Genomic DNA, 144179 nt, shown 5'->3' with positions numbered 1-144179 from the left:
TAGGTGATTTTGCTCTGGATCTACAAGACACTAGAAGCTTTGCATGTGCCGATGAGCTGGACTTACATACTGAGCTCTAGATTTATATATTCTGCTGTTTGTTTGGCATGATTTCATAGAGTTACTGCCATCAATGTCATTAAATATGGCTAAAATAAAGCAGATGAACTATCTCCTGCAGTCTGCTCCCTTGTTAAATGGCACCACTAGGCACCAATTTTACTGACCCAAACACAGAAGATACAGTTTATTCCTTTCTGTCAAACCCTGTATCTGATTCTTCAGCTTGTCCTATCAGCATTATTTCCAAAATATTTAAAATCAATATTTTATCATTATCTACCTCCCTATGGCCTTAATCTAAGGTCACAGTTTCCTTCCTATATTAAAATGAATTTACCCTAAATTATCTCTTTGCTTCCACTTTTTCTATTTCCTCCTATAGCTGTATGTAATGTTTTAAAAGTATTACTTGGTCACATCACACCTCTACTCAAAAGTGCAAAGGGATCATCACCTACTGATCATCACCTTCGAGAGCCTATATTATTCACCCCTGTCTGTATCTTTGACTTCTATCTCTTCGTTGATGATGCTCTTCCCTCCCCCTCACCCCCACTATGCTCTAAAGTATCTGGCCATCTTCCTGGGCTCTAAACCCCGTTAGCTGATTTGTATCTCAGGTCTGTAATTCTTGCTGTTCTTTCTAGTTGGGACACCATTTCTCATAACTGAGCTTAGTTGCCTCTCTTTCAATCAGATGCAAAGCCTGATGTCAACTTCCTGAAGCATTTTACCACATTTAGTATGCTTCTGAGTAGCAGTAGCTTTTCACCATATTACTTTACCTTGCTTCTGTAGAGTTCTTTTCAATTCCTGAAATTGCCTTCATCATTTATTTTTTTATTGCCAGCATGCTACAGCTAGAAGGTAAGCTTTTGATGGCAGGAAATCTGCCTGTCTTGTATACTGCTCTGTTGGGCCCCACAGCTGTGCTTGTCACAGATCAGGTGCTCCGTGGTAACTGAATTCTCTAATAGAGGCTGCCTAGTGGAGTGTACAAAGGAGTTATTATTCCTCTAGTGGTAGAGATTATACTTTCCATGTACAATATGATTGTCAGGTACGTACAAGAGAGTACACTTGTGTTCTATAAAAGGCTTCTGATGCTGTTCAGGTTTGTCATTTCTCAGCCTCCTTTTTAAAATAATCTCTATACTCAATGTGGGGCTCAAACTCAGGACCTCAAGATCAAAAATGGCATGTACTCCCAACTGAGCCACCAGGTGCCCCTGTTTCTTATCCTGTTTTAATGAAATTTCCACATGAATAACTCCTTTCCAGAAAGATGCACTTGGTAATTCTTGAAACTTATGTGGAATCCAATCACCCTGACCTCAACTGATGGCGTAAGGGTGGACATCTCCAGTGGAAGATAAGCTATAGTCTGATTTGTGCCATATGATGTGACTTGGCTCAAAACACCAAAAACTTACGTGTAAATTCATTCTGAGTGATGCCTGAGAGAAATGACTGTCCTTTCTCTTATGCAGCTTAAAGGTGAGACATATAAAGGCGGTGACCAGTTGCCAAGGGGGATCAACTGAAAATAAGTAAAAATTTTTAGAATGAACCTTACAATATGTGAATCTTCTTGGCTCAGATAGATATAAAATAGAGTATGAAATGATAAATTTATAATATAAAATAAGACTTTTTTAAAAAAGATTTTATTTATTTATTTGACAGAGAAAGAGATCACAAGCAGGCAGAGAGGCAGGCAGAGAGAGAGGAGGAAGCAGGCTCCCCGCCTAGCAGAGAGCCCAATGCGGGGCTCGATCCCAGGACCTGAGATCATGACCTGAGCCGAAGGCAGAGGCTTTAACCCACTGAGCCACCCAGGCGCCCCAAGACATATTTTTAAGTAGAAGAAAATATTGTTGGACAAAATGTAAAAGTTGATTCTTCAGAAGAAATTCATATCACATTGTGATTTGTGTCCACGGTCACTTTAGAAAAAAAGTAAACTATCTTAGAGATGTGAGTTGGGCCTTAATTAACATATCAAACCAACATTTTATCAAATCTGGTTAGTAACTTTTTTCTTACTTCTGTTATATGAGTAGCTCTCACATGTAAAGTGCTTTGTTAGGAAGACAGTTTCACTAAACTCAACAAATAATTAAATTACACTTTAAAGGTTGTGACTTAATTTTATGTGACTGATAGTACATTTTCTCAGCTTCATACAAATGAATTTTAGTATTTATCTGGTCAATGTTGAATTCATTTAATCTCTAAAGTAAATTAACTCTGCTTCCCAGAGGCCCTGTCTCCAAATGTGATCACATTAAGGCTTCAACATATGATTTTGGAGAGTACACAAACATTCAGTCTGTAACAACTTTTTCCTAGATGACATCATAAGTGGTCTGTTCAAATCTGCAAGGATCCTTTCTCTCCATTCCCCAATGTACCAACAGAGTACATGTTATATTCAAAAAATAATAATATGCTTGGGACACCTGGGTGGCTCAGTTGGTTAAGTATCCGAGTCTTGATTTTGGCTTGCATCATGATCTCAGGGTCATGGGACTGAGCCCCGCATCAGGCTTCATGTTCAGCACAGAGTCTGCTTGGGATTTGCTCTATCCCTCTCCCTTTGCCCTCCTTCTGCTCATGCTCTCTCTCTAAATAAATAAATAAAATCTTTTTTAAAAATAAAAAAATGCCACTTCCTAATATTGCAATTTAATTGGAATCCTATTATTTTAATGTTAAAAATAGACCCTAAAAATAACCAACAAGTCAATTGTTGAAACTAAAAGCACAGACTTAAAATTAGTTTTAAAATACCTTCATAAAATATTTTATCATATGCCAAAATACATCACAGGAAAGAGGAGTGACATTTCTCATAAACTACATGCTGAGATCACATTCCATTTTCTTTCTACAACTTAAGTCTATCTTATCTCCTGATATTCAAGATAATCTGAATGAGTCTGATTAAACCCTTGGACACCCTCACAATGTGTGGGCAGATGGAAACTTTTATGGATACACATCGCTGTTTTATTATGAAGGTATTATTTCTCTTCCTTTCTTCTCTTTATGGTTATACCTTCCATAGACTTACATACTATTATATTAAAATGCTTTCCAGAAATAACTGTAACTGCAGTAACCATTGTTAAGACATTGGAAAGAACACACTACTACAGTGGGAAATTCGCTTAGTGTTTTCCAGGTCTCTACCATAAATCCTGAAAGCATTTGGTGCACATACTCATACAAGTCTCTCAAGGTTTCTTCATGGTCTTCAATTTGTTGTGGGTTATTATACAGGTTAATCACTTTCCTCTCTGAGCTAAAGCCTCCATAAGGTAATAAATTCTCTTACATCCAGCTGGCAAGTATGATTTTGTATTCATTTCACATAAAATTTGCTTAATAACCTAAATATACTTTTCAAATTAATGTTACAATACTATCATTATAAAAAGCCAAAATCTCTTATGTATTACAGCATATAAATTTGCAAATATGCAAAACTTCTTTCTTAATGCAATAATATTAATACTATGGACTTGATTCTCATAAATATTTCTCCACTTAGTCCAAAATCTTCTCAGGCTTAAAAAATGCATATCCATTAAGGAAGAAGTTTATTATCATCCCAATTAATTTAGGGTACTTACTATGAGAGATTTAGGCTAGATACAGAAGCTGGATGGGATACTCTAAACCATAGTTTTAATGGTTGTGTGAATAATTTCATTATTCCAGGAAGTATGTAATCACTTACCATACACGCTGGATTTAAGTTATACCTATTCCTTAATCATCTGTACATATAGAAATTTGTATCTCCAATTAATAAATTAAATCATATAAATATCTTTCTCCTAACTCTGAAGACTTTAACACTTAATAGAATCCCTAACTATATATATATTTAACTTAAAGACTTTTAGTCTAGATGAGTTCTTGCATTTTTTTCATATTATTAGTCTCATGGAAAACTTAGAGATCATTAAAATGATAGTTGATTTTCAGATACTGTACATGGTTTTATTTGACAAATATGAGTATTAAGCTGATTTCCTTCCTTGAGTCAGAGAAAAATCTTCCAACATTTGTTTATGTTAATTAATTTCTATATACTCTTTTGATAAAATAATTGTGCAGATAATACCACATAGGTAAGAGGGCTCAAAATAATCATATTTCCTATACTAAGTTCTTATTAAATGCTTTATGTTAACTTATTCTTTGATTATTATGAACTATACATAGATTCAGTGCATGCTAACTAAATACAGCTATTATTTGCCTTTTGATATTTCACAACTTCCTTTGGTTGGCTTCTTTGTGCTTTAGCATGACTCTATTCCTACTTGGAATTGTTCTTGTGATTCAATAAACATGTAAAAAAATTAAAGATGAATTTTTATTAATTAATGTTGTTTAATCAAACATTGAAATATTAATGATTCTATTTGTACACTCCTGCTCCAGACATGGAATCCACCAGTCCTATAGAAATCCTTGGTCTCTTTCAATTGAAAATTCTAACTAGAGAACAAGATTTAAGTCTAGGCTGACTTGATCTGAGTACATTTCAATGACAGATCTAGAGAGGACTTTTAAGTGATAGATGATTTTGATAAAATATGTACAATTCAATCCAACTTCAAAATGTTCCTTCATTTTTTCTTTCCGTATTTTTTCTACTTTCTATCTTATACTTGGTAAATTCATTCCTAAAGAAAATGGCAAACTTACTTGTTTATGTGAGAAAGAAATAGTGGATAACAATTCAATACTAATAGAAGTAATGGCAGTACTGAACAAAACTCTAGGGTCTATCTACATTTCCTTTTTATTGTTGTTGTTTGTTTTTTTGTTTTTGTTTTTGTTTTTTTTTTGATGCACCTGGATATGTATGCATAGTCAATTTATGTTTTTCTAGATGTCTCATTAATCACCATTCTCTGTGACTCTATAATTGCTTATCTGATAGACCGTTCAGTCAACTATCGTAATTTTCTTTCCACTTGAGGACAATGTTATTACAGTATTTGACAATTCTAAGTCCTAACTTGATGGAAACTCTAAGATAATGGTATTTTCTTGGCGATCATACTCAGCATCTGGAAGAGAAACAAGAACCCACCTATTAGTCTACTTCAAGATAATAAGGAAATTCCAACATGTTAATCCACAAAGTTATCTAGAAGAATTTCATTTTGGGGCACCTAATGGCTCAGTTGGTTAAGCATCTACCTTCAGCTTAAGTCATAAACTCAGGGTCCTGGGATCAAGCCGCATGTTTGGCTCCCTGTTAAGCAGGGAGTCTGCTTCTCTCTTCTGTCTGCCCTCCCCCCACTTGAGCTCTTTCTCTTTCTCAAGTAAAGAGGTAAAATCTTTAAAAAAAAAGAATTTTATTTTGCAACTGTCTGTCTGTACTATGACTTATTACAGAGTTAGAAATACATACATGTAAGTTGTAACTTGATGAAATTATGTCCATAATTAGACAAACTTTCTTCATATTACTATTTAATATTATCTATATATATATAGCATTTATATTCCCATATTTTTAATTAAATTTTAATTTGATCAAATTCTATTCTGAATGAAAGCTTTTTGATTTATCTTACTTTTTTTGTTCTGATCCTCAAGCTTTTCTTCTTTTATATAATACAGTATATTCTCTTATCAGTGTAACATGCTATATTGTCATAGTAATCTCAAGATTTATTTTGCTTTAGCAAAATTGATTTCCTAATAGTATTAGCTTATCCAGTATCAATTTAAGTCTTAATTTTATCATGTAAGAAAAGGTCAAGTAGCAGTTTACTACCCTGTATTATTGTCTGAGAAAAACATGTAAGTACAGGCTTTTGTGTTTCTGTATTAAATCCTTTTTAGCTCACGGGTGAAAATATACTTTATTTTATGCAATTGTTTGTAATATTTTTATTTCGTATATACAGACAACTTTAGTGTGGTACTCCGATTTCTAAGAGGTATTTGAATAATTTAAACACATTTCCTCAATTCTATATTCATACTCCCAAGGATATTTAAATGAGAAGAGCATATGAAAATAAATATTATTGGGGCACCTGGCTGGCTCAGTCATTAAGCCTTTGGTTCAGGTCATGATCCCAGGGTCCTGGGATTGAGCCCCACAGAGGGCTCCCTGCTCTGCAGGAAGCTTGCTTCTCCCATTCCCACTCCCTCTGCTTGTATTTCCTCTTGCTGTCTCTCTCTCTCTATAAATAAAATCTTAAAAAAATAAATAAAAATAAATAAATATTATTATAATCAATCATTATCATAAAAATCACATATTCCACATTAATCTTATCTAGAAAGTTCAAATCAAATCTTTTGTCTTCATTCACATATTTTTCTTATTATTTAGATTTTACAGAAATAAACAACAATTTTAACAATGCTAGCATATCTCAGTTTAATATGTTTTTGAAATTGAATGATTTATAATTCATTCACATTAAGCTATTCATAGCTTTGGTGTAGAATTTCAACAACTTTTGTGGACTCTTAATAAAATAACTCTGTTTAAGACATCAAAATCATCATGAACTTTCTTTTTCCATTTTTTTTTTTTTTTTTTTTTAAGAATGAGTGTGTGTGCATGTGCATACACAGGAGTCAGGGTGAGGAGCAGAGGGAGAGGGTGAGAGCATCCTAAGCAGGCTCCCCTTACCCCCTGGTGGAGCCCAACATGGGGCTCATCTCACAACCTTGAAATCATAACCTGAGCCAAAAAAATCAAAAGTCAGATGCTGAATTGACTGAGCCACTGAGGTGCCTGAATCAGCATGAACTTTAAAGTAGAACATTACATTTCTTAATTCTAGTCAATGATGTTATTTTACTGACTTTTAAAAATATAAAAGGTACTGGATAAGAAATTACCTGTTTTATAATAAATGTTTCATAAAAGAAGCAAAATTCATATATGACTCTTTTAAGAAGATTCGAAGCTACTTGTTCAAAGCCAATCACGTAGAACCAGGACTTTAAGACCCTAACATTAATGACCAATCCTTTTCTTTCCATGGTCAGTAGCTTGTTTTAATTTCTGGATGTTTAAGTTTCTCTCTAGATAGTTTAATTCACAAAGTACCTTTTGGCTTTGTAAACACTGCCTTTCCACTAAAAATCCCCCAATATTATCAAACTGTGTTTTGGACAGGATATTCTAACAGAATTCTTCACATTATGCCAAGTATTACACTGTGTTAACTTTGTTGTTTGTGGTAGTGGTGGTGGATACTGGCCTGTATTGTCCTGTTAAGCCTCTCCAAGAGTATTTTATTGAAGAAACTTAACTTTAGAGCCTCTCCTAGGTTTCTTCGAGGAATGTAATTATGGGTTTGGTTTGGTGTTTCTTTTATATGCCTCATCTTTCCACAGACATGGTATCTCCATCTGGAATTCTAATTATTTCTATCAGATATACTAGGATATTATAATCTGAGGATTCATCAAAGAAAATTATCAATCTGGGGTCATTTATGGTATGAAAAGATGTTCAACTTCATTTGTAGTTAAGGAAAGGTAAACCAAGACCACAAGGAAACACCAATTAACAATTAAAAAAACCAGACAGTACCAAAGATCTGAGGAGTGATTCAATGGGGCTGCTGCCTACATACAGCTAATAGGAATTTGAGTGGATACTACTGCTTTGGCACTACTACATTTGGGAAAAGCTTTTGTAGGTTTTTGTAAATTGGACCATTTTCACACCTATTGCACAACAGTTCAATCTCTAGATTCACAGCTACACGGCACAATTGGAAAAATGAACAGATGTAGGTGTGGCCGGAGCTTAGTGAAAGGAGGGCTTTGAACTCTGCCAGAAGGAATTCTCCTTTCATTAACACCAATACATAAGTTTGCTTTTGAAGCAGCAGCAAGTCTGAGTTGACACTGAACATGAAGTCAATGTTATGTATCTCCAAATATCCCGGTGAGTATAATTAATGAACCACAGCAGAGTGTACATAGGGGTCAATGAGAACTGGAGGACCAACAAGAAAGACAAGGACTCAGATATCACATTTAGGTTTGGAAATGGTGGTACAAAGAGTCAGGAATTCATTTTTATAGGATCTAGACAGTAAGATGATATTCATCTTTATTGAAAACTTTTGAAGAAATAAAATTAGATCCTCATAGATGCATGGGGACACCAAAAACAAAAGTGGAAGAGGAAAAGTGTCCATTGATAGCAATAGACACTCTTTATCCTTGGAAGGGGATTGAGGGAGCAAAGTGACCGCACTTGACAGTTCCTGATGTATAGAGGAATTCTCCTTTGACTGAACATTACCGATTTCTCTGTTACCTGCATAAAGAGGCAAACCATTACTTGCAATCTTTATTTTAAAATTGTTTATTTACAGAGAACAAATTAAGTTGTATTCCAAAAGTCAGACAAAGTTGAGGATGAAATGCTTTACCAGACAATCTATTTGACTATTAAATTGTAGTAATCTGCAGCCCAGAGATTGATGCCGTGTAATCACCGATGAATGACTGAACGTTAAACCACCTCGTGCCATAAATCAGTTTTTATGTTTCAGGCCTCATTCAGGTGTGTTTTTAATCTAAACTTAGAGACTGAGTTTAATAGTGTGTGAAGAAAAGCAAAGACAAACCCTTTTTCACAGGGGCATGTTGTATTTCCTTTGTGCAATATGAAAGTGATATTTTCACTTTATACCTCAAGAATGTGGTTTCTCTCAAGGCAAATTAAAATTAACATTAAAAAGCAAATTTATTGTGTTTATTCAACTAACACCAAGAGAAATAATATGTGTGGAAATTTTAGGAAAAGAAAATGGCCTAAACTTCTTAATTGAGAAGTTAATATTTCTTTGTATTCTCAGAATTGGATTGGCAGTTTCAAACTTCATTCAGAATTTTTAGAAAAACACTAAATAATAAGCTTTTAAGACTTTAAGCAGTAACACTGAATGCCAGAGTAAGTGGAACAACATAAAAGTTTTGAAAAACAAAATTAGAAGCTTAGCATTCTATTCAGACCTAGTCAAACAAGTGGATGCAAAATGCTATAGAATTTTAGCTAAGCAGAAATCCTTAAGTTTTCTAAAATGCATATATCGTATTTGTATGTTATAGAATATAAATTTATACAGAATAAAATATATGAATATGAATATGAAAACAGAGAAAGTGAAACGAACTAGAAAAAATTGAAGGAGCATCAGACAGTCCAGTTGTTTTTAAATGTGGCTGCTCATTAGAATAACATAGGGACTTTTGAAGAGGAAAAAAAGCAATACTTCTACCATTTTTATTTTTTAAACACTTCTAAAATAATCTACTGTGTGGCTGAGTTTTAAAAAGTGACTAACATTTGGTAGTTTTAGTGATATATATATATATATATATATATGTATATATGTATATATATTATATATATAATAGAATTCTATTTAATTCTCTGTGGACTACAATACATAAAATGATAGTTATTTAATCACAATACTAAAATAAGATGTTTATCCATTTTCATGATCAATAACCAAACCAAAAATAAACGATGATTATGATTGCAGAGATAATACAAATATGATTCTTAAAAATATATTTTTTATTTATTTGAGATAGAGAGAGCATAGAGAGAGGCAGAGGGAGAGACAGATTCTGCTGAGCAGGGAGCCCTATGCAGGGCTTGAACCCAGGTCCCTGAGATCATAACCTGAGCTGAAGGCAGGCACTTGACTGAGTCACCCAAGCACAACCCCCCACCATTAACATAAAGATCTACGCTTTAGGGGCAAGGTGAGTGACCCAGGAGGTGAAAGTACCTCTATGCATATGTTTTTATTGTTCACAGCTATAGCTCAGTCAACACTGTTTGAATTTATTAAGTCAAGTAATATGGAGTGAACATTTTCAAAGATTTAAAACTTTTGAGTTATAAAGTTAATACTAAAGGAACTCAAACTAATAGCAAAACCAAGTAGAACGGGAAGGGAGAGAAATTTATTTTAATAAATAAAGAGCATCATTACATATTATAAGTAATATTAGAAATAAATTAAAAATAACTGTAGTAGTATTTCTAATACTAGTCAAGGTAGAATAATAGACCAGATGTATCTTCCCTACTGAAACAATTAAAAAACTTAATGAAGTAAAGTGAGAATGGTTTTCATGCATTGGATATCAGTCAGTGCAAGACTGTGAAACCTGAGAGGGGGACCAGAGAAAATGAACTGTATGATGGGAGCTTCCTTCCTAAGAATAGTAAGCATAGCCTCCTGCTAATTTAGGAAAAAGAATCTGACCTATCCCTGAATTGAGAGATGCGACTGGGAGTCTGGGGAGAATGAGGTGACAAGAATTTGTAAAACAGATTACCACAGAAGACAGGTCTTCCAAGAGAAGGAACTCTGGTTATCTACAGGTATTCCCTTTGACTCTTTCACTGAGTACTGATCAGTGGATGTATGTGAGGAAACTAGTCAAGGCTTAGATATGAAAAACTTAGTGAATTTAAGGTAACAAGTCCCATGGTTTATACATGAACAGGAATAGATTTGTTCTCCTTAGCTGGAATAAAAAAACCCTCCTGATTCATTGGTTAGAATACTCAGAAGGGCATTGCCTTGGAAGTGGGGCAGAATTGGACCTGGACTGAAGGCTGTTTTGTTGTTGTTGTTGTTGTTTTATTTACTTATTTATTTGACAGAGAGAGAAATCACAAGTAGGCAGAGAGGCAGGCAGAGAGAGAAGGGTAAGCAGGCTCCCCGCTGAGCAGAGAGCCTGATGTGGGGCTTCATCTCAGCACCATGACCTGAGCCGAAGGCAGAGGCTTAACCCACTGAGCCAGGCACCCCATGACGGCTGTTTTTATACTGCCTAACAAGTTAAATGCAAGCCTTGAAGGGATCAAACTATTGCGAAGTAATTTAGATACATCCCTGAACAATACTCAGCAATATTTATAGGGATAAAAAAATATACTACCAGCAATTTAAAATCATAAGGCCAAATATCCATCAAAAATTATCAGGCGTGCATACCTAAATTATCTCAAATATTCAGATATATATATCTGAGTTATCTATCTATATGAATTACAGATCAAAGTTCTAGACATAAAAATTCATTATATAAGACAAAGAATACATGAACCAAACATTAGACAGCACAGAAGAAACAATTAGCAAACTTGAAGGTGTAACAGTGGACACCACCCCAAAATTAAATGCAGAACAAATAACAGAAACAAAATGATTAGAAAAACAATGATCTGTGGAGAAAATTCAGGTAACTTAATGTACATGTTATTGAAGCTCCTAAAAGAAAGGAGGGTCATAGGGAAAAAATATTTGAAACAAATAATGGCCAAAGTTTTTGCCAACCTCTGCTCAATAGATTCAAAGAAAGAAGAGAGTTAGTTATATAACAGTAGCTGGCATTTATCAAGAGCTTAAATTGTGTCCAAACTCTGCTACAGGGGTGCCTGGGTGGCTCAGTCAGCTAAGTGTCCAAGTCTTGGTTTTTGCTCAGGTCATGTTCTTGTGGTGGTGAGATCAAGCCCCGAATTGGGCTCTGCGCTCAGGGCGGAGTCTGCTTTAGTTCTCTCCCCTTCTCCCTACAGCTCATGCTCTCTCTCTTTCAAATAAATAAATAAAATCTAAAATAAAAAACAAAAAACAAAACTTTGCTACACCCTAGAAATTAACCACATTTAATAATTTACCCCCCATTGAATAAGCACTGTTATTTTTTCCCACTTACAGATGAAGACATTATAGCTCTAAAACAGAGACTTGCTCAAGATTATAATGAATGCATGTGCGGAAGAGGCAAAATTCAAAAAACAAGTTGGTTTGACCTCCAGTGGCAGAATTACAACCATTATGCTAAGCAGCTTCATATTTTAATTAAATTTAACTTAAAATTAATGTGACATATGGGAACATGATATTTGTATTCAGCAAGTGAAACTGAAAGTCACTGATTTAAACCTTTAATGGAGGCAAAAAATGAGGTGAGTCTTTTAGCTGTTTTAACCACTTCTTTGTGAGCTACCTGACATTGCTTTGATATTACTATTACACAGACCAAAACCCCAAAGCAGGATTTTCAACAGCCTTTTTTTTTTTTTCTTAAGATTTTTATTTATTTATTTGAGAGAGAGACCACAAAGGAGCACAGTGGAGACAGAGAAGCAGACTCCCTGCTGAGCGGGGAGCCCAATGGGGGTTTGATCCCAGGACCCTGAGATCATGACCAGAACCGAAGGCAGATGCTTAACGGACTGAGCCACCCAGGTGCCCTTAACTGCCTTTTTAACCTTTTTAACCTCCCACCTCTCTTTCTCCTCACCCTTTCCTTAGAGCTGTCAAAGTAATAGATAAAATGTAAGAGAGAAAAAAGCCTTAGAGAAAACTAAATTGTTATAAAGTTTATCTTTTAAAATACTGGTTTAAAATTTATATTTACATTAAATATAAAATTTATTAATTTGAAATTAAAATTTATTTTAAAAAACTAAGAGGAAGAAAGAAGATGGCAGGTACTATAAGTAACCTGGAGATTAGAAAAAAAAAAATCACAGAAATTTTAGAAAGAAATTATGAAGTTTTGGAGGTAGCTGCCAGGTGAGGAAGAAAGTCATGGAAACTCTCATTATACTGCGTAAGTCTCCAGAGTGTCCTCAAAACTTTTTTTTTTTTTTGGTAAAATGTCTACATATTTTCAAAAACTTCTGGGAATTGGATTTATGCAAATGTTACAATGTATGAAGTAGAACCTTAAGTCAAGCAAAACAACGTTAGCTTTTTACTGGGTTATTTACATTGATGGCAAACATTCCAAGCTCTCTCTCTTACATTTTTACCTCTTTTGATTGTTTAACATGGAAGGCACATTCAACACTAGTAGCCTTTTTGAGAGAAAATGTGAGTTTCATGTTTTCACACCACCCTTATATTTCTCATACTAAGCTAGTTTCCCCTTTTGTGGAAATTTTTCCATAAAGCTTGACATTTTTCCCCAAGAGAATCCCTTTCATTGTCTTTAAAGACCCTCCTTATGCATAGGTCCTACATCCTGGTATGAGCTATGTAATTTGAATCCATTTCTAGTGACAAAAGCGATCAGCCTGCATTATGGTATCTATTTACAAGACTAATACACTACTTAAACCTTTTCATTAAGAGCCAAACTTCACATTCTCTTAATGTGTATTAAATAAATATTAATTAAATTAATTAATAAAATACTCTATAAAATAGAGTATTTTATAACTTAGTCTTATATCTTAAAACTTAAGGAGTTACTAGTTTGTGGGGGGGAAAAGAGCTTCTATTTTCCATTTTTGAAACAATGAACTTTAAACATTTTCTTTCTGTATTTTTGATCATGCAGATTTAATGGTACTCTAGAGAAGTGATCTCTTTTTATTTATTTATCTATTTATTTATTTATTTTTACGTTTAATGGACACACCAATCTGCTGGAAATTTTGCTATAATGCAAGTCTGTAGATCTGTGTTGGGGCCTGATAGCATAGATTTCTACCAAGCTCCTAAGTGCTATCAGTGAGCCTGGCCTGCAGGTTGTATTCTGAGTGGCAAAGAACTATAGAATAGTGGAAAAGGGGTAGCTGGAAGCTGGGTCTCAATATATCCACGTAGAGCAAATTTATTTCCCTGTCCTGGATTGACTCACCTGAGAATTGTTGAGTGAAAGAGAAATCAATTTAATGTGTCTTTAAACCACTGCTTTTTTTCTCCCATTCTATTCCTAGTATCTATAGCTACTAGCATCCACCTTGACTAATACATGTGGTTTCTGTCCTTAAGTTTGCTCACAAAAAGGCTAATCATTGTCTCTAGGTTCTATATTGGCAGCAGGAGACAGGAAAGCAAAGGGGGTGTCTTTTTATTCCAAGGAGACTTCCCAGAAGTCCCACACAATGCTTTGGTTTCTATCTTCTTATCCAAGGCTTGGTCACATGCACCTACTTTTCTGAAAGGGAGGCTGAAAATTTTGATTCTGAAAGTTTTGATTCTGATCAACTATAGTTTTATTATAAATAGGATGATCACAGAATGTATTGTAAAATTAGAATATATTGATAGTGAAATTGGGTGCTATTAGGAATGATCCTGAAACAGATTTAACACAACTCTGCTTAGACAGACTGGAGTCGAGTCACATCTTTCTTATAAAGTAGAAAAGAAAGGATATTGGAATAGAAAACTCGTAGTTACTGTCATGTAGTTTTCCCCAAGAATTTTTTGGAGAGCAAATGTGAGGGGATTGAGATAAAACATACAAATCACATGCTTTAAAGTAGCTTTCCTTAAAATGCTGGCTTAACTCCTGGAGGGTTTCATTATACATTTTATTTATAAAGTCCCTTTCTGAGTGCAGAGCTTCTTCTGAATGATCAAAGATTAAGCATAGAGTAGGAGAGACCCTTAGAGAAACTAGGCTTTTGATAACCGAGAAATGCTGTTATGGAAAGCTGGGGCTATTTCCAGGAAGTGATACTTATTCGTGGTTAGGGAGCAATACTTAGATGCTGCCGAAATGGCAAGAATCAGAGTCTGATATATGAGAGAGGCTGGTGATGTGTTAAAATCCCAGCCTAGGGACGCCTGGGTGGCTCAGTTGGTTGAGCAGCTGCCTTCGGCTCAGGTCATGATCCCAGAGTCCTGGAATTGAGTCCCACATCCGGCTCCTTGCTCTGCGGGGAGCCTGCTTCTCCCTCTGCCTCTGCTGCCACTCGGCCTGCCTGTGCTCGCTCGCTCGCTCTCTCTGGCAAATAAACAAAATCTTTAAAAAAAAAAAAAAAATCCCAGCCTATGAGATCATTCAAGTCCTTTAAGGAAATAGCCTTATGATGACTGAGTCAAAATGTCCAGATATTCATGGGCATAAGGAGTCCTGGGAGCTCTAAAGCAGTAATGCATGGATATCCACCAGAAGGCTTAGAAACAAATGTCTATATATATCATGGGGCTAGAGATTGGGGTTTAGGGGTCTCTGACCAAAGGGTTTTGGACACACAAAGAGACCAGTTTGATATCCTTTCAGGCTGCACTTACTTTAATGGAAACCTTTATTCTGAGCTTACCCTTACAATGTGGTCGACCATTCTCCACTTTTCTTTTTGTTTTTCTTTAGCTTTTTTCCCTACCCCCCCCCCCCCAGCTATTTCATCTGGGCACATGGGGGAGAAAGCCTAACTTTCACTCTCTTGAGGAGGTAGGTAATGCACGATTTGGAGGAAAGCCTGCTGGTAGTTCCTATATAGACCCTGACAGGCAGTGTGGGGGAGAAGCACATGCAACGGCTAAATGTCTCACAGGCACGACAGCTGTATTTTGGGAACTTGGGTATCGACGTTCTTACTCAAGCTTCCCTGGGCTAACTGAAAAGGTCAGAAAAACAGAGTACAGGCATGCCTTGTCTTACTGGGCTCCTACTTTATTATGATTCATAGATGTTGCATTTTTTACAAATTGAAGGTTTGTGGCAATCCTGTCTCCAGCAGCAGTCTCTTGGTGCCATTTTTCCAGAGCATTTGGTCATGCTCTGTGTCACATTTTGGTAATTCTTGCAATATTTCAAACTTTCCCCCTATTATACATTTTCTTATGGTGATCTGTGGTCAGTGACTACAACTCGCTGAAAGCTTAGTTAATGGTTAGCATTTTTTTTTTTAAAGATTTTATTTGTTTATTTGACAGAGAGAGATCACAAGTAGACAGAGAGAGAGAGAGAGGGAAGCAGGCTCCCTGCTGAGCAGAGAGCCCGATGCGGGACTCGATCCCAGGACCCTGAGATCATGACCTGAGCCGAAGGCAGCGGCTTAACCCACTGAGCCACCCAGGCGCCCCATGGTTAGCATTTTTTACCAATGAATTATTTTTTTAAGATTTTTTAAAAAATTTTTTAATTTACTTGACAGAGAGATAGAGCACAAGTAGGCAGAGTGGCAGGCAGAGGGAGAGGGAGAAGTAGACTCTCCACTGAGCAGGGAGCCTGAGGTGGGACTCGATCCTGGAACCCTGGGATCACGACCTGAGCTGAAGGCAGACGCTTAACTGACTGAGTTACCCAGGTGCCCCAGCAATGAAGTATTTTTAAATTGAGGTATGTACATTGTTTTCTTAGACATAATGCTATGGCAAACTTAATAGACTACAGTAGAATGTAAGCATAACTTCTGTATGCTCTGGGAAACCAAAAGTTCATTTGACTCTCTTTATTAAAATATTTGCTTTATTGCAGTGGTCTGGAACCAAACTCGTATTATCTCCCAGGTCTGCCTGTAAGCCAAAAAGCAGGTGCCTGTGTAACTTTTTAACATTGTGATTTCCCTAAAACAAAAAAATGAGAACTGTGATAAGAAATCACCTCTGGTACCTTAAAGGGCTGAAGGCACTAAAAATATGCTATAAATAGAAAATGTTCTGAGGATGGGTCTTTCCTCTGTCTCTCTGTGAACAATTTCATTTCAGGTCACTCTGCCTGTTCACAATCTTCTTCCAATAGACAAGGTCATGAGTGGAGTTGACACTGGAGGCAAAGACAGAAGGATTTTGAAGAATAGTCATCCCAGATAATGCATTACATGTTATCACTACGTTCAAATGATTCTAGGCAAACACATGGCCTGTATCACTTTATAAAATGGCTGTCCCTTACGGCGTGTTTGTATAAACCTATTCATAAGTGCTTTATGTAATCACCAGGCAAGTATTCCCTGGAGAGCTAAAGAGCGTGATTTGGGTCCATGTGAAAGTAACTGTCACTTTTATATTTTGATCAGATCCAAGAGACCTGTAGCCATGCACAGAATAGAACAGTTTCTAACTTCAGGCATCATGCCTGTACCACATCTCAAATTAGAATTCCTAGGAGCTATGGACGTGGTGTGATGAAAGATATTTAGAGGTCCTCTGGAGTAGATTCTAAGAGATATTCAATGACAAAGATGTTATAAATGAATTTAGTTACTCTCCTTTATTGGATGAATGTTTTACGTTTATTATAGAGCAGATCTCAGCAATATGGTTATTGATTCCCTCTCATAAACAGACCATTTGCATGCCATTTTTACAAAGGGAGCAGAATAATTTGGTACCAGAGAAGGGGGGAGTAAAATATGATGCTGAGGAGGATTGACTCTCTCCTCACTACAGGTGAGCAGTAGAGTTAATTACCTTTGTTGGGATGAGCAGAAAACAAACAAACAAAAAAACAAAAACAACAACAAAAAAACATGGATAGAGGCATAATGGACAGATTTTGAGGTGGGGATAGATTAAAGGGAAAAATAAGAGAATATTCTTGCCCAAAGATTTAGGACATTCTCCAAAGACAAATAAATTTTGCCAAATTACAAAGCAAATAGAACTCACTAATGGGGTGCTATTCTAATTAGTAAGCTGGAGATCATATCACTAATGGAGAACTATATTAATTCATAACTGCAAAAACTGAGGAAATAATTGATGTTTCCCAAAAATAGCAATGCCTGGTTTTGATAGCATTGTATAATCAATTTAATCTTATTAAAAATGGTTCTAAAACTGATCTGGATCCAACTTATCTGGTCCCAGATGGTATAAGAAGTCAAACTTAAATTTGAGACTTTTCTGCAGTATTGGCTTACATAAATGCTATTTAAAAGTTTCTAGAATTAGAATATATGGACAACTTGTCCTTAGAATCCTGTAATCAGAATACAGGAAGCATTATGTTAGCATTAAATCATTTCCCCTTAGTCTCAGGCTTAACTAACCAGGAATAAAATATTGTAGTTTGCTCATTTCCTTGGGAGGTAGAGAATGCAGATTACATTTTTAGACATGTCTAATGCCACCAGAAATAGTGTCACTGACATTTCAGCTTGTTCCTTGGAATTTGAAAAGGAAAGAAAAAGAATGAAAAGAAAAGAAACATAATCTCTACCCATTGATCTCTTCTTGTGGATGGATGTGTACAGGAAGTGAGAGGAGGCATTGAGGACATTGTAGGGGAATATTCTAGGAATTCATCCAGTGGAGTGTGCTGAATTGAACAAGTTCTAGAACCTTTCATTGGGAGAAGGCTTGGTGATACCTCATTTTTTAGAACTTAGAGATTTTGCTAAATGTTTTAAGATAATTTTAGGGAACAGATGATGCACTAGAGAGTAGTCCATGCATGTGCTGTTTTTTGTTGTTGTTTTTACTTATCATTTTCATCATCTTTATTCAAAGATTTATCAGGAATTCTCGTGTAGATATTGATGCATTATTTTTTTCAATACTCAATTAATCACCCTACGTAAAAGAAATTACAGAGGAACTAAATTACATGTGTGTCTGTATGTGTCTAAATGATCATATAAATATATACATATTTACTAAATTCTGCCTATCTAGCTCTAAAAAACACAATACTCTAAATTTTTAAAGAAGGGTACACTTATGGAAATTCTCATATGTAACTTTTATTTCAAGGGCATATTATTGTATGCCTGCTTTACTATTTAAGTCATAATAGAAAATATACAACAAAACAATATATATATTTTTAAAAATTTATTTATTTATTTTAGAGAAAGAGAGTGTGCGTGTGTGCTTATGTGTGAGCCATGGGTGAGGGGTAGAGGGAGAGAGGGAGAGAGTCCTTTAAGAGGACTCCCTGCTGAGCTTGGAGTCAGACACTGGGGCTCAATCTCCTGACCCATGAGATCACCACCCGAACTGAAATCAAGAGTGTCCCTTAACTGACTGAGCCATCCAGGTGCCCCAGTAATATACTTTCTTTACATATTGACAACATGGAACAATAGGGAAATGGCACCTTTGTAAGATAAAATAATTTAAAATTAGAAGTCTTGGTGTTTAATATTTATGTGATTGTGGTGGAGATTTGGTTTTCAAACCCCCTCTTGCAAAATTATCCTATTTCATTTTAAACTGGCACGACAAAGCAAATAAAAACTGACATGTTCAATGCTTCTGAACTAGATTACTATAATTAGAGTCTAAAATAAAGGAAGGAGCAGAGAAAATAATAAATTAAGAATAACCAAGGTATATAAGGTCCTTAAATACAGTGTGAACTGATGTCTTCAAGAATTACTGTTTAGGTGGAAAAGAATGTATATTGGTGCTTGCCACCATAGAATCATGCCTACCTGCTCATAATTGTCTGAGATTCCTGTTCCATCCCGTTTCTTACTTATCTTCTAGAAACCAACTTGGAAAGATATCTTTCAGCTGCGATAATTGAGCAGCTCTCTTTATAGCTACTAAAATTCTGCATTAAAAGCTAAAACAATCTTCTTGTCAGAAAGAGATGTGACCTCTAAATAACACAGCTTATTTTAGAGACCTGCTCTCTGGAATAAACCTGCTGGGATCCTTTGACATCCAATGGAGAAAAACCTGTTAATTTGCTCTGCTTTATTTCTATCCAAAAGGATTAAAAATTAAAGTATGAAGTTCAAGTGCTTTACTAGAAGTAGGTGTAGAGTAGCAGGTGTGTAAGATGGAATAGTAAAAAATTCAACTGTCAATAATTGTGGAAGTCTTACGGAGGGGACACAAACCATTTTGGTAGAATTTCCTTTCAATTTGAATTATTTGATCCACATATAAATAACGACAGTAGGAAAATGTTGAGTCAATGAAAAGTCAATGCATCACAAACAACAAAAACAAAACTATGTGTAGTTATTAGATTACTACATTACTGTAGTCAATGAAGTGAAATGAAAACAACATAGATCTTAAAAAATGTCCCTTGTCCCTTGAGCTAAAGGATGAAGTGTAATTGACTACAGTGCCTTAAATATCTGGCTAAAAATGTTGTGTATAGAAGTTTTATCACCCTAATGCCTACCAAGTAGAAACTTTGCTGCATCTTTATCTTAACTAAAATATTTGACTTTGCTTGCATTCTTTGCATTCCTTTATAAGCTCTTTTTATTTAGTGTTGAAAGGACTGTTGAAGGTGTCATTTATTTTCGCCACATGGATCAGCACCAGCTGAAAACCACACGTAAGGTGATCTTGGAATAACAAGGATGCTAGGTTAGTATATTGGCTAATAAGCGATTTCATAATTTGCAGTTGCAGGATAATGACAAACACAAAGCCCTATTTCTCATTAACATCAAAGGTCATTTGGAATTACATTATAGAGAGGAAATCATGATCCTGATGTTTCGAGTCTAAGAATATATGCTCCGCAAAGCATGCCATACCTAGACCCTGCCTTACAGAAGCAGACCCGAAAAATTCAGTTTTTCCTTATAAGCTCAGGTGAGTTTTTTAAATACTTGCTTGCCACTTTATGGTTAGTTTTCTCCAGAAAACAGGGTGTTGTTTTAGCTAAGACGGCATCACAAAGCAGTGGCAATATAAGCCTATTGCCCCTGCGGCCACTTCCTCTCCCATAACTAAGTTACATGCTTTCTACGAAAATAAGAAAAGAGAAAAAACAGTTTTGACTTCTCTAATTGTTTTAGGAAGAAAATGATTTAAAGAGATTATGTACTGCTTTCCCTAAATTACTAAAATACACCAGGGGCATTGACGCCGAAGACCGTTATTTCTAGCAGCCATAATCTACTTTTGAACCAGATACTATTAATCAGAATCTCTCTGTTTCATTTAGTTTGCTCTGATAGTGTTCAATGATGTTTTATACTTTTCTCCACAAAACTCATGCAAGTCTTTCATTACATTTAAGCCTGGAGAGTTTTTTAATGGCATTTTAATATTAGGTACTTTTGATGAATTTAATATGTATATAATATTGGCAAATGTGGTATAGACAAAGAATTGAGTTTCATACATTTTTTTTTAAATCAGACAACTTGCTATATTTATTAATTAGATCCCTTGGGCTTTTTCATGTTGACAATCATCACCTACATATAAAATTTTTCATTTCTTTCTTTCTAATTTACGTATCTTTGATTTCCCTATTTTCCTTACTAAGCAGCCTCCGCTGGAAGGAATACAGAGTCAAGTGTTTATCGTGTACTTGACGAAACACTTGTCTTTACAGGGATTACTTTCAAATTTTAACCATTAATAATATTTGCTTTATATTTTTATAGATATAATTTATAAGGTTATGGAAATTTCTTTTCTATTATGCTAATTATTTTAAAATTATAAATTCATAAGTTTATCAAATTCTCTTCCTACGTTAATTGAATTATGGAATGTCATTTTACCAGTCATTTGATATGTTGAATCACATTGATTTTTTTTCAATACAAAATAAAATTTTCATTTTTTTAATGAATTTGATGTTCTCAACATGAAACAGGACCCTTTATAGTAACTTCAAAAAAAAAAAGAAATAGTGAGGTATAAATTTAGCAAAATATGTGCAAGATAAATATGCTGAAAAATACTGTTAAAAGAAATACAAATGCTCATAAATTGGAAGACTCAGTGTACTTCAGATGTTCCAGTTCTCCCCCAACTGATTTACAAATTGAATCCAAATTCAGTCAAAATACAAGCAGTAATCTTTGTAGATATAGACAAGCTGATTGTAAAATTTACATGGGAATGTAAAAGAATTAATGTAACAAACAGGGGCGCCTGGGTGGCTCAGTGGGTTAAGCCTCTGCCTTCAGCTCAGGTCATGATCTCAGGGTCCTGGGATCGAGCCCCACATTGGGTCCTCTGCTCAGCAGGGAGCCTGCTTCACCCCCCCCCCCCCGCCTCTCTGCCTACTTGTGGTCTCTGTCTGTCAAATAAATAAATAAAATCTTTAAGAAAAAATAAAGTAGAATACCGGTGGAATTTTGATTGGAATGGCATTAAAAGTATAGATTGCTCTAGGCAGTATAGACTTTTTTTTAAAAGATTTTAACCATGTCCATAGCAACATGGACAGGACTGGAAGAGATTATGCTGAGTGAAAGAAGTCAATCAGAGAGAGTCAATTATCATATGGTTTCACTTATTTGTGGAGCATAACAAATAGCATGGAGGACATGGGGAGTTAGGAGAAGGGAGTTGGGGGAAATTGGAAGGGGAGGTGAACCATGAGAGACTATGGACTCTGAAAAACAATCTGAAGGGTTTGAAGAGGTGGGGGGGTGGGAGGTTGGGGCAACCAGGTGGTGGGTATTAGGGAGGGCACGGATTGCATGGAGCATTGGGTGTGGTACAAAAACAATGAATACTGTTATGCTGAAAATAAATTAAAAAAATATTTAAAAAAATAAAGTAACAAACAGTTTGAAGAAGAAAAACAAAGTTGAAAGAATCAGACTAACACATTATGAGATTTACTGTAAAGATTCATTAATCCAGACAATGTGGTATTAGTGAAAGGATAGACACACAAATCAATGGAACATAATAGAGTCCAGACATAAACCCGCAGAAATACGACCAATTGATTTCTAAAAGCTACAAATAAGAAGCAATGGAGAAAAAGTATTTTTTTAGAAATAGTCCTGGAATAATTAGATGTCCACATTAATAAAAAGTAATTTTGACCTATGCCTTACAATGTTATATTAAAATAGCTAAAAATGGATCAATAGAATAAATATTGTCTGGGTGGTAGAACTTCCTCTGCCCTGTGGTCCTTCTGCTTGGACTTAGAATCATATTGTCATGAGACAGATAAACAGGAGAAAATCAAATTTAATAAGCTTATGTATGGGGAATCCACAAAGACATAAAATTCCAAAAACAACGAGGCAGCAGGAAGCTCATGAGTTAAGGAAAGGGATAGTGGCCTGAGGATACAAAGGAGAGAAACATTCTTAGGTCAAAGGAGATGTTTGGAAAAATAAGGTTGCTCTACTATGCAGGTAAGTTCCTTAGGAAAAGGACAGTCATTGTTAATAACTCTCTTCCTGTTACAGGCTCTCCTTCCCACTTTAAATTTAGATGGTTGAAGAGGAGGCAGAGACCTTTTTTCCCCTGCTGGACTTTGATTACTTTTAACTCAAAATAATTTTTATGTCAAAGTGACCCATCTTGAGGTGGCCTGTTCTGGGCCGCTACAATATAAAATATACAACTATAAAACTCTTGGAAGATTATCATGATCTTCATCAGGAGAAAATCATCATGACCTTGGGTTGGACAAAGAGTTTTTGATATCATACCAAATCCATGATTTAAAAAAGAAAGAAATTGGGCTGCCTGGGTGGCTCAGTGGGTTAAAGCCGCTGCCTTCGGCTCAGGTCATGATCCCAGGGTCCTGGGATCGAGCCCCACATCAGGCTCTCTGCTCAGCGGAGAGCCTGCTTCCCTTCCTCTCTCTCTCTGCCTGCCTCTCTGCATACTTGTGATCTCTGTCTGTCAAATAAATAAATAAAAATCTTTAAAAAAATAAAAATAAAAAAATAAAAAAGAAAAATTAATAAATTGTAATTCATCAAAAGTAAACACTGTCACTTTGTGAAAGACACTGTTAAGAAAATGAAAAGATAAACCACTGACTGGGGAGGAGATAGTTTCAATTTATTTATTATTTATTTATTTATCTATTTATTTATTTATTTTAAAAGTTTTTTTTTTTTTAAATTTTATTTATTTATTTGACAGAGAGAGCTCCCAAGTAGACAGAGAGGCAGGCAGAGGCGGGGAGGGGGGGGGGGAAGCAGGCTCCCTGCTGAGCAGAGAGCCCAATGTGGGGCTTGATCCCAGGACCCTGGGATCATGACCTGAGCCGAAGGCAGAGGCTTTAACCCACTGAGCCACCCAGGAGCCTTGATAGTTTCAATTTAAACATTCAAAAAAGTCAAGCAGAGAGAGTCAATTATCATATGGTTTCACTTATTTGTGGAGCATAACAAATAGCATGGAGGACATGGGGAGTTAGGAGAAGGGAGTTGGGGGAAATTGGAAGGGGAGGTGAACAATGAGAGACTATGGACTCTGAAAAACAATCTGAAGGGTTTGAAGAGGTGGGGGGGGTGGGAGGTGGGGGGAACCAGGTGGTGGGTATTAGAGAGGGCACGGATTGCATGGAGCACTGGGTGTGGTACAAAAACAATAAATACTGTTATGCTGAAAATAAATTAAAAAAAAAAAAGGAAAAAAAACATTCAAAAAAGTCTTGTTCTGGATGTATAAAACACTAAACCCACGAATAAGAAAAAGAAAAACGCATTTAGAAGTGAGCAAGATATTTGAAAATGCATTTCACCGAAGAATAAATACATATGAAAAGATCCTGAACAATCAATAATATTAATAAATTAATAAACATCACTTTCTCCCTTCCTTTTTCTCTCATTTTGTTTTGTGCTTTCAATCCTCCTTCCTTTCTCACTGTGTAATTTTCATTCCTGCTTTGATCATTCTTGACAGAAGAATGATTTAATAATACATCTTAAATTAATTGAAATCCTTCCAATAGAAAGAACTATGCAGGGAATGAAGTTTTAATAGTGCTACTTATTCAAATAAAAAGAACTACCTTTTCAAAGCCAAGTCTGTCTTTATCTAAAAATCAATAAGAGATTAACATCTGCTGCTGATCTTTCCTTCTTCCTTGACACTTTGCTGTACATACCCTTTGTCTTTGATTCCGTCTCATTTTATGAAAAGTTATCTCGTCCAGTTTATCTTGGCTTATCTTCCATTCTGCCTCAACAAGAGGCATCATCTCTCCCAAATATGTAAAAGTTGTTTGTTCTTTATGTGAAAATAAAAAACATACAAAACAAACCAAATTCTATCCTGATTCTTCTTATATTATATATATTATAATATATATAGATAATATATATTATCTCACTGCTAAAATATAGATATTATCTTACTCCTTATCACTAATTTCTCACTAATATTTTCAAAGACATTTTAATTGTTTTAAATCACCCTTTTACTCCTCAGTTCTTTTTTTTTTTTTTTTTTCATTTTTTTATTTCAGAGAGGGGGGGGGCACACACACACACTCACTCATGCACACAGGAGTGGAGGGGGACCAGAGAGAGGTAGAGAACAAGGAGCCTGACTTGGGACTTGATCCCAGGACATTGAGATCATGATCTGAGCAGAAATCAAGAGTCAGAGTTAACCACTTGAGCCACCAGGCACCTCCAATCTTCAGTTCTCTGATTTCAACCTCTTGTCTCCTCTCTCCCATACAGACCTGGTTTTTTATATAGGCCCCCTTTTATTTTTCTGGCTGTTTGGACTTCAAAAAGTTATTTAAATGTCTAAGTCTTGATTTTTTTTCACCTATAAGTTATCCTAATACCACTTTCTTAAAATAGAGTTTATTGAGCTAATGTATATATGAATTTGGTTACAGAATACAAGTTTGACAAGGGTTAAGTGTTCAGTCCAATTATTACTTTAATGATGATAAATATTAATGTTATTATACATACTTTTAAGTAACATTCTATTAGATAAAATTCAAAGTGATTTTAAACATGTAAGTTTCTTTGCCCCCATTTCTCCTAATTCTCCATGGCTTTGCTAGACGCTACCCTCGGGAAAAATATCTTTGAAGTTCATCTTATTTGATTATACCTCCTGGATTTGTTAGTGTAGCCTATTAATGGTTCGATTATTTCATTTATTAAGGCCTTTTTATAAGGTCTTAATTCTCTTTCTTCTCCAAATTCTTTCCAGAATTCCTAACATCTGCAGAATGCACAAAGGCTAACCCATCCTCAACCCGGGATTCCTCTTTAAAACAATGTGGCAAAGGGAAGGGGTTGGGGATGGGCAAAATGGGTGAAAAGGAGTGGGAGGTACAGATTTCCAGTTATGGAATGAATAAATCATGAGATTGAAGGGTTCAGCACAGGGAATACAGTCAATGATACTGTAGTAACTATGGTGACAGATGGTAGCTACTCTCTTGGTGAGCATAGCATAATGTTTAAACTTGTCAAATCACTATGTTGTACACCTGAAACTAATGTAACATTGTGTGGACTATATCTAAATAAAAAATGAAAAAAAAAATGCATTAGGGGCCCCTAGGTGGCACAGTCGGTTGAACATCTGACTCTTGGTTTCACCCTGGGTCATGATCTCAGGGTTGTGGGATCCAGCTTGGAGTCAGACTCTGAGCTCAGCCAGGGAATTTCTCTCTCCCTTTGATCCTCCTGCTCTCTGTCTCTTTAAAATAAATAAATAAAATCTTTTAAAAATGTAGGGGCACCTGGGTGGCTCAATGGTTTAAGTGTCTGACTTCCCCTTAGGTCATGATCTCAGGGTCCTGGGATTGAGCACAGTGTCAGACTCTCTGCTCAGCCTGGAGTCTGCTTCTCCCTTTCTCTCTGTGATTTCTCTCTCTCACTCTCACTCTAGCTCTCTCACAAGTAAATAAATAAAATTTTAAAAATGCATTAAATCCCATAAATTAATAAATAAAACAACATGACAAGTGATCAACCCCAGTCAACCTCAATAACTCATCAGTAATGCTATATATTGAAATAGTGTCCCATACTGTAATGGTATTCCTCATTAACTAATTCTCCCAACAGTTTTTGTTTTGTTTTGTTTTTGTTTTTGTCGTTCTCTCTCTCTCTTTTTTTCAAGATTTTATTTATGTATTTGACAGACAGAGATCACAAGTAGGCAGAGAGGCAGGCAGAGAGAGAGAGAGGAGGAAGCAGGCTCCCAGCTGAGCCTGATGCTGCAGGACTTGATCCCAGGACCCTGGGATCATGACCAAGCCGAAGGCAGAGGCTTTAACCCACTGAGCACCGAGGTGCGCCGTTTTTGTCTTTCTCTTAAGCAATTCTGACTACGTCTTGATCTCTCTTTTTCCTCCTTTATATATATCCAATTAATTCTCTGCATGGGTTAATGCCCCTACTTCATGACTGTAATAATTTTTTCTTGCAGGACATTCAATGTGTTTAACTCTTTTTTCATTTCCTCTATCTTCTTCAAAACCCATGAACCTTATTATATTAAGGCCTTTCCATTGAAAAATCTCTTGTTTGTATATCTTTAAACCTGCATTTCTTAAATGTTTCTCAAATATTTTAACAATTTTCAAATATTTCTCAACCAACTTTACAAAGGATTTTGGTCATGCTTGGCTTGTTTGCTTGCTTTTAAACAATACCTATCCTATATTCAGATTGTTTTCTTTTTTAAGTTTATTTATTTATTTTTTAATATTTATTTATTTGAGATCATATGGGGTGGGGGAGGGAAAGAGAGTCTCAAGCAAACTCCAAGCTGCACGCCAATGGGAAGGGGCAGAGGAAGAAAGAGAGAGAGAATCTGAAGCTAATTCCACACCCAGTGCAGGCCCCACACAGGGCTTGATCTCACAACCCTGAGACAACCTGAGCCAAAACCAAGGGTGGGACGGTTAACCACCTGTGCCACCAGACATTCCTCAGGCTGAGTTCAAAACACAGTTAGTTTTAATCATTACAAGAATCAATTAAGCTTTGCACTACCCTGCTCTCCTTTTCAAACATTCTTTGATTGGATAACCTGGACTCTTAATATGGAGAAATAATCGAGGCTATATATCATGAAATCCCTTAACTACCTACTTTCTCCACCAATATATTTTCTCTTCTCTCTCCCTTCAGTTTAAGTAGAAGTGATGTATCTCTTCTAATCTGCACATAACTCTCCTACCTCTGCTCATGTCTTCATCCTCCCTATAGTTTCTAAGTGGGCCTTTCTCTATCAGCTCTCTCTATGACACCAACTTCTTTTCTCCTGAATCTTTGTTGCAAATATGTAATACTGCTTGAATCTCTTCTATCACAAAAACTAAGTAGACTAACAAAATCATCAAACCACCAAACACACTGAGAGTTAAATTCTAGACCATGATATAACTCTCCTTCTAACTTTACAAGTAAAGTTTCTAGAAATAATGCTTTATGCTCACCAACTTCACTTTCTCAATTTTTGTATATTCATCCATCTGGCTCCAACATTTATTTGACTCGGAAACTGCTCTTATATAGGCCAACAGGCCAGATGGTCCTGAAAACATATACTATGAGCTGGTAATGCTGAGAAAAATTTGAGAATTTTTTTTTTTTTTTTTACAATTTTCAGAGAGGTGTGAAGACTATCAGAATCAGAAACAGTATATAAGATCACTTTCTATTTTACAGACAAGGCTCTGGCAAAATTCAGACTCTTCAATATCAGTCAGTCTCATGTGCTCAATAGCTACGCCATACCATTTTCTGTTTTTGTTTTTGTACATCTGGCTACATGGTTGAAAACTTGTTTATCCTACTTCAGTGAAAGACAGGCAGAGACATAATTAAAATATAGTATTAGTTAAAATAATTATCAAAGTTATACAATGACCATATTTCATTGATCTAAAGTTTTCAGAAAATTATGATAAATGATCTTGCAACTTAAAGAGATATGGTGATTTGTGGAAAGCCATGCTGATACCACTCCAAAGAGCACTTAACTGAAGCAGGTCTAATTTTGATGATAGGATATAGATGTATGTATCTATGTATGTATGTAACTCTTTTTATGTAAATTTGGAAAATATTTAAGGCTAAATATATGAGTATTTAGGAATAAGACATTCATACATTTCTAAAAGTAGAATAAATTGCTACTGAATTTCTTGAAGGACATTTATTTTTGTTTTGTTTTGCTTTTTGTTTTTAAAGATTTTGTTTATTTATTTGAGGGAGAGAGAGAGCACAAGCCAGAAGAAGGGGCTGAGGAGGAGGGAGAAGTGGACTCCCTGATGAGCAGGGAGTCCAACATGGAGCTCGATACCAGCACCCCAGGATCATGACCTGAACCAAAGGCAGATGCTTACCAAATGAGCAACCCAGGTGCCCTTTGAAAGTCATTTGTTAATAAATGTCAAACATCTTACTATTTAACTTTGGTTTTAATAGAAAAATATTGTTTTGGGAGGTATTTAATGCTATATAATAGTGAAAATTGAAAACATTTGAAAACCCATGAGTAGGTGGTATGCTAAGTAAATGCATATACTATAATGGCATAATTAGAAGTTAATAAAAATTCTATAGTACCAATATATACCACTTAGAAAATATGTCACCTACAGGAGTTTAAGTGACATATAGTTTACAAAACAATATGTATCATAGGATTCCAATTTTATAAATTAAACATAATATCTGATCCATACAACTCAGAGAAAAGTCTGAAATAATTTGCAATTGTTGATCTTGCTTATTTTTTGGTGGTGGGATGATGAATAATTTTTGTTTTTTGCAAAGCTAAATATCCTAATTCTAAAATATAATACAATATATTAATATAAGGCAATTTACTGAGGAAACACTGAAATTGTTACTTGTATTCAATCCCTTAAAATTTAATAAGGAGGTGAATTCTACATATAACCAAGTCTCAGAAGAGAATCTATCAGACTATCTATTATATTTCACAGGTGGTGATACATAAATTATACTAGAGGCCATAACAGATTGTCAGTCCAGATGTTATTCAAACATTGTGATTAGCCCCATGCCTTTAAAGTCATTGGGTCAAAAATGTGCACATTTCAGCACACATGTCTATTTAAAGTAATTTGGACATTTGAACTATTTATTCTTAAAATCTGGGCATATTTTCTGTTCCTATGTAGGGGTTTGATGTATTTGTCACTCTTCCTGACACATTATACACATTCTTATAAGTTTTATCATCTAGATATAATTTAACCAATATGCATTTGTATTAAAATAGCATCTCTATTTTTAGGGTTCATGCAAGATGATAAAATTTCATTATTCAAAAATTAAATGGGATTCCCTAGAGATAGAAGAATATATTTTAGGAAAAATAAAAGGACATTATCACACGCAGAATTCATTACACAAACATTATATATTTTTCAAAATATGCATGACTGGTTTAAGGAAAATTGTTAGGAATGCATTGTATTTTGTTTACCTGTAGAAAGCATTCACAATTTTCCATAAACTTCTCCCTGTTACCTGGGAGAGCCAGAATGCCATTTTAAAATGCAGAGATACAAAAAAATGTTTCTTTCAGTTCTTCAACAATGATTTATCCTTAGCTTTCTTCAGAATTTTCCATCTATTTTGTCTTTATGTCTATCGAAATTGATTTTTTTATATTCACATACTGTAATATTTATTTCTTTAATCTTGTAATGATGAAAACAAAGGAAAGAAAGCTTGTCTGTGTAATTCCTCTAAACATATTCCCCTAAGATCCCTTAATACATGACCTGTATGGGCACAATTTCTTCCCTATTTATCTCCAACACATCACATAAGTTAACTCAGTGAAGCTACTTCTGGTGTCTATTGTTACAATACAAATATCTCCCTAATGTAGAATTGGGAAGATATGATTTAGATAAACTCAGAATAAAGAAAATTCAAATACAGGCATATCCTCCTCTCCATAAAATTTATACATACTATAATTTGATCAATATAGTCAACTTCACAAAAATAGACTAATTTTTATATTTTGGAAATATGGTACTATATCTAATTGTTTTGTACTTAACCATTTCAACTCATTGGTTGTGTTGGTACTTGTTATAACAATTCTGAACTGTAAATGCTGGGGACAGCAGTCAAAATCTTTCTCAAATTTGAACTAATGTTTTGATGCTAATAGTTATGATCTCAGTAGAGAAGTGTCAGGAATGTAATGAAAATGTGTATGATCCTAAAGTTTCTACCATTTTAGTGTAGCTATGATTCTGATTGATACATCGCATCTATTGTGTTTATCCTTTGTCATGATATTCTTCACAATAGCACTCACAGAAATACCAGGTCATAAATTTTAGCCCATGTAATTTTCTTTTAAGATGTTAGGCTTGTAAATTAAAATGGAAAGAAAACGGGATTTAATTAAAGTCAGAGAAGGTTGGATAGTATGTTTTACTTATTTTAGGTCATGTTTTCTTTAGTATGTATGTGTATTTTATTTATTTTTAAAAGATTTGTTTGTTTATTTGAGAGAGAGATTGAGAAAGAAAGAGAGAGAGAACAAGTTAGGAGGAGAGGGAGAGGGAGAGAGAAACTCAAGCTGACTCCATGGTGAGTACAGAGCCCCATGTGGAACTTGATTTCACAACCCTAAGATCAGGACCTGAGCCAAAACTAAGAGTTGGAAACTTACCCAACTAAGCCACCCAGGCACCCCAGTATGTATATCTTAAAAGGCACATTCAGTTTCATAGAATTTCACACTTTTAAATGTCAAAGAAACATTAACCAATTTAAGTGAAACAAATCTTTTTTCCAGTTGAAACTATATAGAATGGACTGGTATAATCAATATTATCTAGTTTATTTTGTTATTTGAATAAGTGATTTTCTATAATATTAACAGTGAATCTACAATATTGGTAGAAATCTGAATTCTGAGTATATGAGGAAATTATCAATCTTTAAGCAGGAAAGTATACCTAAGAGTTAAGAGAAACCAATTGTTTTTAGCTAAAATACTTAACCTACTCAATATTCCAACTATCAAGTATGAAAAGAAAGTGAGCAATGCAATGCTATGGAGCCTGCCAAAACAATTTAAGATCCTCGTTACTTTTACATTTGACTCTCCACACGCCAAGATGACACTTGATTTTGAAAGATCGAAGAATAGATAGATTCACAGAACAGAGCAAGTACACATCTGAATGCTCAGCTAATTGAAAAGTGAAAGAAAATTAATTGAAATGATCCAACACTTTACAATAAAGTTCAGTGCCTTCAATGGGAAGACTTACAAACAGTTCTGTGTTAACAACTTGTCTTGCTTCTAAAATTAATCGCCTTCAGCTGTATTAACAATAGAGTATGATCAAGTAACACGAAGGCTTTGGACAGATCAATAATAAAGGCATCCTAATTTATCCTTCCTTCACCACCATCACCACAAGATTAATAAGTTTCAAAAGAGCTGATTGAATGAAGTCTTTGATCTAAAATTGTTTCTAAAAAAATCATCCAAATACAAAGCACAAACAGCTCCTCAGAATTGCTAAGCCAATCAGGCAAAAGTAAGAAAGAAATTAGCTGTAGCGAGGGGGCATTTGAAAATACACATTTCTTTTGCATTTGCTATAAAATGCTATAATCTGTAAGAGACTGAACTGTTTTTTGTATATGAAAGACAAAGGATGGAAAACAAAAAACAGAGACATTAATGACTTGGTGGCCAAAAGATATTGTTGTATGAAGAGCCATATTGGTTTACCTTCATTATTGTCTTTTCCTTACATAGTCTCTGATGTCTGTGATAATAAGAGCCAGAATTATATAAAAAGTTGATGCAAATGCTATATTAAGAAAACAATTCAATTAAATGTGTACTATATATATACAAATTCATGAAAAGCTCTGTAAAACATTTTTGATATATTATGGCTTTAGGTATGTCTGCTTAAAAAAAAGTCACTACACTAGAGGTTAGGAGAGGTTTATTCTAGTTCTATACTTGCCTAAGAAGAGTTTTCTGATCTTAGGTAAATAATTTGGGCAATATATATCTTATGGTTATTTATTACCCATAATCTCATCAGAGAACCAGGAAAAAAGTAGGCCAGGGACTTATTGTTCTAACATGTTCAAAAGGGACCCAAATTAGATCAACTGTTAGATCTTCTGCAAATATTTGGTGATTTAAAAGTAATATGCATGTATATCTATGCACACATAGAGAGAAATTTAATTTTTTTATTTTAATATGTATATATTTTATTTTGTACAATACAAATTTCTCATGTTATTCCAGACTAAAGAAATGATGTATATGTTCAGAATGGACATGGTTTCTGAAAATTTTAGAATATATTAAATTACTAACTTTAGCTTTGTTTTGTTATGAGAATATTTTCAGTGGTGATTGATATTTTAAATCATTCTAAAACACAAATTCCTTTTTATATAAAATGACTCTATTGAATTTAATATTTCAAATTTGGACTTGGAATGCAAAGATTCTAAAAATAATACATACTCAAAAAGTAATTATATATTTGGAGGTTGAAATCCAATGTTTTAAAAAACATAACTGGAGATTATTTATTTGTAATATTGCTTAGCTCTCTTGCATTTATTAAAATTATTTTTATACAATTTAGTAGAATAAATCCTGAGTGTCTATAATTTACTGAATGTCTCTAACTCAAATATCATCAGCTTATATACTTAATGTCTATTACTAACAACTAAACATTAAAGAAATTAGCGAAGAAAATTGAATTTATCATTCAGAATTGTTCATTAGAGATATTTATATAAGATAAATGTATTGATAAATTGATTCCAGATAAAAAAACCTCAAACTTGAAGAAGGAACATTCAGGGAGATTTAGAACAAACTGAAAATTAATAATACAACATACTAAAGTGTATTACTGTAGTCATCTTAAGGGCATTACCTAGAGACAAATTTATAAGAAAATATATAAAGGTTCTTCTATATTCCATTTGCTCAGGTAGTAGACAAGCCACTTTATCAGAAATACTTTCAAAATGTCATTATTGTATTATTAAATGACTTTTTAAAAATGTCAGTGCCAGCCAAAATGATCAAATGAGGAAAGACTGACATTGACACCTTTGTATTTCTCCGTATACCATCTTATAACACTAGACGAATGGGAACAGACAAACGGGGGAGGCTGCGGGTATGCAAAGCAATGTCTGACTGTGACTGAATTGACAGGACAATTCTGCGGACCAGAAATTCAATTAAGTCATTTGAAGCAATTCCTTCTTTCCCTTCCATATGGCTTCTACCTTATAACGATCCATACTTTCCAGCCTCCAACCAGGGACCATTATTTCCCTTGTACATATCACTCTCTGTCCCCATTTCCTTCCCTTCTATGCTTTGAAATGTTTACTAGGAATCCCATTCACCTGATAGGCAGTGCCAATGCTGACATTTTTAGTACACCGAAAGCAACAACGGACATATTACTTCTTCAAATCATTTCTGAAAAGCTTTCTACCTTTATATAGGCCTTATATGCCATTCTTTTCACAATGCAAAATAAATACAATACATTCAATTAAATCACATTTAGTGTAGTCTCCAAATAGAAAATACAAGCCAGACAAAGCTACCAACATAGTCTCAGTTATTGTTATTTGATCAGTTCCACTTTTAAAAACAGTATCAGTTTCTTACTCATATAGAGAATAATTATTTTGATCTACAAAATGTAAATGATTGGACAGGGTAGTTTTGCTACAAAAACACTTTGAAATTCAACTCAGGTAAGTATTTTGAAAAACACTTGAGAAATGCTTTCGAGGGCTGCCTGGGTGGCTCAGTCAGTTAAGTGTCTGCCATCAACTCAGGTCATGATCCCAGGATCCTGGAATCAAGTCCCACATCGTGCTATTTGCTCGTGGAGAGCCTGCTTCTTCCTCTGCCTTTCCCCCGACTCATGTTCTCTCTCTGACAAATAAATAAAATCTTAGAAAAAAAAAAAAAAGAAAAGAAAAATGCTTCTGAAAAACAGTTACTTGAAAAAAAAGAAAAATAGTGATTTGAAAATCATCATAAAATTGAGCATCGTTATAGATATATCGTATATCTTAATTAGATATACTGTAATGTAATAATGGATAGACTGTAATATAAGAAATGAATTTGGTGAACTCTTCATATCTTTCAGAACTTTTAATACAATTATTTTACCAGAAACAAAACTTGGATTATTTAGAAAATACAACCTAAAGATTTAGTTCATGAACACTTTATTATATAGTTCTCAATATATGGCTAACACCCAAATACGTAACAGAGAGGTCTCAATCTGTATTGCTACTTATAGTAATGATAGCTAAATATCCCTTGGTGCTTAATTAAGTAGGGTGCCACACCAAAGTACTGAAAGTCTAACTCAACTCATTTGGGCAGGTCTCAGAAATGGAATGATTAAGAGGAGTTCTGAACGTGGTACAGAATAGATACAGAGGCATTTGTTAGAACCAGCTCTTCCAAAGAAGGTATTGGTAACTTTTCAGCATGAGAAACATTTTCTGACAAGTTAACCTTTAACTATATGGATAAGTGGAAGCGCTTATGATGAAAATGAGATAAAATAGCAGGAGAAAAAGGAAAATGGAATGAACAGAAGCAATCCATCTTCCTTTAGGCCACTGACCAATTTCAGCAGTTTTATCAGGCTTCTATCAAGACAATGGCCCTTGCCATTGTCATTTGGAGGCGTCTTGACCATGTCAGTTTCTCCTCCTCATTGTTGATCTGTCCCTTAATCTGTCTCTCCTCCATAGACATTCCCTAGAGTCATAGTACCTCCTTTCAGCCTCAAACAACATTTCTAGATAACTGTAGCTTTTATGTTTGTGACTATATTACATATTGCCTCTTTATAATCCCCTTTCTTCTTCTTCTTCTTCTTCTTTTCTTTCTTTCTTTCTTTTTTTTTTTTTTTTTTGGTATTTTATAGCTGGGCAATTCTTTTAATCCCTTCTTCTTTCCCCCATTTAAAAAAGGGGAGTGGGCTCATAAATGTTGGGTTCGACCGTAAGGTCTTTTTTTCTTTTGAAAGAAATTTTTGATTTGAAAAAGAATTGGACATCAGACATATGCTCATAAAAAGTCTGTATGACCAGTTTCTCTTTAAATTTCCATGGGCTAATAACTCAAGGTGACCTTGCATGCAGGTTGGCAGCATCTGTTTCTTCTGTGCTAGGAGCATTGCTCACCTGTTGCCTCAGTCTCCACCACTCCCTATTATTTACCTTCTTGGCTGCTCTACTCATTTCCTTTGTTATCTGCTCCCTGGAAGCATTTGATACTGTATTCTTGTAATGAGCCCTGAAGCACTGTGTTACAGAGCTGGAAATGGACTAATGAGTTAATATTCAATAAATAGGTACCCTCTCTTGGAAGACTGGCAGAAATATCTATATATTTGTTGTTCACCAATATCTATATTTTCATTTCTTTGATAGACTTCTAGTTTACATTTCCAACACCCTTTGCAGTAATGTAGCGTCATGTCATTGAGTCCTCACCAGTGGTATATAAAAGGAAATGAGGAAGTCCCTCCTGGGCTTGGCCTCTAATGGCTTCCTGACCTCTTTCAAGCTCTCTCTTTCTTTATGTGACTATAAACAATTAAGTGGAGGTTTCTGAGATCTTAAATGTGGCACAGTTTTGAGATGAAAGGAGCCAGTGCACTTGATTGACAACGTGGAAAAGTGACTACTGCTCACCTGCCTTATAATATGGCATGAGACAAACACAAAACTTAACTGAGATAAGCCATGGGGAATTGTAGGATATTTGTAAGATAAGATAGATTATCCTGATTAGTAAAACTGCACTACATGGAAATTCTAATTTATAGCAATTGCTATAGTGTTAGATAACTAATTTTTTTCTTATAGTTTTTTAACCACAAATTAATGGCATGATTATTTTTAAGAGGTTTCCTTGTCTCTTGGAAACATTCTTCTCGATTTCTGTTTATCTTCAAATCAAGGAGTGATATTTTGATATGTTGATATGACATTTGTTAAATTAAATTGAAAGAGATCTGTAAGTCTTATCAATAAGTTGGACATGTAATTTACTCTCCAAGCTAGGACATTTGAAAGTAAAAAGTTTTGCTAAAAATAATTGAAATACAAATTTATATCAAATTATAAAACAAAAATTGTTGTAAAACAATAATTTTACAATAACAAATTGGTTTATTAGATATTTGTAAAAAAAACTTTCATATTTTTTCAATTTCTTCTAGTTTTTAAAAACAAAATTCTTGGGGCGCCTGGGTGGCTCAGTTGGTTAAGTGTCTGCCTAGGGCTCAGGTCATGATCTCAGGGTCCTGGAATGGAGCCCCGTGCTGGGCTCCCGGCTCAGCCCAGGGAACCTGCTTCTCCCTCTCTTCCCTTCCCCCCACTCATGCTCTTGCTCAACATCACTCTCTCTCTCTCAAATGAATAAATAAAATCTTAAAGAATATAATTAAAAAAGTAAATAAAAATAAAATTATTTATAAAAAGTATAAAGTAGTGTGGTGCATAAACAATGAATGCTGGAACACTGAAAAGAAATAAAATAAAATAAAATGAAAAAAAATTTTGCTCCCCAAAATGTATAAAGTAATATTTATACATATATATCAGCAAAATTAAAAAAAAAAACAACTATTTTATATTGATTATCTAAACAAAAATAAGCAAATCAGAAAACTTATTCTTGTCATATATTTACATATTTTAATCACTTTCCCAACCATATGAGTTTCTAATACCAAGTGATTTGTACATTTCTAAAGAATGTATCTTTTCAACAGTTGAAGGATTAGCATTTTAAATTTTTAAAATAAATTTGATCATGACCTTCATCATAATTAATTTGTATGCTTAAGTAATTAAAAATATTTGACATTCAATTGACTCTTAAGCTCAGACCAGAATATTTTTAATTGGGAGAAAGCTCAGAAAAAGTCCTGGTAAGAAAACAATAGTATCAATTTTTTTTTAACTATTCAAATGTGAATATATTATAGCCCAAATGTTTAACAGCTACTCTACTTCGCCTGTGAATTCCAGAGTGTCTTTTTTCAGATAAATATTTATATGAGGGAAAAAAAGCCATTCTATTCGCTCTTCCTTATTTCGAGCTTTGTTTTAAATAACTTCAATATCCTAAAAGGTTAAAAGGATTAGATTTTAGTTCTTCATTCACTGAATATTCTATTAAAATTTCTACCTGATTTCAAATAAATTTTAACTAAAATACAAAGTGCTGCTTTTAAAAACGTCTAAAAGCACACTGGGTTCTTGAAGGTGATTTCTAAAGGTTTTTCCAAAGGTCAGATATTTTTTAAATACAACTGATAATGGGCACTAGAAGAAACAGATGTAATATCATGCAAAAATTTAAAAGCCACATAACAAAATATTTTTAATTCAGTTACGTTCAGTTTTTGTGAGTATGTGTGTTTGCATATGTGTATATATATGTGTGTGTATGTAGTACATATTAAATTTTGATAGCTATAGCCTCTATTTCAATTGCTGGAATATGATAATTTATTTGAATGTAAGAGTAAATTATGTCCGTGTCTTGAAACCTATTTCAAGTATACTTTTTACTCCATGTGTTTTTAAATTTATTAAGGATCATTTTTAAAAATATGATACTCTCTGCCCCACCAAAATTTATCATTAATGTTGACTTTACAGTAGCATTAACTAATGTTTGATGTTTAATCTTTGATAAAATGAACTTCTAATAGCTTCACTCCGATTTCATAAATTGGATGAAAGTATGCAGCTGATAGCAAGTATTAAGTAACTTCTTATTTGAAGTATCTGATGGTATTGATATAAAACTGGAATAATTACTTTACCCGTGAAGGATTTTCTGATAACAAAGCTAGTATATAGACTATTTTTCATGCTATATAAGAAAAATTGAAGATGAAAATAGAATACAAATAATTAAGAAAGCAACCTTTGGGTAAAAATTTGTTTTTTATATAATGATATGTAAACACTCTTTCATAACAGCTTTAAGTTTGTAAAGATAATAATAGAACTTGACCAAAATAATAGGGATAGACAACAGAACTCTAACCAGGTCACAATTTCAAATATGGTTCTATGGTAAAGAATGATTCCTTTTTAGCACAGAAACTTGTTAAATCCTTACATTTGAACACATACTTATTCACACATCAACTAGCATTATTAATTCTTCTTCAGCAGACTTGATATCTTAGACTTCATGTACTGAATCTTGTCACCAAGGTGGGCAGTAAGTATTGGCCAACATTCTGAGTGGTTACATAATCAATAACAACTTTCTTGAACAATAAAATCATATAACTCAATTTTCCAATAAATTTATATATTTTGGGGGTGCCTGCGTGGCTCACCATGGTTGAGCTTCTGCTTTAGGCTCAGGTCATGATCTCCAGATCCTAGGATTGAGACCCATATCAGGATCCCAGCTCAGTGGGAAGTCTGCTTCTCCCTCTCCCTCTGCCTCTCCCCCTGCTTGTGTGCTCTTTCTCTCTCTCTCTCTAATGAATAAATAAAATCTTTAAAAAAGTATATTTTTTAGTTTATTGTCACTGAATATTTTTTTAATAACACAAAGCAGCCAAAGGGATGTGTGACCAAACAATAAATATAGAGTTAGAGCTTTGAACCATAAATGACAAAAATAATAAGTGTGACAAAAGCATCCATACCAATATGTTCTGTTGCAGGGCTACTGAATTTCTATGAAATACATATATTTAAAATATAATTAGTGTATGATTTCTCCTTACTCCTTGTGGCTTTTGGTTTCTTGTAAACATTATCAGGTGTCATTCATGGCACATCTAGCTATTTATCAAAGGGTCAATAAAGACAGCCAAGTGAGAGAATGTACTTCATGTTATTAGTTAAAATGTTATCTTTAAAGAGATTAGTCCTGGGGCACCTGGGTGGCTCAGTGGTTAAGCCTCTGCCTTCGGCTCAGGTCACGATCTCGCGGTCCTGAGATCGAGCCCCGCATTGGGCTCTCTGCTCAGCTTCCCCCCCCACCACGCCTGCCTCTCTGACTACTTGTGATTGCTGTAAAATAAATAAATTAATTAATTAAAAAAATAAGAGATTAGTTCTCTTGGGTCTTGGAAAGGTTAGGGAATGAGAACTGGGATTTTAGTCGTCTTTCAGACTTAAATGAATGGTAAAACTCAGTTCACTACTCATGAGTCTCTACCACCCCAGGGACAAAGGCAGAAGATGAAAGTAGAAAGTGAAAATATGCCATACTCATCCTACTCATCATCAATGCAACTATTGATAATAATTTTTAATAACAATGATAAATCAGGAATAAATACTAAATAAACCAGATGGGTCTCAGGGACAGTAGGTTCAACTGGATATATCCCAGGAAAACCAACATCTGGTCACCCATGATATTGACACTTCTATACCGTAGAACCACATTTGAAATTGTCACCTGGATAGAGTTCTGTTGTCTATCCCTGTAATTTTGATTGAGTTCCATTATTGCATTTATGAACTAAAAGCTGATATGAACCTTAAAGTTCTAGGAAGGAAAAATCTCGCTTAGATAGCTACAAATAATGAGTGTCGTATCTGGATGGATTGCTAATCACAATAAACAACCTAATATTCTCATTTTTAATCCAGTTACATTTGTGCACAGTGCGTCACATAAATTTAATCTGGAATTACAATTATTTAATGTTCTTATCATTCAACAGTCAGAAGTTTTAAAAAAATGCTGAATGTATTATAAAGTAAAAAAGCTCATTGAATTAAAGAATACTTGGGTATTCAGTTGCTTGCTCAGTGAGGAAGTTGAGAAAATGGAAGACTCTATAAACAGCGACACAAAGGTCCCTTTGCCATTAACATCTGTGACAGCCATGGTTATTAATATTATAACCATTTTTCACAGCAGGAATGGTTTCAACTTCCATTTTATATTACAGCAAATAATTTGGGAAATGATTAATGAGATTTTTAATTATAGATTGAGTTTATCTTAAAACAATCTGTGGCACTACAGCTGGAAAGGATCAGGCTTTAATTACATCCAGGAAAAACCCCACAGTGAAGCAAAACAAGTCCATTTCAGGGTGCCCAGACCTTCTCCATGACTGGTTCACCTTCACACTTGGCTGCTTAGCTCTGATTTTTAGCACATGGTGCTAATGAGACCACGGTCATGTTTTCACTCCCCATATGTGCCAGTTAGCTTCTCTCTGTTCCCGTGTACAGATTGTTTTCCTAAACTTTTGCTGCCAACTCAAAGATTTCTCCGCTCATTCACCTGGGAGATCTGGCAAAAAAAGCATGGAAGATTCATCATCAAATTAAAACTACTGTCGATTGCTTGGAGATGGGGGTAAGAAGGCTTGCTTGGAAAAATCAGTGTCAGTATAGTCTTCAAAATGGCATATTACTTCAGAGGTTTCCTCTGCCTTGATTACTGTTAGTTTTACTTTAAAAAATAATTACTTAAGGGAGACTTTAGAGTAGAAGGACCCTAGACTGGGATTTTAAAAGCCAGATTTTATTCTGATCACTTTGCTGAAGTAGCTGTATGACCTTGAACTGTTACCTAATTAACCTATGCTCATTATCCTTATTTGTGAAGTCTGAGTGTTGCCTCAGATAATTGTCCACCCGAGGAGCTCCAAGTGTTTATAATTCCATGACTCAAGATGTCAGGCACTGGAAGCATTATTGGACATGAAGCTGGAGGCTAAAAAGGGGGACCTGATGCATCTCACAAACTCAAACTGAGTCTCAGGCAGATGGTTATTAGTCGTTAGTTGTCAGAGTGTCTAGTTGAGCAAAATTGTGCTCCCATTGACTTCCAGGTGCTTCTGTTTTGTAGTGCTGGTTTTCCAGTTTGTTGCTTCCAGGAAGAGAGCGACATCAGCCTTTAGGTCGGGGGGGAGAAATACATGATATTGGTCTCGATTAATTTGCTCACTAACTATCTTTCTTTTGTTTATCCAAGCAGACTTCTGCTGTAGATTGGAATGAAGGCATTCTTCCTTGTCAAGTTCTGGTAATTATTTTTCACCATAAATAAGCACAGAGCCCTTTTCAGCTATGCATCACCGAGTAACTGTCAGAAGACAAGTGCCATGACAAGAAATGTCCCTCCTTAAAATGATTTATTTATTTCTACCCAAAGACACCTTGTGGAGGGGAGAGGTTGACATGAAGTCTTTCCGCTTCATGTAAGAAAATGTTCTTGTTTACTGATCGAAAGAGGAATAGATAAAGCTATATTTAACATGAGTGCTTATCATAAAGACTTCGTGTTCGTTTTAACAAATATAGGCTGAATACGAATCATAACTAAGGCAATTCTTATTGAGGAATATAAATTATTACACATCAAAAGCAACAGTACTCATTTTTAGTTTATTCATAGTAACTGATTGGGGTGGGGTAGACTGTGAATGCTTTTATTTATGAATTAATGGATTTCCATGGCTTAGTGTTCGTGAGACGTAACTTTGAGTATTGTTCCACAGATACTCAGCAATATATGTACATAATACAAATACTTGTTTTCATTCACTCACACACACAGACACACAGACACCGAATATTAATGGTCATTTATCCTAACTTTTCATTTCATTCCATTGATTCTTGCTCCAGGTGATAGGATAAGAGATGGACAAACAACTTTGTCTTTCCGATTCTGCAACTTTTGTTGCTTTCTCTATTTCAACCTCCTTCTGTGTGTGGAATGGATATAATTAGCATTAGAGTCTATTGCCAGAAATTTCACAAAGATCTAGCATTATTCATTTTTCATAAATTTGTGGAGAATGTGGTGAAGTAATTAAAGGGGAAACACCATCCTTGATGAGGAAGAGGGCTCATGTCCAATTGGGGAAACACATATCCCAGACTGCCTCAGTATCTTTGCTGCCTTTGAAATTCACTGTATATGATGTTGTGCTAGTAAAATAACTTTATATTTATAGGAATCAGACAAATGCATTAATTAATTTTAATTGAGGACAATTTTTTGGCATTTTTATTTTGATATGAGGAATAGAAGTCATTAAGTATCTGTTTATATCTTTTATGTAGAGTTTAACTGAGTAGGAGGAGACTAATACATTTTGTGGTAGTATTAATGATAGTTTATTAGCAATATTACTACACTCAGATTTTGGAAGAAAATAGGTTTTGGAGAAAGAGTAAATTCTAAATTGTCAGAAGAATGACATGGAAAGGAATGTTAGGTTTTCTCCTTCTGCGTCAAAACTCCTCAGTTCTCTCTTCGTGATGTCACAAATTGGATAAGAAAATATTTATGAGAAATATCTCAAATCAGAATCAAAATTTTATGTTCAAATACGGAAAGCACTGTGTTTAAGATCAGGAGACAGAGAAGAATGTCAAAAATCACCTTACTATTATTGTTCTGGAACTAAGGGAAGAAGCTATTAGAGCCAAGAAAGAAGCAAGAGATGTACATTTGGAAAAAAAAAAAAGGCAGAGTGAAATTTATTATTCTCACTTGACCTGATTATGTGAATAGAAAATCTAAATTTAAACCTAAGAAAATCTAAAAGAATCACATAAGTGTTTTTGAGTCAACAATCAAAATAAGTAGGAGGGCAGGTCAAATTAATAATCAAGAATCAAAAACCTTTAATATATAAACTGTCAAAAGATAAATCATATTTTGGAAGAAAATATCCTATTTCAATAGCAAATAAAAATAAAGACAGCAGTTCTTCCTTAATCTATCTGTTGAAAACAATAACAAATAAATCAGAGAAGGTATTTTTTTAATAAATAGGTAAAATATGCTAACTTCCTTGTGGAAAACGAATTAGTTTGCTATGAAAATCTGAAAAGTATGAATGATAAACTAACTAGAATCTTGGGTAACAAAATATATGTTGAAGCAATATTATATAAAATACATTTTAGATAATTTATGGACTTTTATTCTTTCTTTTTTAAACAACAATCTGGTTGGCTATAAAACATGTTTAGATTATAGGACATTTTTATGTTTTGGGTATTAAACCTCCGACTATTAAAAAAAGGTTGTTATTTTCAAACCTTTATGTTACCAGTATATCAAAATCAGAGCATGAAGGGCATAAAGTTGCTTTAGGTCATGTTTAGGTACTGTTTAACTACTTTTTCTTTAGCTGATAAGCCATCACAAAATTAAGGACTAGGTTTAAATAACTACAAAGCCAATTCTAAAATTATATTATTATGCTCTATTTTGGAAATTGAGCACATATTCTGTTGGAAAGTTAGTGGAGATTTAATTGATTTGCCACATTTCTTAAATAAAGCAGATGCTCGTTAACTCCTTTGCATTGTGTTTTTTTCTATAAAATGGCAATTGTGCAGAATTGGAAGAACATATTTGAAAAGCCCTCTGTATTGACACACATCACTGCTCTTCTTCCACACATGCTCCTTAGTCATCATAAAGCAGGTGGCACCAATGGCAGAAGATAAAGATATATCAAGGATTAACCATCCCTCACGAATACCCAACAGTTTACCTTGTCCTTGAAAAAATAACTCAAACTCAATTTTAAATATCAATGTAAACAATCATATGCGCTTCCAAAAAGTGCACTGGAAGCAATGTACTTTAAAGTTAGTTCAGTTAACCAGCAGTTTGATGATTTTAAATCCAAAATTAGAGAAATGGAAGAAAGGGTAAAACTCCTGGAAAAACACAGTAGGGAATGTAAGTAGAGTGTGAAAACTGCTGTGGAACGGATTGCTGTTATAATTAGAGACAACATTTCACTCTCCTTTAAATACGAGTCCCTGGAAATTGCTCTGAGTAAAAGAGAGGGAGACACAGATGTTTCAGTGCACAGCTGGCGGGAATCACAAAGACCATAGTCAGACATAAACCAGTTGAAAAATAAACCAGCTAACTAAGTAACAGTAACACCTGGCTAGACCTTAGATGCAAATATATATTGTTCTTAATAAATTACAGTAAACCCACCCACCTGAGAGGGTTGATGGTGAAGAAAATATTTACCTGGTACAAAATACATTGCATGTATATAACGATTTCTCTAAGTCTCGTGATAGATAGAAGTGAAAAACCTAAATATAAAAGAACGAGATATTTGAAACTTTTAAGCTCAATATAAGGTTAATCGTAGCTTTAACATTAAATTATGTCTCATATAAATCTTGCGAAGAAGCAACCAAACATTTGGTGATTAATCAAGATTCTTTCTCCTGTACAGTTAAAAGAATATTGAATGCATGACCAGGAAGAACATTCCACATGCTGAACTTCTGGGCTCACCAGCCTTCTGCATGTTCTCTGAAGGATCACACATCCTCTACCCTCTCTCTTATTTTGTCTTGCTACATCAGTGGTAGGCAAATAAAAAAGAATACATGCTCTTTTGGCTTAAAATTGACCCAAATCTCAGAAATAGCATAATTCCTCATTTTGTCCTCTCATTTTTAAATTTTATCAAATAACAACACATACATTAGTGTTTTCTTCCATCTCTTTCTCCCCTTCCTCCTCCTCCTTCATCTTCCTCCTCTCCTCCTCCTTTTCCTTCTTCCTCTCCTTCTTCTTCTCCTCCTCCTTCTTTGTTTTCACAAAATACACAGAACAGTTCCTAACAGCACATTAGCTGTATGTTTGTACTTGCAGACCTATCCTCTAGAGTTTCTTAGGCTGTTACGATATTTGCCAAAAACATATTATCCCGTGAGTGTGAAGATTGTCAGAGAGGTGGTAAGTGACTGTTAACCGGCCTCTAGGAATCCACAGGCTGTCTGTGTTTGCCCTTCCCCAAAGCAACCCGGGAAGCCTGATCTACTTGTCTCTACAATGCAGACAATTTTCACTTTTCTTGCCTTTGCTTCATTCTGCTAGGGAGTGTAAAGAAGAACAATCTCTCTGATGAGAATCCAGATACTCAAAGAGCCTTTCTTCAGAGTGTCTCCCTTCTTTCTGATTGCTATCCCATGGAACACTTATACTTCAGCATCATGAGGAAAGGAACAAGTCTTTTCTTCTAAGTTAGGGACATGCTATGTTTTACTGGACATGGTTTAATCAGCTGTTTTTTTTTTTTTGTTTGTTTGTTTTTGTTTTGTTTTTTTTTTTTTTTTAGATTTTATTTATTTATTTGACAGAGAGAGACACAGCAAGAGAGGGAACACAAGCAGTGGTGGGGTGGGAGAGAGAGAAGCAGGCTTCCTGCTGAGTAGGGAGCCTGAAGTGGGGTTCGATCCCAGGAACCCTGGATCATGACCTGAGCCTAAGGCAGATGCTTAATGACTGAGCCACCCAGGTGCCCCTTATCAGCTGTTGTTGTTAGATGTGTTGTACAGAAGTAAGAGATGTAGTAGTCCTAATCCCATCTTCCCATCCCTAACACTTGCATATTAAGGAAATATTTTCTATATCTCAATTTCATGTGTTAACAGTCACTTGTTTCTAAGTGTCTTGACTACCTCTATTGATCAATAAAATGATTCTATCTTTTGTTTTAGAAAACTGCAGAACAGTCACAAAAGAAAGAATGAATCCAAGTTACTGATTAAAAAAAAATGTGGAGTATAGTATGAAAATGATACTAGGTCAACAAACACAGTGGCTCAGACTTTCTTTTTTTTAAGATTTCATTTATTTATTTGACAGAGAGAGATCACGAGTAGGCAGAGAGGCAGGCAGAGAGAGAGGAAGGGAAGCAGGCTCCCTGCAGAGCAGAGAGCCCGATGCGGAGCTTGATCCCAGGACTCTGGGATCATGACTTGAGCCAAAGGCAGAGGCTTTAACTCCCTGAGCCACCTAGGCGTCCCTGGCTCAGACAAATTTTGGAAAAAAAAAAAAAAGACATTGCTTAAACTTAGAAACTTTTATTCATCTGTAAGAATAGAATTTTAGTGCAATTCCTTAGTTGAACTCTGAAGCCCCAGATGATATGACATTATACTCTTTAATAACTCTGCAAGTGCTCCAAATTTATTGATCACATTCAAAATAATGTACCTAATGACTGTATTTCCCACCAGAAGGATTTATGCATGAAAGCAAAGAAAATATTTTCTTCTACTGCTCTGAACAGGACGTGCACATACTAAAAACTAATTAAATGCTTCCTGATTTACTAATTATTCATTCATTCACTCATTAACTCCACGGATTTTATTAAGCACCTGTCATTGCGGGACTTACAGACTACAGTAAGAGATCAGACAATAAATCTGTTACATCATCCTTTTCATTAAAAGAAGAGAAATGTTACAGGTAAAAGGAAAAATAGAACAAGTTAAGAAAGATTAAGGATGCTGGCATAGGGAGTTAGGTAAGGTAGACCTCATAAAGAGACTGTGATTAGAACAAATCTGAAGGAAGTGAGCTAGATTTCCACTTGAATTTCTAAGTGAAAACTGCTCTAGGCAGAGAAAAAGCAGGAAAATATCTAATATAGTCAAGGAACAGAAATTACTTTTGTTGAAGTATTATTAAGAATCTAGATGTAGGGGCGCCTGGGTGGCTCAGTGGGTTAAAGCCTCTGCCTTCGGCTCAGGTCATGATCCCGGGTCCTGGGATCGAGCCCCACATCGGGCTCTCTGCTCAGCAGGGAGCCTGCTTCCTCCTTTCTCTCTCTCTGCCTGCCTCTCTGCCTACTTATGATCTCTGTCTGTCAAATAAATAAATAAAATCTTTAAAAAAAAAAAAAGAATCTAGATGTAAAACAGACAAAAAAAAAAAAAGAATCTAGGTGCATTTTTACATTCTCTCCTCTTCCTAAAGAGGCTCTGTTTTTGTGTTTTTTTTTTTCCCTCAGGATGGCTTTAGAGATTACCCATGAATTATTTTCACAGTTATGGTGACAGGAATCCAAATACTATCTTTTGACACCACAGATCTGTTTTCCAACAGACATTCATTCCTTCCATCTGAAACGACCATGGAGAAAATAGAGTTGAGATGTAATAGAGCTTAAAATCAACTTTATTAAATTGAATTTCTCCAGAATTGAGAAGACATCTCACTTTTTCTATAGCCTTCAGGTAAACACTTCCAAAGTGGTATTTTAATAACCATTTAAGCACACAAGGACAGCTGTTCAGGTGGTCTCAGAGAGGATGAAAAATTGCATATGTCATCTGCCAGAGCAGATACTAAATTACCTTGGCCTACAGAAACTTTTTATTTGCCTAGGAGGTATTTATTTTCCCACTTGAGGTGTTGGAAAAACAATGGTCTAAACTTCCTGTGACAGAAAATATATCAGTGAAAACTTAGCATCACTTTATTCTTTTATTATATACTGTTACTAGTGGCCTAAACTTTCTATGGCAGAACATCAATGAAAATAGCATCACTTTCATCTTATACTACATCCTCTGTTACTATGTTTCTAGGTTTATGGATAGCATATGTCAAGGATTTGATCATTTCTTAATAAGCATTTCTTTAACATTCACATCACCTATTCAACCAAAAGAACACACGGTTCATGGAGATTTAAATTACATATTTTCTTCTTAAAGTTTGCTAGATTCATACTTCACATGCTACTTTTCTAAGTACTTTTTTTTTCTTGGAGTCATTTCAATATAATCAATCTCTTGAGCTTTATTAATGCACTGAAAAGTAATTAATTGAAAATATTATTTCAGTATTACATCTAACATTGAATGTCTATGAGAATACCTTGGTAAATTTGTGGTGGTTTATGCCAACAGAGGAAAAAGAATGAATACAAGATGATTTTTGTTACTTATTAAAGTGCTTTTCAGTGTTGCCTACAATTCTCCATATAAACAAATTTTTATTTTCTATAAAAACATTGACTCGTATAGTGATTGTTTGAATTAAGAAAAAGAACGAAGCACCTCACATCCCTTTGGATGGTCACCATCAAAATTACAAGTGTTGGTGAAGGTGGGGAGAAATTGGAATATTCATGTACACCGCGAGAATGTAACAAGGTACAGCTGCTCTGGAAAACAGTATGAAATTTCCTCTAAAATTAAAAATAGACTTACCATTTGATCTAGCAATTACACTTCTAGGTATTTACCTAAAATAATTGAAAGCAGGGTCTCAAAGATATATTCGTATGCTCATATATGTAACAGCATTAGTCAGAAAAGCTACAACGTAGAAGCAGTTCAAGTGTCCCTTGATGGATGAATGGATAAGCAAAATGTATATATCCCAAATCTGTATACACACAATGGAATATTATTCCTCTATGAAAAGGTAGGAAATTCTGATGAATCCTCCAACACAGATGAAGTTTACAGACATTATGCTAAGTGAATAAATCCAGTCACAAAAAATAGCTACTTACACGAGGCACAAAGAATAGTCATAATTATATAGACAGAAAGTAGAATGGTGGTTACCAGAGGCTGGGGGAAAGGGAGATGGCAGAGTTATTCTTTAGTGGGTACAGAGTTTCAGTTTTACAAGATGAAAAGTGTTTTAGAATTGGGTGGTGGTGATGGTAGCACAGCATTATGAATGCGTTAATATCACTAACTTGTACATTTCACATGATAAGCACCTTGCAGGAAAATTTTTAAAAAGCAAAAACACAAGACCTTGATGTCCTTACCCTGAAACTTCTGTCTGTATTATTTTGCCATCATTGTTGTGCCTATATCTTAGGTAGTTTTATCCATACTTAATTTCTGTTGAGTTTCAAATTAACATGATGTGAACATACTTCATTATAAATGGCTGCTGAATATCCTGCTAATGAATGTTTCGTAGTTCCCTTTTTGTGAGGAGACTTCTCCCCCTTCCCTCTCCCCCTCCCCTTCCCCTTCTCCGTCTTCTTCTTCTTTTTGACCTGGTAACTAAATAAAGCTTCAATGAACTGCTGTGCCTAACAGATAGGATCATTTCCTCAGATATGCAAATGTGAAATAAATTGAATCAAGAAATATAAACTTAAGATACATTTTGGAGTGTTAGTTACAATACACTTTCACCTGCAGTGTTAGTTTTGATTATGTGTCCTTTTGCCTACTGAATTATAAATACACATCCCATTCATTATCAAATAAGACCTTTCTCATGCTTATTTACTTATTATTCCTTTTTTGTTTTGTGTTTTTCTTATTTTTTTGTTTTCAACAATGTATTTGAATTAGCTGACAACGTAATAAAAATATTATCTATAAAAATGGTTAAAATGGTAAATTTTATGTGTATTTTACTGTATTAAAAATCATTGAAAAAAAACAAATCAATACAAAAGAATTGATATAATTCTAATATATAAAGTTTGATTAAATTGTAAACATATGAAGCAATATTAATCATATCAATGTCACAAACTGACAAGAAAAAATGCCATTTCTGCTCCCCCAAATCTTAGCATCACATTGACAAATTAGGATCTACACACAAGAAAAATGATGATGTTTCTAGTGTAAGTGTGTATGTTTAACTTTGAATAAATTTCATTATGTAATTATAAATTATGATTATATTTGATAAGTAATCTGATAATGAGAAAAAATATTATAGTCATAAGCACTTCGACAATTTCAGATATTCTGGCTTTTCATTTTTAATGGTTAAAAAGGAGGAGTTATATAAAATGTATATTCCTAAACTGTGTCTAATAAACAAAAGTCCACTTGGCAGGAAAAAGTAGGTATGATCAAGGTATGATTTAGGATTTATACGATACATATTCAAGGTTATGAACTGTTTTCTTGCGATGACTTTTTTTTCAATGGGCTTGTTGAAGGAGGTCATTGAGAGGACATGACCGTAGGTTGACCCGGGAGCCCATCCGGGCAATTGGAGGCTCCTCAGCCCCTCCCCTTGGAATGTTCTGCCAACCATTCCTGAGGTGGGAGCAGTTTCAAGGATGCAGCCTTGAGAGAATGTGTGGTTGACGCCTTCAGGACCTGTATCTGTGGCAGAATCCTGTGAAGGGCACTGTATGAACCTTTAAGATGCTGGCGGCAGCCACGGAGATCTGCTCGTCTGGCGGTTGCCTACGACAAGCCTCATAAGTAAGTTCTCTTGCTTGTTCAACCTGCCACCTAGCAGTCCTGGGTGGCGGTCCCTGTGAGGTCCCTCCTAGCCCTTTGGGTGCGGGGCCAGCGTCGGATTTCAGTTGGAGAGCTTCCAGGGCTGCCAAGTAACAGAACCCGAGCAAATCCTTCTCCTCTAGGCTCCTGCGTGTGCTTTTTGACTAGAGGACCCACAACAGCATAACGAGTTAAACAGTTTTAAAATACGTGATCGTATTTGTCCACTTACCTTCTACAACGTAAGAACTGAGAGTTGTATAAATCAACAGTGCAAATCCTCTTTGACTTCTCCCTTTAGCAGAACATAGGCTTTGTGTTTCCCTCCTCCCGCAGGGGCCGCACTTCAAGAATTAGGGTGGCCTTGTACAGAGCTGATCCAAACCCCGCGCAAGGACCCATTTCTTTCACAGTATCCGCAGATAAATTTCAAAGTTTGCAGAGTTAGTCAGGTGATACTCACAGAACTAATGCTATTTAAAAAGTCCACGTAAATATTTATCATAGAAAATGTTAAAAATCCCCCCCCAAAAGGGTTGACAAAGCAAGTTGGATCATGACCAATAATCCTGGTGAGATTATATATATAAATCCTGCTTTAAGTTGAATGTAGACCAAATGGACACGAAAAAAACATTTTTCATATCCTATATCCGCTAAATAAATGATACTGCTTAATTTTGCCTTAGAAAAATACATTTATGTGTCCATATAATGGATATAATAAATTGATTTTGATATATGCTTAAATGTTCTATTAAATAAAATTATTATTTTACTAATATATCTAACACTGGATATCTATACATTTTTAATTTGGGAAGTTTGTAGCAATTTGTGGCAATGGTAGGAAAAGGAATAAATATAAACTTACACCTCATTTCCCTTACCTGTTTCTTCATCTCAATTTTTTTAACTTCTGTATATAATTCAAAAAATATCTGTAGTAGCCATATCAGAATTGCTATTAAGGCTACACAAAAGGGTAATTTGACTTCATCAAATAGAAATTTCTTCCTGTCACATAAGTAGTATAAAGGAGGACTGTTCAGACAAGATATGGCAGCTTCATTATGTCCTCAGTGACCCAAACTTCTTTAGCCTTCTATTCCATCTTACTTAGTGCGCAGCGTTCATCCTCGTTCTTGTAAAATGGCTTCTGCATCTCCAGCTATCACATTTGTGTCCCAGCACAAGAGAGAGGAAAGAAGAAAGGTGATAATCAGAAGGTGTGCATGGATTCTATAGGTTTGCCAACCCTAACAAGCTAAAAGCAAGAGATAAAGGTTTTATTATATGAAAAAAATAGGATAAATATTTTTAATTTTCTTTAAGTATAAGAGATTAGAATTAGGAGTCAGATCGTGGGCAGCAATCGGGAGAGTTAGAAACCTTTCCATTTTAACTATGAACAGGGCTATAACACAAAAGATAAAAGAATGGGTCAGGCATTTGTTATTATCTAGAATCAGGAAGGGGGCCAAGAAGAAAGCAACAATTAAACCAAAAAGAATGGATGCCAGGTTTTAAAGTGCATAGAAATGTTGACTTTAGGAAATCAACATCAAGACTGTGGCTGGTTACAGAGCTTGCATTGAAAGAAACATGAAATAGGAAGTTATTCTTTATACTCCATATATACCTTTTAATTTCTTTTGGTTAGAAAACTAGACTAAATATGAGTGATTCACTACTATTAAGAGGAAATGATAGCAATTTGTTGCCAATAGGAGGATTATCATAAACATTGATTTTTTATGTTGGCTGGAGTAAATGTAGGTCTTTTAGAATTATAATATCTATCCCAGATACAACAAAACATTCAAGTGCACCTTTTAAGAAAACATAGACTTGCTGAACAAGTCTTCTGATGAGAGATTTCACCTGTATAAACACAGTAGGGGGATATATATTGGTCCCACTAGTCTATTGAGCCTCCTGCTGTTTCAACCCAACTGTGGCAAGGCTTTTAAGGATTAGTATAGACCAGAATGTTTGGCTAGAGAAAAATTAACTGGCAAAAACAAAACATCCCAAGTGGTTCTAAACACAAAACTGAATTTTGAAGTGACTCTCAATCTCTCTCTCTTTGTATATATGTGTGTGTGTGTGTATATATTTTTCTATCTTTAAAAGGTATAATTAAACCCTTATTGCAATTAAATAGCTTAGAGAAAGTGCTAGCAAAGTATCTGTTCCATAGTAAGCACTTGCTCGAAAGTATCTCTTATGAAAAAAAAAAAATTCCTGGAACAACAAAATACAATTGTTTCTTAAGAGTTTAATTAGAAGGTGCCATTTTATACATCACTGATTTTCAAACTTTAGGCCCTCCAAACCCTTTTGTAAAAACCATTTTATGGAGACTTGCAATGTCAAAAAATGTAATAGCACTATTCTAATTAAAACAGAAGTCTGGAACCCTGCTCCCTCTGCCCCTCAATCCAATGCCTTGAGACTCCAGGGGCAAGTCCAAGTTGCCCTAGGAATCCTCAAACATATTAAATCTGGTAGAACAGGCCATGCAGAAATTTATATTTCTAGTTTTAGAATAATATTTCAAATTTGAAATGTTCTTGTCTCTCTATATTGTTGATTGTTCAATATCATATCATGAACCATAGCTACTTCTTGTTCTTTTTTAAAAAGTAGTTTTATTGAAATCTCCCATTGTAATATATTTCAGGAGACTTTAAGCTGGTGAGAACCAAGCTATTAAATTAGGCTACTGGTCTATACTCCCTTTTCCTAATGTATCATGATGGGATACTCGTGGTAATCCTTTTTTTTTTTTTTTTTTTTACAATTCTTTCTATTCTCATACTAATTTGGGAATTAAAATGTTGTTCAATTATTTTCATTTGGGTTCTTATTCAGCATTTTAAATCAAGAACAAGTGGCACAAAACAAAAAATTGGATTATTTGGAATTTGTGTCAGTGGCAGTATCAAGTACTAGAGTGTGAAAGTAACCTTCTAAAGAAGTAGTGACTTTTTTAGATCATAATTCCTCTGGGACCTGACCTTCATTCTTATATATTTTCCAAACTTGGCTTAATGTTCTACTGATTTTATAAACTGAGTAATGACTTTCCATAGATCCCATTTTTAAAATAATAACAAAAGTCAGACCTGGTTTCTAAGAACCTGATTTGTTCCTTAACCTTTATGTATATATATGCATATATACGTAAACTCATATACACATACTTACATAATCACACCATTTAAGTATTGGATTATTATTGAGATGACTTTCTTTGATATTATTCTCTTTATTTTATTTCACTGATTTTATCAGATTCTCAATACATGATTTTGGTTAGTAATACTAATTTAACTTTAATAGTAAATTGCATAAATTTCTACTGTTGGTACATCACATACATCTTTAATTCTGATAATCAAATGATTGTGTTAAATAGTGATGTTTCTAATACATACATTTAATTTCTACCTCATACTACTAAAGGCATAAATGCTCCAAATTCTAAGCCTAAACCAGCATATATTTTGAAATAGTTTTCAAGAGTAATGCCTTTAAAGTGTATTCCCATTTTAACAGTTTTAAGTTAATAAATAGCAAAATCAAATGGAAAGCAGGGAGTTCCTACATATCTTCTGCCCTGATGCACTCACCAGCATGGTACATTTGCCACAGTTGATACACCAGGATTAACATCAGTATCACCCAAAGTCCATAGTTTACCTTAGACTTCACTCTTGGTGTTGCATGTTCTATGTTTTTTGACAAGTATATTGACATGTATCCACCATGGTATCATACGAGATAGTTTCCCTACCCTAAAAATACCATATTCTCTACCTACTCTTTTTTCCCTGCATAAAAAACCCTCTGATAACCACTAGTATATTTAGTCACCATAGTTTTGCCTTTTCTAGAATGTCATGTAGTTGGAATGATAGAGTAAGTAGGTTTTTCTGATTGCTTTCTTTCACTTACTCCAATGCATTTAAATTTCCTCCATGACTTTTCATGGCTCAATAGCTCATTTATCTGCCAGTACATAGTATTACATTGTACAGAAGTATCAAAGTTGATTTTTCCATTTACCTACTGAAGGACGTCTTAGCTGCTTCTAAGTTTTGGCAATTAGAAATACAATGCCATGTATATACATGTGCTGGTTTTTATGTAGACAAAAATTTTCAACTTGTTCGGATAACACCATGGAGCAAAATTGCTGATTTGTATGGTAAGTGTTTGGTTTTATAAGAAACTATGAAGCTGTCTTTCAAAGTGGCTGTAGTATTTTGCATTCCCACCAACAGTGAATGAGAGTTCCTGCTGCTCCACCTTTCAACCAGCATTTGGTGTTGTCAGCATTATAGATTTTAACCATTCTAATATTGTTGTGTATTTTGAATTATGTTGTTTTTCTGAGGTCTTGCTTTTATTTTCCTGTTATTTTGGTTTATTCTTCATAAAAAGATGTCTTGTCAATAATACCTAATCATAAAGTATATGGCAAAAATCCCATTTTTCATGAACATATCAAAATATTACAGTGATTTGCCTGAGAAATTTCCCTGCAGTTATTTCCTATGAATGGTCTTAATGTCCTTATTGTTTATTTCCCTGAAGAGAGCAATGACTGTGCTATTCTTACTTTTCATTATATTCAATTAGATAATCATCTTTATTGAAAATAGTTTCCCAGTCTTTCTTTGGGGAATCAGATTTTGCTTTATGTAAGAAAGATAGTTTCTTGCTTAGCATAAACCTATTTCCTTACTGTGGCAGACACTGTTGGTTGCTTCCTTGTCCTTCCCTCTTCCTCACCAACTGACTCTTGATTTTGCTTAGGTGCCAAACTGAGCAGCCTCAGGGAAGTATCTGAGCAAGTCAGAGCAATCTGATTCCATTTTGCTTCTGGTTGGAGCACTGGAACTCAGCGACTCAGTTCTACTCAAGCAGAGAGGTAAGGTGCAGTCCATGAGCCATATATATATATATATATATATATATATATATGGAGAGAGAGAGAGAGAGAGAGAGAGAGAGTGTTTCTTGATAAAAATAGAGATAGAGGGGCGCCTGGGTGGCTCAGTGGGTTGGGGCCTCTGTCTTCGGCTCGGGTCATGATCCCAGGGTCCTGGGATCGGGCCCCGCGTCGGGCTTTCTGCTCGGCGGGGAGCCTGCTTCCTGCTCTCTCTCTCTGTTTGTGATCTTTGTCTGTCAAATAAATAAATAAAATCTTAAAAAAAAAATAGAGATAGATCAGACAGAAGTTCCTTTGGCTGTCTTCTTTCTAAATGGGTCTATGAAAATATGTTCACTGAAGCTATGGCAGCTACTTTGTGACTAGGAAGAAAGAAGTAATGTGTTGAAATGCACATGGGGTGGGGCGCCTGGGTGGCTTACTGGGTTAAGCCTCTGACTTTGGCTCAGGTCATGATCCCAGAGTCCTGGGTTCGAGTCCCACCTCAGGCTCTCTGCTCAGAGGGGAGCCTGCTTCCCCCTCTCTCTCTGCCTGCCTCTCTGCCTACTTGTGATCTCTCTCTCTGTCAAGTAAGTAAAAATAAAATTTGAAAAAATGCAGATGGGAAGATGATAAGAGCTTTGTTTTTTATGTGAATTTTGACTTATGGAATCACTCACAATACCACCTATTTCCATATTGTTTGCTTTGTGACATACTTGTCTTCATATTATAAAGACACTGGGATCTGATATTCTGTTACTTGCAGCCAAATGGATGCTAATTGAAACTGTCCCCTAAATAGAAGATATAGTGCAAATGGCCTTGCCCATATCTTTGAAATATTATCAGTGTTTTTTACATCATTAAAAAAAAAATGTCATCTGGCTTTCTTGCAGTCCAATTAAGCCCTAAACCTCTCAAGTACAGGGTGTTACTTAATTACAAATTTTGCCTCCTCTTAAAATTCATATTTATAAGAAATTTAAAGCAGCTTTTTGTTTGTACTTTGTATTTGTGTCTTCACCTGATCTCAAGCCACTTTAAACAGAAAAAAACCCAAGATACTAATTTGTATTGCATTTGTCATCTCTCAAACTGTACTCCCCAAATCTAGAAAATATGAAGACAAAAGTTCATAATAGGTAAAATTTCTAATATGTATTATTTTAATTTCCTTCTTCTGTATCTTACAATTCTTATTTTATTTTAATCTTCAAGTAGAGCCAAATGGGTTACACAGCTCCTTCTTGATGATCAGCAATACCCACCTACCCCACCCCTAAACAACTGTCACACAAAACATACATTCTGTTAATGAAATTCTTTCTTTTTTGAGATTAAGATCAGTAGCAATGGATTAAGAGAGTGCTCTTTGACAAAAACTCTCATTTTCTTCCATTTGCATTTGGAATAAAATTCAAAGTTGTTACCACTGAGGGTTATGCTGCTAACTCTCTCTCTACCTGTGTCTTTATAAAATATCCCCACAGAGTCTCATAGTTGCAAAATTCTCCAAAGTATTTCCAAACACAGAGTCCAAGACTTTATAAACATAGGACCTGGGATTGTCTTTTCCCAGAGAGCTTCACTTCTCATTATTTTGCTTTTCCTGCAAATATTACCAACTCAGAGAGTTCTCTTCCGTTCACTCTACTGAAGCTTCTGCTTCCCAGCTACTCAACACAAGATAGCTTTTGTTTGTTATTTCATATCACTTTTCCTTTCCTGAATACATATTTTAATCTATGTCCCTACTTCATTATTGCCAACCCTTTTTTCCCACCACTGACACCAAGTATGACCCATGAAAATACCTTGTAAATTTCACTCTCACTCATCATAATGCTTGGCAAACAAGTGTTTTGAAAATAGACTTTTGAATAAATACATGAGTAAATGAATAATGATTTATAATAATGATATAAATGAAAATGATTTTAGACTCCCTTTCCTTCTTTCATTCTCAGTGGCTTAAACTTCAGCCCACTCAGCAAGTTGATTCACCATTTCCTTTCTCTCTCAATGTTCATAAACAAATACAGTGTACTTCTTAGAAGTGCTCTGGTATCAGTTGTTTAATTAATATTTTTCTGCCATACCAGATAGGATAACCAGTATCCTTCTGGTAACATTTACACAGAGATAAAAAGTTTTTATTTTCATCCATCCAACTGAACTATGATTGGATTTTTTTGAACATTCTAAAAATATTTTTAAAGTTTAGTTACTCTAATTATCTGATATTCTAATTATCATATTCCTCATATTCATAATAAATATTTTATAACACAGAGTGGATTTTTTTCTGGAAAAATCTATGTATTCCTCTTTAGTAGCCATTAAATTAACAAACAAAATCAATTTATTAGTATCAGAGAGTTTGTAAGTATTATTGCACATAATTGAATTCAGGAAATACGACAAACACAAAAATAACAAAAACATAGGGTCATTTTCAACTACAAAAAATGTATGGTGAATAATTTTTCATATTCAAATATTTTCTTGTTTATATAAATTTATTATATGCATGGATACCCACAATCACAACATTGTATATCCATTTAACATAATTCTATATTACTCTTTCCCCCTAATATTATGTTTCAAATATTCAGACTGATGTGGGACCTTATTTAAAATGGCTGTGTGATTAATTGTATTGGTGTGCATTGGCATTAGACCAATTTATATTAAAATGTTTCTGCGGGTGCCTTGGGGGCTCAGTTAGTTAAATGTCTTACTCTTGATTTCTGCTCAGGACATGATCTCAGGGTTGTGAGATCAGCCCCATGTTGGTTCTGTGCTCAGCAGGGCAACTATTTAAGATTCTCTCCCTCTCCCTCTTCATCTGCTATTCCCCATGCTTGTGCACTCTTTCTCTAATAAATAAATAAATAAATAGATCTTTAAAATGTCATTTGTTAAATATTAACAGTGATTTTTGAATTGTTACACATTTCTTAGAGCTACAAATTCCTCATTTGCAAAACAGATAGTGTCTAAATTTAGAGATGTTATAGTAATTAAATTAGATAAAAATATATATGTATATGTGTTATATATAATAAAGTATGTGATTATGTATATATAATATACATACATGCACATATATACATACACATATTTTATACATAATGTATATATAATATATCAGTACCTGGTGGTTATAATTTTCAAAAGTTCTTCATATTGCATGTCAAAGTAGCTACCCAATATATATTTCTGATTGAATTTTGTTCCATTACAGCTATGAACTTTAATTTATTGAATGATTTATATGTCTTGGGATATTTACCTTTTTCTGATTATGATGTATAACAAATGTTTTAGGAAGTATTTCTATTAATACAAAAGTTTAATATGAAAATAGACATACAAATTTAGATAGGGACAGAAACCTTTTTCCTTTTTTTAAAAGATTTTATTTATTTATTTGAACGTGTGTGCACATGAGAGAGAGAGAGAGAGAATGAGCGGGGGTGGGAGTGTAGAGGGGGAGGGACAAACAGATTCCCTGATAAATGCAGAGCCTGACATGGGCTCGATTCCAGGATCCTGAGATCATGACCTGAGCTGAAGTCATGCTTAACCGACTCAGCCACCCAAGCGTCCTCAGAAACTTTTTTCTTAGTTATTCTCCAAGAACAGCTCTACTTATATTAAGGCACATTTACATAATCCTCTCTTTTTGTAGAAAATACCTTTAGAATTCATGTACTTGAAAGCATTTATTGGAGCCACCTACAATGTCTTGAGAATATAAGTTACATATTGCATATTGAATAAAAGATTAATGTTGTAAAGAGTTATGCTTCTAGATCTGTGTTTATAAACGAAGCATGATGTTCCCTTCTGCCCTTTTCCTCCCCATCCTACTCTGCATGGGTGGTTTAGGATTACGCAAGGCTTTCTTGAAAGTTCCAGTGACTGAGGTTGGTGTGGGCATTTAGTTTTGAGCTGGAAGAAGTGGTAAACACCCTGAGTTGCACGGACCCTCTATACGAAAGTAGTAATCTATTTTGAAATGTCAGAACTAACCTCATTTGAAATAATGAGAGGTAGATGTATAATATCTATATGGAATTAAAATTAAGATTTTGAATTTGTAATGTTAGAAGATACCAAGCCTTCAAAAAAACAATAGTATCAGAATCCTCTACCTTTAATTAAAAGAAAAATTTTCTAAAAATATATTAAATTTGACATCTTGGGTTTTCTTGTTATATTATCTTGTGTACTGTAACCACATATCATTCTCAAGGCATGAAAAATTTGTTTAACCCTTTCCAATTATTTTTACCTCTTTTTATGTTATACATGTTTTTGTTTTGGCTAGAAATTCCAAATGAAAATGCTAAATAAAAAAAGTTTAGGGCGCCTGGATGGCTCAGTTGGTTGGGCAACTGCCTTCAGCTCGGGTCATGATCCTGGAGTCCTGGGATCGAGTCCCACATTGGGCTCCTTGCTCGGCGGGGAGTCTGCTTCTCCTGCTGACCTCTCTACTCTCATGCTCTCTCTCTCTCTCAAATAAATAAAAATAAAATCTTAAAAAAAAAAAAGTTTATAGTGGTCATCATTTTTTTATCACTTCTTGTAATAGTTGAAAAAATTAGAAATTCTTTATAATCCATTGTTATTTTAATAAAATTTTAAATTTCTTACTTTGATTAAGACTTTATCTTATAGCCTTTAAAAATTATCAACAATCATTCTGACATCTTGCATGGTTTTTACATTGTTTTGTCTATAATAGTTAAAATAGTGTATGTCCGATGTTAAATTTCTCAGTTGTGTAAAAATTCAAATGATATATATGACTATAAATACATATGACTATGGTTTTAGATTTTTTAAAAAGGAATAGTGCTTCCTTTTAAGATTTAACAGGGAATAAGTCATTCCTTCAAATAAAGACCAACTATCATTTTATATATATATATATATATATATATATATACACACACACATATATATTTATATATAATAAATAAAAGAATATAAAATTATATATATACACACACATACATAAATCATATGTACATATATAATTTTATATCTTTTATTTATTACTCTTATAAATCTTTAATTCAATCCAATTTTTTCTGGTAGAGTCTTTGGTCATCTAATTCTTTAGTAAGTAAAATCAGTGCTGTTCTTCATAGATCTTTCCCTGCTTGGGTTACAGCTGCTTTTATGTTCTCTGGTGATTTGTTGGTCTATGTACTCAAATCCATATTGCCTTCTTTCTCAAACTGTTTCAAGTTTATCATCCAGTTCCATCTGGTCAGTGTAATCACGTTAACCATTTACCATCTGTTTAATCTGCTCATACTCTGTTAATACCACTGAAGGAAGACAGGGACTCCACTAGATATCCCTACCCTCTGACCTCAGCTGCATTTCAGGCTGGACAGCAAACAGGCTGGACAGGCCAAACACCACACACTAGAGGCACTTTCACTGGCTTCAAATTTGCTTTCAACTTCAAGGTAACATTCTTTTTACCTAAACCTCAATTCTTCTTCTCATATATATCATTGTTGTTTAAACTTTGATGGTCCATTTCCAGCCTGTTGGACTATATTGCCTAACCTCTATAAAAAATCTTGTGAAATGAAGAAAAACTGCAGATGCTTACTGACAAGATTTAGAGGAATGTTAAATAAAGTAATTAAAGTCCTTAGAAGTGTGTCTGGCAAATCAGCAGTGCTCAGTAAATGTTAGCAATTACTATTACTTATCATAATCACCAAACCTTCCCCAAATTATTTTACTTTACATAAATGACTACTAGTGGTATTGGAAAATCCTTCATTATTTAAATAGTATTAAAATGTTGATATTAGAAATGATAAGATATGTACTATGAAGGACATTCTAGTCACTTAAAATTAATTGCTCATGAAATAGTCTATTACACATTAAAGTCAGAACTATAGAATTTAAGAGAGGTAAGTACTCAAGATTTTCCTATTTTGGGGTGCCTTGGTGGCTCAGTCAGTTAAGCATCCAATTCTTGATTTTAGTTCTGGTCCTGATCTCAGGGTCATGAGATTGAGCCCTGCCTTGGGCTCTGTGCTCACTAAGGAGTCTGCTTAAAGATTCTCTTCCTCTGTCCCTCTCCATCGCCATCCCCACCCACTCACATGCTCTTTTTAAAAAAAAAATAAATAAATCTTTTCAAAAAAATATTTTCCTTATTTTAAGATCTTCAATCAATGAAAAAGCCAGAAAGAATGTGATTTGTCCAAGGACCTTCCATCAAAGCCTCACCAAAGCAATATTAGAGGAAAATAGGTTCGGTACGTGTTAAAAATCAATATCTGTGTTTCATCCTTCACCAAGATTATCAGAAACTATGGAATATCAAACAAACAGGCCCTTATTCCAGTTATCATTTCTAATATTATTTTAATATATGTTTTAAGAGTGGAATTTCAACTGAGGATTCAATTCACTGGCTTATTAATTTTATTTATATTAGAGAAACAGAGTGCCTAATATGTGCTACCATTAAGCTAAGTAAGTATTTTATAAATAACACCAAACTTGAGCTTCATATAACCCTATTAAATAAGTACTCCTAGTATTCTCACTTCTTTAAAGATTTTTTTAAAGATGAATTTGCTCTTTCAAACAAACATTGGTCCCAATTCTTGCACGCAAACTTCCTCATATTTCATTGTTTCCCAGTCAAACTGTGTTTATCTGGCTGATCAAGCCCTCTACTTCCAGGCATAATCAGGTAAAATGAGATGAAATAGGGTATTTGAGTTTATAACCAGTTTTTTATCATTTACCCTCTATGATTATAGTCTAGGAAGACTGTGACCCTAGAAAATGACTGTATAAATATATGTTTGCAAGGTGCTTGTTCAAAGACTCCTTGCCAGGTTCCATATCTCTTTCATTATCAGGTGGCCTCTAAAAGAAACCTTAGATACATCTAATAATTGCACAAATAAATTCAAGAATTTGTTGGCTACCGTGCAATAAGGAGTAATTTGGTGAAGCTCTGATTTCATAGTGTAATAGCATGTATTATAGTACCTGTAAACATACCATAATCTTTTTATCCAATTTCTTACTAAACTTTTAAGTATTTAAAGTTGCCTAATAACACAGTGGTAGTGTGACTCACGTATGTTCCTCAATCAGACTTTGGTTTCTTTTTCTTAAATTTTTTAGTATCCTTTTCCATTGATTTCCTTTACCAAAAAGTGTTTGCTCAGCTTTTGAAATATGCAAGAGATTAGGGTTGCTCATACACTGATTACCATTTTACTGCAGGATTTCTGAAACATGTATCTCCTTGTTATATATATCCCAAACCATAGCTTCTGTGAAATACCTAAGCTTTAGATTTGCATTTCAAAGAAGATTGCAAACTTTCCATTATAATAAAAGTAACTATTTGATGCTTTCATGGAAAACAATCTTTAAGTTCTATTTAATCTGCAAGGTCAACTCTAGATCTAGCATTTTTATTACACAGAGTTAGGATTCAGAGTGTTTATATTTGGAAGCTTTTATTTAACTATTGATTTTATGCTTATCTTTTTCTATCTCTTTGACTGATAATGCAGAAGTAATGCAAATAGGTACAAAAGAGTATTCAGTAAAATTTTTGGAAATAGGTATAATGGAAAAGCATTATTTCCATCTAGATATCTGAATTACATCTGAGTAAATGCAGAACTAAGATACTCGGTAGGGATGGAAGCATCCACAGGCCATTTCCTTCTTAGGAAGGACTTGTCATTTGCTTTATTGAATTTAAATCATTTAGAACTCTTAATGTCCTCGGCTCTATGATAAAATCTGATTTTCGAATTTAACCAATTTGTTTTCATGCTTAAGATGGAACAATGGCCTTTTCAAATTCTTTCTTTACTAGTACAAGCACCCATAATCTTCAGGCCTTATACATGTGTTGGGAATACAAAATTGTTTTCCCATTCTTATTTAGAGGATTAGTAGGCTACACATGTATTTGTAATCAATATAAGCATTATAGTAGAGATTTCTCATGTAGCACATATGTAGCAGGTAAGAAGGAATCCAGTTCTATTTGGAAAAAGAAGAAATAGCAAGGTAGGAATGAATAAGGGTTTCAGGAGTCCTCACTGGTTCTGAGACTGGTGAAGAGGGCTGGCTCTCCCTCCGCTGTGTATACCACACTCTTTGAATTCATTTACTTGAGTTATTTCTAGTTTTGGGTAATAGCAAGTGAAGTTCTTGTGAACAAGCCAAGTTCTTCTTCATGTACAAGTCAATGTAGAAACACTCTAATTTCTCTTGGATGAATGCTAAGAGTGCATTTTCTGGCTCATGGAGTCCATATATGTTTCCCTTTCTGAAAAACTTCCCAACTATGTTCCAAAATGGTTATACCATTTTACATTCCCACAAATAGTGTGTGAGAGTTCCATTTGTTCCATATGTTTGTTAATACTTGGTAGTCAGTCTTTTTGCTTTTAGCCATTCTGAGTGTGCAGTAGTATCATATTGTGATTCTAATTTGCATTTCTCTGATGATTAATGATGTTGGGTATCTTTTCATACACCTATTTCAGGTCCTTATTTGGTGAAGCATCTGTTCAAATAGTTTGCTCATTTTAAAAATTGGATTGCTGGTTTTCATATGAACCTTGAAAATGTGTTTTGTTCTGGATACAAGTAACTTATCAGATATATTATTTATAAACACTTTTTAATACAACCCATATCTTGTATTTTTCCTCTTAGTGGTATATTTCAAAGAACAGAAGTTTTACATTTGGGTAAAGCAAATCTATCTTTTTTTTGGCTAGATTGTGATTTTGGTATTGTTTTTAAGAAATTGTTGCCTAATCTGAGGTTACAAAGATTTTCTCTCATCTTTTGTTCCAGAAGTTCTATAGTTTCAGGTTTTGCCTTTGCGTGTATGATTCATTTTGAATCACTGTTTTAATATGGTGTGAACTAAGGAACAACACTCTTTAAAAAATATATGAATATCCACTCTTTCCAATACAATTTCTGCAAGATCTGTACTTTCTCCTTTGAACTGCTTTTGCTCGTTAATCAAAAATCAGTTGTCCATGTAAGTCAGTGTGTTTTCACGATGCTTTATTCTGTTCCGTTGTCTATTTGCTTACCTTTAAACTGAAATTTGAAATCAGGTATTGTTAGTCCTTTAACTTGGTTCTTTTTAAAGATTATTTTGGCTCTTTAAGTCCTTTGCATTTTGAAATGAATTTTAAAATCAGCTTATGAATTTCTGAAAAATTATAGTTGGAATACTGATAAGGACTGTGTTCCATCTGTAATAAATTTGGGTAGTATTGCCATTTTAGCAGTAGTAATTTTTCTGAGTCAGGGACGCTGGATGTTTTTCCATTTATCTAGAGTTCCTTGAAGTTTTCTGACCAGCGTTTTGTGCTTTTCACACTTTTTGTTAAATTTAACCTTAAGTACCAATTATTTTATACTTTCATATATTTTATATTATTTTATACTTTGATGTTATGGTAAATATTATTTGTCTTAATTTGTCAATTGTTCATTGCTATTATGTAAAATACAATTATTTTTTGTAGCTTACTCTTTTATTCTGCAACCTTGCTGAACTCACTTATTAGTTCTAGTAGTCCCTTATGTAGATCTCATTGGATTTTCTATATAAATGGCCATGCTGTCTCCATTTAAAGACAGTTATGTTTTTTTCCTTTACATCCTGGATGCCTTTTATTTATCTGTCTTTTAGCTTGCTAATTTGGTGTATTGCATTGATTGATTTTCAAATGTTGAACTAAACTTGAATCCTAGGATAAACCACATTAGGACATGGGGTATTTAGATCCACAGATGGATTGTTATGTAGATAGAGTCAATTTGCTAAAATTTTGTTTAAAATTTTGGCTCTTGGGTTCATGAGGGAATTTGTGCTGTTTTTTATTCCATTTTTTTTTTGTTTTTTGTAGTGTCTTTGTCTCATTTTGATATTAGGATCTTGCTAACCCAATAAAACAAGTTAAGAAGTCTTTACTATGTTTCAGTTTTTTGAAAATTTTTTTTTAGAATTGATATTATTTCTTCCTTGAATAATATATTCACTCTACTAGTAAAGCCATCTGGATCAGGAGCATTCCTCCCAGTAAATGTTTTAATAAGAAATTTAATTTCTTTAATATCAATTCTCATTCTTGATAACTGAACCTTTTGTTTTTTTCTCTTCCCCTTAACCCCAACTATCTGAGTAGAAGTTTATCAATTTCATTGGTCTTCTTAAAGGATCAGCTCTGGATTTCATTGATTTTTCTATTTTCCTATTTTTCTAGTTTATGGATTTCTACTCAGATCTCTATTCTTTCCCTTCCTCTCCTTTGAATTTTATATTTCCTTTTTTCTTAATTTCTTATGGTGGTTGCTGAGACAAATGACTTAACAAAGCATTTCTGTTTTTATAGTATAGGCATGTAGCCCTATAAATTAATTATCCTCTAAGTATCCTTATTTCTTCATTAACATCCCACATATTTTAAAATATTTTGTTTTGATTTTCACTCAGTTAAAATACTTTATAACTTTTGTTTTTATGTATTCTTTGGATTATGTGTTAGTTGGAAGTATGTTATTTAGCTGCCTAATATTTTGTGATTTTATAGAGATCTGTTACTAATTTCTAACTTAATCACATTAGGATTAGAGACAGTACCATTAAAATAATTCATGTTTGTTCATGGCCCAGATTAAGATCTATCTCAATAAATATCCCACCTATTCTAGAAAAATATGTGAATTTCACTTTTGTTAGGCACAGGGTTCTTTAGATATCACGGTAGTAAAGTTAGTCAATATATTCTATTTTTTTTAAAGATTTTATTTATTTATTTGTCAGAGAGCGAGAGAGCACAAGTAGGTAGAGTGGCAGGCAGATAAGAGGGAGAAGCAGGCTCTCTGCTGAGCATGGAGCCCAATGTGGGGCTCGATCCCACACTCCAGGATCAGGACCCCAGATGAAGGCAGCCCCTTAACCAACTGAGCCACCAAGGCACCCCATAGTCACTATATTCTTACTGACTTTATATGCTCTTTTCCCGTCAATTATTATTAGAATCGTATTCAATTCTCAACTTGTAATTGTGGCATTGGTTAGTTCTCATTATAGTTCTGTCAGTTGCAACTTCATGTATTTTGGATTTGGTTAATAGATGTGTAATGTTTAGGTGCATTATGTCTTCATGATAGGTTGAACTCTTTATCACTATGGTAATATGGTAATACTTTTTTGCATAGACATATTTTGTTTGACACTCATAGAGCCAACCTAGCTTTCTTTTGTTTGGTGTTAGCATGATATAATTTTTTTATTCACTTACTAATTTGTGTCTATATTCAATGTACATTTAGCTTAGGTATCACATACTTGGGTCTTGCTTTTTAAAATTCAACCTGGCACTTTTTGACATTTAATTGAGGTTTCCCATACTGGAAAACAATTTGGTAGTATCAGCCATTTTATACTTCATAGTTCAAAAATCCAAACAGAATTCCCATGAATTTCCCAAACAGGCAGAAATGAAATTTTTAATGCAATATTGTCTGGTGGTAAGAAATAGGGGGCAATCTAGGGGCACATCGTTGAGAAGTGGATGCAGATAGGAGGATACAAACTAAGAAATACTTTGAAGTGTTCAAAAGCCAAAAAATCTACTGTGATAAGCAATGTGCTTAGATCTTTAAACAATGTTGAGTAAAAATATCACATAGAAAACGCTCTATATCAAAATGCCATTTATCTAAATGTATGTTCAAAATGCATGCCAAGCTATATAATTAAAAGAATTTATAAAAACTCAAGGTTATACTAAGCACTTCGGATAGAGGGGAATATAAGAAGGGAATAAGCAAAAGAGAAAATGAATAGCTGCATGAATAATATGTAACTAAAACTAAATGGTAATTTACTCCTCAGATCCAAAAATTAATTAAAACAATTAATTAATTTGTAAAAGATTTTATTTCTTTATTTGAGAGAGAGTGTGCAAGCATGAGTGGGGGGGAGGGCCAAGAGGGAGAGGGAGAGAATCTCAAGCAAGAGTCTGTGTTGTGGAGGAGCTAGAAGCAGGGCTTAATCCCATGACCCTGAGATCATGACCTGAGCTCTAACCAAGAGTCAGATGCTTAATTGATTGAGCCACCCAGGCAACTCTAAAAATTAATTAAAATTTAAAATGAAAAATAAAATAATTATAATATTTTATCACAGTTATTTCATTTACCATTAAGGAAATAAACCTTTGAACCAGGTGTTTGTAAGACAGAAGGTATACTTATGAAGTTATTGATTATTTATTACCCTCTAGAGTATGCTCATATTAGTTATCATGAAAATTAGCTTAGTATGAATTACAGAAATATATTTAAGTACCTTATGTTTCTGTTAATTCATGCATGCCATTATGCAACTATCAAGAAATGTTAAGCAGAGATCAGACAATTACTGACCCTAATCAATATTACAAAGTCAGACTTTACAATTAACTAGAGTTAGATTATGAGCTTGAATTTTAGTCATGTCTAGACAGTTTCTAACATAGCCTTCTTAATCATCCACACCCAATATCTCTGGAAAAAAAAAAAAAAAAAAAGTAAAAGGATGGCAGTAAAACTAAGACTCAAATGCAATGTGTTTTCCTGAGTTTGAATCAAACTTCCACTAACTATGTATTTGATGGATCTGAACTTTAAAAAACCAATCATTTACACAATATTGTATGTCAAATATATTTCAATTAAAACTCTGTCACCACTGCCAACAACCGAGGCCTCGTCTGAGAACAGCCTGAGCCGCAGCTGGCACACGGAGCTTTTCAGGGGGCACTGTTCACTTCACCGTCTCCTAGACGTGTATATTTATTATGACAGTTTTTGGCAAATGGCAGTCAACTCTCTAAAAAATGTGGTGATTTTTCTAATGCTCCCACAAGTGACATTCAGGCCAGCCTTGGTCCTGAGAGCAGCATCACCAGTTTAAATGAGGTATTGGTGTCATTTTCACTCACACCTACTACCTCCTTCAGTTCAGGTTATCTTCCTCTTACTTTATTCCTGAAAAGCAGAAAGACCTTTTACTATCTCTCTTGGGTAATGTAATACTTAGGTCGGTACATATATCTGTTTTTACTCTTTAAACGACAGGCCCTACCCTGGCATGTTTGGTCTTCACTTCATACAGGAGAATGTCAAGTGTGAGCTCCTTCATTTGTAATTTCTCAGATATAATCAAATTTAGATAAACAAACTTAATAGATGTCACCCATAACCAGAAATAAACAGGCTTTCTGTTTCTTCCTGGTTCAGTTGTGGTAGTTTATATGTCTCTAGGAATGCATCCATTTCTTCCAGATTGTCAAATTTGTTGGCATAGAGTTGCTCATAGTATGTTCTTATAATTGTCTGTATTTCTTTGGTGTTCGTTGTGATCTCTCCTCTTTCATTCATGATTTTATTGATTTGGGTCCTTTCTCTTTTCTTTTTGATAAGTCTGGCCAGGGGTTTATCGATCTTATTAATTCTTTCAAAGAACCAGCTCCTAGTTTCGTTGATTTGTTCTATTGTTTTTTTGGTTTCTATTTCATTGATTTCTGCTCTGATCTTTATGATTTCTCTTCTCCTGCTGGGTTTAGGGTTTCTTTCTTGTTCTTTCTCTAGTTCTTTTAGGTGTAGGGTTAGGTTGTGTACCTGAGACCTTTCTTGTTTCTTGAGAAAGGCTTGTACCGCTATATATTTTCCTCTCAGGACTGCCTTTGTTGTGTCCCACAGATTTTGAACAGTTGTTTTCATTATCATTTGTTTCCATGAATTTTTTCAACTCTTCTTTAATTTCCTGGTTGACCCATTCATTCTTTAGAAGGATGCTGTTTAGTCTCCATGTATTTGGGTTCTTTCCAAATTTCCTCTTGTGATTGAGTTCTAGCTTCAGAGCATTGTGGTCTGATAACATGCAGGGAATGATTCCAATCTTTTGATAACGGTTGAGACCTGATTTAGGACCGAGAATATGATCTATTCTGGAGAATGTTCCATGTGCACTAGAGAAGAATGTGTATTCTGTTGCTTTGGGATGAAATGTTCTGAATATATCTGTGATGTCCATCTGGTCCAGTGTGTCATTTAAGGCCTTGATTTCCTTGTTGATCTTTTGCTTGGATGATCTGTCCATTTCAGTGAGGGGAGTGTTAAAGTCCCCTACGATTATTGTATTATTGTCGATGTGTTTCTTTGATTTTGTTATTAATTGGTTTATATAGTTGGCTGCTCCCATGTTAGGGGCATAGATATTTAAAATTGTTAGATCTTCTTGTTGGACAGTTCCTTTGAGTATGATATAGTGTCCTTCCTCATCTCTTATTATAGTCTTTGGCTTAAAATCTAATTGATCTGATATAAGGATTGCCACTCCTGCTTTCTTCTGATGTCCATTAGCATGGTAAATTCTTTTCCACCCCCTCACTTTAAATCTGGAGGTGTCTTCAGGTTTAAGATGAGTTTCTTGTAGGCAACATATAGATGGGTTTTGTTTTTTTATCCATTCTGATGCCCTGTGTCTTTTGATTGGGGCATTTAGCCCATTAACATTCAGGGTAAGTATTGAGAGATATGAATTTAGTGCCATTGTATTGCCTGTAAGGTGACTGTTATTGTATATTGTCTCTGTTTCTTTCTGATTTACTACTTTTAGGGTCTCTCTTTGCTTAGAGGACCCCTTTCAATATTTCCTGTAGAGCTGGTTTGGTATTTGCAAATTCTTTCAGTTTTTGTTTGTCCTGGAAGCTTTTAATCTCTCCTTCTATTTTCAATGATAGCCTAGCTGGATATAGTATTCTTGGCTGCATGTTTTTCTCGTTTAGTGCTCTGAATATATCATGCCCGCTCTTTCTGGCCTGCCAGGTCTCTGTGGATAAGTCTGCTGCCAATCTAATATTTTTACCATTGTATGTTACAGACTTCTTTTCCCGGGCTGCTTTCAGGACCTTTTCTTTGTCACTAAGACTTGTCAATTTTACTATTAGGTGACGGGGTGTGGACCTATTCTTATTGATTTTGAGGGGGGTTCTCTGAACCTCTTGGATTTTGATGCTTGTTCCCTTAGCCATATTGGGGAAATTCTCTCCAATAATTCTCTCCAATATACCTTCTGCTCCCCTCTCTGTTTCCTCTTCTTCTGGAATCCCAATTATTCTAATGTTGTTTCGTCTTATGGTGTCACTTATCTCTCGAATTCTCCCCTCATGGTCCAGTAGCTGTTTGTCCCTCTTTTGCTCAGCTTCTTTATTCTCTGTCATTTGGTCTTCTATATCACTAATTCTTTCTTCTGCCTCATTTATCCTAACAGTGAGAGCCTCCATTTTTGATTGCACCTCATTAATAGCTTTTTTGATTTCAACTTGGTTAGATTTTAGTTATTTCTCCAGAAAGGGCTTTTATCTCTCCGGAGAGGGTTTCTCTAATATCTTCCATGCCTTTTTCGAGCCCGGCTAGAACCTTGAGAATCGTCATTCTGAACTCTAGATCTGACATATTACCAATGTCTGTATTGATTAGGTCCCTAGCCTTTGGTACTGCCTCTTGTTCTTTTTTTTTGTGGTGAATTTTTCCGCCTTGTCATTTTGTCCAGATAAGAGTATATGAAGGAGCAAGTGAAATACTAAAAGGGTGGCAACAACCCCAGGAAAATATGCTTTAGCCAAATCAGAAGAGATCCCAAATCGTGAGGGGGGAGAAAGGGGATAAAAAGAGGTTCAGAAAGAAGAAAGAAAAAAAGAGAGAGAAAAAAAAAAGAAAGAAACAATTAAAAAAAGAAAACCAATAAAGAAAAAATATAAAAAGGAAAAATATATATATATATTAGATAAACTAGTTAAAAAACGTTAAAAAAAAAGGAAAGGGTAAAAGTTTAAAAAATTTAGCAGAAGAAGAAAAATAAATTGAAAAAGAAAAAAAATTAAATTAACTGCAAGGCTAAAGAATCATGGGGAGAAAGCCATGAGTTCCGTGCTTTGCTTTCTCCTCCTTTGGAATTCCGCTGCTCTCCTTGGTATTGAAACTGCAGTCCTTGGTAGGTGAACTTGGTCCTGGCTGGGCTTCTTGTTGATCTTCTGGGGGAGGGGCCTGTTGTAGTGATTCTCAAGTGTCTTTGCCCCGGGCGGAGTTGCACCGCTCTTACGAGGGGCCGGGCTGAGTAATCCGCTCGGGTTTGCTTTCGGGAGCTTTTGTTCCCTGAGCGCTTTCCGTAGAGTTCCGGAGGGCGGGAATGAAGATGACGGCCTCCTGGTCTCCGGCCCGGAGGAGCCGAGAGCCCGGGGCCCCACTCCTCAGTGCGCCCTCAGAGAACAGCGCCGATTTACTCCCGTCACCCTGCCTCCGGCCGCGCTCCGAGCTGACCGAGCCTGCGACCGGTTCAAGGTAACCCCGAGCTTAGAGCTCACTCCTCGGCTCTGTCTCTGTAGCCGGCTTCCCTGTTCGAATACCTGTAAGCTCTGCGACACTCAGACACCCCCGATCCTTCTGTGACCCTGTGGGACCTGAGGCCACGCTGACCCTGCGTGGGCTTCACTCCGGTTAAGCCTCTGGAGCGATGTCCCTCAGCCGGAACAGACTTTTAAAAGTCCCGATTTTGTGCTCCGTTGCTCCACCGCTTGCCGGGAGCTGAAACTACTATTTTTACTTAAATTGAACATATACTTAGGAGGATAAGAGGAGCTGCAGTTATCTCACCATATCCAAACTGATTCTTGGTAGTTCTATTTCTCTAATATCTTCTGGCAAAAATTTCTAGTGGGAAACTTCCAGAAGAATGGACAACTGTTAAGTGTGATTCTTGTGTTCCCATTGACACACTTAGTCTGGAATCTTACACCAGCTAATGGTCTACATGGCATCCTTTGTTCACTGAGTGCATACTCTGGGAGCCATAACTGTATTTTCTGGATCTACTCTCATTCCCTGGCATTTCTCCATTAGCAATTTGGATGTAATGGTGTGGTGTGCTTGGCTCAATTTGATGGCAAGCTTTCAAGTGAGGCTGCTGATTATTACACCACAGTTCAACAACTCTGGGTGATAGTGCACAAAAACATAACCTTTCCGTTATGCCTGTGGCATTTGGCAGGGCACATAAGTGCAGATAGACCATTAGCAGAAAGAACCCATTATCATTCATAGTTGATCCTGAGCACTCAGAATCCAAGATGCGGTGCAAAACATGGCTTTCTTCTTTCCATGTGCTTCTTTTCAGTCTACACACAACCTTCTTTAAGTGGGTTTCTGGAATCTCCTTAATTCTTAAACTTGTCATTTCACTTTTACTTCTCTGGGTTCTGTACAGAATTCCAGCTTCATCCTGCTTATGGCCAGTTTAGTTGATGTCATTGAGCTAGGTTTGCTCCTTAAGTCTGAAACCAGAGAGATCAGGTGATCCTATGTGGCCTAGATTAGAAAGACACATTTAAATGTGAACACTATAAAGGACCATTATATTCAAGAAATTGCAAATTTCAGCTAATATGAATATCACTTTGCTCTCGTGGCCTAAATTTGATGTATTTTTATGTTTAAAATCCTGGAGACCAGATTACGGATTATAACTATCCTCTTCATATCATAATATGAATAGGATATTCTCAACATTTTCTTTGCTTTTATCTAATGGAACCATTACTGTTAACAGAAAGCTTATCAGAAATGCAAATTCTTGGGGCGGGCACCTGGATGGCTTGGTCGGTAAGCATCCAACTCCTGATTTTGGCTCAGGTCATGATCAGAGTTGTGAGATCAAGCCCCATGTCAGCCTCCATGCTCAGTGCAGAGTCTGCTTAGAATGCTTTCTCTCCCTTTCCTTCTGCCCTTCTCCCTGCTAATGTGTGCACTAAATAAATAAATAAATAAAATCTTTTTGAAAAAAGGAAAAGAAATGCAAATTCTCAGGCCCACATAGACATACTGACTCAGAAGCTCTGGAGGTGGTTCCCAGAAATTTGTGTTTTTAATAAATCCTTCAAGTACTTCTGAGAACACCCAAGTTTGAAAGCACTGCCTTAAAAAAATAAGAAAATGGAAAATAAGTATTTGTTTAGGAACTGGAAATTAAGGATTAATGTTATTAGTATAGCTTATGCTTGCGATAAAAGAAAAAAAAAACATGGAGTTAAGTTATGGTTTGGATGGTGAATAGATCTAGGAAGACAATGGATGATAGATACATATATTGTCTCAGTCATTCCATCTAAACAAAAATGTTTGCTGCTTTGCCAAAATTTCTTCCTTTTGTCAAATAAAGCAGTTCATCCATGAACAGTAATTTTTGACTTGAGAGGGCTCCCTTTGCTTCTATGGATCTGATAATTGAGAAGCTCTTTCTTCCCATTTTTTTGAAAGCAAATTTTGTGTAAATATGCAAATGGAATTATGTCTCTGCTTCCAATGGAACAGATTAGATTGCCTGGAGGGATGGTATCTAGTCGAGGTCAAACTTGTTTCTGACATATAGGACCTGTGTAGAGATGCAGAAGGAGGATAAATTACAGATTATCTAGATCACTTATGATGTTTCCCACAAAAGGAAACAAAGCAAATGGTGGTGTAGACCAGAATAAGTCAATTCTTTCTTTAGAAAGGTCAATATCCACACCCATCCCTTAGAAATTTATCAATCCAGAAGACAGACACTTCTGTCATCAGATTGCTTACCCTTGGCCCAGGAGACTTCGATTTTGCAGATAGATATCTGTGTGGCTTCTACTGTTGTTTAGTTCCCAGGTCTAAGAGAAATGTATTTAAAGTTTTAAAGTATGTTTAAAAAATGGGAGAAAATATCTAGAAATTACTCAACTCAGTCTTAAAACAATTTTACTATATATACATATTGTTTCTCCCTGTTCTAATCAGGAGAAAAACTCTGGACTCAAAATCAAGAAACCATGTATAGCCCCAGCAGGGTATTTTTCAGTAAGTATGCTCCTAGTCTTGAAAAGTAACAGAGGGCCAGCTAAAGTTGCTGTTACATATTAAACAAGATCTACACGTGTCCTGCATATCAATTTGACTATCTCATTGTCACTTTGTGGGGTTGGCAGAACAAACATCCCACCAAAGATTATGTTTTTTTAATCCCTGGAATTTGTAAATATTATACCTTGTGTAGAAAAGAGGGCATAGCAAATGTGATTAAGGTTATGATATGGAGATTATTCTGGATTATCTATGTAAACCCAATCTAATAATGAATCCGTAAAAGCAGACAAACTTTCCTGATGGTGGTTGGAGAGAGATGTGACTGGAAGAAGTTCAGAGAGATGTGGTATAAGAACAATGTGTCTCCCAGTTTCTAGGTCTGAGATGTAGGGGCTGCATCCAAAGACTGGAGAGAGTTTTCTGGGACCTGAGAATGACCGTTAGCTGATGGCCAGCAGGGAAATGGGGACCTCCGACCTTCCACTGCAAGAAACTAAATTCTGCCGAGAGAAGAATGAGCAAATAAACAGATTCTCCCTATAGCTTGCAGGAAAAGGAACACAGTCCTGCTGACATCTTGATTTTATACTAGGGAAGCCCATACCACACTTCTGACCTACAACAACTACAAGATGATAAAATTGTATTGCTTTAACTCAGGTTTGTGGTAATTTGTTATGGCAGCAGTAGAAAACTGATACCCTTCAAACCTAATATTTCAAAAATTTATCTTTTAACATCGCTCTAAACCGGATCCTCCTCCAAGTTTCCCTGTCTCCATGAATGGAGTCATCATTCACTGATGTTCATGCCCTCCCATCGATTTTAGGCGTATCCATCTACGGAATAAAAGCCTCTGTCAGCATGATCTTTCTAAGAATGATGAGGGGAAATGGGCATTGGGCAGATCACTGGCAGTGTCTGCCACGTGCAGAACATGTGAACAAGTCCATTGCTGAGATATATGTAGCCCAGGAGACGGGTACAAATGGAGGGTGTATGTGCCACTTGTCTGCATCTTTAGAGTGTGCTACATCAGTGAACAAATTTCTAATATGCTGTCTCTTCTGACTTGTCAGATCGATCTTAAAGTCCAGGTAGACAAGATTTGAATTTAGGATTCTCAAACTCCTGGTGGTTCTGTTTCTGTCTATAGTATTGCAAAGAGAGCTGGGACATACCCAGACCCTAACGCATGGGACTCAGAGAAGGGCCCCCTCAGCATAGTTACAAAAGATGAACAAAAAAGTAAAAATGCTCAGTCTTCATCATTATTATGCTCTAGTTGGCAGACAGGGAATAAATGAGAAACATAAATATGCGGTGAGTTGTAGATTGTGACAAATCCAATTTCACTAAATGTCGTCAAATTTTTATGAAAGTGGTTATATCAGTTTTCTATTGCTGTGTAACAAATCACTACAAACTTAGTAACTTGAAACAAAATATGTTTATTAACTCACAAGTTCTGCATTCAGAAATTTGGGCCTGGCTTAATTGGATCTTCTGTTAGGGTCTTCCAAGTCTTCCATCAAGGTGTTGGCTGAACTGAATTTCCATTCTGGTGAGTCAACTGAAGAAAAATCTAATTTCAAGCTCCTTGCTAGCAAAATTCATTTTCTTGCACCTGTATCGTAGGGGGCCCTGTTTCTCCCCCACCTGGATGTTAGCCAGAAGTTCTTCTGTTGTTCTAGAGATCACCTACATTTCCTAGGAGCTGCCAATAGTTCCTATCATGAAGGCTTCTCTAAGGTGAATGCTTACTTCCATAAAACTACACAGTGCTTGGAATCTTTGACTTCAGAGAAGGCCAAGCTCCTAGGGACGGTCAATTCACTAAGGCAGGCCAATTCAAGATATTTTCTTTTCATTAACTCAAAAACAAGCAGTAACAAACCTTAATTATAGCTGCAATACTTTTTGGCCTCTCTATATTCTATAGATTAGAAGGAAGTTACCGGTCTCGCTCATACTCAGGGGATTATACGGAAGAGAAATGCCAGGGGACTGGGACCACTGGAGCAACTTTAGGGTCATTATGACACATGGAGTATATGATATATTTTATGTTGTTGAATATTCTTTTTATTTTTTGATGTTGAATATTCTTTTTTTTTTTTTTTTTTTAATGGGAATGAGTTACACCAGGCCCTGGCTCTTCCCATTCTTTTTTTTTTTTTTAAAGATTTTATTTATTTGACAGAGAGAGATCACAAGTAGGCAGAGAGGCAGGCAGAGAGAGAGGGAAGCAGGCTCCTCACAGAGCAGAGAGCCCAATGCGGGGCTCGATCCCAGGACCCTGAGATCATGACCTGAGCCGAAGGCAGAGGCTTTAACCCACTGAGCCACCCAGGCGCCCCAATGTTGAATATTCTTGACAACACTTGGTGCTGTCAGTTGTTTTATTCATTTATAGGGTATGAATTGCTTTATCTTACTGCTTTCAGTTGGCATTTCTTTCATTATTAGTCATATTGACTTTTTTCATTTTTTAATTTTATATTCCTCATTAGGATTTCCTTTTCATTGTATTCACTGTTTATCTCTTTTGCTCTTATTTTCTCAGATTTTTAATAACTCTTTGCCTTATGGGATGCAGCCAATATACAATTATGTGACATTAAAATTCCTTCCACTACAATTTCTGTTGTGACTTTTTTTTTAACATTAATATAATTTAACTAATCTTTTTATGTTTCATGATTTTTGGAACATTTTAAAGAAATGTCTCATGTATAAATTCATAAAGGAACTTCTCTCTCTCTTAAGTTTCAAATATTTGTATTAAAAATTAGTTATTTAATTGACATGGAATTTTTGTGTGTGAGTGGTAGGGATTTGTATTTATGTTTTCCCATATGTGTGTCAGTTACTGGATCTATTTACAGAAGTATCATCTTTGTCTACTTTTTATTTTTCCATCCCATCCAATATCCGATTCTAATCTTGCCTGGAGTTTTATTTTTGTCATTGGATGATTTTTACCAATACCACAATATGTTATTCTATAATAAGCCTTGATATTTAATGGAACTTAATATGTGGAATTTACATTTTTTTCTTCTTCAAAGTTGACATTTTTGTTTTTGGCCTTTTCTTTTTAATACACATTTTAATATTAATTTATTTTCTCAGATCAAAGGGATTAAAAATAAGGTGGGGAATTTTGGTTAGAAGTACATTGTTTTTATATACTGATGTCAGTATAATTGACCTTATCATATTGTTATCTTCCTATAAATAAACATGAGATATCTATTCATTTATTCATTCATTTTTCCACGAATGTGAGCTGCCTATTCATTTATTACATTTTCCTTTTTCCTTTTAAAGGTTTTCTTTATTTATTAGAGGGAGACAGTGAGTGAGAGAGAGAGAGAGAGAGAGAGCATGGGCAGGGGGAGGGGGAAGGGGAGAAGCAGGCTCCCCACTGAGCAGAGAGCCTGATGTGGGGTTCGATCCCAGGGTCCTGGGATCATTACCAGCCACAGAGGTGCCCCTAAAATATATTTAAAGATTTTATTTATTTGTTTATTTTAGAGAGGGAGAGCCTGAGCAGTGGGGGGAGGGGCAGAGGGAGAGGGAGAAAGAGAAAGAATCTCAAGCAGACTCCCCTCAGAGCTTGGAGCCCAGAATGCGACTGGATCCCACCACCCTGAGACCACAGCCAAAATCAAGAGTCAGATGCTCAACCAACTGAGCCACCCAGTCACCCCTAAAATGTATTTAGAAGTATATTTTTCTTTTTTGTTTCCAAACATAAGTTCTGTATTTGTTTAAGAATTATTGATCTCTAATTTACTTTCAGAGTAATTTAGAGTTGAAAGAATTGAGAAAAGAAAGGTTATGGGCCTGAGGTCAAAGCAAATAGGTAGAGTGGAAAATCAAACACGGGCTATGTGAATTCATGTCTGAATTTTTATAATTATCCATGCTACATCCCATTTCACTTCCTTTCTTTGTGTGTTTGTGAATTTTGAGTGTATCAAATCATTTAATATTTATAGTAATAAAGTATACTAACACATTTAGTTATAAAATGACTTTAACAGTTTAACTGGAGAAATGTGTCAACATAACTTATAATTGACTTTTAAGAAATACGAGCATCTGAGGGTGCCTGGGTGGCTCAGTTGGTTAAGTGACTGCCTTTGGTTCAGGTCATGATCCCGGAGTCCCGGGATCGAGTCCCACATCAGGCTCCCAGCTCCACGGGGAGTCTGCTTCTCCCTCTGACCTTCTCCCTTCTCATACTCTCTCTCACTGTCTCTCTCTCTCAAATGGAGAAATAAAATAAAAAAAAGAAAAAAAATATGAGCATCTGAATTTATTAGAGTGGCAAAGATATATACAATAACTTACAGGAAAAGCAATTACTAAATCTGTATTATCAAATAAGTTAATTACAGTGGCCAGGTATGTATATATTATTTTGAATCCATTAGAAAATTTCAGAGAAATATTAGCAAAAAAAAATCTATAAATTTAATATCAAGTTTTTATTGCAAGTGCTAGGAAAACTCCTGAAATGCTCCATAGACTTATTTTACTATAGTAATTCAGATGGTCTGAATTGATTGAAATGGAAAATTATTGACTTAAACTATTTCAGGGAAAACCAGCTGTTGAAGTCAGCTGTTCTGATATAAATAAACAACTTAAACCATAACAGCAGAATCTTAGAAATTTGGAAACTTAATCATGCCATCTTGAAATAGACTAATCAGAGAATGCAAATTTAGAGAAAATAAAATTATAAATATCTTAAAACACAATAACAAAAATATATTGTCTTTACCCTAAATCGCATTTGCTTACTACTTATGAGATGACTGTATCTTTTTTATCTCTATTGCACTGTAGTATTATATTTCTATTAGTACAAATAGTTAATTTTTTTAAGGAGACAGATGGTAATTTTCTAAGCGTTATTTTCCATGCATAAACTAAGTTGCATTTCATTATGTGACTCGGGTTTATTGCCTGTAAGTCAATTTATGGAAATTTTCAATATGGAGATCAGAATGTTGGGTGTGTGTGTGTGTGTGTGTGTGTGTTTCTGTATATGTGTGTGGAGAGAAAGAGACAGAGACGACATAGAGTACAATCTTAATTCCTCTGAAAGATTTTTTGACATCTTCTTAATCTTTAAATTCAACAGCACTCCAAAGTGGGAAAATGTCCAAGAAATACTGAAGACAGTTGTCTCTGTAACAATAAACAATAATTTAATAATACTGAGTGTGGGTTTTCAAACTTACATCTCTGTGTATGTATGTAATATAACCAGCTCAGAATTGATTGCCTTGGTCACCTGACTCATAGAAGCAGCTACTGCTGCACTGTTCAAACTTCCTAAAGCCTGGTACACTCTACACTTGGGGCAGAATTGCATGTTCTGAGAATAATGATTATAGAATCATTTCAGAAGTTGTGTGATTGCCTGTTTCATAAACTTAATTTTGTACACCATTCACATTTCAGTAGCCTATTATTTCCATTACACAATTGAGGAACTTTCTACTGGTAAAAATATAGGAGCTATACAAATGAGTCTTCTAAATTTCCCATATAGGGTTCATTTCATTTCATCAATCATTAACATCCCCTTACATTAATAATAACAAAATTAAATATAACCTGTACATAATGAATGGTTACAGTGAACATAATTTCAGTCACTTGAAGAGAACTAAGAATGCATTAATTTGTGATAATCTTATGAATATTGATGCCACACATATATGATAAAATAAATTTTGAAATTTCGAATTGCAGTCTGTATATTCATGATGAATTTTGCAATTTGCAAGATAGAGAAAGACAAAGAAAAATGGAAGAGAAATACAGAAGACAGAATAGGTTTGATTCAAATCTCTAACTCTTTGATCAGAAATAGAGCTGCCATAAACAGAGAGATTTTCTACTCTGAATTAAACCAATAATGACAGTTCTCTTTAGTCATTTTGGCTCCCAATAGATCCTTTTTCCATGAGTTCCCATAATTCCACTTTGATAATATTCAATTACAGAGCTAATATTTTTTCAAAGAATAAAACCACTATTTTCTTGTTTTTTATTTCAATGCAGGGGGGGAAATGCCATTATTTTCATTTGAAGAGTGTGGAAAATAGGGCTTATACATTTGAGTTCTTCCAGAGACACTTTTTAGATCTGGTGATACCCAGTCTAGTATTATCAATATTGTTGTACATCTAACTGCAATATTTTAACTATCTTTGAAAGCAATAGGCATAAAATACATTTTCGCCCAGAAAGAATCTATATCTGAAAAGTTTACACATGTTGTAATATTGAAATACTTTGCTAAATTTAATTCAAGTAAATATTGCTTTAGTAGGAACCAAATTGATTTATTTCTGTCTCCTGGCCAAGGGAAATCATACATATTTTAGCAAAATCATCCTAAATAATTTGAGTAAAAAAAAATCCTTGATCAAGATCACCAAAGTACTGTTTGTTCTCTGGGAAAGTTATCCAAGGTAGCCTACAATTTTATGAGGTGTGAATCCCATTCTCTAACCATTTTTCTTGATGTTATTGTTCTGGGGTGGGTTGGGTTCAACTCTTGAGCTGAATTACCAGAAACCTGTTCTCTCAACAGTTATAGTCTGATACCATGTGCACTGTATTAGCTGTTTTTCTTTTTATTTTACAATTTGGAAAAGACAAAAGATGATAAATATATCAAAATAATGGCATAACAACATAAGTACTTAAATTAGTCCTTGTCATGAGGATAGAAGCTGAGAAAATATAAGAAACTAGGTATATGAAAGGGTTTGCTTCATTGCTTATTTGTGAACAATAATAGGATTTTGTTTATAAAAGTGAGCTGCACAAAAATTTAACTTTCAGTTCATTATTCTTTGAATATTTACTAGATATCATACTTTGTGCCAAGGGATCTTTGTGCTTCCTTGAATTTCATCCTCACAATGACCATAAGAGTGTGAAAAGTCATAGAAGAGGAAAGAGGTTTGTCAAGGAACTACATTGACAAAGCTCCTTGGGCAGAATCTGGCTCAATGTTCCAGCCACCAAACCCAAGATGTCAACCACACCTTTAGAATTTACCCCAGGAATGCAGCTTCGCATTGCTCTGAATGGTTGATTTTTTTTTTTTTTTCCTTTTAAGAAAATAAACTTCAGTTTTAGGAAAGTTAGTTGGTCCTCTATATCAACAACAAACATGAGTGGAATAACCATCATTTACTTCCCAAGAGGCACATAGAGAATTTACCTTTAGTACTGTGGTGTTTAGATCAAAGAAGTGCCTTAGGCCACGAGGATATTTCTCTCTAGAAGGTCAGTAAGCTCCTCTCCCCTGCAGGAAGGCTTTGAGGGGAAAAGGATCCTTAGGCTGGTACTTTTGGTACCGTTACTACTTGAGATTTTACTTCTGATTCTTCTTAGGAAACTTCTTAGGAAATACTTATCCAGAGATAGATGCTTCAGGAAAATAAAGCCTTTGCTCATCACTTCAAAGATTGTAAGAAAAACAAAGTCCTCATTACATTTTGAAGAGAGTGACCATGTGTGATAATTCAGGTGCCTAGGAAGAAACAGTAGTTTCTTAGATTAACATCAATAAAATGCTTTAATTTAAAACAATTTAGAAGATGAACACTCAGTTCCGAAGTCTAAACTATTTGTAGATCAAAAGGCAGGATTTAAAATTGAGATTTAATTTTTTAGTTATTTTATACTATACATTCAAGGACATGGAAGGGCAGGAAAATTATGCCAGGAAGCAATTTCCTAAGAAATTAGAATATAGTGCTGACTTGCATGCTTGTATAAATTTTGTTACATGAACTCCCCCACATAGCTGAAACTACAGATTGAAATGAACATTTTTTATAATGTGTGCTTTCTTCAAAGGACTTCCAAAACAATATAGCAAAAAAGCATGAAATTAAAATTGCTTTCCAAAGAAGAGCATACAGTTTGCATCTGCTTCAGATTCTTTTAGCACTTTAATTTTGAAGTTATACTTATACAATAGTTAATTACAGATGGAAAAATCCAATCAATCAGCCAGCTGCTTTGGTTGTACTGCGCCAGGTAACTGCTTTCACTGATTTGTGCCTCACTTAATTTAAAAGACATGTCAACAGATAGGAATGTGATTTTTGTGAGTGCTGGTGTGTATGTGTGTGTGTGTGTGTGTGTGTGTGTGTGTGTGTGTTTTAAAGATTTTATTTATTTATTTGAGAGAGAGAGAGAAAGAGAGAGAGAGAGAGAGAGATGAGTACATGAGATGAGAGAGGTCAGCGGGAGAAGCAGATTCCCTGGCGAGCAGAGAGCCCAATGTGGGACTCGATTCCGGGACTCCAGGATCATGACCTGAGCCAAAGGCAGTCGCTTAACCGAGCCACCCAGATGCCCTGTTTGTGTGTGTGTGTGTGTCTTAACAAGACAGAGGTCTAAGGGCATTGTGACAGTCTGAGACCAAACAATTTGATTTAAAAAAAAAAAAAAGATGTATTTCTTAAGTTTTATACTTAAAAGCAGCCAATCTGATAGACTTTTCATGATTCCCCTAGTGTAATTAATTAGTTGGCTTAATTTTTGTTTGGCGGTATTGTTAAACACAGTTCATGTGAGTGTCTTTGGAATTCTGTTTTGTTGTTGTTGTTTTTTTTTTTAAGATTTTATTTATTTATTTGACAGACAGAGATCACAAGTAGGCAGAGAGGCAGGCAGAGAAAGAGAGAGGGAAGCAGCCTTCTCCCTGTGCAGAGAGCCCGATATGGGGCTAGATTCCAGGACCCTGAGATCATGACCTGAGCTGAAGGCAGAGGCTTAACCCACTGAGCCACCCAGGCGCCTCTGGAATTCTGTTTTTTATATAATTTAAGAAAAGGAAAGTCCCACATCATTTCACAAAGGATTTCAGGTATTACATATTAAACATACATTAACTGAGATAGCAAACATCATAACTATATCTATATATACACATATATATACATATGTACACCATATAGATATAAACTGTATATATTTACACATAAATATAAAATATATAAAAGAAATTTGTAAAATACATTTAAAAAGACAATGAATCAAGACAAAAAAGAGACAAAAGCAATTATGAGGTTGTAAGAGGGAGTTATCATATCACATTAGTTTCAAAACATTAGCAAAGCTAAAACTTTTCACCATTTTAAGGTTTTATTTTAGAAAATATAGCTATGTTTTTATGTGCACCTTGCAAGCAACATTTTTTGGGTTCTAAATTCCAAAAGGAACTTCTCACATAGGGCTTTATATAGAGAAGTGTGAACAATTGATATCCTGTGGCTAATTTTAGATGCATTAGCTGACAAAACCTGATTGGACAATGTTGGAGTTGATGAGTTTAATTTTCCTCGTATTCCTCAAAATAAAAATATATACAACAAATATATAAGGAAGTAGTTGAGGTCTAACCCTGCTCAGGAATTTTCTTGAAACCACCGCTCTACCTAAAAGTTTAGTAATAAATAGGATGCATATTCTGAAATTCCACTTTCTGCACTTTCCCCCCATTCCATGTGTTGGGCAGTATAGAATCTTTCAAAAATATACACTCTGGACAGACAGGCTAGAAATGCAGTCACCATCTGACCCCTTGCTCGTGTGTACTACCATTGGCTTCTTTTTTGAGTCTTAGCTTCTTAAAAATGGATTTAGTAACTTCTATCTCAGAGGTTTTTGTAATGATTAAATGAGATAGTTGGCACCAAAAGCTTAAGTATTATTATAAATAAATGCCTGAGTTATTATAAAACAAAGAAATCCAAATATTTACTAGATTGAGAGAGATGAATAAGGTTGGATTGATTAAGATATTAAAAGGATTATCTAATATTTAATATACTTTTGAAACTCAATGTTATACATGGATGTTGTAGATGGTTATTTTCTTAACAACATACTTCTTTCATTTGTATTGCTTTAATGATACCCTTGACTTATTTCCATTCAATCATAAGTGCCCTGTTTTTATTGCAGAGATAAAACAGAAGTATGGTCTCCAAGATTAGATATTGGAGATATCTCTAAACAAGATTAGATATTGGATATTAGATATTTCTACCTTATAAGAAGGAAGGAAGGAAGAGAGGGAGGGAGGGAGGGAGGGAGCTAGGGAAGGAAGGAAGGGAGGGAGGAAGAAATCTTTCCAGACTGCTCTCAGTATTTTTCTGTCTTCCTGGCCAGATTGTTGAGTGGGCCAGACTAGGTTTGCCCTCAGTGGCCAGCAAAGTAAAACAGCCCTTTCAAGTCCAAAGACCTCTCTCAATAGGCTGGACTAAAATATGGCATATACTTCCTGGGCTTAATGTGAAAATGAAGAATACTTGTTCATTTTCCTTGAATATGTTTCCTGTTTATTTGCATAGATGTAGTCTGCGGAAATTAATCAATATGTATATATATTCAGTGTTAGTTTTAACGTACATATTGATATGTATTACCCTTTCTTGCATAACAAGTTACCTCAAATCAAATGTTGACTATAGCAGTTTCCATGAATCAGGAATTAAAGATCAGCTTAAGTGGGAAATCATTCCTCATGGTCTCCTGGGGGCTTGCCATCCAGCGACTGACCAGGGCTAATCTTTCCAGGGCTTGACTGGGGAAGGACCTGCTTCCCATGTCCTGTGAATCTTGACAAGCCCTAGTTCTTTGCCATGTGTGCCTCTCCCTTTGCCATGTGTGTCCCAGAGTATCCCCATAAGATGGCAGCAAACTTCTCCCAGGGCAAGTAATTCAAAAGAGAGTTGGAAAGGGGAGCAAAGGAGTAGAGACAGAGAAATAAAGAAAGAAAATTGAAAATGCGTAGCTGCAGTCTTTTTAGAATCTAATTCAGAAGAGGCAACCGATCTCTGCTCTCACATTTTATTCTCTCCAGAAATGAGTCATAAAAACCAGTCTACACTCAAGTAGGGGGAATTAAATTTTACCTGTTGAGGGAGAAGTATCTAAGCATTTGTGGATATAGCTTTAATACTACAATGTGTTTATCTAAAGACTTAACCCATCTTTATATTCTGGATATTTATTTAAAGCAAATAAAGCGAATGTAGCTGCTGTTACTAAAAGCAAAAAAAAAATTGCTTTTACATACAATACTGCAGAGAATTGAACTGAATCCAGCAAGGTCCTGCTTATATAATGGTTTTTGTACTGACTTATTTATTTTTACTATCCGTCCAGATAATTAAGATTAGTCAATCTGAGTTCTAGAGATAATTCAAAGGTTGTGCTTGTTATCTTCATATGTACAGTGTATCCAAGACTATCTGACCCATGGCTTCTCCCTTCTCACCTCAATTTCTGAGAACATTTTGTTTTAAAGCTATAGATCTTTTCTCTTGGTTTGTGGTACCAAAATTTCCATTAATTATTTGTATAACTGGACAACTTATAAAAATCCATTCTGCCTTTAAGTACCTATGATATGCTCATTTTAGAAATGCAGATTGTACAGGTCTGAGAGATGAGTTTTCCTTTGTTTCCATCTTGGAGAAAATATTGAGAATAATAGAGATACAGACACTCACAGTAGCCAGATGCACCCTGAGGACCTTCTGCTTTTTGTTCATAACCTTTTTTTTTTTTTTTCATTCTTCATGAAGCAGCCTGATGTTTATATTTTTATGCTACCTACCGATGTTTGCAAAAAAGAAAAAGCATTAATACTCTTGGATCTGTTCTATTTGCAACTTCTTAGATTTTCTTTCTGTAAGTAGCTGTAGTTTGCTTGACACAAAAGCCTGGCTAATGCTCTTTTTAATGGTTGAGTAAGGCTGAAAGTATTCACATCAATTTCCTATTGCCACAAAATGATCTGGGTCATGACCATCTACAAGCCAAGTTACTAGACCATTACTAAACTACCATCGCATAAGGATAAGTTAGCAAGTTTGACCTTTTAAGCTAAACTGCAAAATGTTCTTTTGATTAAAGTCTACAACAGTCCCCAGAGATCTCCAGGGCTGAATGTTAGGGATTTAACACAACACTGAGATCTTGGCAGATAAATGTACCTTTACTCATAAGCTTTTCAACTCACACACGGTTTTAAATTCCCCTGCTCTATAGAATTACCATTCTGCACTTAGTTTTATTTTGAAGGCAGTTGCACTCATTTTCAAGATGAGGACTCATGACCAGGAAGCCAGTTTAACCCAAGCAAGTAAAAGCTTTATTCTTCCAGAGAAAATTAGCTATTTAAGGATAAATACTTTAATTTGTCCTTTCAACCTAAGTTTACGGGTAATTCCTGGCCACTTTTGAATACTTTTCTGACTTCTCCCTTGACTATTATTCCTCTTGCCTTTTCAATTTTTTTTTTATTCTTAATTCCTAATTCACCTCCAGAGAATAATAGCTCAGTAAACCTTTTATCATTGTAATTTTTGCATACTGCTGTACCCAGTATTTATTTCTAATCTGGTCTATATATTTTGGTATGTATTTTCTACAATGCTAGCTTGAACATAAATCTAAACCATGTATCATCAATAGCTGCTTTATTGTAGATGCACATGAATATTTTCATTTTCACATTTTTATGTTTACTGACATAGAAAATATATTAGAGAGTTAGAAAGTACCATGTAGGTAACCATTTAATTATTTTGTCTTCCACAAAACAACATCAAAGAGTGAATAAATGTCGTTTCTTCTTTCTAAGTTGGGAAACTCAGACTTCTAAGTTCCTCTTCAGAATTGAATAACATTAGTTCTTTAGAGTTAATGAGAAAACTTTCAAGGATTTTGGTTGATATGTGGGTACAATTACATTGTGGATTATTTTTCCAGGTTATATTCTTTTGCCTGGTTACATTTGTTAAATATATTTATATAAAAGAAAATTGTTTCAGTATGACTATTTTATTAATATACCTGGTAGTAAACAGGAAATATTTATTGGATTTGCACTTCATTTTTTCTAATAATAGTTTTGTGCTCTTTCAAATCTAGTAGTTTTTTTGTGATTTATGCTTCTGCCCAAACGGCCCAAACTTTATTATTTTTTATAACTAAGTTTATTTTACCTCAGGAGTCTTCCTTCTTCACTGAAGTTTTATAAATTTTTTAAACTCTGCTATTTGAAGGTCAAGAGATCCTCAGAATTTTTCCAGGAGCTACTTCCATGAGTGAGAGAAGGAAGTGGGCAGATAAATTCCAGGATCATATCCTAACAGCAATCTTAATATTTCTTCTTTAATTTGTATTGTGTATTAATTTGTAGAGTATTTGTATATTTTTCATTTGCTCTAAGGGTAGTATCTAAATACATTTGATGGCCATGGCTCTAAGGTGTCATTTGGTTTTCAATATTATTTTTCTACTACATATTATGCTTCCTCTATTATTATTTGCTTATTCTCTTGTCCATTGCTAACTTCAGGTCTTCACTAACATTAATTTATGTTTATTTTGACCCTCCATATCCTCATATTTCACATTCTAACTTTTCAATTTAAAAACACGTGCATCTTTAAAAATAAAACAAAACACATGCATCTCTCTCTCTCTCTCTCATCTTCTGTCTCTGTGAATTATGTCAAACAGGAATGGGATTTACTCACAATCAGACTTGGTCATATACATTAACTAAGACCATATTTATCATTTATAATCTATGAATTTATCTTTGATTTAGTTGGTTAATTTATCCTGAATACCTTGGCCAATATATCTCCTAACTAAAAACAAGTGAGAAGAGTCTTGCTAATTTCTAAGTTGTGAAAGAAGGGGCAACTCATCTAGGCATCTTTGTAAGAAGATTACCTAAATGGATCATTGCATACTGAGATGGTTCTATACTTTGGCTGTTACCCTGAAGACATCACAGAAAAACATTGCTGTCAATTGTGTTTTAAAGTTTATTGAAGAAGTTGTTTTTAATTATTAAATAATATTTGATAAATCTTACAACACATAGTTGTATTAACTGATTGGTGACTATATTGTATGGCTATATATTATGTGAATAATTGTTTCTTGTATACTTCCTTGGCCTCCCCACATCTAAAAGTTCCTGGGAAATAAATTGCTCCTTCCGAGTATGTGTGAATTTTACGTAGTTTATTCTCAGGTATCCATTTTGCCACTGGTTTAAGCTCTTTCTAAAATTTCACAATAAAGTACAAGTAAGAATGTTTTAAAAAATCATGAAATAAGTGTAAATATAAAATTTGTGGAATTCAGTCAGTCAGTGTACATATTGTATCATTTTCCTATGTAGAATATTAGGTTAGAAGAGAAGTTGTAAGAATAATAAGATAGATAGTCATGTCTTCAGAGAGCTTAATACTACTTTTATAGACAGTGTGCACGTAGGAAGTTACAATTAAAAATACAACACAGTATATCTTAGGCATCATATGAACAGTACAGAACATTACTTTTTCAGAGTTTTAAGGAGACTTGAGATAATCACAAATAGGTAAGTTTTTATAAAGTTACGTGTATTTATTTGAGATTTAGTTTTGACTGAGGGAAAGAGGAATAAGGCTGTGTTGGTGGCCAACTCCACCTCTATTTTCCTCCACCTTATCTCCTTAACAGTTTCCTGAGTCTGTTCCAGTATCTACCCTCATCCAATAGAGATTCATTCATACTGAAACCTAAGGCATGGGTCTTAGTTATTTTAATCAAATCAGGGGATCCCATTTCCTTTGGTATAAATAGATTTAATCATGACTATGTGATTCAGCTGTGGCCAATAAGATGCCGGGTGAATTCAGGGGATCACTGGTAGCTTCCTTACAATTAATAAGTAAAATAATAAATACAAGGATAAGCAATCTCTTTTGCTGTGTTTATCTCCTGAAACTGTTGTAGGCATCTTGTTAAAATAAGAATACTCAGTGAAAAGATAAAAAGCTCTTATACTAAGAGTAAAGTTTTAAGTGTAAAAACTCTTATAGTAAAGGGAAAAGAAGAAAAACTTTGGGTGACTGCAAATATTTTAGCAACTGAATATTCCAACTCTAAAGGGTTCCTTATATTTGGATTATTGATTAAGAAAGTCAACTATTGGGGCGCCTGGGTGGCTCAGTGGGTTAAGCCGCTGCCTTCGGCTCAGGTCATGATCCCAGGTCCTGGGTTCGAGCCCCGCATCGGGCTTTCTGCTCAGCAGGGAGCCTGCTTCCTCCTCTCTCTCTGCCTGCTTCTCTGCCTACTTGTGATTTCTCTCTAAAAAAAAAAAAAAAAAAATAAAAAAAAAAAAAAAAAAAAAAAAAAAAGAAAGTCAACTATTATCCTCATTGCTATTGTGTTGAGGCAGACTTTTCCACTCCTTGCATTTATCAATATAAAATATATCTTATAGTATGGAGAATGGAGAGTATGAACCATGCTGGAGAGATAGAGAGGGTTATGCTTACTTATTCACAAGGAGTAAGTTTCAAATGGGCTTAGGGAAGGTACTTGGCATTGAAGATATGTTAATATCAATCATAAAAATCATCCAATAAGTAAACACCTTAAGATCAGCAAGAACCAGTAAAAACAGAGCTTACATATTTTGGCAAACTACTACTTGTAAGGTACTTTACTAAAGATATTTGACATATTGTTGGCTTGTCTTATAATTAGAGGTAAATTAGAGGGCAGTATGGATGTTGGGAGAAAGGAGACCTAAGATTAGGCAGTGACATTACTAGAGGCCTTATAGGCAGCTCAAAAATGTCCATGGCCAGAGCCTATTAAATACTGACTTAAAGGAATTGACAGTGGGGAGAAGGCATGATAGATGTGATACATTGGGAATTCAATTATAGCTTGTACTTTGTTTTTGGTGCTTTTTGATGTGCACTTATGTGTTGGTAGAAAATCAGATTTTCAAATGTCAGAAAGGTTCATGACCCAATTACATTATGTATCAGACAATCAAAATATGTAAGAGTAGATCTTTCCTTTTAGAAAGACTTCTCATTTTCTGTCATTCTGAACAAATATCCAGAAAATATAAATACACACAGTCACACACATTAAAATATAAAAAAGGATATATTGCCACAAGATTTCCTTCCACATCCAGCAAATATTCTCTTGACTTCCTAAGTATTGGCAGGTGATGGAAGAGGCATATAGGATCTCTCCATCTGCTTGCAAATCAGGACAATTTTTCTCTTTTAGGGAGTGATGCTTACATCTGCCATCAAAGCTCAGGCTTGATTAAGCTTTACATATCATGTGATCAGTGAAAACATTTGTATATTTGAGAAATTGGTTGACTATCAAACTTAATTTCAAAGTTGTTGGGTTTTCTAATTCTGTTTTCTGTAAAAGAGAAAGGATCAAAAACTTACTCAGATGCTGCTTTAAACTAGAAGCTCTAGGATTTCTTTTCCTTAGATAGAGGTGAGGCATATCTAACTTTATGTAGCAGTAAAAGAACTGAGGGAGAAGGAGAAGCTGAAGATTGTGGAGAGAGGATCATTGAAGGAGTGAGGTCAAGAGAGCAAAGACTAGGCCTGAAAAGTAACAAAGATGTGACTGGAATACTGTGGGGGCTGATGAGTTGAAAGTGGTAGATTAAAGGTTGAGAAGATGGTAAATTGGATAGTTCTTGCTTGACGTTCTTACTCTCCATAAAGTAGAAATTGAGGTACTCTATTTTGATCAAAAAAGATGGAACGTTGAGCTTGGAAAAAAAGGAGAAGATTTGTTCTGTGCGAAGTAAACTATGAAATCCACAGAACAAAAACACAAAGGTTACAAAAGATGAATGAAGAGACAGACAGAGTTAGTCAGGAAAAACATGTCGTGGGTCAGGTAAAAAAAAAAATGCTCGTTAATCTTTTCCAGTAAATTAAAATATAGAATGGAGATGTTGGATGATCCGATGTACTGACAAAATGGAAGGGAAGAGAATGTCATTTATATCCGGAGAAAATGAAACGTTTGCTACTGCCTGGATATGACATTGGTTCTATTTTTATGCTTGTTTATTTTAATAATGGGGACACAGTAGTTTGTCTAGGTCTTTTTTTGAGAATGTAATGTGGATACAAACAATATCAAATTTGAGTAGATATCACCGTTAAGGGAATAATGTGAAAGCAGGTAAGCTTCTATACTTGCAACTTTTCATTACCTGCTGCTGCTAATTCCCTTTCATCTTATGATGCCCATGCCCACTTTTAGAGCATTACTAGTTTCCTTTATCTGGTTCCCCACAAATCACAACCTTAACAGCTTTGGTCACTTCTATTTTATTGTACCTTCATACATAAAATTTCCATTACTTCAGTTTTCTATAATTTCTAGGTGGAAATAGCAATCCCATACACTTAATTATCACACATGCAACTTTTGGTGATGAAGTAAACGGTACTTTTATGGATTTTAAGCTTTTAATAAAACTGGAGATTCCAGAGGGGACTTTATCCATAAAATGCTCGAGCATTATCAAAAGCAAAATCTATTGTTATAGTTCTAATAAAAGGAAATGAGTGGTTTTTATAATTTCTAATCTACTTGGGAGAAGAAAACAGTATGTGGAATGTCTAATTTGATAATGATAATTCTTTTTTTTTTTTTACAGATTTTTTTTTTAATTTATTTGACAGAGATCACAAGTAGGCAGTTTTTTAGTTTTAGTTTTTTTTTTTAAAGATTTTATTTATTTATTTGACACACAGAGAGAGAGAGATCACAAGTACACAGAGAGGCAGGCAGAGAGAGAGGGGGAAGCAGGCTCCCCGCTGAGCAGAGAGCCCGATGCGGGGCTTGACCCCAGGACCCTGGGATCATGACCTGAGCCGAAGGCAGAGGCTTTAACCCACTGAGCCACCCAGGCGCCCCCAAAATGATAATTCTTAATATTTATATACTGTTGTATACTACTTAAAATATTTTAACTTGCAGTCTTATTTGAATCATACTAATTTCTTAGAAGGTAGGAAAAACAGCTAATAATTCTAACTTTGTCATTATTTTATCCTGGCACATTTTGACTAAAGAGAACCAAGACCAAAAATGTGTATTTCCTTGCCTCCAGTTAGTAACAATGCCTCTACCTCAATTCAGTTCCTTTTCTTCTGTGATGATTTCCACAGGATGAATCACAATGTGTTCAGGATATATTACTCTGTCATAACACACCCGATATTCCAGTTTTCTTTTTTTCTAAGAGTTATGCGACTTGAATAGTGATTTGCAAGCTCTGAAAACTGATGAAAAACAAACTGCATTCAATTTCTTACCTTACATAATCCTAACGTGCCTCTCTTTCATCTCTTTAAAGAGAGCACTATGCCAGACTGAAGCAAGAACCATTAATCACAGTAGCACAGTGAAGGCATAGACCTTTTTTCAGAGAACTTATTTGGGTCATCCCAACTGATCTCTTCTTATCATTAGAAATAGTGATTTCACTTGTGATAACTAATGGAATATTTCTCCTGCACTGTATTCTAAGCAGTGCCCCAGTTCTGCACTATTCTTAGCAATTCAGTTTCTGAAAGGCACACTGACAGCTTGAATGCAAACATCCTTGCCGGATAAACTAGACCTGCCACATTATTTGTCTTATTCTGTCCCCAAAACATTTAGATCAGTAACACTTTGTCATTATGAGTTTATTTTCTCTTAATCTAAATACAGCTAGAATTTTTTTCCCCAAAAGGTATAATGGTATTAAAATGCAAAAACAAAAGACGAAGCAAAATAAACACCCTTATGCCAGATATTCTTAACTATGTAATTAATTCTGTCTGCTGACACATGAGCATTGTATCACCTATAGCAATCATTGAGTGAACATCAGTGAATGGCAATAAATAAGAGATAAGCTTTAAACTAAGAAAGACCTGGGTCTTAGTCCTGTATCAGCTCCTATCTCTGGAGCTATGTGTCTGAACTCGGTGAATGTCAGTTTTCACAATTAAGAAAGCAAACAATGAAAATACTAATACTCCTCTAGAGTTGTTTTAAGTGTTAAATGTATTGCATATGTTCAGAATGCCTTTATATTTGTGGAATGAAAATACTAGTATAGCTTTTAAACTTTTTGTTGTTGTTTATTTATTTATTTGACAGAGAGAGAGATCACGAGTAGGCAGAGAGGCAGGCAGAGAGAGAGAGGGAAGCAGGCTCCCTACTGAGCCGAGAGTTCGATGTGGGGTTCGATCCCAGGACCCTGGGATCATGACCTGAGCCGAAGGCAGGGGCTTAACCCACTGAGCCACCCAGGCGCCCCTAGTTAGCTTTTAAAACGTTACTTTAAAGATGTGCGTATAACCAGTTCATCCCTATGATAATTGTGTCATACAACAAATCACCGAACTTAGTAGCTGGAAACAATACTCGTTTCTTATCTCATACTTTCTGTAGGTCAGAAGTCTAGGTTTTCTAAGTTTCTAGATTTTCTCTGCTCAAAAGTTCACAAGATTAAAATCAAGGTATTGGCTGGGATCTGGCCTCATTTGGAGGGTGGTCTAGGGAAGGACTTGCTTTTAAGCCCCCTCACATTGTTGGCAGAATTCATTTCCTTTAGCTATAAAATTCTGGCTTCTTTAAAGGCAGAACGGAAAGAGAATTATTCTGTAACTCTGATTCTCTAACTAGAGGTAAGAATTGGGCCTTCTTTTAAAAGGATCACCTGATTGGTTGGGTCACCCCCTGGTACTCTTTCTTGATTAACAGAAGTCAGCTGACTAGGTGCTTTAATTACATCTGCAAACTTCTCCATTTTTGCCTTTACCATTGGTGAGAATCAGGTCATAGATTCTGCTCTTATTCAAGGAGAGGGAGTTATTCAAAAGTGTAGTTTATTGGGGATCACCTTAAGGTGTGAGTAAATGCTTTGAGTAAACAATGCTTTGAGTTAAAAATGTGTATATTGTTGTAGAAGAAATAAAGACCAGACAGGAAAATAAGAATGGAGGGGAGGAGAAGAATAAATGGCAATTTTTTAATATTTTGCCCCCTGTTAAGACTTAATGCTTCCCTTCTTGCACATCACTGAAGGTAGGAGGGTACTTGGACCTGCACCTTGAAATGCAGAGGCAGCATTTTAAAAGATTAAAATTCTCTTTCAAATCCTTTTTATATATGGGATTTAAGAGGTTTTTTTTGGGGGGGGGGGATTTAAGAGTTTTATGGACGGCCCTCCACTATTTCTGGCAAGTGATGTTAAATCGTTTTGAAGTCATATACTACATAGAGTAGCTTGAGTCTAACACTTGGGGGAAAATTTTTTCAAGAAATTTATATCTGAACTCAAACAAGCTTTAAGGTATCTGGAAAACTTCTCTTTGTATTTGATGAAAATTAAAGCCCTACAAATTATTTTGAAGATTAGGTTATAGGCAAAATTGTGGCACTGGTTAGGTTTCTCTTACTACATACTAACAATTGACTGTACTTTATATTTTTAAGATACATTGACTTCTGTTTATTATAGAATCTTCTAGAACTAATAAAAAAATTAGAAGAATCAAAACCCAAATGCATTCCAGTTACCCAGTGACAAAAAATATATGTTGGTATATTTATTTCAAAGTATTTTGATGTATATTTTTGTGGTGAACTTGTTTCATATAAGTATGGTCCTATTAAATATATGATTAAGTTTTGTGAGGGCATTTTATTTGCCTTGATCATATAAACATTTTTATGACATCAAAAATCATTTGTTATATCTTTATAATACTTGAGTGTACTAGTAAGAGACAGAAAAATTAATCATCAGAAATTTTTTAAGTTTCTAGAAGCACTAGTTTTCTAGAAGCACTAAAATATACTTAAAAACATAGGACATTTATTATAGATTAGTTGTCCTTTCTTATGTTAGAAATGTTGGGTATTTATAATTTATAATTATAATTTCCTACTGTGAGTAATGGAATAATAAATACTTTTATCTACATCAGATTTTATCTACACTATTTTTTTGGATTTAGGATTATTACATGGGAGGTATAGTTACTTGGCCAAATGTATATTGGAATATTATTTTATTTATTTTATTTTAGAAGGAGAGAGAGAACACAAGGAGGAGAAGAGGAGCAGATGGAGAGGGACAAGCACATTCAATGCTGAGTGCAGAGCCCAACACAGGGCTCTATCCCATAATCTTGAGATCATGACCTGGGTCTGACACTTAACTGATGGAGCCACCCAGGTGCCCCTAGGCTATGTTTATGGCTCTTTTATGTTTCTCACATATTTCTAGGGGCACCTGGGTGGCTCAGTCAATTAAGCAGCTGCCTTTGGCTTGGATCGTGATCCCAGACTCCTGGGCTTGAGTCCTGCCTCAGGCGCCTCATTCACGATGGAGTCTGCTTCTCCTTCTCCTTCTGTCTCTCTCCCCTGCTTTTGCTCTCTCTCTCTCAAAAAAATAAACAAAATCTTTAAAAAATAAAATTTCCAAAGATGTGTCCAAGATGCCCATTTAGCTATTTTCTTACTAATTTTTGAGATCCACACCAAAATATCTACTATTTTTGTATTAGTAACACTTGCTTTGTTTCTCGTTCCTATCCCTTTCTCTCACAATGAAGCTCTTCCTCCTGAAAAGAAAAGAAATACATGCTTTAAATAATAATCATCCATATACCTCAAAAATGTAAAACAATACTTGCTGAGGGTATTTAGGGTAACTTAAATGCTTTTTGTGCACAGTTAAAGAGGTTTGAGGCTTATGAACTGTTTGGATTTGCTAGCATATTTTGGAAGTATAATTATGTTAAGAAGTACTTTGAAGAAACAACTCTTTAAGGTGGCAGATGTAATCAATAAAGTAGGGTTGAGACTATAATTTGACAAAGTTTATCTCTCCCTCATATATATGAATTATGCAGACTATGGTTTTTTAATAGAGAGGGAGCATAGACTCAAAACAGTTCATGGCTGTGTGGTAGCTCCACTCCACCTAGTTCAGAAACAAAAAAATATTCAAAAGATTTTATGGACAATTTGCTGAAAATCATGCTTAGACTCCCATACCTTTCACAAGTTTGACTCATCACAAATTTGACATATTTAGCCATATTGTAGCCCAGTGTTATTTCATAATAAAGTTGTATTCGGACAACTTAAACTGAGGTAATACCTAAGTCTTGTTCATCCTGGCCGAGGAAATGACATCCTTTCAATTTCTTAAGTTAGAACCCGCTGAGCATCTTCAATTCCTTTGTTTAAGGGAAGAAATTTTGTTGAAAGCACTATTCTAAGTACATTGTACTTAGCCTTTCATTCTCGGAAAGAGATTAGACTAATTGCCTGAAGACTTACAGATGCTAAAGGGCAGGATCAGGAGTCAGGCATCCAGACTCTTGTATATGTATACTTTGATCCACGTTACCATGTTTCTTTCCAAATGCACCTGGTAACGGAATCCTTCTTGTACATGTTGGCATATTCTTCTTGGACTCATGGAGTCTCCACTAGGGCACAAGTTTTGTGGGAAATGTTTGATCAATTGTTTTACCTTCCTGAGTCATTCCAAATAAGGAAGGTTTTATGAGCCTATTACTTTGGGTTGTTTCCATTGATAGATACTAACACAAAGCCTAAGACTATGCTGTATCACCTTTTAGGGAAATAAGTAATTTAAGATATTTTAATGAATTTTGCTTAAGATGCTATTATTTTTACCCACCAAACAAGAGAAAATGAAGCCTATATATTGATTTCTTTTTTTAAAAGATTTTATGAATCTATTTGAGAGAGAGAGAGAGAGACAGATAACAGAGATAACAAGGGAGAGCACAAGCGGGGAGCAGAGGGACGAACAGGCTCCCGCTGAGCAGGGACGTGGGGCTCGATCCCAATCAGGACCTGAGCTGAAGGCAGACGCTTAACCCACTGAGCCACCCAGGCACCTCTATATATTGATTTCTATTCCATACAAACAATGACAGCATTGAACTCTTTGTGAGCTTGAATGCTAGGATTTAATTTAAAGTCCAAGTTGTTCATGAAACATTGGACATAGTCTTGAAGGGCCAGAGTTAGATTGCTCCTCATTCCCCTGACTCTACCTTTATCCCATATTGATGTAAGTCTCTCAATTCCCTGTAATTCTAAATACTTCCAGTCAGATATACGGAGGTGGTGGCACATTGAAAACCTGGGATATGAATTCAGTAATAACGAGAGACAGAGGAAAAAAAAGTACTGAAAATTTTATAGTCTGGAAGTTACAAATTTTTATGCAGTGCTTTGGGCTATGGTTGAACTCTATACCACTTTAAATTAGAAGCCCTAATTCACTCTTTATGGGAAGAAGCAGAATCACAAAAGTATTCCTTTTACTTCCTGCTGAATCATATTAACTAATGCTGGAGACCACAGAAAGCCAACTTGGGGCTGTTAATATTAACTTGCCTTCCATCTCAAGACTTAAAGATTCAAGGAGAAACTGGGTCATCAGAGAAGAAAGACAAGGAGAATTTCAAGTCAACACTGAATCTGCATATAGTGTTCCCTGCTCAAAATAGTTAAAGAGAGAAAAAAAAAGGAATTATTCTGGATCTAACAGTAAGTTTGTTCGCTAGTTTATTCCAAGTTGAGAGGACATCATTGTTTTGGAAGAATAAACATAGAAACCTTATTTCAAGGCTTCTGCTTTTTGTTAATTAAAAATTAGAAAACATGAAACGAGATAATGTCATGAAAAGGCTACTGATGAAAATAGAACGGGAAGAGACAAAATACAATTGTGTAAAAAACAGAAATCCAATAGAAATTTAAAAATGCATTTTATGTAAAGAACAGAAATGACAATGAAGAAAATATAATCGGTAATATGAGGGATAATCTTAAAATGCTGTTATAGAATGCAGAAAAAGAAAGGGGGCTTTAAAATCAGATTAAGATGATTACTATCCAACAGAAAAACTTGGAAAAGCTCTAACCAAAAAGATGCTTATAAGCACCTGAAACAGAAATGGAATATACTTTTAAACACATACCAGAAATTATTAACCAATTAGGCAGGAGTGGGGGACTTTTTTTTTTTTTTCAATTGAAAAATAAAGGAAAAAACTCTACAGACCCTGATCTCGAAAATAAGTAGAAGAAAATAATTGTCATATCAATTACCTAGTATTTTTTAAATTTTTATTTATTTATTTATTTATTTATTTACTTATTTAATTTGACAGAGAGAGAGCATAAGTAGGTGGAGAGGCAGTCAGGGAGAGAGAGAGAGAGAGAGAGAGAGAAGGAAGCAGGCTCCCTGCCAAGCAGAGAGCCCGATTCAGGGCTCTATCCAGGACCCTGGGAACATGACCTGAGCTAAAGGCAGAAGCTTTAACCCACTGAGCCACCCAGGTGCCCCCTTAGTATTTTTTTTTTTTTAAGATTTTATTTATTTGACAGAGAGAGACACAGTGAGAGAGGGAACACAAGCAGAGAGAGAGAGAGAGAGAGGGAGAAGCAGGCTTCCTGCCTAGGGGAGAGCCTGAGGCAGTGCTTGATCCCAGGACCCTGGGATCATGACCTGAGCTGAAGGCAGAAGCTAAATGACTGAGCCACTCAGGCTCCCCTCAGTTACCTAATATTGAACAAAATGTTAGTGATCTAGTAATTATATTTTTTACCAAGTTATTTCCAAAGATAATTGGGGAAAATAATCAGATATTTAAGAGTATGAAATTATAACCAAATTCTAAAAAAACAAGTCTTTAAAGCCCTTTTCAAGTTATCTGATATAAATGCCAAATAGCATCAAGAATTCACATAAGGCCTTTATAGGCCCATCATCGTATGTAAAACATAAGCACAAAATTAAAATCTTTAAAAAATTTAAATATGATGCTGTGCCTTAATTCAATCTGACAACAGTACTCCAACAAAATATATATAATTTGTATTTTAATTGTTCCTGCCGTTTTACAACAGTGAGCTTTACCCCATTTTCACTCCACATGGTGTCTTTCTTTATAATTAATCATGTACCTTTAGATTTTCCTAGGAAATCAAAAGAAAATTCTCTAAATTTATGGATATGTAATTGTAGTAACAACATTGGATTTGTATAAGGCAAATACTTACTACTGAAATACAAATCAATTGTTAATTTGATTTGGAATTGCTTAATGAAATTGAAATTTAACATAGAAGTTATTAGTAACTGGAGAGATGGTTGCAAAAATCACACTGTTAAAAGTTGTCAAAGATTTAATGCAAATAAGTAGCTGATTTAAAGGTTTTATTCTCATTGGTAGAGTTGAGATCAGTACTTTTAGATTGCTTAATTAATCCATTAATCTATTTTATCTCCTATAGTACATGCTATATAGTTAACTCTTTTATTCATTTTACTAGGGTGTCTGTCTACGAGGTGACCTGTTTGTTATGATTTATTCATTAATGGCAACAAAATACTGCTAATTGCATTATATCTATTATCTTTTGGCTTTACTATTATATGCATAACTAGTTTATGATTATTTTTCTTGCATAACTAACTAAATGAGCTAAGAGTTCAGATTAATTTGAAAAGGCATCATGAGTCTATGTAAAAAGAGTGTTACAGAAGAACCCTCCCAATTATGAGACTTACAACCTTGGGCCAATCACTTAACCTCTTTCAGACTAATTTCCTTTCCACCTATAAAATAGGTTTATGGAGATAGCTCTGTGTGATTTATGGATTTTGTCAGTATTGTATATTGGAATATGTATGAAATTAATATACTGAACTTTATGAACTTACTGAACTTAATATACTATTGTTATTATTGTATTGATAGAAAGTCTCTTACTATGCTCTCATAAATTTGAAAGTAAGATTGTAGATCAAAGTCCAGTTCTGTGATTATTGAAAAATTAGGTGGTGAAATTCTCCTGTTATCATTTGGGAAAGAAGAGACTGAGGTTAGATATGTTGATACCTTTAGTGACTAGGTTAATAATGCATACAGCATATACATTACAAAAAAATGCATACAGCATACGCAGAACAAAGGTGGACAGAATTTTCACAGAATAAGAGAGCAGTACTATAGACTTTACAGGCCAAGAGGCAATTTTAGGATATTGTGTAGATACTTACTAATCACTTAAAATATTCTTAAAAAACACATTTTTAGCTGGTGGGTGATTGAAACCAAGTGGGAGTGGAGGTGGGGTGGGGGCAGATTTTGTCCATGGAAAATAGTCTGCTAACCCCTGGCATAGAGCAAAATTTTCTACTTTTAGAAAGTTAGTTGTCCAAACTTCTTTTGATAATCATACCATTGAATTTTATATTTCCACAGGTATGATTCTTCTTCACTTACCTGATTGTCATGTGGGAAAAATAATATTGGTTTTGCATAATGAATACATGTAGAAATAAAGGAGATTGTAATTTTTGTTTACTTTGTAATCCAGAAGTTAAGTAAAGAAAAATGTGTATCAAAGAATTTGAATTTCCCTTTGTGAGGACATTCCAATTTAGAAGATTCTAACAGAACAGTTGTAGTTGGGAAAGATTTTCACCTCTAGAACTCTTTCTAAACTTACTGACTAAAACAGATAATAATCATTTAACTGGAAAATAAGCCTCAGTCTGCTAAAAAAAAATTGCTTATAAATAGTAGGGTTTTTTTTGTTAATCTTTCTGCAATGTGGAAAACAAGTCTGTGCTTTACTATTAATAGTCAAGCATTTTTGTCACAGAGTTATGACCCATGCAGGAGGAGTAATTAAGTCCATTACACACAATCATAAGTGCTGCTGACATTCTCAAAAGGAACCAGAATGTGGTTCTCTGATGAACTGAAAGACTAAGTAGATATTTAAGAGATATTTTGTTCTTGTCTGGAAATTTGAGTTTTGTCTTGACAGATACTTTTAAAATTGCCCAAAACAATCTTGTTTGGTATAAGATTGTGTTCCAGGCAAACACATTGGTGTTTAAATACTTATTGCATTATTACCATCATGGGAACAATATTGCTGTTGGCTCATGCCAGGCGCTGCTCCCCTTTTAGCATAAAACTCTTAAGTCAGCACCATGCATAGGAAAGTGGTACAGAACTGTTTAATCCCATAGGCTGGTAAATGCTAGGGATGAGGAATCTGACTTAGGGGTTACTCCTACTGCTCGGACAATGAAGTGGCTTGAATTGAAGAACTTTGAAAACATTTGGGCAATAATATTAATAATATCTAAACAAGTGTGGGGTACCTGAGTAGCTCGGTCTGTTAAGTGTCTGCCTTCGGCTCAGGTCATGATCCCAGGGTCCTGGGATCCAGCCCTGAGTTGGGCTCCCTGCTCAGCTGGAGCCTGCTTCTCCCTCTACCTCTGTATCTCCCTGCCCCTGCTCATGTTCTCTCTTGCTATCTCTCCCTCTCAAATAAATAAATAAATAATTTTTTGTTTTAAGTCTAAACAAGTAAGACCTTTTAAAAAGTCCTTTAGACTATGAGAATGAAAGATACTGTTCTTCTGTGGTATAGGTACCAGGTGAGACACAATAAATTGCAAAGATTGTGTATAACCATAATTAACTAATTAAACAGTTATTAAGTGCTGGTATAGTTCAGATACTGTGCTGGATGTGTGAGTCCTACAGACACACATCTTTCAGGAGAAGATAACATTCTAACAGAGGCTGGAGTTATTGGTCTTACAATGTGCATGTGGCCCAATCACATTGTAAGTAACCACGGAGGTTAAGAGAATTTGGCATGTTTTTTTCCTGGTCTTTGACTATTGCAATCTCTTGAGACTTGTGACTGTGTTTCTTGTTCCCATCTTTGGTCTTTTCATGTGTTTTCTTTGACTACTAGTTTCCCCCACTACACACAGATGCTAAAGCACAACCTACTCCTTCCATTCTAATTTTATTAGTCATCATAGTTTCTTGGTGGTGGTAGAAGAGGTATTAATTCCATGGTATAAATGGAATTTTCTTTCTTTTTTTTTTAAGATTTTATTTATTTATTTGACAGAGAGAGAGATCACAAGTAGGCAGAGAGGCAGGCAGAGAGAGAGAGAGAGAGAGAGGGAAGCAAGCTCCCCGCTGAGCAGAGAGCCCAATGCGGGGCTCGATCTCAGGACCCTGGGATCATGACCTGAGCTGAAGGCAGAGGCTTTAACCCACTGAGCCACCCAGGCACCCCTAAATGGAATTTTCTAAATATTATTGCTGTTATTATCTTCCTTTTAGAAGTGAGCAAAAGAAAACAGATGGAAAACATAGATTTGAATGGCAAATATTAATATAACACAAATATTAATAATCAGGATAATGGATCAGTGAGATGTGAACATGCAGGGAATTTATATTTTTAACTACTAAATGTATCATGTAAAGAAAGGAAAAGAAGCTAAGCAAAAATAACCAACTTCTCCATTACTTATAAAGTGGATTGAGGAACAAGTAAATCAAAGAGATTATCTCCTCTATTAACAAAATTGATCCGGATAAAGCTAGAGGAGACATTTTTTATTTTTTTAAGTTTCTTGACTTATTTGAGTAATCTGTACACCGAACGTGGGGCTTGAACTCATAACCCTGAGATGAAGAGTTGCATGCTCTGAACAAACACACAAAGAAAAGAAAAAACAAAAAAAAACCCAAAAAACAGTTGCATGCTCTTCTGACTGAGCCAGCCAGGTGCCCCAAGGAGACACTTCTGATTAAGAAAGGCAACCTAGGAGTAATTCCCACATGATGAGACTGTATCTAGGCACAATCTTACGTATTTGGATAAAATGTGAAGAACAGATTTTCTCCATGAAACATTAAATATGTGATTCAGAATAATTCATATTCTCAAGATGGCTCGTCTTTTTATATTTTTGAAATCACAACTGGAGAAAACTTACATTGTGAATGCTTTCTTACATGCGACCAGGCATAGAATGGAAATAATAGTAAAAACTAAAACTAAAAGAGACCATTTTTCTTTTTTTAGATTATAAGGAAAATGAGATTGACTACTTCTTTAATGTGCGTGAAATTAAAAATATAAAATCAAAATCAAAAATAAAAAATCATATTTTGAACCTCTACAGTTTAAAAACATTTGTTACAAAGTAGTAGATAACTGAAATAAAGACCAAAATGATTTATAGTAATGTACAATAAAATTTAAAAGAGTTTTCTTTAAATAATTTACACTTAATAATGACCACAAAAATATGTTTCATTTCCTTTCACTTTCAGGGACCATGATTTTTTTTTAATTTAATTTTTTTATTTGTCAAAGGGGAGGGGGGACAAAAGAGGGAAGCAGCAGGTTGGGGGAGAGGGAGAAGCAGGCTCCCCATGGAACAAGAAGCCAGATGCAGGACTCTATCCCAGGACTCTGGAATCATCACCTGAGCTGAAGGCAGACGCCTAATCGACTGAACCACCCAGGTGTCCCACGAACATGATTTTTTCTGGTAATTCTGACTAAATAAAATCAGTAAATTAATATAACCTTACAGGATTGTGTGTGTGTGTGTGTGTGTGTGTGTGTGTGTGTGTGTGTGTGTACAGGTGTGTGTGCCTTCTCTCCTTGTTGATTTAAAGGCTTCATTATGGATATAGTATGTGTTAATATCAATGTGTCCACATATGAGTGTTGGAGATTATTACAAAAAACCACAAATGATGCCCCAGGGATAATATTTCTCCCTCAATCTCCCATATGCTTTTCTTAACTATCTCTGATAGGAAAAAACTTTATATTTTCTGCATCTTCTTCCTAATCATGGTTTTCTTGAACTTGTCCCAACAGAGTTCAGATAATACCTTTTCCATCCCTTTTCTCTACCAATATAATACATAGTATTGATTTCCATGTATTTAAACTTTATAAGCTATATTCTGTTAAATACTTTGACTCATTATTATATTTGTGAGATTCATCTGTAAATATCGATAGCTGTTGGTTCATGTTCAAAGGGGTGAAAATAGTATTATTTATCAGTTCTCTACTTGAAAGAATGAAAATTGTTTCCAAATTGTTCTATTATAAGTACTGCTGTAAGATTCTTTTTTTTTTTTTAATTTATTTATTTGACAGACAGAGATCACAAGTAGGCAGAGAAGCAGAGAGAGAGAGAGGAGGAAGCAGGCTCCCCGCTGAGCAGAGAGCCCGATACGGGGCTCGATTCCAGGACCCTGGGATCATGACCTGAGCTGAAGGCAGAGGCTTTAACCCACTGAGCCACCCAGGTGCCCCCTGCTGTAAGATTCTTACTATCCATCCCTCCTAGTGTTCATATGGGAAAGTTATCCTAGTGTCTATACATAGAACTAGAATCACAGGATTTGATTTATACACATCTTCAATTAATTGATAATGGCAAATAGTTGCCTCAAGTATTTGTACCCATTTATGCTTACATGTAAGTGCTCCTGTTTCTGCATATCTTCATCAACATGGGTATTATTAGATTTTGTTGGTTTACTTTCCATCTGGTGTCTTGAAAATGTATCTTATTGTTTTATTATATTTCCTTGGTATATGCATATATAATTGTATTTTTATATATAGAATATACATACACATACATGTTTGTATATGTAGTATGTACAGTAAAAATAACAAATGAATTAGACTAATAAACATTACATTCAAGTGAGTGTTTACTTGTGATAGGCATGAAGGAGTGTGACTCTGGAGATAAGTTGCTTGGCATATATATATACATATATACATATATATATATGCAATATTTTTTTAAAAAACTAAGTATATATCTAGGGCTATGCATTAACATTACTTTATTAATACAATGTGTTACATTAATTTTGTACTTTTTAATAGTCTGAGGTATTTAAAACTTTAATTTTATAAAAATAACATATGCATGATCATTGTAGCAGACACCCTTGCCTAGATCTTACCACATCAATTGTCAAGTCATATTATTTCTTTTCCAGCCTCTCTTGCAGCCATAAAGGGTCATGTAGCTATTTTGTGACAGTGTAGGCATAAAAATTTTTCTGAGAGATTCTGGGAGATAGTTTCTCTGTTATTAAAAAAAATGAGCCACAGAGAAAGGGGTTTTGCATCCTGACTGGATTTCCCTGCTTTCTGGCTTTGAATGCAGTTGTGACACTTAGAGATATAATGGCCATCTTGCTGTCAAAAGACCAAAAGTCAACACTGTGAGAATTCTAGAGATGTGATTGTATTTTAAAACTACCAAACAGCCCCGGATCACCAATCTCTGATTTTTTGTTATCTATATCATATATTTATTACTAATTAAAGTCAGTTATTTTTATGTTTCTGTTCATACAGTTGAATGCTTTTTAACTTATAAAGATTTAAACATTTTGAAATAATCAGAATATCTTAAAGAAAATAAATGTTAAATATAATCTCACACATACGTAGTTCTCTATACTGCTTGCCAAATTAGGTCACTCCTCTTAGATTTACTTTAGTTGCCCTGGCCTCCCTCCCACATCCTCTTTTCTTAGAAAGTCATTTTATGTGGAGTCCTCTCTCTTTAGGTAATTCAGATCAATCACATCATAATATACATTATGATGCTTATGTGAAAATTGGCTCAGACTTCTCTGGTCAGTCTAAGAGATTCACTGACAACCTTCCACATGTGGGCACACACAGTTCCACATAAATGTCACAGCCCAATAACTAATACTGATCATTCCTAAGAATGATCTAACTTGGGTTAGATTTCACTCTGATAAATTTCTTTCCATTTATGTTTGCAGCTGTTCTGATATTAGTAGATTTCCTTTCTAGTTGACATGCTTCCTCTCCTCCTAAAGCAGCCCCCTTTACTCTTCCAGCCATTTACACTTATACCTATTAATCTCCCAACATTTCTTGTTTGAGGTCTACCCATATATCAGCAACAATTTTTAATCCATTTGGAGAACACTCAAAAAAGTTACTGTACATGCCCTGTAGGTCATCAACCATAACATACAAGCTAACAATTGAAAAGAAGTATCAACATACTATCATCATGAGCATATTACAGCCTAGCCATTGGTTTATTTTTGTGTTCAGTCAGCTCTACTGACCTCCTGGTGGACAGTCATGATCTCAATGAGCTGTAATTCATGCAGCAGCACTTCCATGACACCTCACAGCATGCCAATGATCAGTAGAGATAGATATATGCTGATGGGCAGCATTCATTTTTTTAAATTTAATTTTATTTTTTCAGTGTTCCAGGATTCATTGTTTATGCACCACACCCAGGGCTCCAGGCAATATGTGCCCTTCTTAATACCCATCACCAGACTCATCCATCCCTCCACACTCCTCCCTTCCAAAACCCTCAGTTTGTTTCATTCTGATGGAAGACAGTATGTAGATTTCTCCCTATAGACAAAGGCTTGACTACTTGAACAATCTTCCTTCCTTCCTTCAATGCAATGCGGTTATCAACTCAATGGACTTTTATTCCTGTTGGTCTTTCTTGCATTGAATTCCATTTATTCTATATGTGTTCACTGAGATTTTTAATTTTTATTTATTTTTAAAGATTTATTTATTTATTTGAGAGAGAGACCAAGCAATGGGGAAGGAGAAACAGACTTCCTGCTGAGCAGGGGGATTAACCCACCCAGGCACCCCCAACTGAGATTTAAAAGTAATACTTCCAAATTAAGGTTGTGTGTTGCAGAATTACTTATCAATTGGAATCTCTCCTTTAATGTCTCTAAAAATATAAATTTTTCCTGTCTGTCAAATTCAGAGAAACTTTTTTTTTAAATTATTTTATCTATTTATTTGACAGAGAGAGAGAGAGATCACAAGTACGCCCATGCCGATGGGGGGCTTGATCTCAGGGTCCTGAGCCAAAAGCAGAGGCTTAACCCACTGAGCCACCCAGGCGCCCCAAATTCAGAGAAACATTTTTATCAGAGATGTTTGATTATGGGTTGGTGTCTGCTCTGAGAGGTGATCTTGGCTATGGGTGTTCCATGGCATGTAATTTCTCCTTGCATCCTAGAATTTCAGGAGAATTTACTCTAGATTTAAATTCCTAAATTCGTTTATTTCATTATTTTTTGCCCGTAATATAGAATTATGTTCCAGATTTTAACCATTGTCATTCTTATTTTGGTGAGGCTGATGGTTGTTATCTGCACAGTAACCTAGATAGGCATCATATATCCCCTAATTTCAGAAATACCCTTTCCTAGACTTTTTATATACCTAATTGTCATGAAGTAGCACTGACATTTTCCCATGTACATGCCAGCTTTTGCATTCTCAGCATGGACTGAAGTGACTTTTCCCTTGGTCAATCAGTTATGTATGATAAGATGTTTTAAGCCAGTTTGGTCATTCTCATTTTATTATTCAATTAGTAGAATTCATTAAAATAAACAGAAACTACTCTAGCTATTTTAATACAGTACTTGGGTACTTAAGGAATTATTTGAAGGACTCTAATCTAGGCCTTTTGAGTGACCACTTCACAACCAATCCTCTAGGGGAACAACTTGCTTTCAGACTGTCACTGGAGCTAAGCCATAGTGAGAAAACCTGTCATATTTATAAGACTAGATTATGGACTTCCAATGTCACTGGCCAGAAATTAGATAGTCACATTAAAATGCTGGAACAATTGCAACTATCTCTTGATTTAAGGAACTAGGGAATGGACATGACATCAGAATGCTGCCATAGGAAACTTCCATCTAAGAATTAATGGCTGCAACAGAGGAGATACAAATACCCCACTTCTGCCTTCCAAATATCTCAAGACTGCTTCTAATTAGCAGAATTTAATTCATATCTGAAATTCTGGTTAGAGAGGGAAATGTAGTGTTCAATAGTCATTAAAAATTATGGGATAGTCGAATCACATTGAGACATCCAATCAAAATTATCTACTACAGATAATTATGCTCTTAGTGTTTTTAATATAATAAATAATATATAGCAGCTCTAAAAGTATCATTGTTCTTGAGATCATTGCCAGACTTTTTTTTTTTTTAAAGATTTATTTATTTATTTTTAGAGAGATAAGAGTAGGGGAAGGGGGCAGAGGGAGATAATCTCAAGTAGACTCCCTGCTGAGTGTGGAACCCAATGAAGGATTCAATCCCACTATCCCAAGATCATGACCCGAACAGAAATCAAGAGTCTGTTTCTCATCTAAATGAGCCACCCAGCTGTCCCATTGCCAGACATTTTAAATTCTCATTTACATTACACTTCCTTGAACTTATGCTTTTGGTTTCAGAAAAGAGGGTACTGACTGCCATTGTCTCCCATGAGCTCAAATTGAGATGTAAGTAATAAATGTGTATTGTATGTGTTGAAGGAGTGTACTGGATAACATAAAATTAAAGTGGATGCTAAAATTTGAAGATATCAGCTAATTTTTTAAATATTACCATCATTTTATTTTTTTCAAATTATCTATGCAATTAGTTATCTCAGAAGACATTTATTTACCCAATGATAATGAGACATGCAAATATTATTCATAGATAGTGAGTTTCTAAATAGATTTTGAATTTCATAGAAGAGACCATTGACCTGAAAAATTCAAGGTATTATTGATTTGCAAGGTAGAAATCATTTTATTGTACAGTTTTATGTCTTACTTCCAGAAATATTTAAGTGGTTCTCTCAAAAGTTTGGTAGAATAATTTACATATGATGGCCTTACTCAATTTGACTTAACCTACCATTGGTGAGTTTTTAAGTCATTGAGCAAAATGATTACCATTTTGATTATTGCAAAGTCATAGCTAAAAGCAAATTACCAAAACAATAAAAGTATTGTCAAGCATGTTTTGTTGGTTCTTGATCAAAATGTTTTATGCTGAAAATACTAGGTTTGTGTGTTATTTGTAAGATAAACAAATGATCTAATTTAGATTCAATTACATATCTTTCATAGACATAGCCTCATTTTTTGTCTTGTTATGGGTAATAAATTTATATAATGTCCCTAAATGACAACCAGTGTAAAAAGTTAGAAAATGATAAAAAAATATGCTAGTGACTACAGATTCTCACAAGTGATTGAAAATTTAATGATTCATAGTGACTTGGCAAATTCATGAGCAGTAGTTTAATCAAAAAATTATTATTGACATAATTGCATGTTTAGTTAATTCCCATAAAATGCATAAAATTTATTTGCTTTGGACATTCTTGATTTGTTGTCTCAACCAACACATGATTCTGACTCAGATTTTTTATAATAAAAGAAAAAAAGTGGACTCACCAATGATTAATTTAAAATAAGTTTAAGGCACTTGGGTGGCTCGACAGATAAGCATCTGACTCAAATTCAGCTGAGGTCATGATCTCAGGATGGTAGGTTTGAGCCTCACCTTGGGCTCTGTACTGGGAATGGAGCCTGCATAAAATTCTCTCTCTCCCTTTCTTTCTGCCCCTTCCCACTCAATCTCTCTCTCTCTTAAATAAAATAAAATAAAATAATTAATTAAAATAAGTTCAATTACTTTTACATAATGTTTAACAATTCAGTGTGATTTTCAAAACTTAAATGTAATTATGTTTGTCTTTCAGATTTTAAGGTATATTCATTTTGAATATTGCTCACAGTTTTCAAAAATTATAGACTTTAAACATTTGTAATAAATTCATCAGCTCCGTTATATACATCATTTCTATAAATAATGGTTAAATAAATTTGATTATCTTTTGTATACTCAGTAGTATATGTGCTATTAGAAGCCTGTTCACCCATGGTTTTGAGGGATTTTGAAGTAGAAAAGTGCACCTATCTTCCTATTCCATACTAATTTTAAGAGTTCATCACAAATAACCCTAGATTCCCATTACTATATTTTAAGAACTAATTCAATCAAATTTCTCAACTCATAACTTTGTAACAATTCTCAGTAGTATAAGCGGTGGAGAATATCTGAGGTTGAGGGAAGGGAACTTTGTGGACATAACAAGTTTGAGATGATTATTAGACATTCGTGCAGAAAGGTCAAATCAGCACCTCAATGGAAGGGTCAAATTTGAGTGTATAAATCAGAGAATCAATCAACATACAGATGGTATTTGATAGTGTGAGTGTCAGTGAGCTCAATCTGGAAGATCCTGTCTACAGAAAAAAAAGAAGGCTTAAAACTAAAGCTCAGGTCAGTGCCACTTTAAGCAATTATGCAGAGGAGGAACTGCCAGAGTGGATTTCACACAACCAGGACACAAGCAGGAGGAACCTGGAAAGATTTTCAAAAAATGAGAGGGGATCAGTCAGCCATGTCAAATCCTTCCATGCAATTGAGTTAAATGAGGACAAATGATTTCCCCTTGGGTTTGACAAAAAGTGTGAGGTACTGGTGATATTTAAGGGTTCCTTTTAATTTGGGGCCAGATATATCGTTTGTAGGGCCCAGTGCAAAATGAAAATGTGGTTCCTTTAGTTCAGATAGCAGGGAGAAATTGATGTTAAGAGTACTAAAATATGAAAGTTTGGAGTTTTTTTTTCCCCCCATTTTTTTCCCCCCACAGGCTCTCTCAAACTGTCACAGTGATTTCTGGCAATTTAACGTTGCGTTACGCAGCATGGAGATAATCACCAGTAGAGTACGGATCCTTGCAGGCATCAGGGTTCCATCGTCTGGCTGATGGATTCACACCTGTGTGTACAACCACTGAACTGGACTGATAACCCATGGCCAGTAAGGATGAGGAAGCAAAGCCTGGTATGGGTCCTTCTGTAAGCTTTCTGTTCCAACTCTTGCTTAATGGGTGACCTGCCAAAAGTTTGTAATGTCTGACTGGGACATGTTTGATACCTAGATTAGAAATGGGAGATAGATTTGATCCTGCCACACATCCCGCTTAATATATCATGGTGCTGGGCAGCTGCTGCTATGCTCTAACCTGAGACAACAGGGAACATGCTTTCCTGACTGCACTCCTCCACACCCAGACTTCTGCTGGGGATGGCAGTGGGCAGCAGTAACTGGGAAGGGGGAGGCTGGGTAGGACATGGGTGCCAAGGGCAACAGCAGCAAATATTCTGTAATACATTCCAGAAAGGCAGAGAGGTACTAGGAGGGATACCATGTGTTAACTATGCTCCAAGATAAGTTTATCAAGAATTTTATGATGGGGCGGAGGGCACCTGGGTGGCTCAGCTGGTTAAGCAACTGCCTTCGGCTCAGGTCATGATCCTGGAGTCCTGGAATCAAATCCCACATCGGGCTCCCTGCTCGGTGGGGATCCTGCTTCTCCCTCTGATCTCTACCTTCTCATGCTCACTTTCTCATTCTTTCTCTCTCTCTCAAATAAATAAATAAAATATTAAAAAAAATTCATGATGGAAACACGAGAGCATTTATTTTCAAGAGCATGTTCCCTCTGAGCATGTGGTCATAAATGATTACCCTGGTCTTAAACCCAGGAAGCTGGCTCTGTTTTCTGTGGAAGGTTAGAAACTAATACTTTAAGAAAGTGGACTGGGAGATGATTGTTATCGCTGTGACGTGACCATTCTGTTTTCATCAATGGGTTTTAAATTTTAGTTCTTTTAATTTAACTCCTCCAAGTACAACTACAAACTGTGTCCCCACTGTGGGCAGCGGCTTAAATAGATGCTCAGCAACTTGTCTTCCAAATTTTGATTTAAACGGGGTCCCTTGTGGTCTTACCTGTGTTTGTATAATTTAATGTCATACAGGAAACTGAGTATTTATGGAAAAACTTGGAAGTCCTCTCCACTGTAATGTATCTGCTCTCAGTTTCCTGGCAGTCTTGGTCAGCTTGAACTCCAGATCTTGCCTCCCTAGGACAATAAGTTAGTGCCTTTCCACTTCATTTCAAGCCGCTCCCTGATTTGAGCACATTAGTATGTATGTTGTGTTTCCTTTCCCTCGAGGGCTAAATCCATTTGCAGTAAGAAATTTTATTTGATCAAAACCTTCAAAGAGCGGGGCTTGATTTATAATAATCTTGATCTGAGGGAAGGTTGGTCCAATGCAAATCAATCTACCTTTGTCAGTACTGGGACTTCATTTGATACTCCGGCCAATAAAATTCAAGAAGAAATCTTCTGCAGACCTTCTTGAATGTCTATGTCTATTTTTATAAAAATGGACAGGTAATACTAGGTACTGACATTTCTGTTGTTCTCTTTGTCTAGATTTTGGACTGTGTTTCTAGAGCTGGGGTAGTCATTTTGTGACAAGAAAGCTATAAGCAGGAGTTCAGAAAGCCAATGCACTGCGAATGGTTGAAAAGAAAGACAAAAATAGGTTAAGGTTTTGAGAGCTCTTTGACTCTCTAAATTAGCACTTAAGTTTAATGCCAGACTAGTTGTTAGATGACAGAAGTGTACAGATATGTTTTAAGCCACAGTTTTTTGCTTTTGTGTCACTTGTAGCCAAGCTATTTCTAATAGATACAACTATTCTCTGAGTTTATCCTAGAATGTCAAATTCTCAGAAGGATTGGATAAAATAAATGGATAATTATACTTGAAATGGCGATTGTCTCATATTTCTTGATAATGTTCCTCTTTTCCTCTGCTTCCATTCTGCTTCCCCTGTAATCATATATTCTGGGTGACTAGGACGTTGTTAAGTTATGTCAGAAGTCACGATCTGATTGCTCTTCTGGAGTTTCTTGCTAATATCTCTATCATTATCTCTATCTGTATCAATATTCATATCTATACATCCTATTATTTCATTTCTCTGGAGAACCTAGACTAATATAGAAAGATGATAAGTAGGTAGGTAAGTAGACTTATTTTCAGAAGGTGGCTCACATGATCATGGGGGCTGGCAAGTCTGAAATTTTCAGAGCAGAATGGTAGGGGCTGGAAATTCTTTGAGTTAATGTTGCAGTCCCAAGTCTAAAGTCAGTCTGAAAGCAGAATTCTTTCCTCTTTAAGGGACCTTATACTTTTCTCTTAAAGCCTACAACTGATTGGATGAAGCCTACCCATACTACACAGAGTCATCTGCTTGATTCAAACTCTATTAATTTAAATGCTATTCCATACCATCTAGACTGTTGTTTGACCAAACAACTGTGCACCATAACCTAGCCAAGCTGCTAAGCTGGCACATAAAATAAAAAATATACATGCGCATGTGTGCACAGGGGTATCTTGGAGAAACGATTGTTTTTACTGACTTGACAATACCGTATCACAAGTTACTATAAGCCATGTGTATATTTTGAGTTTCACATAATATTTTCTTTTAAAGATTTTATTTATTTATTTGACAGAGAGAGAGAGAGATCACAAGTAGGCAGAGAGGCAGGCAGAGAGAGGGGGAAGCAGGCTCACTGCTGAACAGAGAGCCTGATGTGGGGCTCAATCCCAGGACCCTGAGATCATGACCTGAGCTGAAGGCAGAGGCTTAACCCACTGGGCCACCCGGGCATCCCGAGTTTCACATAATATTTTGTTACTTACCTATGTAATTTATAATGAGATATGGGCCACACTGTATTGTAAGCATTATTTTTATGTGATGATCTGATTGAGCAATGTTACCCAGTCTTAGTCAAATATTATTCTGGATGCTTCCATAAATGTTTTTAGATGAGATTAACATTTAAAGCAGTGGACTTTGAGTAGAGCAGATTGTCCTCTATAAGGTGAGTGGGCTTCATTCAAAAATTGAAGGTCTTCAGAGAGCATAGACTAACCTCCCTGGAGCTAGAAGGATTTCTGCCAGCAGATGACTTCAACTGTAGCATGGATCTTTCCTGGTCTTCAGACTGCTGGCCCACTCTGAAGATTTTGGACATGCCAGCTTTCATAATTGCAAAATCCAATTTCTTAAGGTAAATATATATATTTATTTATGTATATGCTATTGAGCTCTGTTTTCTGGAAAACCCTAAACAATAAAGCATTTCTTCCAATTGTGAAGTTATTGATGCATTGATAACTGTTGTGTGATGTAGAGAAGTTAGAAAACAAAAAAACACATTAATTCAAATAGATTAAAAGTTGTTGATGTTTCCATTATTGTGCTCATTACTTAGTATTATTACACGTAATCCATTAAGTCAGAAGAAAACTTGTTTTTTTTTTTATGGTTAGAACTTCTTTTTCTTTTTAAAACATGCTCAATTTCTCTGATTCACCCACTGTTTTTTTTTTTTTTTTTCTGTCAGTTAATTCAATTTAGTTCTCTTTTGTTATTTTGCCTTTGTCTGTTGTTTCAATTTGACTTATTCTTATTTTTACATTAGAAGATTTACTTGCCCTTTTCTAAACAGAAGCTTTCCTTAAAAAAAAAAAAAAAAAAAAAAAAAAAAAAAAACATCATTATTCTTTCTCAAACTCAGTACGTCTTTTAAGTCCAGGAAGGAAGAGCCTCTTTCTTAGATCCCAACATTTAGAAGGTCATGCATCACACAAACACTGTTCAGGCTCAGGATGCTTCTGTAACATCCCCCACAGGTGGTTCTATCTTGAAAGCTTCTGTGATATGCTGCTGTTGATACTAGAATAAACACTGCCTAGAAAAATAATATGTGTTTGAGCAGTGGAAGAACTTAGGTAAACACATGAAAATTTATTAAAATGATGAATTTTACCTCCAGATAACAGGAGCACAGTTGATTCTTTCATAACATGGAGTTATTTCTTTGCTTTTCTAATCATTCTTTTTATTGCTTTCTTTTGTATTCTAATACATGGTATTGGAAGTGTTATTAATAGTAACACTATTCACAACAGTTTCAAGTATTGCACAAAACAATTTATGAATCTAAGTCAAGGATATGTGACTGACAACTGTACTATCTTTCACATTTCTGTAGTTTTGGAATTTTTCACAAGAAAAAAAAAGGTGCTGAGTATTATGTATGATATGTTTTTTGTGTAAGAAAGGTAAAATAAGAGGGTTGCCTGGGTAGCTCAGTCGTTAAGCAACTGCCTTTGGCTCAGGACATTATCCCAGGGTCCTGGGATCAAGTCCCACATCAGTCTCCTTGCTCAGTGGAGAGCCTGCTTCTTCCTCTGCATCTCCCCTCTTTGGTGCTCTCTCTCTGTCAAATAAGTAAATAAAATCTTTAAAAAAAGAGAAATTAAAAAAAGAAAGGTAAAATAAGAATACATGTTTGTGTTTTCTTGTATCTGCATAAAAATTTGAAGAGAATGTTGATGGACATGTGGGAAACAGGTGAGAAAGGGTGAAGCAAGAAGACTTCTTTTTGGAAATACATTAATACATCTTTTTATTTTGAAAACATTTTTATTCAATTAAAAATAATAAGATTATTGCAGCAGCTGGGCGGCTTATTCAGTTGAGTGTCCAACTCTTGATTTCTGCTTGGGTCATGATCTCAGGGTCATGAGATACAGCCCTGCACTGGGCTCCTCACTCAGAGTGGAATCTGCTTGAGATCCTCTCTCTCCCACTCCCACTCTCATCCAACTCTCTCTCTCTCTATCTCTCAAATAAATAAATAAATCTAAAAACGAATAGACCAGTTGCCTGAATGTAGGCTGACAGATCTCTATGGCTATATGAGAGTGAGGAAAAGGGAACTGCTTTCATGATTTGGAGCTTAGCTCATCATTGGAGCTCTCTATAATACTGTAGGTTAAATGTAATCGTTTTAGATTTATATGTCTCTAATTTCATACAATAGTTATACAGTTACCTAGATGGATGACCTTTGGTTAATTTTTTCACTTCTATGAACTTTAATGTCTTCATTCATCATATAGAAAATTAAGTAATTAGTAAGGTATCTGAGAACAAAAATGAGATGATAAAAGTAAAACATTTAGCCTGGTACCTATTATTTATTCAGTGTTGCATCCAAACAAGAGTTAACCATTATCATCATCACTATGATTTCATTAGATTTAATTAGGAAGTATGTTTGTGAGAAGAGTTATGTTAAAGATCAAATCCTCACTTAAGCTCCCTATATTTCTATTGGAAATATGAAGCACATTTTAGTGCAAAGAAGGAAAGAAGCCATGGGGATGTTTCAGGAAGCCATTGCTTCTGTCTAGAAGCAGGAAAGTGAGAATCAGACTGCCAAGAATGCACATGGCAATGCAAAACCAGACAAACTAAAAGGATTTTCAAAAGATACATAATTGGGGTGTCTGGGCCACTCGGTTGGTTAAATGTCTGATTCTTGATTTTGGTTTAGGTTATGATCTCAGGGTTGTGAGACTGAGCCCCCATCAGGCTCCATGTTTAGGGGGGAGTCTGCTTAGGATTCTCTCCCCACTCCCCATGTCGTTCCACTGCCCCTCCCCCTGCTCACACATACTCTTTCTCTTAAAAAAATAATGAATTTTTAAAAATTGAATATATGTATGGAATGGAGACAGACAATCTTAAAAATTGAAATCAGGTGTAGGAAGATGTAACTAAAATAATGAGAAGAGTAAGAGAAGGAGAAGGACTTTGTCAGTTCATTTTATTGTCAGCATGCCCAAGTGAATTGTTAATTATATTTTGGATATTATATTAGTTTTTCATTGCTACTGTAAAATATTGCCAAACTTGATGGCTAAAAATAACAGACTTAACCTTTTTATATTTCCGAGTATCAAAAGCCCTAAATGGATCTCACAGGACTCTAGTCAAAGCATTGGCAAGTCTAGCTTCCTTCCAGAGGTCCTAGGGAGAAAAGAATCTATTTATTTATTTTTCCAGTTTCAAGGGACTGTACAGATCCCTTGGCTCATTACTTCTGCCCTATTCAGAGACAGGAATTGCTAACTGGGTCTATTTTATGTAACATTTCTGATGCTGCTGCTGTCTCCCTCTGACTTTTGAGGATTCATGTTTACATTGAGTCCACCTAGATAATCAAGGATAATTCCCTTATTTTCATGTCTGCTGATTAGCAACCTCAATTCCATTTCCAACTTTAATTTCCTTTGCCATGTAACATAATGGATTCGCAGATTCTAGGATTAAGATGTGGCTATGTTTGGGGAGTCATTATGCTGCCTAAAAGAAGCATGTTATATATAAAACTCTTATATTAAATACATCATTATTTTAAAAGATTATCTTGAGAAAAACGATAACTAGAGTTGGGAGGGGACAAATAATATGGGTAGGGAGTGAGGGATGAAATTGATAAGTGCTACAGTACCTAGCTCTAATAATGTCCATTGTTTTATATGAAGGAAGAAGGCAGGCAGGCAGGAAGGAAGGAAGGGAGAGAGAGAGGAAGGGAAAGAAAGAAGAAAGAAAGAAAGAAGGAAAAGAAAGGAAGAAAGAAAGAAAAAGGAAGTAAGGATGGATCAGGTAACTATCTCAGAACAGATATATTCAATAATTTCCAAGTAAGTAGAATGTGAAGCTTTACAGCAACTTAAAAAGCAATTAAACATAAGAACATTATAGTCCCTTTTCTTAAAAAATACACCTAAGACATAGTAATACCATCAATAAATAAAATAACCTATAATTTTAAAAATGAGGCATTTCAAACTTATTGGATCTGTAAAACTTTGAAAACATTTTGCAAAATGATTGTATAGAATAAGTTCAAATAATTCCATGCTTTATAATGATTTTAATTTTAGGATGCTTTGTGAAGCTATAGATGTTGGAAAGTTAAAAAGTCTCTGTCTATATTCATTAATCATTATTTATTTATTTTAATTTCTAGCTCTACAAAGAGCAAAATTTCAAATGCCAAGGCTTAGAACTCTGGGATGGGAAATGTATGTTTACTTTTTTGTACTATGTGTTTTAATGGCATCATTTAAACTCTAATTATGCATGAAATTATATTGGATTTCTTGCTAAATGCAAAGGATGAAATGTTTTCATGATTCATTCTTTCTTTGGTAAACATTTCTAAAACTGTATTGCTGATACAGCTCATCAACTAAACCTTATGAGAAATGAAATGTATGGGAGGAAAACACTAATTAGGGAGATTTTCTTTCCCAAATACACATGTGGAACTCCTATTAATGTCAATCACAAGGAGATGTCTTTCTGCCGAATACCCCAGGTAAGAACACATCTTCCCTTCTTTCCAATTATAAACACAACAGTTTTTTTTTTAATTGTTAACAAGATGACTACATTCTATAAAACTTCAGTTTCCACAAAAAGTATATGATTTAAGCTGAAGTATATTCAGATAATATTTATATTATGAAATGTATTTTTCAAAAGCAATTTTGAATTAATTTGCTTTATGTTGGTCTTATTAGCATCATTTCTGTAACTGAACTTTCCAGTGAATATTAGCTAAGATTTATTATTCGTTTCGGGGGAAAGTAGCATACTTGATTCTTTGTATGTTATTTTTAAGTGATTATGTTTGAACTGAATACTACAATGTAGACTACATAGGTGTTCTCCATAATCTATAAACACTGCAGTGCACTAATTTAATATACAATTTACTGAATATTTAGGGATTTCACCATGCTGTGGTAATGTGTAAAATCATTCTGAATACTACACAATATATGAATGCATACTGTTACTCTTGTTTAGGACAAAAAAGAAAAGAGAGAACAAAAAAGAAGCAGTGTGTTCTACCAAAAATACACATAACTCTGCTTATAAGCTAATTCCTAAAAGGTACACAAAAAGAAAATATAAAAATTATATCAACAAAGATTAATTTCTCTACAGATAGTAAAAATTACTTCCAATCATTCAGACAGCTTTGTGTATTGCATGGTATTTCAGTCAGAGTTCCCCAGAGAAACGTGACTAATACATTATATCCTATCAGATAGGCTGAGATCTACAAGCCGGTGAAATAGGAACAATGGTACATAGTTCAGTCCTAGGCTAAAGTCCTGCCAGAGCTCCTGTGTTGAAGACAGGAGAACATGGGTGGATGTCACAGCTAAATAAGAGGTAGAATTTGGCCTTCTTTCACTTTCTTGTTTATTTAGGCCCCCAATGGATTGGAGGGTATTCACCCAAATTGGTGAAAGTGTATCTTCTTTACTCAGTCTACTGATTCAAATGCTAGTCTATTCTGGAAACACGCTCACAGACACACCCCAAAATAATGTTTGCCAGCTCTCTGGGCACCCCTTAGCTCAGTCAAGTTGACACATAAAATTAACTTTTACACATAGTGACTCCAAAATATTGCAGGCTCAAAAACTCCAGGGCATATGCAGTAACCATGATATTATCATTTATATTGGGTATAGGGATGATGGCTTAAAATTTATTTGGAAGATGGATTGAAATCACAACTGAAGGCAATAAAATCTAGAGTAAAAATGAATTTGAGTTAATATTTATTTCCAAATATGTTCTAAGCATAAGCAGTATTATACTATTTTACATCATTTTAGTAAACCACTGAGTGAGGCTTCCTACATAGTACATAAGAGCATTATGAAGATATTTTATCCTAATTCTTACTAACTCACCAGCATGTGCTTAACAAATTGAGTGTCTTTATAGAAGACCTTTAAAAAAGTTTAAATCATTTAAAAAGGGATTGGTTGAGCTTTCAGTTTTAGTTCCAACATGTAAAGATCTTGGCAGTTGACATGCCCACCTTCACAACAAGAAAAAATTTGGACAAACAGACCTATTAGAGAACTGAATTTGTAGGGCAAAATCTGACATCAAAATTGGAGACAGGAAAATCCAGAGAGTCATAACCAACATCTGCTTCCCTGGAGCACAAGCTGCTGGAACAATATATTTGTAGAGACATGTAAATGGAATCTTTAACAAGTTGCTGCAAGTTTTGTGTGGACTAGCCTGAGAAATAGACATTTCAGGGGCTGCAATCAGGAAGTATCCTGTACTTTCATGGGTTTTATCTCCAGGAACCCCATTAGGAGCTCGTGTTTAAGAGCCAAGAAAGATACTCCGGTGATTCTGGCAGGTCAGGGGAGGAATAATCTTTCTACAACAAGATCAGAACCTACTCCACAAAAGCCTGCCTTCTGGGCGGGAACACTTCATCAGAACCCTGTCCCAGAGCTGTGAGGGGAGGGCATTCCTCTCATTTGGTTAAAAGTAAAGGAATGGAGAAAGAGTAAACATGTTAACACCAGCTGGAGTAATTTCAGAAAAAGCTGACTTTAGAGCAAGGAAAATTACCAGTACATTGAAAAGCATACTATATAATGATTAGGTTGTCAATACTCCAAAAAGTTATATAAGTGTTAGATCTGTATGCACCTAATAACAGAGGATCACAATACAGGAGACAGAAACTGATAAAACTACAGGGAAAATAGATAAATATGCTGTTATACTTGGAGAATTCAGTACCTCCCGTAACTGGTAGATCAAGCAGGCAAACTTCAGTAAGGATATAGTTGACTTGAAGAGCATTATCAACCAACTTGATCTAATTGAAATCTATACAACATATTATCTAACAACAGCAGAATAAAATTTACTTCCAAACATAGAATATTTACCAAGATAGAACTGCTTTGGCCATAACACCTTAACAAATTTGAAGAAGTAAAAATTGTGCAAAATGCATTCTCAGAAAACAGAATTTTCTAGAAGTCAACAGAAAGATAGCTGGAAAATTTCAAAGTATTTGGCAATTAAACAACATGTTGCAAAATAGCACATGGGCCAAAGAAAATGTCCGAAAAGAAATGTAAAATATTTTGAAATAATTTAAAATGCAAGGTACAACACTATATGAGATAGCAAAGGCAGGAAGACAGTGCTGGGGAATTTATAATGTTAAATGCATATGTTATAAATGAGACAGATCTGAAATCACTAAATTCTATGACACAAAGCTAAACCATTTTAGCTTCCATGACAAGAAATTAAAGACAGAAGAGAAACTTAAGCTAAAAACAAGTAGAAGAAAAGAAATAATAAAACTTAAAGCTGACATCAATGAAACTGAAAACAGGAAAATGATAAGAGAAAATCAACAAAACCAAAAGCTGTTTGAAAAGATCGGTAAAACTGATAACCTTCTAGTCAAGCTATCCAACAAAGACCCAACTGTCAATATCAGAAAAGAATGAACAGTCATCACTATTAATCTCATGAGCAAGAATAAAAAAAGATAATAAAGAAATGTATGGAATAATTCTATGCCCACAAATAATTTAGATGAAATGGAACAGTTCCTTGAAGGACACAAACTACCAAAATCTCATACAAGGATGAATAGGTTACCTCGATAGCCCTGTATTTATTAAAGAGGTTTAATCAATAATTAATTTATAAAGAACTTTCAAAAGAACTAATCAACTGGTCCATACAATTTTACTGGAGAGTTCGTTGAAGAAAGAAATTATATCAATTCTCCACAAAACGAAAGCAGAAAGAACTTCCTAATAGACCATGTGAGCCACCACTTCTAAGACTTCAAAATTCAATGTTCCCAAAAGATATTACTAACCTGAAACACTATGGAACAACATCTCTCATGAACATAAATTCAAAGATCCTCAACAAAATATTAGCATATTGAATTAAAAATTTACAAACAGAAGTATACAAAATGAACAAGAGGGATTTTATTCTAACTCTACAAGGCTGATTCAACATTCAGAAATTAATCAGTGTAATCAGCCACATTCACAGATTGAAGAAGAATGTACTGATAATATCAATGAACACAGAAAAAGCATGTGACAAAACCTAACATCCATTCATGATCGAAATTCTCTTCAAACCAGGAAAGAAAGGGAACTTCCTCAATTTGCTAAAAAACAACTTAAAAGCAAAACAAAACTATAGTTGACTTCACAGGTAATTGTGAGAGATAGACAATTTCCCTTTAGATCAGAAACAATTCAAGTATGTCCAATCTCATCACTCCTACCAACATCCTACTGGAATTGTTAGCTGGTACAATAGGACCAAAAAAAAAGGGGGGGGGGAGGGAATGAAGGTTTACAGATTAGAAAAGAAGAAATAAACTTATCTCTGTTTGCAGATGACATAATTTCTTATCCAGAAAATCCAAAAGAATAATCAACAATAAAAGTGAAAGTTCTGGAAATAATAAAGACATTACACAATACAGAGTTAATGTACAAAATCAACTGATTTTCTATATACTGGCAACAACTAATTAGAACTTGAAAGAAAATATATCATTTAAAGTAGCAGCCTGAAAAATGAAACAGTTAGGTATTAACCTCACAAGATATGTTAGGATCTGCATATGAAAAGCTGTAAACACTGAAGAAAAATTATCAAAGAAGATCTAAATAAATTAAGAGATATTCTTGTTCATTGATTGGAAGACTCAATACTGTTAAGATGTCATTTCTTACTAAATGGTGCTGAAATAAACAGACATCTGTATGGAGAAAAAAATATTGGCACAGACCTCACGTCTTTCATAAATATTAACTCAAAATGGATGATAGACCTGGACATAAAATGTACTATTATGAAAATTCTCTAAAAAATAGGAAAAAAAAACTACATTCCTTCAAGTTTGATTGTAATTCCAACAGCATAATCCATGAAGGAGTTATCCATAAGCTGCATTTTATTAAAATTTTAAATTCTGCTCTGTAGAATACACCATTAAGAGAATGGAAAAACAAGCCACAAACTGAGAGAATATATTATAAAATAGATGTCTAATGAGGGACATGTATCCATAATATTTGAAAGACCACAAATAATACTAACACAAGCATCCTAATTACATTTAGTCTCCTAAAATAAGATGCTACTATATAATTGAGGATCCTAGATGTGTAGTATATGAGCATATTCTGTACTGTGTATACAACAGCTCTGTAAATCTATAACTGTTTTTAATTTCTTTTTAAGTTTATTACAAAAGAAAGTAATTCAAGAGGCTGAAGGACCATTAAGACCAATTGTCCTCTCCTGACTTCTCACCCATTATTGTGGCAGAATTAGGGCCTGCCACAGGAGAATGAGGATGGCATCACCTAAGCAGTCAAAGGAAATTAGAGCAAACAGCTTTGTCATGATTGAACTAGAGTTGCACTTCAAACGCTTAAACGAGTCTGTGCAGTGACATATAGCCATAAAATATGCATGGCCATAGACATACTGATTGGTGAAGATTCCAGGTCTCTGAAATGAAGATTCTGAAGTTCAGAAGGGGGCAATCAAGACTAGATCAAATTCAAATCTTACCTCTGAATAAACGTGTTTTGTTTTAAGAAGGCCACCTATTAAGTGTAATATGTAAACACAACAGTAAACCAGGGATTAAATAGAGAAAGAAAATTAGCCAGGAGGGGTACTTAATAAATATTAATTGAATGAATCAACAGATATCTCAACTTGTGACTCTAGCTTGACAATACTATCCACAAATTATATGGAAAACACTAACAAAAAAAAGTTTAAGTTGAAAATTTTTATGTTTTAAATTATTTTCTCTAAGGTAGTGCATTTGTAACTGGATAAGGGAACACTTAAGCATAAGAAAAAGCCATAGGAGGCTTTTTGCCCTCAAAAGAAATGAAGGCATGAGTGATGATACTAAAAGCGGGGATGGGGAGAATGGGCAAGGAGAACAGAATGGGTAGCATTTGATAATTTAGTAAATAGAGAGAGTACAGAGTGAGAGAGATGGTGAAATTAAAGAATTGATTCTCTGCCCTTTACTGTTTTCTGACAGGCCATCCACGTAGAAGGCAATGCTGGTGGATCATAACTCAGATATTTAAATTATATTATGCTTCGGACTTAATGAGATTGGTCCAGAGGGAAATTTAGGGGATCTTTATGTTGTGACAGAGTGTTCGTTAGCCATGGTAATAGCTGATTTTAGAGATCATTTGTTTTCTGTGAAAAGGAAAAAATATATATATAACGTGTTTAAGTGGTTGTACTGATGTTCCGTTTTGACAATAATTACCACACAATTGTGAAGGGAAATTGGTCATTTGCAACTTGTAATGACAAATCTTAATCCTGTAATAACTGCAAATGTACTCCATTACATGTGTAATTGGCAGTAATCTGTAGCCAAGCACCGGTCCAGAAAGACAACAGTTGAGGACAAAATTCTCATTTCCTAGATGCATAGTGTTCCTTGAAATAAATAGCCTAATAAATCCAGTTATCGAACTATACATTCTTTTATAACGATATTAATATGCATTTCTTTATAATGTTTACATTTGTATTCAACTATCTGAAAAGACTAGGCAGTTGCCTTAATGAAATTCTCATCATTTACATCAAGGTAAGGATATGCACTGCTTTGTATCTGAGTTTGGTTCTACATCATCTTTTATTGCCAACGTCGTGCCTTTAAATCAGTGCCATGTAATGAGGGCTTCATGGATATTAAACTCATCACCCACAAAAAAGTGGTCTAGTAACACACTAACAGTTGCATACAGGTCAGTGTTATGACCAGCTTTCTAAACACTTAAGAAAATTGGTGCAGTGATGAGAAATACTCTCAGGAACAGGAAAATTAGTGAATATTTCTGGTGACCACATTTAGTTATGATTGGTCAGTTCCCTTTCTTTTAAAGCTAGCAAATCTAATATGCTCCAGACAAGTGTAGCACAAGAAATTTTGTTATACACAGTTTTTTGTTTTCCTTTAAGAGGATAGATGCTTAAAGACACATTTTTTACTTTTTATCTTTTTTATTTTTTAAACTATTTTCACAATGATGAATTTGTATGTAGGCCTGTAAATGTACATTGGACAAGGCTAAAATTCCTTAGATTACCATCCTTAATAGGACTCCTGCTTATTTACCCAGACGTAATCACATTTATGATTTTGGTGGTTATATTTTCAGATTTCTTTCTAAAGTTTTAAACACACACAGGTATACACACACACACACACACACACACACACAAACACACACACTTTCTGAAGTTTAAATGTGGCATATATCTAAAGTTTTAGAGAAGGTTTACAAAGTGTGTATGTGTCACTCTGGTAACACCTTTATAATATATATACACTCTGTGTCTGTTTTTATGCCAGTACCATACTGTCTTGATGATGACAGCTTTGTAATAGAGCTTGAAGTCTGGAATTGTGATGGCACCAACTTTGGCTTTCTTTTCGATATTCCTTTGACTATTCAAGGTCTTTTCTGGTTCCATATAAATTTTAAGATTATTTGTTCTATTTCTTTGAAAAAAATGGATTAGGTAGAATAAACATTTTCACAATTTTTGTTCTTCCATCCATGAGCATGGAACATTTTTCCATTTCTTTGTGTCTTCCTCAATTTCTTTCATGAGTACTTTATAGTTTTCTGAGTATAGATTCTTTGCCTCTTTGGTTAGGCTTATTCCTAAGTATCTTACGGTTTTGGGTGCAACTGCAAATGGGATTGACTCCTTAATTTCTCTTTCACTGTCTTGTTGTTGGTGTAGAGAAATGCAACTGATTTCTGTGCATTGATTTTATATCCTGACACTTTACTGAATTCCTGTACTAGTTCTAGCAGTTTTGGAGTGGAGTCTTTTGGGTTTTCCACATATAGTATCATATCATCTGCAAAGAGTGATAGTTTGACTTCTTCTCTGCCTATTTGGATGCCTTTAATTTCCTTTTGTTGTCTGATTGCTGAGGCTAGGACTTCTAGTACTATGTTGAATAGCAGTAGTGATAATGGACATCTCTGCCGTGTTCCTGACCTTAGCGGAAAAGCTTTCAGTTTTTCTCCATTGAGAATGATATTTGCGGTGGGTTTTTCAGAGATGGCTTTGATAATATTGAGATATATGCCCTCTATCCCTACACTTTCAAGAGTTTTGATCAAGAAGGGATGTTGTACTTTGTCAAATGCTTTTTAAGCATCTATTGAGAGTATCATATGGTTTTTGTTCTTTCTTTTATTAATGTGTTGTGTCACATTGATTGATTTGCGGATGTTGAACCAACCTTGTAGCCCTGGAATAAATCCCACTTGGTCATGGTGAATAATCCTTTTAATGTACTGTTGGATCCTATTGGCTAGTATTTTGGTGAGAATTTTCGCATCTGTGTTCATCAAGGATATTGGTCTGTAATTCTCTCTTTTTAAAAATTTTTTAATTTTTTTTATTTTTTAAAGATTTTATTTATTTATTTGGCAGACAGAGATCACAAGTAGGCAGAGAGGCAGGCAGAGAGAGAGGAGGAAGCAGGCTCCCCACTGAGCAGAGAGCCCGATGCGGGACTCGATCCCAGGACCCTGGGATCATGACCTGAGCCAAAGGCAGAGGCTTTAACCCACTGAGCCACCCAGGCGTCCCCAGTAATTCTCTTTTTTGGTGGGATCCTTGTCTGGTTTTGGGATCAAGGTAATGCTGGCCTCATAAAGTGAGTTTGGAAGTTTTCCTTCCATTTCTACTTTTTGAAACAGTTTCAGGAGAAAAGGAATTAATTCTTCTTTAAATGTTTGGTAGAATTCCCCTGGGAAGCCATCTGGCCCTGGGCTTTTGTTTGTTTGGAGATTTTTGATGACTGTTTCAATCTCCTTACTGGTTATGGGTCTATTCAGGTTTTCTATTTCTTCCTGGTTCAGTTGTGGTAGATCAATGCAACAGAACAGAGAGCCCAGAAATAGACCCTCAACTCTACGGTCAACTAATCTTCGACAAAGCAGGAAAGAATGTCCAATGGAATAAAAACAGCCTCTTCAACAAATGGTGCTGGGAAAATTGGACAGCCACATGAAGAAAAATGAAATTGGACCACTTCCTTACACCACACATGAAAATAGACTCAAAATGGATGAAGGACCTCAATGTGAGAAAGGAATCCATCAAAATCCTTGAGGAGAACACAGGCAGCAACCTCTTTGACCTCAGCCGCAGCAGCTTCTTCCTAGGAACATTGCCAAAGGCAACGGAAGCAAGGGCAAAAATGAACTATTAGGATTTCATCAAGATCAAAAGCTTTTGCACAGCAAAGGAAACAGTTAACAAAACCAAAAGACAACTGACAGAATGGGAGAAGACATTTGCAACCAACACATCAGATAAAGGGCTAGTATCCAAAATCTATAAAGGGCTTAGCAAACTCAACACCCAGAGCACAGATAATCCAATCAAGAAATGGACAAAGGACATGAACAGACATTTCTGCAAAGAAGACATCCAGGTGGCCAATAGACACAAGAAAAAATGCTCCACATCTCTCGGCATCAGGGAAATACAAATCAAAACCACAATGAGATACCACCTCACACCAGTCTGAATGGCTAAAATTAACAAGTCAGGAAATGACAGATGCTGGCAAGGATGCGGAGAAAGGGGAACCCTCCTACACTGCTGGTGGGAATGCAAGCTGGTGCAGCCACTCTGGAAAACAGTGTGGAGTTTCCTCAAAAAACTGAAAATAGAGCTACCCTATGACCCAGCGATTGCACTGCTGGGTATATATCCTAAAGATACAAACATGGTTGCTCCGAAGGGGGAAGTGCACCCGAATGTTTATTGCAACAATGTCCACAATAGCCAAACTATGGAAAGAACCTAGATGTCCATCAACAGACGAATGGATAAAGAAGATGTGGTATATATACACAACGGAATCCTATGCAGCCATCAAAAGAAATGAAATCTTGCCATTTGCGATGACGTGGATGGAACTAGAGGGTATCATGCTTAGCAAAATAAGTCAATCAGAGAAAGACAACTATCATATGATCTCCCTGATATGAGGAAGTGGAGATGCAACATGGGGGGTTAAGGGGGTAGGAGAAGAATGAATGAAACAAGATGGGATTGGGAGGGAGACAAACCATAAGTAACTCTTAATCTCACAAAACAAACTGAGGGTTGCTGGGGGGAGGGGGTTTGGGGGGGGGTGGAGTTCTGGACATTGGTGAGGGTATGTGCTATGGTGAGTGCTGTGAAATGTGTAAACCTGGCGATTCACAGACCTGTGCTCCTGGGATAAAAACACATTATATGTTTATTAAAAATTAAAAATAAAAAAGAATCATAAAAAAATATATATATATATACACACTCTGAAAATAGAAGTGTTTATGTGCAAAAGAGACCTATATAAGAATGTCATTGCTATATAATTTACATTGCTTATAATAGCATTTATAATTTCAAAATAACCTTAATGCCTTTGATTAAGAGAATAGCTGAAATATTCTAGTATTTACAGATATAAAATCCATATAAAATCACATGTAGAAATTATATTTATCACATGTAGAAATTAATACCTAATGTAATATTTAATATTCAATGATAATAAAGTTCTTGAAATGTACTAGCATGGAAAACTGTATGGTTGCAAATTTTACTAAATGATACCTTACATACAAAAAAGTAATTCAAAATGGATCATAGAATTAAATATAAGATCCCAAACTATACAACTTCAAGAAGAAAACTTAAGATAAAATCTCTGTGATTGGATAAAGAATTTATATGGAGGCAATGACTGTACAGGGGACATAAGGCTAGACAGGAAGCTCTGTTCAAATAATGACATGCTTAGTAGTTTTGTTAAGCACTTCTGGACTCTCCCTTTCTGCTATTACATAAAAATAAAGATGGAAATTAATATATAATTCAAGGTGAATTACAAGGAAGTTTGTATATTAATTTTAAATTTATAAATTGAATATCTCAGATATACTCTGAGTTTGGGATGACATGTAATTGTTAAGACATTAATATCTATCTATCTATATATGTAGATATATATAGATAAAGATATAGATATATTATCTTGAATTTAACATCTCATTTCTGGACCAAGGCAGATTATTATCATTTTTCAGTAGCATCATCAGCTCTACATATGATGAAATATTCATAGTTCTCCAAATATGACAGGAGATTTAATAGAGCAGGATGTGTTTTCATGATAGTTCAAATGATAGAGTGAAATATGATTAATTAAAATTATACTGGAAGTTTTAGGCCAAATAAATAAAGACTTCCAGTTACCTAGTTTAGAGAGGAAAGATAAAGCTTTATTTGCAGGTGACATAATCTGGTTGTAATAAAATTCCAAAGGAACACACACACACACACACACACACGTGCGTGCGCGTGCACACACACACACACACACACACACACCTCTACTAAAACTAATAAAGGAAGGTTACATAAGAAATCACCTTCATGGATTGGAAACCTCATTATTATCAAGATGGCAATTCTTAAATTGATCTATAGATTCAACGCGTTCTCTATGAAAATTCAACAGAGTTTTTGCAAAAAAAAAAGTCAAGCTCATCCTAAAATGTATATAGTAATTCCAATAACTTATGATACCCAAAATTATTTTGAAAATATGATCAAAATTGAAGGATCTAGGGACGCCTGGGTGGCTCAGTTGGTTAAGTGGCTGCCTTCGGCTCAGGTCATGATCCCAGCGTCCTGGGATCGAGTCCCGCATCGGGCTCCTTGCTCGGCGGGGAGCCTGCTTCTCCCTCTGCCTCTGCCTACCACTCCATCTGCCTGTGCTCATGCTCTCTCTCTCTCTCTCTCTCTCTAACAAATAAATAATAAAAAAAAATAAATTGAAGGATCTATATTACCCAACTTCAAAATTTACTATGAAGCTACAGTAACAACATAATGTAGTGTTCCTATAAGGATAGGCATGTAGTCAGTGAAATAAAATTGACAATTGGAAAGAATCCTTACATATATTTTTAACAATGGTGCCAAGACAATCTGGTGAAGAAAGGATAGGTGTTTTTTGTTGCTGCTTTTGTTTTACAAATGATGCTGAAAAAATTGGATACCTGTATGCAAAGAAGTAAACTTAGATCTTTACCTCACTTACAAAAAAGTAATTCAAAATGGATCATTGAATTAAATATAAGATTCTGAACTATACAACTTCTAGAAGAAAAACTTAAGATAAAATCTTTGTGACCATGGATAACAAAGAGTTCTTAAACAACAGCAGAGTCCAATCCAGGAAAAAAAGAAAAAAAAAAGATAAATTGTACTACCTTGAAATTAAAAACTTTGTACTTCAAAAGATACCATTAAAAAAAAACGAAGGTCCAAGCATCTGATTGGGCATAAATATTTGAAGATTGTATATTTGTTAGAGAACTTGTATTAATATATATGGAACTCTTACAACTCTGTAATAAAAAATATCCCTATGAAACATTTGACAGAACATCTATACAGGTATATCACTAAGGAAAATTTTCAAATGGCCAATATGCACATGAGAACATGCTCAATATCATTAGTCATAAGGAAAATGTACATTAAAATCACAGTGCCAGTCCACTTCCCACCTGCTATGGCTATAATCAGAGATGAGCAAAAGCAAATGTTGGGAACAATGGGAAGAAACGGAAACACCCCTACATTGTGAGGGAATGTAAAATGGTACCAAACTTTGAAAAGTAGCTTGTCTGCTTCTTGAAGAGCTAACTATATATTTAACATATGGTTCAGCAATTCTGCTCCGCTTCTTAAATTAAAACAAAACAAAACATTTTGTAACAACAATATACACAAATATTATAATTGTCCTCCACACAGAAGAGCTGCCCTTCTCACCTTCTTTCCTCCAATTATAATTATTCAGAATGGATTTCTGCTTCCTATTGCTGAGACAACTCTGAAGAAACTATTGCCACCTTTATTCATTGATTTTTCCAATTCTAAATAAGAGTTAAACCCTTTTTAACTTACCATCTTCCCTCTATCTCCATATTCAATTTGCCATCCATGCCATTATTTGTTACCTTATTTTTGTTCTTTCATTTCCTTTATCTGCCTTCTGACACACCACTAGAGAAATATTCATACTTTAGTCCCTTCGGTTTTGTGACTGGCAGCTACACCATGACTTTTACATTATCAAGAAGCATCATGTGGATACTCTCATTGGTAATTCTACTTATGTTTTATTTTTTGTTATCCCTTGGTTCTAAAAACTGTAAATCTTTAAACAGAATTTGAGACTATGTCATTTATTTTATCACTTTATTTATTTATTGTTTATTTATTTCTGTAAAATCAAATGTTCTATGATTACATTTCCTCCTCTGCTTTACCTGGATATTAAAATCAAAGTATCTGTGCCTCTCAGTGAAAATTGTCCATACCATCAAAGTCACATGGTTTTATTTGACCCTCAGCTGCTCAAATTGTGTCCTAAAATAATTCACTTCATATTTGAAATCTATATTTCTTGTAGATAATTTTTTTTTACTTTTCCTTTGGAATTTTTTTCTCTTTCCCCCTTACTAATTGAAGAATAGTGAATTTACACATTATTCATAACTATTCCGGCTTCTAATAATACCAATCAGTGCTTCTCCCAAGGAATATTTCTTCTAGAATTCCTTGGACTACTAATCCAAAATAGTACACTTGTTCCACAGGCTTCTTTTAGTTATGCCATTCTGAGATGTTCTTTGGGTTTAGAGTCTCTGTTTCCTGATCCCCAGGACTTCCTCATTCTGAGACTTCTCCATTTACTGCAGGTTTTTTCTCAGCAACTTTCATAGCAAACTGCATGGGAGAAAAAAGATCTTAGTAATTGACTATTTGAAAGTGTATTTATTTTCTTTCACTGATGAAAAGTATTTTGAATATGCAATTCTAGGTTCTAAAAATGTCCCTTGAGGTATCTGAAGCACTTGTCTGACATTTTTTAGAGTTTCATGATGCTAATTAGAAGGTGCATGCCATGTGTTCATAGGCTCTTTGTAGGTAATCTCTTTTCTTTCTTCCTCCATGGTTTTATGATTATATCTTATTCTTAGAGCACAGAAATTTTATAAACATTTGTCTAGAAGGAGTTTTTTTATCATTAATTTCTTAAGCTTAATTTCTTAAGCTCAGGTAAACTTCCTTCTTAGATTTTTTTTTTATTGTTTTCTTTACTTCATCCCACAAAACATCCACCCAATAATTCTCATCCTGTTTATAGAAATTCTGTTAGAATAATACTGGACTTTCAGGAGTAATTTAGCATTTCTTATATTTCTTGCTGCTATCTCTCTTAAACTCCAGCTCTGACTCATTACCCTATTCTCAGCTGATTACCTAGCGTGGTATTTCATTGAGTACAGTGAAGCAATCAGAAAAAAAAAAAAAAAAATCCACAAACTGCCATATCCAGTTCTACCCATTTAATTAGCATACATTTTTGGCTTTTCTCCTATAATGATTAAGTCTCTGTACTCCTATAAAAGGTCATGACCTTGTGCATTATATCCCCCATCTTCACCTCAAACACTATAGTGGTTTTCATTGCTTCCTGCCTTGATTTCCTTCCAAGGCTGAAGCACTCTTGGTGTAGTGGCTGGAAATCTTGATGGCTGACTTGGCCAATTAGTATCTCTGTCCAGAGTTTACTTTCTGCTGAAGACAGCTTCTTATACAAAGCTGTGCCCCCTTTCCAGGGCAGCCAGTTTCCAGTGACTAGCCAATAAAAGGTGCAGAAGTCTCGCTCCTTCACTCAGATTTAGCACAGATTCAAAGGTCCGTTTTAGATCGGTCTTGCCCAGCCCTGCATCTTTTGCTCTCTTATAGACAGGGCTGTCTATGTAATTTTCAGAGTTCAGTGCGATTTAAAATTATGGAGCCCTTTGTTCAAAAATGATTAATAATTCCAGAATGGTGACAGCAGAGCATAAAACTAAGAGTGGGGTCCTTTTGAATATGAGGCTCTGTAGAGTCGCATACAGGTAACCTTCATGTGAAGCCTACCCTGCCCACAGGCCTTAATCTTAAGTGAACTTTAATAAATAAAAAAAAATATATGGATAAAAATATATGTTTCAGTGTGTGTTTCTCAGAGACACCAATGTGCAGTAGGTACATATCTCCAATATTTCTCTTCAATCTCTCTGCCTATTAAAACTGTCCTTTCCTAATTACATTTTTTTTTTTTTTAGGGAGGGAAAGAGAAAGAAATAGTGGGAGGGGGTGCTGAAGGAGGGGAGAGAGAGAATCTTTTTTTTTTTTTTTTTAAAGATTTTATTTATTTGACAGAGAGAAATCACAAGTAGGCAGAGAGGCAGGCAGAGAGAGAGGAGGAAGCAGGCTCCCCGCGGAGCAGAGAGCCCGATGCGGGGCTCGATCCCAGGACCCTGAGATCATGACCTGAGCCGAAGGCAGAGGCTTTAACCCACTGAGCCACCCAGGTGCCCCGAGAGAGAGAGAATCTTAAGCAAACTCCACACCCAGTGCAGAACCCAATGGAGGACTCAGTTTCACAACCCTGAGATCATGACCTGAGCCGAAATTAAGAATTGGACACTTAACCAACTGAGCCACACAGATGCCCCTACTGCATTATTTTTATGAACAAATAAATAAGCTGCCCTTTTTATCAAACTAAAAACAAAGAAGACTCATCAAAGTTGTTGTTATACTTATGTGTATAATTTTCTTGTACTTCATAATTACTTCAATTACTTTTTTTTTCTCCACCATTAACCAAATGGCTCTTCTCGAGGTCACTGATGCTATGAAAGGTAATCCAGTGTCAACCCTCAGTTTCTATTTTCTTTAACTTAGCAATAACATATGACATATTTGATCAATTTCTTCTCCTGGGAAGACTTTATTTTTTCTTGTTTCCAGGACCACATTCAAGCTATTTTCTCCTTTGTTGTGCACTTGTTTTTGGCCTCTTTTCATGTTCTTAATAAACTTTTATACTTTATAATGTTCTCCACTTCTAAATGTTTGAGTGACTCAGGGCTAAGTCTTGTATTTCTTTTTTTTATATTTATATCATTCCCTTTGTAAACACCCAATTCCATGATTGAAATAACTTTCGTAATTTAAAAAAGAGTCCCTAATTTAAACCTCCAGCAGGAACTTTCCTTTTAATTCTTGTTACTACTATGCATTAGTCATAAATTTTGCTAGTTTTCTGAATAAGGTAGTCATAACATCTACAAGTAATGACATTTTTTTTCTTTCCTTTTGATACTTCAGCTATTTTTTCCCTCACAACTTTGGCCAAAACCGCAAACGATATGTTAAATGGTTGTAATACCTGGTATCTTTCTCTTGTTTCTGATTTTGAAGAGAATGCTTCCAAATTTTCTCCATTAAGTATAATGAATTAGCTTCTGTTTAGTATAGAATAGTAATAACATAAAGAACAAAAATGAATGAAATTAAAATGAGTTATTAGGAAAATATGTATCAGACATCATATATAAAGTTAAGATGTAAGAAGGAGATCATTGGTCACAATGTGTTGTCAGGAATTGACTGTAGAACTGATAGAGCATATAAACTAATAGAAATTGCTAATGAAACAATTGCATGTAGTAAGAAAGCAGGGGAAAGACAAAGATAACTTCAAGGTTCAGTGCCTTAAGAACTGTAAGGTTGGAATAGTCATTTACTAATATAAGGACTGTAGGTTGACCATGTTTGCAGTGGGAATGTTAGGTAGCATAGTGTTAGACTTAGCATTTTTGAGATGTTTAGTATTTAGCCTTGTGGAAATGATGAGTAAGACATGGGACACATCATTCTGACATCTGTCCCATCTGTTTCTTGGACTGGTTTGAAACACCTGCAGAATGAAGGGTTAGAAATAGAAACTGATAGAAGTATTTCTCAAGAAGGAATTCAACCTTAGAAAAGAGGAGAAAGGAAGAAAAATTAACACAATTGAAAGGCAAAACAAAGCCCTAGGGAAAAAATATGTGGTATTGGCATAAGAAGAGATAAATAACTCAGTAGAGTAAAATAGAATGTTTAGGGACAGACAGCATATTAAGAGACGCACAAACTCATTAGTAATTAATGACAGGAAAATTGTCACTGTACACCTGTTAAATTGTTAATAATTAGAAATCTAGACAATGTTAGGTGTTAGGAGGAGTGTAGCAGAGGTACAAAACCTTTACACATGGATGCTGAGCATATAACCTGCTATAGGCATGCTACAGAGTAATTTGGTACAATTTAGTCAAATGAAGTATATATATATCTTTGAATTTTTCCAGGGAGAGTCTCACACATCTCTAAGAGACCTGAAAAAGGATGTGAGGAGTAGTACTCAAGCTGGGTGTCCATCCGTGGGGTGTCCATCCATAATACCTCATAGGCAGTATTCACAAGCTCAGCCCCCGTTTGACCAAAACCTTAGCAGACTGTCCCTATGTCTTCCCCAGAATATACAAAGGTAAGCAGTTGTGAGCAATTGCCACAAGGCCCTTGTGTGTGCCAGAGAGATATCTTATTTTGCAGAAGGCACAATTTCTTATGCATCACCCTGGTTCTAGCAATGCATAGAGTATGCCCCCTTGCCCCTGCCCCTTTGGTGCTTCTGCAGACTATAAAATCACCTAACTATGGTCAAGAATTTGATCCTCCACGACTCAGTGCTTATCATCTAACATCTGGCCTCTACTTCAGTGACACCTATGGGGCACAAGTAACTGACACCCTGTTGATCTTGCTTACGCTGTGTGTGTATTTGGGCTTATTGTGTCTTTTCCTTGCTGGGCAAATCTATGTCACACTTGCAGGCCCTCCAAATGACTGTAGTAGTCATTTAGGGACTGTTCAATTTCTTGATAGTTGGTGAATGGGTGAAAAATGGCAGATACATGTAAAAAAAATCATGCAAAGCAGTTAAAAGCAATTTGTTAGATATTCGCAGAAAGCATGATAGATTTTGGAATGCAGATTCTCAGTAAAAATAAGCAAAAAATAAAATGAAGTCAAAGCAGAATAATATTTCCTTGAATGAATATATATGCACAAATGGGAGTAAAAAACAGGTGCAGAAGTAAAGAAATAAAAGAGGAGTCCAGCAAGGATTCTGATAATAGCGTGGATAGCTTTGGAATTTGATTAACTCTATCCTCTGTATCTAAAATTTATAGAGCCAAAACAAAGTACCAACAATGACAACAACAAAATTGAACAATTGCTGTCCCTAAGATCAGGGCCTAGAGCTTGAAATAAATACAATTACTAGACAGAAAGTCTTTGCGGTGTTTCCTTTAGGGAAAATAAAATCAATTTCTAGCGTTATACTCAGTAGGCAAGCATTTATCCACAACCCCAAACATCAAAGTTGTTAGTAATGAGATATTTTAGTTTACAGGTTGAGTTACCCTGTAGGTTAATAGACAGGTTAGCTGACTACTGGGATCTCTGGTGACCAATTATTCTTTGGAGAGAAGATTTCTTCTCTTTTTAAAACCTTGAAATACAGTATATATGCTATTCTCATCTTCCTTTACCACTGGGTTATTTACCTACATGAGAACCTGCATAGAGGGATTCTAATGAGATTAACCCTTCTAAGAAAGCTGTTCTTGGTTAAGTTCAGTGTGAATTTCTGTCTTGGAAATGTTCTGTCTTGGAATTTCTGTCTATGTTGTATATTAGTTGGAATTTAACTGCTACAGGACATCAAAAACCCAAATTTAATCCGTGTAAGCAGAATTTACAATAGCACAACTGGAAGGATTAGAAAAGATTTAATTTATTCATGTAGGGGAAGATGGAACTAAACAGATTTTAAGGAACTTAAGCAATGAAAGTACTATGTCTTTGTGAAAGAATTTAAGATTTTTTTTTTTTTTTAAGATGAGGTTTAATTTCTGAGTTGGCATTCAGAAGTTGCTTCAATTCATTTGAATTCAAGCAAGCAGATTTCAACTCTTAGAATTTTAGTTTCCTCATCTTTGAGAGAGTGATAATAACAGAAGAATCACATGGTTGTTCTAAACATTTTTTTTTAAAAGATTTTATTTATTTATTTGACAGAGGTCACAAGTAGGCAGAGAGGCAGACAGAGAATGAGAGGAGGAAGCAGGCTCCCTGCTGAGCAGAGAGCCCGATGTGGGGCTCGATCCCAGAACCCTGGGATAATGACCTGAGCCGAAGGCAGAGGATTTAACCCGCTGAGCCAGCCAGGTGCCCCGGTTGTTCTAAACTTCTAATGAGAAATATATGTTAAAGATTTTTTTCATGAACTGGAAAAATTTTATAGATTACATATATATACATATATATGTATATATATATATATATAATTTGAAGGTACCTTTTACGTATGTGTATATATAATATAGCAATGAAATAAAAATAAGTGCTTTGAAAGAATAGTGCATTTTTCATAAAACCAAATTATGATATAGGTTAAATACAGACAAACGTGTAGAGCACTGGACAAGTAGTGTTTTGTCTTGATGCAGAAAATACATTTGGGCAAATAAATAGGAAGTGATTTTCTATATTGTGGAAATTTCAGTAAGTGCAGAATTTAATTTTGTGTATCTTCCCTTACAAGATTTCAAAGGAGAAAGGATGTGTGGGATAAAGTGGACAAAGGATATGTGGGATAAAGTGGTATGGTTCCTTTTATCACAAATAATCAAGGCTGTTTAATGATATTTGAGCTGGTCTTCTGGATTAAAGACATGCAGTCACTGGAGTTATCTCTAGCAGAAATGACTGCTTGTCTTTAATCCAGGAAACCAGCTCAAGTATCATTTGTATTTTAGAGGACAGTTTAGTAACTAGACACTCCTTTCTATTTTTTAATTTTTAAATTTTATTTATTTATTTATTTATTTATTTATTTATTTATTTATTAAACAGCCTTGGCTGTGGGGAGGAGCTCTCTGCTCTCCAGGAAACCTTGTTCTGGTGCTCAAAATGCTCAAGCCTGCACACCTCCAGACATAGCATGGTTGTCTAGAGCATGGCATTCTTGTAAGGATTTGCTGCAGAAGTAAGGCTTCTCTAAAGACTTTGTTCTCTGTCAACGCTCAAAAGAGGGAATCTGTCTAGGCCGCAGGCTAGCATGAAACAACATGTGAGCATTTATTTGAGAGGAATAAAATTGGAAATTCAATTCCCATTCACTATAATATCAAGCTTTCAAGGTATTTTATTTCCTGCGCTTTTTAATATGTAAGGCATGCCTGAGCATACGGCAAGTACTTTTATCTGGGAGCACTTCTGCAGCAAACCTCCCTAATGCTCAAGGTGCTACACATTCTGTGTCCAGCTGGCCATCCTGAACTCTGCAGATGGCATCACCACTCCACAGCCAAGGTGTCCCTCACAAAATTCTCCCAGTTTTGGCAGAAAGATCCTTAACTCCATAGTGCCCTCCCCCACCTCCCCACCACATACCGTTAGTCATTTCATTTGATTGCCAGAGTTTGGCCTTTGGTTCCCCTCGCAATGTTATTTACTCAGATCTCAGTTGTTTGGCCATTCTTTCCACTTTTACATCCTCTAGTAAAGTCGTGTTAAATGTCATTGGCTAAGAGTTCACTGTAGCCTTTACATAGTAGTAGATTATAAGAAGTTTTTAGTATAATTGTCATATGGTTCTGAGGGTAGCTATAGGCTTCTCTCACCAAATGTTGGTCAACCCTTGAGTAGAGAGGGGCTAGGATATTCTAGTCCCTGTCTAGGTCAGATTGCATTTTTGCTTCCTTTTCTGGTTCTGGATGCTAGGACAGCACTGTGTTTTTCTGGATCCTACGATTGTACAAACACAGTTACTTCCTGGTATCAGTAGTTCACTGACCATCATGCATTGTTAGTGTAGACTTAGAGAAATTTCTGCTCCAGTTAGGGAAGAAATGGTATATACAATATTCTGAAAAATGTGAAAGCTCTTCTCTCCTTTCTATATAACAAGTTTCACCCAATTGATTCTTTCTTCTTAGATTATCCCTGAGATGACATCACACTTTTTCTAGTCTCTTCCATCTCTTTCTTCCAGCTCCTCTTCTATCTATCTTCATTGCTAGTTGCAAAGATAGATTGTCCTTTGTGCTATCCAAGAGCTTATTCCCTATCAATCTTATAATGATTGCACTGGACTTAACAGAAGTTGCCTCTTCCAGGTGATACACTTCATTTGAGTTAAAAGGAGTAAAGTGACAAAAAAAACCTGTGGATGAGATATTTGGGGGGACAGTCTCACAATTTATTATCCATAAGAAAGGCCCTGTACAGAGGAACATTGTATGTGGAGAAGGGAGGGAAGTGATGAAGGAGTAATGTAGAAGCTATGGAAAGGAGGGGCAGAGGAAGTGAGACAGGTTTCCGTGATTGGTAAAGGTGGCTTCCAACAGTAATCAGAGCTTATGTATATATTTATGTGCACAAATGGAGAAGGGACAGGGAGTGCTATAGAGACACTAGCTTTGCCTTTAGAATTCTCCTTCAATTGTATTTTTTTCAGCTTTTCTGAGAATTTTGACTAACTGCTTATCACGCACTAAACAATGAACACTATACAAAATGAAGTTAGTAAGATTTGTGGATAAGTATATTCAACAGATACTGTAATTCTGTTTGTTCCCAATTCACTTTTAAAAACTATTCAGAAAATTCTTGAATAACAGGTGTTATATGATAAATTATTTCTCAAGAGTAAGATTGTCCACATTATGTGTTTATTGCCTTTTATTTTTATTGTTGTGTTGGATAGGATTCAAATATTCAATTATAAAGATTAAGTTGGAAATGTTAATTTTTTTTAAATATTTTATTTGTTTATTTGACATAGAGTTAGAGAGAGAGCACAAGTAAGCAGAGCATCAGGGAGAGGGGGAGAGAGAGAAGCAGGCTCTCTGCTAAGCAGGGAACCCGATGCGGGGCTTGATCCCAGGACCCCGGAACCATGACCCGAGCCGAAGGCAGTAGCTCAACCAACTGAGCCACCCAGGCGCCCATGTTAATTTTTAATTTAAAAGTCTATAAGGCAAATATTAATATTGGTATAGCTTCTTGTTTTACTTTGTTCAAGATCTGATCCATTTAGATTAATGATTTTTAAGACATCAGTCAGCATGCATTTATTTTGATGAGCTCTGTTATAAAATTTTAATTTTTTTCAGACAGGATAGTCTTAGACATTGTATATTCTAATATTATCTATTCACTTAGGAATTTTATTTGGTCACAAATATTAATTTTAAAACATGGGCTTAAAATGTATAGTTTATATTCATGTATATTGTTGATACTAGAACATCAGCATTATAATGTAAAAATTGTTGAGCAAATCAAAAAGCAAAAAGCAAGAAATATAGAAATTCATCTTTTATTATTGAATTTACTAAAATCATCCAAATATGATCTTACTTTTTAAAAAAATTTCTCTTGGGCTTAATATATTAAATTTACTTCTAATTTCTGCAAATTGAAAATTTAACATCTATAGAATAGCTCTTCCCAATAAATCCTGGTTCACCCTAAACATCTGGAGATTTTAGATAGTCCCAAACCACAAGTTCTCATGGTTATAGTGAACATGAAGTTTCCAGGGAGCTACTTTCAAACATAGGTAGGCAGTTCTAAACTCCCTTACCCTGCTTCACTCTTCTTTCCTGTGGAGACCACAAAAAAGGTGCTTGCTTACAGCTTCATTCTCTCTGCATCATGACTGATCACATGCTTTTCTGAGTTGCACTGCATGGCATACTGTACTCTCCCTGAGAAACTGTGAGTATAATAAAACTGTAAAACTCTTCATTTTCTTTATCTTGATCTGCATCTAGCCTTACTATCTCTCACTCAAGTTATATGGTTCAAACATTTAACCACAGGATCCACCTATCATTTGGAAAGGCATTTAAATGGTCACATATAAAATAGAATTAAAATTAAATGAATGATATATGGAATTATAGTACTTTTCTGAAAAGATAATGAAAATTGCTTTCCCTTTCTTTGGAGTAAATTAGGGGAATCTAATAAAAAACAAGTGGAGTTCAAAATGATTTTTATACTGGCAATGACCTCTGTGTGTACTACTTCCTGTGGAGCATATGAGGCATAGTAAATGGAAGGAAAAAAATTGTAATAATTATGAGATTTATTTCTTCACAATTTAAACAATGAGAACAAATTATACTTGCTAAATTCCAGGAAAGAACAAATTAAAAGGAAAGAGTGTACTGAGAAAAGCCACAAGGGCATTTTAGGTGCAGTGCTATTACTTTAATCAAATTGACACTGTATGCTCAGTCTGTCTCCACTGATAATATATAACTGTGCTGATCCTTGTATTATAATAAATTTATTGGTGTTAAGAAATTAATGAAAATAAAAAATAATTAAAATGATAAAGCTACCTCTATTATTATAACTCAGGTTGGAAAACTGTGAAGGCCTACCATATTAAATTGAATAGTGACACACAATAGGATATTGTCCAGGACAATTTTTAAGGAACAAGATGAGGTTTGCTGGCATGAATATCCTATAATTTCTAATTAATTGACAACTTTGCATAAGAGTTTAAAAAGAACGTCAGTGCACAAATCGCACAAGCTTCTCCTTGTGTCTCAAAATGTTGAGCTACAAGGCAGTAGTAAGGATTAAGGACTGTACTACTCTAAAGAACCACTTCACATCTTGATGAAGACATCATTAGGTATTAAAGTTGAGAAGATCTTGATGACATCTCATTCCTACTTTTTAAAACCATTTTGTTGGGATGCCTGGGTGGCTCAGTTGGTTAAGCAGCTGCCTTCGGCTCAGGTCATGATCCCAGCATCCTGGGATCGAGTCCCACATCGGGCTCCTTGTTCTGTGGGGAGCCTGCTTCTCCCTCTGCCTCTGCCTGCCACTCTGTCTGCCTGTGCTCTCTCTCTCTTTCTGACAAATAAATAAATAAAATCTTTAAAAAAAAAATAAAACCATTTTGTTTTTCTTTTATCTTTTTTCTATTATAATGCATTTATTTTTAATATATATTACATTTCCTTCTACATATGATGATAATTTACATAGGAAACTAATTCTCTTCACTCTCTTATTTTTATATTTTCCTTTATTTTTAAATTATGATTAATATACTCTAAAGTTCATAATTTTTGGCATATAGCTCTGCAAGATTTTTTTTTAAAGATTTTTATTTATTTATTTGATGGAGAGAGATCACAAGCAGGCAGAGAGGCAGGCAGAGAGAGAGGAGGAAGCAGGCTCCCTGCTGAGCAGAGAGCCTGATGCGGGGCTTGATCCCAGGACTCTGAGACCAGGACCCGAGCCGAAGGCAGCGGCTTAACCCACTGAGCCACCCAGGCACCCCTAGCTCTGCAAGATTTAACAAGATTTGTTGTAGAATCACTACTGTAATTAAGATATAGAAAAGTTCCATCAGTACCAAAAATTCTTCTTTGGCTCTTTGATGTTCATTTCTTCTGCTTACTCTTAAACCTAGAAATTACTTACCTACTTTCAGTACTTCTTTTTGACCTCATACAGAATGTCATGTAATCAGAATCATACAGCCTGTAGCCTTTGACTCTCACGTTTAAATTTATTATTTCACTTGAGATTTGTAGTAAACTATATAATGGTCCTCCAAGGATATCTACACTCTCATTCTTGGACCCTGTGATTATGGGATCTTACATAGCAGAAGAGACCCTACGGTTGGAAGTAATGTTGCTAATCAGTTGACTTTAATTTTGATGAAGTCCAATTTATGATTTTACTTTAATGTACTGTGTTTTTAGTGTCATACCTAAGAGATCTTGGCTTAACCCAGGGTCACAAAGATATTGTCTTGTACTCTTCAAACTTTATGGTATGTTACATTAGGCCTATGATTGATTTCTGAATTCATTTTTAATATGATGCAAGATGTGGATGAAGGTTGTTGTTGTTGTTGTTTTAGTGTGGAATTCTAATTATACCAAAACAGTTTGTTGGAAAACAACTTTCTCTGGGTGAGAATTAGATATCACTTCATCCACGGATACAAATGCACAACACTCACATCAGTGTAAATAACCCAGAAAATGACTCAAAGCCTAGCAGAACAGACTCTTCACTGCCAAATGTAGAGGAGAGGCCACTTCAAAGAGGGTAGGAAGGGCAGAGATGCAGTCAGGAGCTAAAGGGACCTATGGAACTGTCTGCAATAGGAAGGCACCATCCAGGCAGGAGGAAGGGAGAAAACAGACTACTATACTAGGAAGCCCACATATGGAAGAAGAATCCACATTACTTTTTTTTTTTTTTTTTTTTTTTTTTTTTAGCTTTAGTTTTTCTTTTCACATAACATTTGGCTTTGAAAAGCAAGGTGCCTAATTTCTTGAGTTATTACAATCAGTGGGACTTAACACCTAGAACTTTAACCTATTGACAGGCTCAGCTCTGGGAGAGCCTGGAGAGGGAGAGAAACTATGTCCCCACCCTTAAAGAAACAAAGAACAAACAGCCCCTTGGAGAAACAGCAGTTGAAACAGCAGTTGAAAAATACCCAGGGTATACAGGAGGTAAATTTGTTTACTAATCTCAGAGCTTGTGCTGGAGGGGGAGAGATACTTGGGCAACTTCTCCAGGAACAAAAGAGCTGGTGGGCATCATTTCCCCCCCACTCCATCCTAGACACATGGACACCTGCAGGAACCAATGTGGCCCTGAAATTCACTACCTAACCTGCTAACAGTCCACCACATATACACATTCCTCTAGACATGCCCCCTCCAGGCAAGCTTCTTCTGGTCTCCTCCCACAGCAGACCCACAGAAACCTTCCTAATATTGCCCATGCTGCCCCTGTATTCTTCTATGATCCTGCCCCCTCTAGTACACCCTGGTCAGGGCCAGCAAAAAGTTATCACAAGCCTAGCATGTGTAACCAGCCAGCCTGACAGGGCCAGCACACCTTCAAAGTGACTCCTGTCCTAGGGAGAGGAAAAGAGAACAAAATATACTAGTCTGCAGCCCCAAGAGTAGGCTGGAGGCAGACATCTCATTTGACTGTAGATTCCCAGGGGATAAAACAAGGAAATCATCCTACAGTTGAGGGCTACTACACCTTTGGCAAACATCTGATGTGACTTGACTCAAGCCCAAGGCAGCCCCAGACTAACCCACTAACAACACAGGGACCAAAC

This window comes from Enhydra lutris, unplaced genomic scaffold, assembly GCF_002288905.1.
Source record: "Enhydra lutris kenyoni isolate GAN:26980312 unplaced genomic scaffold, ASM228890v2 scaffoldscaffold15, whole genome shotgun sequence".
NCBI classification, from domain to species: Eukaryota; Metazoa; Chordata; class Mammalia; order Carnivora; family Mustelidae; genus Enhydra; species Enhydra lutris.
This window is presented reverse-complemented; position numbering follows the sequence as displayed.